This window comes from Vicugna pacos, chromosome 1, assembly GCF_048564905.1.
Source record: "Vicugna pacos chromosome 1, VicPac4, whole genome shotgun sequence".
Lineage (NCBI taxonomy): Eukaryota > Metazoa > Chordata > Mammalia > Artiodactyla > Camelidae > Vicugna > Vicugna pacos.
Window position 1 is genome coordinate 115110768 of NC_132987.1, and position 121896 is coordinate 115232663.

Sequence of the window (121896 nt, forward strand, 5' to 3'; positions counted from 1 at the left end):
TTGGATTCTTTCGGAAAATGTCTTAACTCCGTCTCTCCTCCAAATTCCTGTACCTGTGCTCTTGGTTTCCCCGACGGGAGCTAGAGAAAGCTCTGCCATTCTAGAATCTTGACATTTTGCCCTAATTGGTTAAGAATCTCCTAACAGTTCAGTTAATCTCATCCGCTTTCAACCTGAATCTTCTTATAACATAGAGATTTGTACCTCTTGGCTCTTTTTTCATTCTCCTCACAGCTTCATATTAAAATCCCTTCTTGAAGCCGTTGACAGCTTTCTCTTATCTTCCTCTGGTAGGAAAAGAGAGTGACACGTTGTTAAATTGGCATAAAGAGACATGGCAATAAGCAGCCACGACTTATGAGCATTGACTGTGTTCTAGGTAGTGGGCTGAGCACTTTACATGCATTATTTAATTTAATCTTCTCTCCGACCTTTGAATCTCCCTGGAGAAAATTCAGGCTCCGGGGGTTATTTAACTGGCCCCAAATTACCCAGTTAGAAAGGCATAGCCCATCTTTATGTGATGCCAAAGCCCACAGTCTAACCATTATGCTTCCCCATCTTCTTTAACTGTACAGCAGCCCTAAAACAATCTCACACACAACACTTAAATTAGTTCAATCAGCCAACAAATATACATCATCTAATGATGAGATGCTCCCAGAGTCCTCCACCATCCAACCAGTGCGTCATGGTTGTGCAATTCAAATGTGCAGGAAAACAGGCTTCAGTGTTACAAATGCTGCCCTTGACATCCTTATTAGTCTCCAGGGGGCAGGGCCCCCCACTCTGCTTTTTTCTTTTCCACTTCCCTTTTACTCTTCTTTGTGGCCACGCCAAACTACATGCACGGCTGAGCTGGGCTAAGCCAGTCCACGATGACCAGCCTCTAGAGCTGCTGTACTTTCTGCCTCCAGCACTTCTCTCCTTCCCTGCCTGCTTCTTGACCCCTATTGATCCTCCTCAAGACCTGGCTCAAGGTTCCATCCTCCCTGAGGCTGTGCCCGAGACCAGCCGACCAGCTCCCAGCAGAGTGGATTGCCGTCCTCAGCGACCACACATCTCTGCTAGCACACGCTGACCTCACTCTTCCTTTCCATCACCCTGCCACACAGAGACAGAGGCTGTGTCTGTTCAGTGATTCATCCCCGTACCTACCACAGCATCTGGCCCTGGGAGGTGGCTAATTAGTGTCATTTGAATGAATGGAGGAAGGACTGAAGGAACCAAAAGAAAGTATGGAATGGGGGCAGGGATGAGAGGATCTGGGAAGTCTGACCACCTCTGTGGCTGGAACAGTTATGCATTCCAGAATTTTGCACAGACACTCAAATACAATTCAGCCAGCCAGTGTGGGTGGTGTCTTGGAGCAGGGGAAGAAGAGGAGAGAGATCTCCCCTAAGTATCCGCCAGTGTTGGGACCCCCCACAACTTGGCCTGATCCACCAACTTCAACCCAAAGCCAGGAATTCCAAGAAAACATCCAAGTCCCCTGTACACGGTCCCAGCCCCAAACAACAAGACCATTGTTTTTAGGATCTAGGACACTGTGGAAAAATAAAGGGGAAAAATGAGCTGATCACACACCTTAAAGTAACATTTTCCTGGGGTGAAGTGTGGAGCCGGCTAGCTCAAAGAACAAAAGATCATAGTGTGCATGAACTGTAGGCAGTGAGGAGAGGGCAGTGTACTAGTTTCCAATTGCTGCTATAACAAGTTACCACAAACTTAGTGACGTAAAACAACACAAACGTATTTCCTTACAGTTCTGAAGCTCAGAAATCTGAAATCAAGGTGTTGGCAGGGCTGCCTTCCTTCTGGAGGCTCCAGGGGAGAATCTGTTTCCTTGCCTTTTCCAGCTGCTATAGACCATCTACATTCCTTAGCTCATGGCCCCTTCCTCCATCTTCAAAGTGCATCCCTCACACCCTGCTTCTATCCTCTCATTCTGATCCTTCTGCCAACCTCTTTTAGGGACCCTTGAGATTATATTGGGCCTACCAAGATTATTTGGGAGGATCTCCCCATCTCAAGATCCTTAAAGTTATCGCATCTGCAAAGTCTCATTTACCATGCAGACAACATTATTACAGGTTCCCAGGATTAGGATGTGGACATCTTTGGGGGGCCATTATTCCACCAATGACAGAGGTAAAGAGGAAGGTTCAAGAGCCTGTGTTCCAAGTCTCCAAGAAATTTTTTTGTAAAGAAAAAAAGGAAGAATAGTCTAATTAACCAACCGAATACAGCCTTCAGTAGAAAAGAAAAAAATCAATTAAATATTTATTTTGGCTTACTTATGAACAAAGCAGGGGAAATTCATTTAATGTATAAATAACCAAATTAACTCTAGTTGAACTGCATCTCTTCCATTGACTAGCTCTGTGAGTTATTTAACTTCCCTGACCCTAGATTTTCTATCAAAACAGGAATTCTGATAACTTATCTCACCAACTGTTGAGAATGGGAGAGTTTAAATAACTCATACAAAGCACAAAAAATTAATTCCATTTCTTTAACCCTAACATATCTTAATTCTGCTAAAGATATCTTAATTCTACTAATTAAAAAATGTGGATATACATATCCATTTGCCTCAAAACCCAGAAGATGCACACAAAACATAAAGGGTCAACTACACAACTGAGATAGAACTACAACAAATAGATTCACTGACATTGAACACAGAATAGAAGAATTCTCAAGAACATTTCCTGATATTTTAAATACATAGCTATATTTCTAGGTTTATTGAGATACAATTGACATATAAAACTGTGTAAGATGTACAACATTGATTTGATACGCTTATACATTACAAAATGATTACCACCATAGTTAGATTTCAACTCCATCGTGACACATAATTAAGGTTACTTTTTTGTGGTAAGAACATTTAAGATCTGTTCACTTAGGAATTTTCAAGTATCTCACCCAGTATTATTAACCGTAATCTTCGTACTATACATTAGATTTCCAGAACTTTGTCATCTTCTAACTGGAAGTTTGTATCCTTTGATTCACATCTCCCCATTTCCCTCAGCATCCAGGCCCTGGTAACCACCATTCTACTTCTGTTTCTGCAAGTTCTGCCTTTTTATGTTCCATGTATAAGTGGTATTACACAGTATTTGTCTTTCTTTGTCTGACTTAGTTTACTCTGTTATGACTTTGGAATCAACTCGGGTATCCCTGATCAACAGAGGAAACTCAAGTTAGCCCAAGGCCCTCGGAAGAGCAGATATGTGTTTGGTAGCTGGAGAGGTTGTGGTGGACGGGCAGCCATATTTTGGCCAAGGTGATAAAGTGTCTGGTGGAGGAGGGAACTCATGGCCATTTCCCATCTGGGCTTGCTGGTCATGGAAAAAGGAAATTTATCAAGGGAGGGTTGTTGCCTGGGGAAGGCCAGCTGGTCTGCAGTCTGGAGGTCTTCCAAAGAGTACCTTATTGAGGAGGTCAAGCCCAGCACAGTGGTGTGTCTTCCTCACATTGTCACTCTAGTTCTGCTCTGGATCCAAAACATTTCAGATGGTGCCCATTTCCTGTGGCTGATTACCAAACAGCTCAGTTCCCGGGGAGACAGATTGGGTGACATTGTGGGTGAGGGTGGGACTGGTGCAGCTCCTCCTGAACAGGTGAGAGCACAGGCATCCACCAGCGGGCTCTGAACATTTCTCCTCCCCACTCCTGTCATCTCCTGTCATTTTGAGCCTCTCCCTTGGAGACCAGTACTTTTTACATAGTGATTAGTCATTGTTAATAAGTAAAAGACTTCTTTTAAAGTTTCCATTTTATAATTTAGTGGAAAAATGATAAATAAACCCAATGATTATTATTCATTCAAGAGATGGTATGAGTAAAAACTCAAAGATGGTCAGACACCAGACATTCACAGGATGGCACTTCCATAGAAGGAGAAAGGAGAGAGTGGGTAACAAGGGCAGAGATGGTCATCTATTTCCTGTCCCATGTTCCTCTAACCCAGTCTTGACTGAGCCTTGGAATCACCCAGAGAATGTTTCAAAAATACCAGTGCCACAGACCCTCCCCAGACCAATTAAGTCAGAATCTCTGGGCATGGGCCAGGGCATTGCAATGTTTTTTTTTTTTAAACTTCCCTTAATCATTCTAATGCCAAGCCAGAGTGAGAACATTGAATCCTGACAGTATTCCATTCCCAGGGAATGAACTTCTGAAAATGAATTCCCAGTCCAAAATGGCCACATCTCCATGGTGTCTGTTGTTTGGTCTAACCACCCCCCCGCCAAGTCTGCACCTGTCTTCTTCCACATCAGGTATTTATCAAATACCTTGAGGATGTACCAGTGCTTGAGAAACAGTCTAAGAGAACTCCAGGACTTTGACCATGGACCCCAGAGAAAATGGACTCCTGGTGGAGTTGTCAGGAGAAGTACCTAGTCTCCCAGGGACAGGTCACCCAGCAACTGGCCTCCCCTGGCAGCAATGATCCTTGGGGACCAGTCCCCACTTCTGCCTGACAAGGCCTTGTGCAAGGAGGCTTCTTACTCACAACCAAGCTCTCTCTTTTCACCTTGTTCTCCATACTGGACATTTCTCAACCCTGACCCCATGAGTGGTCACCTTGCATGACCCATGTAACCTCCTGCAGCATTCCTGAACTCTGCCTTAGACCAAAAGACTCAATTTCAGATCAGCTCTCTAGACTCAGTTTCTCTGGCCTCCTGGACTTGAGTTTGACTCCTTGTGTGGAAACCCCAAGTGGAGACTGTGCCATGGCTTCCCCTGGCCCTGGGGGTCTGCTTGCCTTCTGCTTCTGGTTTTCTCCCAGTCCTCTCATTCCCCCTGCTGCCCGAGCCTTACTCACGAAAACCATTTTTCTCAGTTGCCTCATCCAAGGTTTCCGTGGGGAAGCAAATCTGGTCCCCATAAATGTGTGGTGAGCTTTAAACAAATACTCACAGTGGCATTACAATAATGTCCACTAGATATAGCTCCAAGGGAATGGGTGGAAACAGAGTAGATGAGAATGTGGTTTCTAGCATTAGTCTTTTAAGTGCATAAGTGTCTTGGTGAGTGGTTAAAAGAACCCTAGCTGTTGATTTTACTTCTCCCTCGACTCAACTTGAAGACTTCTTGCCTATAAACCATGAAGATGCAAATTACTGTGGCCATTTTGTGGGCTTTCCTATTATAAAAACCACTTGTTTTCCGTTCAACATTATGCTATTTTGAAATTCGAGGTGAAATTTTTGCTAAACTCTCCGCATTCCTTTTTATGCAAGTGGAAGTTTGCCAAGCTTGGGAATGTCAATCCTTTTATTCCTGTCTGAATTTCACTGTCCTCTGTCAAAGAAGCAGTTGATCCAAAAAGCTCTTTTCACCTAAAGCTAAAAAGATAGTGGTGATTTGACATCACCTAGTTCTTAGATTGTGGCCTTGCCTGCCGAAAGGGCTACCCTTGCTGGGACACTATAAAGAGGGTAGGTGCAGGTGGCGCAGGTCTTCAGCAGACATCACGACCAGAAACTGTATCCTTCAGCAGAGGTCAAGGTCGTTGGGGGTGAATAGAGAGGAAGATGTCATGCCAGCCCCCACATCTGTGAGAACTTTAGCACAAATACTCTGTCTCCCCACCATCCCACATACCTACATTGCAAAGACTCTTTGGTCTGAGGTTTCTTAACTCATCAAATCTCAGTTCCTTCTTCTCAGTTCTTTCTTCCCTGGTACAAATAGTTGAGCATTACCTTCATTATCCTAAAATTATTTACAACAGAATTGACTGTTGTAATTGAATTGAATGTGGACATGAAGCTTCCATCTCCATCCATTCAAATGGCTTGACATTTGGTTATTTCACTTTTCAATAGTTCCACTTCCAGGAGAGAGAGGAGGGGGGTGGAAAGAAGGGAGGGTACGACTTAACTTTGGCTTATCTGGGCAGTTGAAAAAAGACAGCAAAACGGTCCTCCCCACCCCAAGTGCCCTGTTCTTGCTCAGTCTGCATAGTGAAAAATACCGTAGACTACAAGGACAAAGCTTTGGGACTTCATCAGATTTTTCCCATGTCTACTTCACCAGTGATAAAACAAGGAATGCAGCAATCTGTAATGCATGGTCCCACCTGAATAAAGATTGGACTCACCTGAGGAGCTTTAAAAAAATGCCAATGCCCAGGCTCCATTCTAGACCTTCTAGGTAGAAATCTTTGGGGCTGAAGTGAGGCAGCGATAATTTTCACAAGTTCCCAGGTGATTCTAAAGTACATCCAGATTTGGGAACCTCTGGCCTAGTAAATTGGTCAAGACCAGCATTTCTCAAACTTAGCATGCATGGGAAACTTTCAGGCAACTTGTGGTGCTCAATAAGTTGCATTTTTAACAAGTTCCCAGGTGATGGTGATGTTGCTGGTCCTTGCTCAAGGACCAGCTTTGAGAATCATGTCAAGAAATCTGAGATAAAATTCTGGTTGTGCTAATTCTCCAGAAATTTGAACAATAACTTACTAACTTCCCTTTCTTCTAATGTTCTACAACAGAGGAAGGCAAGCTTTTGTAGGAAAGGGTCATATAATAAATATTTCTAACTTTGCTGTCCATACAGTTTCTGTTGCAACTACTCAACTCCGCCATTGTAGTAGGAAAGCAGCCATTAACAATATGTAAACAAATGGAGGGGCTGTGTTCCAATAAAACTTTATTTAGATGGCAGACAGGATTTGGTCCATGGGACGTAATTTGCTGAATCCTGTTGCTCAGTTTCACTACCAATGTATTAAGTGAGGATTTCTTTTTATTTATCTAATTCGGTGTTCAGGCTTTCAGAATCTGAGGCTTGATATCTTTCATTGGTTCTACAAAGTTTGTGGTTATTGTCTTTTGAAACATTGCCTCTTCGCCACTGTTTCTGTTACCTTCTCATGAAACTCTGATCTGGTAATGTATTAGATCTTCTCACTTTAACCCCATGTCTCTTAACAATTTTCATACTTTTTACCTCTGTTTCCCTGTGCTGCATTTACATCTATTTTTCATTTCAAAAATAGTACTTTTTGGCTCCTTATCAAATCTGTCTGGTGTATTTTGATAGTCTCTTATGTCTTCATGACATATTCAATTACCTCATTTATTGCTGTAAATACTTTTATGTAAACTCATATTCTGTGTTAATATTTTTAGTGTCTGTGATCTTTGCAGATCTGATGTGACAGTTGATGATTTCTTTTGATTTTCATTAATGGCAGCTAATTTCTTCACGAGTTTGGTGAGTTTTGAGGCTGAGCTCATATTCCTTAGAACTTTATCTGTGATAATTCTTTGAGACCTAGGTTCAAATAAGGAGTTGCGTTTGTTTCTGTTGGGTGCCTGGGAGTACTCCCAAGCTGGTGTCACTTTAAGTACATTGCTGGCTTTGGAGCTTCCCACCTAGTGTGACTTTTGACTTGCTAGCAGAAATTCTCAGGGGACAATTCTTTCCAGCTCCATCCAGAGCCAAGGTGGAGGCAGACCGCCCCTCCCCAGACCCCCTGAGGGACAGGACCTTTCACCCTGGTTCAGTTTTCAGAGGGTTGGCTTCGATGGTCTTGGCTTACGTGAGGGTGTCCCAGTCATCTTCTCACCCTGCCTGTCCCTGGCTCCTGCATGACCCCTTGTAACCTGAGTTAGGCCAGCAAGAACTGGCCTGTGACCTCCACTTCGGTTCTCCTTCCTGGATTTGTGCTTTCTCAAGGCTTCTGGCCTCCTAGGGATCCCTTGTTCTGATGCCAGTTCAGTCGTGCTTTACAAAAATTATTCTAATTGATGTCCTCTCCAACATCGTAAGTCATCCTAGGAGAGCTGTTATAATACTGCCAAGGACACTGGTTGGTAACTGCTTCCTGTTTCCGCTTCCTCTTCTCTCAGTGGAGAAGCCAACAGAACCGGGACTTAATTCATTTCTTAAAATAAATGGATCAATGATTTTTATCTTGTTCTCAGCATTCTTTGTGTTATACTGTCATTATGCTACTGTGTACTCTGAGGGCAGACTAATGTAACACTCCTCGGATTAGACCGGGTTACTAACATAAGTCTGTTTCATAAGACCTTTTAAAAAATGTGGAATTTGTGGGCCTGTTGGGAGTTTTCAGTTTCCCTGTGTGATTCAGAAAGCCCACAGTAAGCTGCAGCTTGTCATTTTGCTGAGGCACCAATATGAACGGACTCCGCAGGGAGGCTTATATTGGGAACGAATCATTTGGCTTCATGAATGTGCCTAGCCCGCCACCATCATCCTCGTCCCATCGCAGTGTGTTGATCTCCTCTTCTTGATATATGCTACAAAGTAAGCCTTTTGAAATTATAGTACAGAAAGTAATTTTCCTGTGTGTAAAAAATGATCAGCAAGTAAAAACGATAAATTTTGCAAAAAGTCAAGGAGGCGCTTAGGTTGTGGTGTACATAGACGTGCAGGAAACACAGCTCCCAGTGGAAATGTGATTCGAGAGGACGCCAGGAGCCTGCACAAATTTTCCACATTCTTGAGTAGGGGAATTCTGGAAGAATCGAGAGTGCCCTCCCATGAGGTTTTCAAGAGCCTACTACATATTAATAAATAGCTTTGTGAAAAATAAAGTTAGGCAGAAATGCTAAATTTAAAAAGAGTCTGGACACTTTGGCAGTTGTTTACAAAACTAAACATACTCTTATCATATAGTCCAGCAGTTGAGTTCCCTAGCATTTACCCAAAGGAGCTGAAGCCATATCTACACAAAACCCCCGCACAAGGATGTTTACAGTAGCTTTATTCATAATGGCCCAAACTTGGAAGCAACCTAGATGTCCTTCAGTAGGCGAACAGATAAACAAACTGGTACATCCAGACAATGGAATATTATTCAGTAATAAAAATCAATGAGCTATCAAGCCATGGAAAGACAGGAATGAATCTTAAATGCATCATACTAAGTGAAAGAAGCCAATCTGAAAAGGCTAGTACCATGCGATTCCAACTATACGATTTGGTGGAAAAGGAAAAACTGTGGAGACAGTAAAAAGATCAGTAGATGCTGGGGCTAGTGGGGAGGGAGAAACGAACAAGCAGAACACAGAATACTTTTAGGGCAGTGAAAATATTCTGTATACAATGGGCACTGATATGTTATGGTGGATACATGTCATTATGTATTTGTCCAAACCCATAGAACGTACAGCACCAAGAGTGAACCTTACGTAAACTATGGATGTTGGAGGATGATGTGTCCATTTAGTTTCATTGATTGTAACAAACACACCACGTGGGCGGGGCTTATTAATTTAAAAAAGGAAAAAGAGACTGTAGAATGTAATGAGCTGGTACCTTAGCTGCTTCTTCGGAGTAGCTGTTACCTACTAAGAAAAACAATTCACCCAAAGTCCCACATGGGACAGAGGCCAAAGTACGGCTCCTCCGGGTGACCCTGCCTGGCTGCAGAGTGAGCGGAGGCCCTGGGAGGGAAGCATCTCGGGGCTCGGGGAGTATGGAATGACGCGAGAGCCTTCTCCCACAGGCCTGGGACATCAGGACATCTCCCCTGCAGAGGGGCAAAAGGGGACCAGGAAAGGGGTTCAGGCCATCTGGCATTTCCTGCCTTCCCAAGGGTGGCAGGGGCGGCTTCCTGGGAAGGCCTGTGTGCTTGGCAAATGGCTGCACCTCTGGGAGCATCCCAGCGAGATGGAGAGTCTGGACGGGCAGTGAGGAGACTCCACCTCTGGCAGCTCTTGCTTCTTAGCAAAAAGCAGGACCTACACATAGGGGCACACTAGCATATACAAGAGCAAGTGCCCAGATATGGACGGATGGACAGATGTGCACAGATGCGCACATGAGGCAACCTCTCCCGCACGGAGTCCACATCCAGGACAGGAACACACGAATGATCAGGGAAGCTGCCATTCTGGAAAACAAGCTGCTGAAAAACACGCGCTGTCAGTGGCCTGAGGAGTGAACTGTTCTAACATGTGTCCCCTGGGAATGCTCCAGCCTTCCGGAGCAATCAGCCCTCCCCCATCTCTGTCCGCTGCACGTGGTGGAGCGCTGCCTGCCCCTGACACTCTGGCGGATGCACGTGTGCTCCCCTCGCTCTGCCCGAGGGCCTTCCCCCTACCCAGGGCAGGCTGCAGTTCATCGCTGTCAGTGGATGACACTCAAGTCCCCCACGTGACACTGGAGGGCTTTGGTGGCAGGAAGGTGCTGCCGGTCGCTGCCCGAGAGGGGCAATAATAACAGGAGGCCTGAAGGAGTGGAACCATGTTGCACCAGAGCAGCCTTTGTCTCTCTCCAGCCCCACAGCTTTGCCCTCTGGACTTGGCGCCTGGCTCAGTGTTGCACAAGCCGCCGAGAGAAACGGGCGGCAGGGCGGGCTTTTCAGTAGTCTGGGACACTTCTGCCTCGAGGCTGCACATGGAAGAGGATCTTCTAAGTAGAAACAGGCCTGTGTTGACAGATGGAATCCAACTGGATGTGGGAAAAAGCTCAACAGAGGGCTCCAAGCAAACAAAAAAATCAACCCAAACAACACCTTTTTAGTGTAACAAGGACTTAAAAATGATTTTGAAAGACGTCTGGTACTAATAGTTTAAAAAGTTAGTTTAAAAACTCCTCTGTTGCTTGTGTTAAGAAGCAGGAAGGCTTTCTATACTCCCATTCTTTTAAAATCCCCTACTTTTGTAATTCTTTTTTATTTTTTTTTAATTGAAGTATAGTCAGTTACAATGTGTCAGTTTCTGGTGTGCAGCACAATGTCCCAGTCATACATATATGTACATATATTCGTTTTCATATTCTTTATTCATTAAAGGTTATTACAAGATATTGAATATAGTGCTATACAGAAGAACTTTGTTTTGTATCCATTTTTATATATAGTAGTAGTTAATATTTGCAAATCTTGAACTCCCAAATTTGTCCCTTCCTACCCTCTTCCCCCCGATAACCATAAGATTGTTTACTATGTCTGAGAGTCTGTTTCTGTAAAATCCTCTACTTTTGAACATAATAGAATTATTTTCTTTTAAAATTATTTTACTGAACTGCTTTGCAACTGTGATAGACAGAATAATGGCCCCCAAAGATGTTCACATCCTAATCACTGGAACCTGTGAATACGGTACCTCACATGGCAAAAGAGACTCTACAGTTGTGACCAAGTTAAGGATTTTGAGAGGAAGAGATTATCCTGGATTAGCCAAGTGGGTCTGGTGTAATTACAGTAGTCCTTATAAGAGAGAGGCAGGAGGGTCAAAGTCAGAAGAGGAGATGTGAGGACAGAGCAAAAGTTGGACTGAGGTATTGAAGATGGAGGAAGGGCCTACAAGCCAAGGAATCTAGGTGGCCTCTAGAAGCTGAAAAATGTCAGGACATGTGTTATCTTCTGCAGTCTCCAGAAGGAATGAAGGCTTATTTTGATTTTAGGATTTCTGACCCCCAGAACTGTTAGATAATAGATTTGTTCTAAGCCACTAAGTTTGTGTTAAATTTGTTTCAGCAGCAATAAAAATTAATCCAACCTATTGTGATGAGTCAGATCCTGTGGGCTAGCTTGAAGAAGGACTGATTTATTGACTAATAAATTAATGGCTCCATATGGACCTTCGTAGAGTTTCTTTGGCCCTGCTTCTTTGTTTGGGTGAGCTTATGGTATGAATTGTGCACATACTTTTCACTTTGCTAAATGCAAACTCCATGCTGAGAAGTTTAAATCTATCTGTATCTAATTACAGGGATCTTCACCCATCTTTGCCGGGGATTATCCTACTGTATCGGTTTTTCAGGACTGCCAAAAACAAAGAACCACAGACTGGGTTGCTCAAACAGCAGAAATGTATTTTGTCACAATTCTGGAGTCTGGACGTCCAAGAGCAAGGTGTTGGCAGGTTTGGTTTCTCCTGATCTTGGCTTGCAAGCAGCCACCTTGTTGCTGTGTTTGCATGTGGTCTTTTCTCTATGCACACACCTGCCATGGTCTCTTTGTGTCCAAATTTCCTCTTCTTGTGAGAATACCAGTCGGGTTAGATTAGGGCTCATCCTAAAATTACCTGAAAGTTAGTTTTACCTTAACCTTTACTTTTAAATTTTATTAAAATTTAATGAAAAACTTAATTACCTTTTTAAAAGCTCCATTTCTAGTCATATTCTGGGTTACTAAGGGTTAAGGCTTCAACATATGAATTTGGTGGGGGGGGCACATTTCAGCCCATAATATCCATACTGGCTACATGTAGGGGAGGGTCTGTGCCAGCCAAGCAAGTAAGTCTGTGCACACTACTTGAGTGACATGTCAGGACTACTCTCTATAATTCCATGCTTCAGTCCATTTTGGTACGCTCAAGAGTACCACACTGTGAGCCAGCTGGAACTGTATCACTTTGCCACCCTGTGGGCCACAAGAAAATGTGTTTCAGAGACCATTATGCTAAGACAAGGTCAGGCCAGCTCTGGAGTGACAGAATCTATCTCAGAAACATCTCATGAGGTTGGGAAGGGAAGGGGGATGAGGGAAGAGCAATACACATGCAGTTAGATCCCTACTTCAAACCGTAATCTTTACACATACACTACGTGGGTTACAGATCTAAATGTGAAAAATTATTAAAGAAAATAAAAGACAATGTCTACATGATCTTAAAGTAGAGAAAACCTAAAAAAAGAACATATAAAGCCCAAACAATAAAGAAAAAGATAGACATATTCAAATGCTTCAAAATTTAAAACTGTACAGAAAAATCTACAAATTTCTGTTGGCAAAAGATTTAAAAACAGACTGGGAGGTTCGTTTTATACTAGGAATTATTATTCAAAACACACAATAAGTAAAGTAAAAATTTAAAAAGAAATGAATTAATTGTCCAAGAAGGAAATGTGAATGGTCAATAAGTAAGAAAGTAAACAAAAAAAAAAAGATGCTCAAACTCAGAGAGAGCAAATAAAAAGAACAAATAAAATTTCCTATCCATTGTTTTCATAAAATTAAGTGGTCAGGCGCTCTCAACTGTTGGCAAGGTTGTAGGGGAAACAGTAAATTTTTGCTGGAAATGTGAATTAATGAAGGCAACTTGGAGAGAGTTCAGTGCATTTAGGAAAATGCATTTGCCCTGTGTCCTAGAATTTATGCTTCAGGATACACAATGGATAACCTTCTGCGTAGTTTCAAAAGCATCTTATGCACAAAGGTGTCTGTTACACCACTGTTTGTAACAGTAGGAAAAAAGGAAATGACTGAAACATCCCTCAGTATAGGGATAAACAGAGTGTGGTATTCTCCTGTGATGGAATAGCATACAACAATTTAAAACAATAAATAAAGCTGATGTATATCAGCATTAACAGTTATTAAAAACATAAGGTAGAGTGTAAAAAGCAAGATACAGATTGATGGGATATATACACATAATGTACTTGGATTTTAAAAAACAAAACCTTACAAAGTGTATGTGTGTGTATCTGTGTTTTAACAGATGCGTATCTACCTAGAAAAAAATTTTTTAGAGAAATAGAATGATACACGATACATGGTCATTTCAGTCTCTGGGGGAGTGTGGGGAGGAATGGGTTGAGAGTTGGTGGTTTAAGGGATGTTAGCTAGTATTTACCCTTGACTCACCCCTTCCCTTTCCCCCTCTCCTTCCCTCCCTCCTTCGTTCCTTCCTTCCTTTCTTTTTTTCTTCCAAAAAAATAGACAAGAAATAGATATGACCAAAAAAGTTCACCTTAATTCATTCTAAATTATAGGAATATAGAAGTTTAAGTTATTCCTTTATTTTACTATAATTTTTAAATCTCAGAAAGCAGAAACCAGGAAACCAGAAATAAAACAAGAAGAAAACCTATGGAATGGGAGAAAATTTTTGCAAGTGAAACCGACAAAGGCTTGATCTCCAAAATATATAAGCAGCTCATACGACTCAATAAGAAAAAAATAAACAACCCAATCCAAAAATGGGCAGAAGACCTAAACAAGCAACTCTCCAAGGAAGACATACAAATGATCAAAAAGCACATGAAAAAATGCTCAATATCACTAATTATCAGAGAAATGCAAATCAAAACTACAATGAGGTATCACCTCACACCAGTCAGAATGGCCGTCATTCAAAAATCCAAAAATGACAAATGCTGGAGAGGCTGTGGAGAAAGGGGAACCCTCCTACACTGCTGGTGGGAATGCAGTTTGGTGCAGCCACTATGGAAAACAGTGTGGAGATTCCTCAAAAGACTAGGAATAGACTTACCATATGACCCAGGAATCCCACTCCTGGGCTTGTACCCAGAAGGAAATCTACTTCAGGATGACACCTGCACCCCAATGTTCATAGCAGCACTATTTACAATAGCCAAAACATGGAAACAACCTAAATGTCCATCAACAGGTGACTGGATAAAGAAGACGTGGTATATTTATACAATGGAATACTACTCAGCCATAAAAACCGACAACATAATGCCATTTGCAGCAACATGGATGCTCCTAGAGAATGTCATTCTAAGTGAAGTAAGCCAGAAAGAGAAAGAAAAATACCATATGAGATCGCTCATATGTGGAATCTAAAAAACAAAAACAAAAATAAACAAACACACAAAAACAAAGCATAAATACAGGACAGAAATAGACTCATGGACAGAGAATACAGACTTGTGGTTACCAGGGGGGTAGAGGGTGGGAAGGGATAGACTGGGATTTCAAAATTGTAGAATAGATAAACAAGATTACACTGTATAGCACAGGGAAATATACACAAAATGTTATGATAAATCACAGAGAAAAAAATGTGACAATGAGTGTGTATATGTCCATGAATGACTGAAAAATTGTGCTGAACACTGGAATTTGACACAACACTGTAAAATGATTATGAATCAATAAAAAATGTAAAAAAAAAAAGAAAGCAGAAACCAAACCAAACAAAAAGCCAATTATTTCTACAAAGAAAATAATAAACTATAAAACTAAAGGGAGTAAGGGAAGACTTGAACAAATGAAGGAGGATGTGATACTGAGTCTGTTGTGTTCCAGCGAGTGGGCTGACTCCCGATGGGGGAAACGAATGCCTCACAGCTGGGAGTTCCCACTGGCTTTTGCGTTGGAAGGGACCATGGTAGACACTTGGCGCACTTTAACTTCCCGTGTGAATGGCCTCCATTCTCTTGAAATACGGTGTTAGGGGTGTCTTCTTCCAGTGCCAGTAACTGGTCCCACTATCCTAAAGCAAGTAGTTCCATTTTTCAGTAGCTCAAACTATTAAGGAAAATTCTTCCTTATTTTTAAAAAGAATTACCTTCCTGTGGACTCTGCTCTTTGGTTCCATTTCTTTTTTCTGGAGCAGGAGAGATTAAATCCAGTGCTCCTTTAATAGGAAAGTCTTTCAAAATGTAAAGACAGCTACCCTTCATTTGTAAGTTTTTATATCTAGAAAAATAAAGGGCTTTGTACACAAATACAAACATATGAGCATCACATGGGGACATCACCATAAAATATGTAGTGGCTGTGAAACTGAACTTTCAAAGTTCTCTTGGAGACCATGGGAGAAACTAACCTGATGACTCAGAGATCTCGGCTCATCTCAGGTGGTGCATTTTCCTCTGGGCTCTGAGGCACAGGAGTCACCCCACCACCACCCCCGGGAGGGAGAGTGCATAATTGATGAGCAATCTTTATCACACTTGAAGGGACAATGATATAAAGGGGAACCGGATGCCTAGTTAAGAACTGATACCTCAACAGACATAAGAGGAAGCTACATTATCTCCTTATTAGTGACACTGTATATTTTATAAGAGAGTAGCAATGCCTTGCCAACTTGAATGCCAAGATGTAGACCAACCAAGGGATCTAAATGCTGATTTAAGTTAGTTTATCTTAAAGGGAAAGGCCCCTGGAGACATGTCCCCCACTGGGTTGATGTTTCTTGGTTGGTTTCCTTTTCACCTGCTTGCAAAGTGACCAGTGGACAAGAAATGCTGTTGCACCCAGTTCGAGAGGTTAATATTGTTCACGTTACCCGAGATGTTTTGTATCACAGTGGGTGAGAGGGAAGGGGAAGGAAGGAAACTGAAGCTTAAGTTCCCACTGTTAGTAGTGGAACAGAGCTTCCAAATCAGCCTCCTGAAACTCATGTCCTTCATTTTGTTGTCTTTTGTTTTAAGCCTCGCTGTCCTCAAAGAGACAGGGAAGCCATCAACAGCAATAATACAAATATTTCATGACGGACTTCAACCAGTCAAAATGGACTATGGCTGCTGTGCCTTATGGGTGTATCCTGGTGGACACCTGCCCTGCCCTCAGCTCTAACCGCTCAGACTCTGAGAAGCCCTTTTGAGGTTGAAACAGAGGAAGCGTTGCTCAAGTAAAGCTAATTGTGTTGTCTTTGTCTCTTTTGATAAGTGGCTTTGTGTCACATTAGATCTCTCTGAAATTATATTCTATGCATAAAACCACTTCTTTTTAAAATTTCTCTTTATAAATTACTTCAATCTGTCTTTGAACACAGAAGAAAATATAGGAGAAAGGATATAGGGAAGGGATGGCTCAATGTGTCTACATTTTGGGGTGACTGACAAAGCTTGCTCCTTCTCCAAGTTCTCTGGGTGGCCTGAATGAAGAGAAGGGGTGTAAACATCCTTTAAGACTCAACTTTCTTTGCAGAATGTTTTCTTATTAAAACCCCACCCCCATCCCCATCTGCTGCCATCTTACTGGAAATTCATTTCTAATACGGCTCCCAGCAGGCAGCTTTCCTTGTCGCCTTATGGCCCTCCCTCCAGTTGTGAGTGCATTCGCTAATCCTGACATCTCCCAAGTGGGTAAATCTTTAAGTGGCAGTTCCTAGACGTCATCCCTAAATTTCGGGGGTGTCACGACCACCTAGGCTGGAAAACAGTTATTTATTTCACAACCTTTCCCTCACTAGCCCCCTGCACCCCCACCCCTGCCGCCAACTGCTGTATGTGTATTTGTTTTTGACACCAAAGAATTAAAATCAGTTTTGGTTGGAGGATTTCGCAACACTCTTTGACATTTTTGGAGATGCAATGGAGGAAAGCTGAAGACGGAATGGAAACCTACGGACCGTGCAGCATCTCACGAGTTTGTGGGGCTTTTTCTCTTTGTTATGCAAACTCAGTCCAGGGGGATGGAGACATGAGTGCTGCAGGAAAGCATTTTTCTGTTTGCCAAAAAGCGGTGGTGTTGAATGGCTCGAGAGACCACAAAATTACATTTCTCCACTCAGCACTGAGAAAAAATGTCCTGGGAAAATACATTACCACTTCACATCACCTGGGGCCACCTTAGCCAGAGGAAAAGGGTTCCAACCCGATCCCTCGCTTGTACTGAGTTCATGTGCTGTGAGAATTTTTCTGGGTCTTTGTGCTGTCTTTTGATTCAGCCACGTGACTGATTAAGTTAAGCACTGGCGATTGCCTGGCTCCTTAGTTTGGAGGCTGCTACCCCGCGAATTTGCATGGTTCAGATTAAGGGAGAGATTAAAACAAGTAGGAAGGTTCTGGATTGAGTTTGCCGTGGACATAACTTGTAGTGTCAGACCAACTCGGCCCCCCAGTATTTTAGGTGCGTGAAGACTGCCTGCTTTCTCAAGAAGTTCCATGGTCTGATGCCCACTTGAGAAGTTGGCTCTCCAAAACTCAAACCTCAATAATTATAAAAACTTATTTCAATATTTTCAAGCTGAAAATATGCCCGTATATTTTAAACAACCCCAAAGGGATGAAGAATGGGGGACTGGCAGGGCCGCGTAAGAAGCAGCCTCGTGCTGAAGGCCCGGAGGGAGAGTGCCAATGCCAAATTATTGGATGAGATTTCTGAGCAAGAATCAAATATTTCGGTCCTCCAGCATTTGTGGAAATTATTTTAGCAGAGAACAGTGGTGGCACCAAGACAATGATTTGTTTTCTCAAAATTCAAATTAAGAAATTATATGGCTCTGTGTTTGGCCTTCTAATTAAGAACTTAAACTTTTCTTTAAAACACTGTCTCTGAACCAGGAGAGCCCAAGAGACAGAACTCGGTATTTTTAAATGGTTCGGGGTTCTTGAGGACCCAAAGAATTGTTTAGTAATAGATCAGTGATCTCTAGCCTCAAATGACTTCCACATATATAAATTGCAAGCCAGAAGGAGGCTCTAAGAAGAAGAACAGAAGGGTTTGTTTGGAGAGCACCACAAATAATTGTAAGTTATGGGAACAGAGAAGAAAATAAGACATGTTGATTAGAAACATCAGGATGAACTGGCATTGATTCTGCTGTACAATAGAAAATTGGTTGCAAAGTTGCTTCCAGCAGATGCATAGCTTGGTGAGTGAGGAATTGAATTTTATTCCAGGTTCAAATTTAAGTTTGGAAATGAAATTTGGGAAGGTACGCCTCATTTCACCGAAACTAAGCAACTTTCTGAATACTCTTACATAAGGTGTCCGAGAAAGAACTGATTTGATTATCCAGTACCTGTAGGCTCAGGAAAAAACAAAAAAAGTTCTCTTGCTTTGAGTTTTAGTATATGGTGAATCCTTTTTTATTCATTTAGTGATGCTCTGTAATGGTCTTCCCTGTGAATCTTTGCTTCCTCTGTGACAGCCTGGTTCTAACTGCTCATCTCTTAGGAAAATGGGAGTTTCAGCAAAGCCGTTGCTTGTTATACGGCTGCAGAATGTGTCAAAGCCTACATTCTGCTCAGTTAAGTTGCAGCTGTTAATTTTCCTTCAGGTCCTTAATAACTGGAACAAATATTAAAGTCACATGAATATTTTGTTTCTCCTTTTAAATGAAAAGTTGGTTAGCATCATTAATTCTGTATCTTAAAGTGTAATTTGACTACCGGGGGCTAACTTTCTTCTCAGAGGTACAGGCCGACATTACCCCCTGGCCAGGCAGACCGTCACTCGGGCAGCCTGGGCCGCGGGCATGATGCTGGCTCTTGGCCGAGCCAGCAGGTGGGCGTGGTCCCTGGGCTCAGTTGTACCTCTTTCCTCTGGTCTCCTGCGAAGGGCCGTGCCCCGGAGCATCTGTCCCCATCCTGGGCTCCACTGGCTGACCCCTGACGCCACACCACTTGAAGGTTTCTCATCCCTCACCCCACTGGCCTTCCTCTGCTCTAATTAACAGGATCACGTTAAGTGTTCTGGTGTCCCGGCTCCCGGACCTCGGAAGTTCCCTGCTCACGGGTCCTTGCTTGTGAGGTTGAGCTCAGAAATCTCTGCAGGGCTGGTAATCTGCTCCAGAGAGCTCCTGGCCCTCTGCCCTCGGTGGCGGCTCCTACCCTTGGGCACCTCTGGGCCCTCAGCGCCCTCACCAGCTCCCATCTCATCCTCAGCACACACCCGGCCCCCCTGAGAAGACAGGGCAGCCCACGAGAAGATAAGCACCACGAAGACTCACGACTGGGCTGACGGGTGCCCCCAGTCCTGAAAGATGGCCTGGACGATGCCCGGGACACCATCTGCACGCAGCGAAGTGCTATTTCCCAGGGGATGAGCCTTCCTTCACTCTCTTTTCTCCTCCCTTCCTTCCTTTTGGATAAGACGACGCAGCCTCTTTTCCAGTCAAGGGTGACCTCCACCTGCTTTGTTATTCTCTCCTCTAGAACCCTGGTCCTTCTTGGGTTTCCTTGCTAGAATCACCAACTTCGTCTTCCTCTTGACTTCATCATCGCCCCTCTCTAAGTGACATTCTATTTCTCACCTTTCCCCCTAGCCCATACTAAAGGTTGAAAACTTGTTTTTTTATCAGCGTGAATGAAAATGCTACCACTTAAAGAAGGGTCAGGCACTCTCATAAGGAGAGAAGGGGAAACTTTATGGATGAAGTGACGTTGGACTATGGCTTTGAAGTGTTCAGAATTAGTTGCCAACATTAAAAAAATGAGAGACTTTAGATTTAAAAAAACTAAGATTTTTGCAGGCTGCTCCTGAAAGATTAGAAGGTCTGGTAACTCCAGGCCTATGTATCCAAATCTCCTTTCCAGACAGCCTTGCACCAAAGACAGATGCAACACATGTCACCTCCTGCCTACTCTCCTGCAACATGGCCTTGCCACTCTGCCACCAAGAGGCGGGATCTGATTCCTCTTGCCTTGAATCTGGAGTGAATCTTGTCCTGGGAGATTCTCTTGTAACCGATAGAAGACAGGGGAAGAGAGGCTGCTTGAGCTCTGAAGCGAGGAACACGGGCAATCCGCTAGAGAGGGGAACTCCTTCCATGGTTGGCATGTGGAAATAATGCTTTGTAATTCTGTGTACAAAGACCCCAGCAGTTACATAATGCTCATGGGCAGACACGCTCTCTGGTCCCTGTTTGTAGACCTGGAAGTTTTTGTGCTGAACTTGGATGTGGGCTGTTTGCATTACAGGTGGAGAGGACAGGCTGAGCTACTGCTGACCTCTCTGCACGCTGTCCTTCAGTCAAGTGCAACTACCTTCAGACTCTCACCTGTCCCCGCAAAACCGCCACGATCGTCCGAACAAAACCCACCTAAATTTCCCCACCGTCCATGAAAACTGCACTCCAGAAGACTGAGAGACAGGCAGAGATCAAAGACCCTTTTCCATATTTCTGAGAGATTAATTGACATCAGACTATGAAGAGGGAGTAGGCGCAAAATGCCCCTGATAAAAATATATTTAAAAATCTAATTACAAGCATAGTTCACATTGATTGCAGAGAACACAGAGAACCACAAAGAGGAAAATGAAAATGACCTCTGTCCTCACACCCAGAGAACAGCCTGGTAAATATTTAGGCTACATCCCTCTCCTGTATTTTTTATTCATAAAAATGGGACAATATGTTCCAAAGATCAGATCTTATTGTAACCACCTGTCTTGCTTTATGGCTTGTGCACATTTTCCCATGCTTCTAAATATTCACCTACAGTATAATTCTATGTGTAATTTTGTACATAGTATTCTGTTGCATGCATGTATCATAATTCATGTAATCATCTCCTATTATTTGATATTTAGGTTGTTTCCAGTTTTCTCTTATTTTCTGTAACAGAGCAACGAACATCCCTCCTGGCCTACGTGTCTTTTCACTAGTTTATGATGATTTTCTGGGTAAATGTCTAGAAATGAGATCACTGAGTCAAAGGTACAATATTTTCAAGGCTTTTGACACTTATTGCCAAATTGTCCCCTAGAATCACATTCTCACCAACTACATATAGGAGTTCACCAAACCTACACCAACTGGAGAACATTTTTTATGATTTGGTAAACCAACAGTGCGAGTACTTTGGATGCAACAATAATATGCCTCAGGATTTCAAAATTGTAGACTAGATAAACAAGATTATACTGTACAGCACAGGGAAATATATACAAGATCTTGTGGTAGCTCACAGAGAAAGGAATGTGACAATGAATATATAGATGTTCATGTATAATTGAAAAATTGTGCTCTACACTGGAATTTGACACAACATTGTAAAATGATTATAAATCAACAAAAAATGTTAAAACAACAACAAAAAAAACAAAAAAACACAATAATATGCCAAGAGATGATGACAAAGCACTGAAATGGCTGGGAGGGCAGAAGAAATCTCCAAGAATGCAGGACGGCCCCGCTACAGAGGAGGAAAGTGATTTGCTCAAAGTTCTACAGGTAATCAGCAGGCATCTCATTGACACTGGACTTGCGTGTCGTCTCTGGCTTGCAACACAGTGACCAAGTCTGGTCACCATGTGGGTCAACGAGTTGATGGTTATCTGAGGCTTCCTTGACCTCCCCTTGCACCTTCCGCTTTTACAGACTTGTACTTAGGTAGCTGCCCATCCTGGATTTGAAGGATCATGATGGCAAAATTTCTCCAGGACCCCCAAATGGCGCCAAATCTTCTCCATGTTGGCTTTTCAATATATATATTCTGAGTCTGGTCAAACTTGCCGACAATGAGCCTGGTTTCAGACTCCAAGAAGGACTAAACTAAGGTCTGTGAGCTGGAGCAGCGGTCCTGGCAGCGGAGAGCCCTGGCTCCCTGAGGAAGCGTGCGTGCAGCCGTGTCTCCTCGAGCTCAGGATGCAGGAGTGCCGCAGACACGGGCAGCTGGGAAAGCCGAGAGATGCACTGGATGCGTGGTCCCTTGAAAGCTCACCGCCTCACCTCTCACAGCATCCTTACGCAAACTGCGGCTCACTGCTAGTGCTTTAGGCGCTGGTGTCCACACCACCGCCCACAGCCCGTGGACCTCCGTTCTCCCCTGGTTTCTGTGACACCCATCTCTCTCTCGCTCGTGATTTTTGTCCTGCCTTCTTGTGTCTACTTCAGAGTCTCTACTTTTCCTAAAGCCTTAAATATATGGCACAAGTCTCAAATCGTGAACTCAGAAATGTTCGTTATTTTTAATTTTTTTTAAAGAAAGCTAATTTTACATTCTGTTTCAAGATCTTGTCTTGCCAGATGGTGGGAACTGAAATGTCAGCAAACTCAGGGTCATCTCAAATCCTTCCCCCAGTGCTCTGCTCGCCCCCTGCCCTGGGATCCTCGTTCCTTCTGAGGGGAGGGGGCTGGCCTCTGGTGACCAGTCATCACCTTCGGTGCACAGGGGCACACCCTGAGGCTCCTGTCATTCCTGTCAGGTCCCTGTCCTCAGCAGTGTATGTCACAGGAGTGTCCTCCTGGGACCTTGAGCTCTTGTCAGAGCTGGCTCTCTGTCTGTTACCTCTGTGTTACCCTGGGGCACGTGGAAAACCACTAGTTACTCTCAGAACTCATGTGGGTGCAAGGGACTGGTGCCCCAGGACTGGGCCATCTGCTTGGTGACATGCCACCCCGTTTTTGTTTCTCCAGCACGCATGCTTGCCATGGAGACCCCCTTCTAGGCTCACCCCCTTTCAGGAATCCTCGTGAAAAGAACCCTGAAGAAGAACAGTGCCTCACACATGGACTCCCCTGGCCTCTGGGACATTTCTGTCATTCCCGTTCCTGCTCATGCCCCACCCCGCTGTCCCATAGCTCCCCACTACTTCCCACCTTGGCTGGATCTAATGAAAAAAACCTAACTTTAGAATGCCTCAATTTATAGAGTATGAGAAGTCAGTGGTGAGCAGAAAAGACTGTCTGGAACTAAAAACACTACTTTTAACACATCACGCTATTGTGCTTCCCATGGACCTAGTCTCAACCCTTGATGCTCTGAAATTCTGAGATTGCCCTTCTGTAGGTCCAGTCTACTCTCATCATCTCTGTATAGTTTTACTCCTGGCAGCTACCTCTGATGTGATGGGGCCACACACATTACATGGCCAAGACAGAGGTCAATCTCTACCTCTCTTACTATGTTGTTCATCCCAATAGAATAAGAATACATCCCTCACCTCCACCCACCTTGACTCCCCGAGACCTACCCTGCCCCTGCCCCTTCTTTCATGGAACTTTACCGGACCACTCGGTCTCTTGATAATTGCATTCTTGTTAAGTCCCAGAGTGCTCCCTGTCATCCCCTCGCTTCCCACTGAGCAGGGGCTGCACGTCATCCCTGTCCTGCACGGAAGTGCCCCGCTGTCCCTTTCGTCGCTGTATCCCAGGACCTAGTACACTGCAGGGCACACAGTAGGTCCTCATCAGACATTTTCTTAACAGTTGAATTCTGTTAACAAGGTTTGAGCTTCATCAAGACGAAAGGCTATGTCTTAACCACTGTAGAGAACCACGGCCTGAAAAGTTCACGGCTGCTCTGTACGAGCCTCTGCATGACGACGAGGGTGAAGGGAGCCACGGGTACTGCGATCATCCTGGAATGGAGAGAGTATTTTGAAGCTAGGAAAGTGCTGATAAAACATTCGCATCACTAAATGCTCAAGCAAACTGTATCTGGGTCCTCTACAGTAATTTCTTCATTGGTGAGAATTTTTTTTTAATAGGTCAATACTTTTAATACTGATCATGATAACATTTCCTTTGTTTTTTTTTTAAAACTTTTTAAATTGAGTTATAGTCATTTTACTATGTGTGTCAAATTCCAGCGTAGAGCACAATTTTTCATTTATACTTGAACACCCATATATTCATTGTCTCATTTTTTTTTTGCTTGAGCTACCATAAGGTCTTGTATATATTTCCCTGTGCTATACAGTATAATCTTCTTTATCTTTGATTTTGTTTATTGGGGTATCTGTAGTGTAACAGAACCATCCCACACGTGTCTGAAACCAATCAACCAAATAATGAGTATGTATTGAGTACCTAATGTATGCCTAGCACTGAGCAGGGAGAAATGAAGAACGGAAAAGAAATGAAGATTGCATCAAGAGAAGTGCTTGTCTCCCAGAGAGTCTACGCTCTAGCTGGTGGGTCAAGGCATACATACCCCAGGGGAAAAACTAGGTTACACTGTAGAGACTCAAAAAGAAGTTCTCACAGCTAAAGAACTAGGAGAGGAGAACTTCCTGGAGGGATAAATGAAAGCCTCACAGACACGATGGGGCTTGTGCTGGAGCTTACATTCCTAGGTCCTTAGTAACATGAGGATGCTCTTGCTAACATCAAAGAGCTTTGAGCATAAAGAGCAATACTCTGGGTGTTTTATCAAATGCAAAATGTATTAACCACATAAGCCTATTAGATATTGTTCTTCAAACACCACTTGCTCAACCAAGGACACAGAACCTAGCAGGTGAGGGTATAGCTCAAGTGGTAGAGTGCTTGCTAAGCATGCACAAGGACCTGGGTTCAATCCCCAGTACCTCCTTCAAAAGTAAATGAGCCTAATTATCTCCTCTCCAACCCCGGAAACTAAACAAAAAGCAAGACATAGAACTTAGGAATTTACTTACAAAGTTAAAAATTCCCTGATGTTTAAACATTGGTTACAAACTTCTCTAATCAAATTTTCCTAATTATCCAATTGAAATCACAAGTCTATTATACTGGATTCTTTTATATGCTTCAAAAAATTATTATCACAATGACGATGAAACTTCGTTACAAGTACACTTAAAATAATAAAGTACTACTATAAAGGTACTAGAATTGTGGACCTACCTAATTTGTTTTCTGTATTATCTTTCTACTTATTTTTACTTTTTCTGTTCCTGAGATGACACTGATTACACAAGGGTTATGATAACGTATCAGACCAGAAGTCCAAGCGCTACCTCAGCCTAGTCTGAGCAGCAGGTTCTAGGCTCTGTACTGATTGATTCTTGTTGAGATGTAGGATGTGGTTACAACACCCAAGGAAATGCAATTCTGAGCTTAGAAATTGGGTCCCTTTTATAGTTGAATTTGGATTGCTGTGTCTGGTGGATACCTTCCCTTTATCTTGCTGTATCCATTCTTCCCCATCCTCACCCTGATCTCTGCCTGGGGGGCCTGACCCTATGGCTCAGGATTGTGCAGATGCCTTTAACCAAACCCAGGCCGTTGCTGCAGCCGGTGCTCAGCGGAGCCTAGCTTTTCCTTTATTAAAATTGGCATCATCACTGCCCGACTTCGTGTGTGCTTGCTCAGGCGAGCTGGCGATTTGCGCGGTCGTGTCTGCGTGGACACACTGGAGAACTAAGGCAATTATGCAGATAATTCAAGCAAGAGCCTGGCTTGGCCTAAGCTCCGTAATCACCTGAAGAGCCTGTTTTTCAGAGCGTCTCCAATGGCATATTCAGACAAAAACAATTTTGTTTTCTGGATGATTGCCTCACTCTTCTGGCCGTGTGACGTTAGCCCCAGTGGAAAAGTGATATTCATCACGCTCTGGTCCTGGAGCCTGTGGAATCAATAAACAAGTTGTCGCGATTGGGACCGGTAACAGCTCCAACTCTGCACAGCAAGAAAAGAAAGAAAAGAAAAAGGAAAAGAGCCCAGAGCTATTTGCTCTCCATGTGCACAGCTCCCTTCTCCCCCTGCTCCCACCTCATGGCCGGGATTCATGCAAGGCCTAGCAAGCCAGCCTGGACCCTGCCCCTCCCTCGTCACTCTTCTGGCTGATGGTCAGCAGGGCAGAGGCAGATCTTCCACGGAGCTCATTTAAGTAGCACAGGAACCTCCCCTGCTCACACCTGACTGATGAAAACCTTAAGTCAGTGTTAGCAGAACAATTGGCCACTTTGTGCCAACCAGCTTGGTGGTTCTTACCTGGGCCACGAGCAGAGTCAGGACACATGGGCAGCTGTCTTGATGATTTGATTTGCAAGGTGCGAAGGACTCTTGGCCTTCCAGGGTGCCTGGAATTCTACTGTTAGAGATGTATTTGTTTAGCTGTCCAAGTGTTATCTGCCTCTAAGAGCCTCCTATTGAGAAGGGGTAGTTCCTTAGGCCATATAAATACAAATAAAAAGAGCTAATGTTCATTCAATGTTTGTACTATGTTACTTCATCCTCACAACATTCATAGGAGGGAGGTACTGCTATTATCCCCATTTCACAGGTGTGGGGTCCAAGGCACAGGGAGGTTCAGTAACTTGCCTCAAACCACACAGCAAATAAGTGGAGGAGCCAGCATTGAACCTGGGGAATCCACTTGGAGTCCATGGCATCACTACTCCTCTCTTCTTCCTCTTGGGGACAAAGTCAGTTCTCTCTCCAGTGGTGACAATTCAGCAGGGTAAGTGGGTGCACTGCAGCGGGCTTTGGTGGGAGGGGGGAAATGCAGATGAAGCAGAATCCAGGACAGAGATGAGGGGTCAGGGGCCTCAGCGGCGCATGTCAAGGTCTTCTGGAGACTGCTCAGGGATCTCTGGAAGAGGACAGGCCCCTCCCATTCTGGGTGGCCTTGAGTGGACCCAGCTGGGAGAAGGGAGTGTCTTACTTTGCCCAAGGGCCACACCGTTGAGTGAACAGATTGCAAGAGGGGACCAGATACCCACGTGAAGCAGGATATGCTCAGTGGAGCCCAATTCCTTTGATCAGTTTCTGGTTCTGCTGCTTTTTAAAAGGGAGACCCTGGGAAAGTAAAGTTTATCCTTTCTGGGACTCAGTTTCCTCCCCTGTGAAGGGGGAATGAGGATGGCAAAGGTACCTAACCCATCGGGTGGTTGTGAGGACAGAATAATGAGTGATGTCCTGCCCCGAGCTGGGTGTTCAGTGGTGCTTGTAAGCTTGTGGGACAGTGCAGAGGGGCTGGGTGCAGGGAGGGGTGTCTCTGATGGATGTGGGAAGATGCTAGGGAGGGGTCTGTTTAAACTAGGGGAAGATTGGGGAAGACTCGGAGGAGATGGAGATGGGCTAGGTGGGCTGGCACATTTGGCGGGGCAGTGGGGTGATGTGGAGGGCAGAAGTCGGGGATCACAGAGGGAAAGGAGGTGACACCTCCAGCAAGCTGGTGATTGACTTCTTGGTGCCGTCTGGACTACCTCGAGATTCACTCTGCGGTTCTATCATTCCCCACGAGGCCAGGGGCCTCCGCCAGGCCCTGCCACTCGTCCTCCTGACTGTAGCCTTGTGCTGCTCCTGCCCCTCCCCGGAGTGGGCCTTTGCCCAGGGGCTCTGTCCTTGGCCTTGGGACTGACAGCTTTGTTTGGTGGAGCGGTGGGATGACAAGCAGACTTCAGATGTTCGGAAGTGAGCAAGTGACTGCAAGATGTGGTGGTGGGTGAAGAACTTGTGATCAAGAATCTTGGCTGTGAAGATGATGTGGTACCTACCTGCAGAAGAGTATTATTCAGGCATGAAAAATAAAGAGATCCTGCCATTTGGGGCAACAGAGATGGACATGGAGGGCATTCTGCTAAGTGAGATAAATCAGGCAGAAAAAGACAAATACTCTATGCGGAACCTAAAAAAGCCAAAACCGTAAAAACAGAGAATAGAATGGTGGTTATCAGGGGCCAGGGGTTGGGTTGAGGCATTGACGGGGGAGACGTTATTTAAGGGTACAAACTTGCAGCTGGTAGTTAAAAAAGCTGGGGAGATCTAACTCACAGCATAGAGACAGCAGTTAACATCACTGTACTGTGCAGCTCAAAGCTGCTGGGAGTCTGGACCTTCATTGGTCTCCCCACAGAAGAGGAGTGCTAATTACGTGATGTGACACAGATGCTGGCGACACAACTGCGATCATCATTTTGCAATACATGAATGTATCAAATCAGCAGGTTGCACACTTTGACAGGATGTTATATGGTGATTATATCTCAGTAAAAGTTTTAAAAGTTAATTTAATTTTTTTAAACAATAATCTTGGCCATGAGTGATGGTCGGCTGGGGAGATCTTGGGCTCAGGAGAAGGTGGTTTTGTAACATCAGGAAGAAGCCTGTGTGTTGGGAGGCTGAGAAAGGCGTGAGAGGAAGGTTCTCTAGGGTGAGGGCAGACATGGGACAAGAGCTTAGCAGAAAGCGGTTGGCCCAGGGAGAGTGGACACGCTGCTTTCCTGAAGCTGGGTGGAACCAAAAGACAACAGGCTTGGGGAGAAGTAGTTATCAAAGACGGAGAGCGATCGTTGGTGTCAATGAAGATGACTCACTTTTCACGACCAGTTTTCTCCACAGTCCTGGGGTGGAGTCTTCAGCCAGGAATGAGAGAATATACTAAAAGTTGCAAAACAGTAATTCCACATAAAACTGTACATTTACCTCTGATGCCACGGTTCATGGAGCGCTTGTCGCGTGCCATGTCATTTAAATAGAGAGGAGAAACCTGAAATAGCTACTGAGGTGAGCTGACTTTGCAGGGCCCGTGTGTTCACAGAAAGTTTTGTCCACAAGGAGAGACTTCAGCAGGGAATCAGTGGGCAGCAGGCACGAGGGCTACGAGGGTCCCTCCATTTAGAGAGATTACGGTAGAGAAGCAGCTGTGGCCAGGATCCGAGCCAGGGCTGTTTGGGAGAACTTTTAAGGAGAGTCTAATTTATCAGGTTGGAGGTTTAAATTCAGAGGTGGTCCAAGTCCAGCGTTTTCAAGGACAAGCAAACGAAATGTACCACCTTGGCCAGGGACTGTTGGGTGAAGGAGAGGGGTAACCTGTCATTACGTGTGGTCTCAGTGTCCCCGGAAACCCCGCTGCATCAAAGAAGACTCAGTGTGTTGACCTCACTTCTCTTGTGCGTCACCTGGCACATTTATGCAAGAAGACAGAATCACCAATCCTTTTACAAAATTATCTCTTTAGGGGAAAGAAAACAGATTATATCAGAGCAAAATCAGGCCTGGCCAATTTATTAGAGTTTGACATGAAGGTAAATCGCCCTGTGGATATAACGTATATGGACTTCAACAAAGCTTTGTCTTGTCAGTAGCCGCTATGAGATACTGACTTCCTGTGAAATAGGAGAGGATGTAAATTTATGAAGACAGATCAGTTTAGGGAATGAATGTGCCCCCTGGTCAGGCAGCATGGTGGCCCAGAAAGAGTGAAATCTCCAGGGTTACCAAAGACACTAAATTCTTTGGTACTAAGTCATCAAATTGATTGATAGGGACTCTAGGTACATTTGGTAGGGACCCACAAGCACCATACACACATTTATTGGTCCCTAATAATAGTGACAACAATCCTGACTTCCACAATTATTTAGCACATTCCTGCTCTACATCAGACCCTGCTCCAGGCGCCTTGTCATCTGCAGTCCTAGCCCTTACAAGAGTCCGGCAAGGCAGAAACAAATATTCCTAATTTATAGATGAGGAACAGAAGCTTGGAGAGAGCTTTGGGATTTTTGTTCTTCTGCCAGTATATTAAATTGCTTGGGCTCCACACAAAATACCACAGACTGGGTGGCTTACACATCAAATTTATTTTCTCACACTTCTGGAGGCTGAAAGTTTAAGATCAAGGGGTCAGCAGGTTTGGCTCTTCTGAAGCTTCTCTCCTTGGCTTGCCTCCTCCCTGTGTCCTCACGTGGTCTTTTCTCTGTCTGTGTCCGAATCTCTTCTTCTAAGGACATCAGTCAGATGGGATTAGGGCCCACCCTAAAGGTGAAGGACCTCATTTTAACGTAACCACTCCTTTGAAGACCCCATCTCCAAGTATAGTCACATTCGGAGGGTGTCACACCGCGGGTCAAGGACTCAACCTGTGAGTTTTGGAGCGATGCAGTTCATCCCGCAGCGACAGTAAGTAGAGTGAAGTGAGGGGGAGAGGGGATGAGCATGGTCGTGGAGTCTAGTTAGAGCCCTTCTCGGAAACAGGGAAGGTGTATTTCCCTGGGGGCAGGGGAGGGGGTGGTACCCGAGGAATTCCACAATAGGCATCCATCATAAGCTTTGCGCGGAAAGCATCTCGCTCTCCCTCTTCCTACACACCCTCCCTTTCATCCCCGAATCTTGGCTTTTCTCTAGGTTAAAAGTACTGAGTTGCTCTATGCATTTCCTTCACCCCAGGGCCCAAAATAGAGTTATAATGAGAGACCCGGCCACCTGCCACACCAGCTCACGGCCAAGTCGGACCCCAGGGAGAGCTGCGCCCGACACAGCACCATTCCTAGCACATAGTTGAGGTGGAGGATATGGAATGCGGCTGAGGTTACTTGAATTCTTTTCAAGGCTGACATCCGCGCAACCCTAGGCACAAAAAGCCTTCTCTCTGTGTTCAATTAGTAGCAAAGCAAACAATTTGTAGCCAGTAAACAGGGTGTCTATTGTGTCGATGTTCTGTGGTTCTGTGAACTGGGCTTCAAAGAGGCTTTTTGTCCTAAAGGATATTTTCAAATTCTTCATTCTGTATGAAAGCTATTTAAAATACTCTTTCTCAGACACCCAAATACCTCTTATATGAAGGAGAAGGAGAAGGAGAATGAGAGAAGAAGAAGAAGAAGAAGAAGAAGAAGAAGAAGAAGAAGAAGAAGAAGAAGAAGAAGAAGAAGAAGAAGAAGAAGAAGAAGAAGAAGAAGAAGAAGAAGAAGAAGAAGAAGAAGAAGAAGAAGAAGAAGAAGAAGAAGAAGAAGAAGAAGAGAGAGGAGGAGGAGGAGGAGGAGGAGGAGGAGGAGGAGAAGAAGAAGAAGGAGAAGGAAGAAGAAGAGGAGGAGAAGGAGGAGGAGGAGGAGGAGGAGAAGAAGAAGAAGAAGAACCCCACAAAACTTATGAATAAGAAGGAATGGTCATTTGCAGCCTTGACTTCTCATCTGGCCAAGTCAGCAGGGGTGATGGGGCACTTCCTGAGGTCCAGCCCCATACAGACAGCTGGAGGCAGGGAGGAGGAGCCTCTTGCTGGGAGGGAGAGAGGGTGAGGATGATGAGCGAACGGAAACTGGCTGCGGAGGACTCTCCCGTCTCTCCTGTGCTCACAGCTCTGCTCGGGAGGAACTGAAAGTATAAAGCAGGGCTGCTCCCTTGCACAACTCCAGGGGCCGCTCTTCCCCCTGGCAAAGCTTAACTGTTGTCTAAACTGCAGTGTGAAGAGTACCCCCTGCAGGGAAATAACACAGAGGTACACCTGGGCCAGGCACCAAGAGAGACATAGAAGAGGGGGGAAGCGGGGCTGGGGGGACCCAGGAATGCCTCGTGGAGGAATCAGGAGCTGAAGGACGGGGTGTAAGGAGTCCGGGCAGGGACCTGGAGAAGCCCTAGCATGTGTACTATCAAATCATCCATGTGGCACCAAGATGCTCCCACAGGCACTGTCAGAGTGACAGCTTGTGTCCTGATCCCCAGGGCCCAGCAGACCCTCACCCCCGCCCAGCTGGCCTTCCTGGAGGCTGATCCACAGAAGTGGTGCAACATCTCTCAGGATCCGAGAAGCAAGCTGCCTGTGGAATCACTACATCTTCATAAATAAGCCCAGCTCCTTCTCAGGGGTGCACGCAGACCTGCTGCCCATGGGCCGATCAAGACGGCAGGAGCATCCGAGTCCCCTAAGTGGTTGCTACCCCTCCTTATGCAGGGGAGGACACTGAGCCCCAGCAAAGGAGGCCAGTACACTAACACTTGACCTGTGATGGGGCAAAGCTAGTGTATCAGATCCTTTCCTAGGAGCAGATTTGGACGGGGGAGGAGGGAAGACCCTAAGCTGTTCTTGGTGGTGGTGGTGGTGGAAGAGGAGGAGACGGGCATATGGACCAGCAGGAAGGTGGACAAGAAGCAGGGAGAAGGCAGAGTGGAGTCCGAGACAAGTCTGCACACTACACAGTATTGCCTCCATCTGGCCTGGCTTGGACAGTCTGAATGATTTTGACATTATCCAGAAGACCTAGGATGCTGAACGAAGACTTCTCCAGATGCTCTGAAGTTGTACTTCCAAGCATAATTCTTGGCTCTCTGAGAACCACAAGTAATTGATGACACTCCCCCGCCCCTTTCCACATCCTATTCTTTCCAGCTCCTGGACAGATAGATTTGCTTGTTTGCAGATTCATTCATTCCAGGCTTTGCAGCAATCTCAGATTTAACAAACACAAGCACAGTGTGGTCGCCTTCATCTGCAGTCACCTGGTCCTCATTAGGGCCATCAGAGGAGGCCAGGGCCTGGTTCTGTGATTAGCACTTCCCCCTCCATGTGGGCTTGAAAGCGCTCAGCAGCCTCTAGTTGTTTGCACGAAGATCTCGGAGGACAGTGCCAGGCTCAGCTCAACATTTTCCACATGACTGATGGCATTCAAAGCTTTGCAATCCCAATAGGCAAATTTCTTGACTGGCTTTGTTTCTCGTTGGTTCAGGTGGAATAACAAGGTCTTTTTTCTGCCAGGAATGTCAGTGTGTGGTTGGGAAGTTGGCATTTTTCTCTAGGGAGGCAGGGAAGTTGACTGGTACGTGCCTGGGTGCCTGGCACCAACTGTCAGAAGAGTTGTTTCGGTATTTCTTGTCTTAGTGAAATGAGAGGGTGTGCTGTAAGGGGTAGGTTGGGCGGACCCAAGGGGTCTTCCTGGGGGCTTGTGACTGCCTCTTGCTACCAGCCAGGCTGCTGTTAAGCCCTGCTTCACGCATTCTCCTACGGCCATGTGGGAACTGGGGCTGGGGTTGGCGGGGTGGGGGTGCTCTGGGATTCGTCTTTCATTTCTGCAGCTGGGAGAACGGCTTGGCCTCTGCCAAAACCTTTTGTCCCATTTTCCTCTTGCTCCATTGGGATATTTCCGGAACCAAATACATTCAACTAGTCCTCGGCTTCAGGAGGTAATTGAATATCCAAATGCTGGTCCTTCCATTGTCCGATGACCAGAACCAGCTGAAACAGTCAATTTTGCAAAGCATTATGCTCCAGTCATTTCCCTAATTGACTCTTCCAATTGTACTGTCTTCACATCCCCTTCTCACCGAGGTGCTCGAGGCCCACATGGATTCTGAGAATTCTTAGGGTAAATTCCACTCCTCGTGCACCAGAGCTGTTAGGCAAAACTGCCCTCTCTTAAGGTGTTTTGTTCTACTGTACTTTGACATGGATTCCAAAGTCTGCGTCTGACCGTAGGCGGGCTATTGTTGTAATGATTATTTTGAAACGGACGCATCGCTGAGCTCCTGGATCTGAGCCTGAAGATAAACATGGGTACTCAGGGGCCTTGAAATCCACACTCACAGCTTGCTGATCCTTGCAGGCCTGGTAGAACAGTGCCAGACTAAACAGAAAGCTGGCGCTCCCTCCCCGGGCCAGCACTTTGGGGCTTTTGTCAACTGGGCAGGAGTGCAAATCCTTGAAGACGCTCGCCATGGAAAGCTTGTTTCTTTCTGTCCTTTGGCCCGGACCTTGGCCAGTGTTGGCAAGGTGGCCTTGTGCTGCCCTGGGTGCCTTGACATTTCCTCATTTGGGCCTCTGGGGCCTTTGCTCCGACTCGACTGTATATCTCAGGGAGCAGAAAGGAGGGGTGACCCATGGTCTTGTTTCTTGTCCTCTGGGATTGAGAAGAAGCTTTGAGGTTGGGGAAAGTCAAGTTTCTCACAAGATAGGTGGAATGGGAATCAGAGAGGGGGGCTTTGGGATGGCAAGGAGGGGAGGGAAAATGGCAAACAAGCCAGGAGTGTGTGTTTATTACCTTGTGCTACAGGGTGTCTGATGTCACTCAGAGTCATTGAGCACCTGGGAAATTGTATCCTTTTCCCCAGCCAGGTGCCCTTGGACATGCAAATGCATTAGCTCTGCAGCCACGTGGTGCTTTGTCCAAAGTGGCCGTGTTCCAGCCCCACTGTGTATCCCTCAGACCCTGGCACTGCAGGGGTGGTGGCCCTTCACAGTTCTTCCTGTAGGGGTCACCTCTCCATTCCTCCCTGGGACTTCTGCTGGCTTCCCTCAAAGCTTTCTATATCCCCATCTCTCTCTCCTTACCAGAAAGACACCAGAGAAAAAGGGGGAAATCCTCCAATTTGAGGAGTTCCCTCTTTCAGTTCTTTCTTTGGTTCTTAACCTCAAACAGTCCCTTGTCCCACCTGGGTGACACTGCTTCAAGGGGGCCTGCCTTTGGAACCTGTTTCCATTGTCTTTGGAAGGCAAGCCCAAGGGGAGAGTTGAAATTCAAATATAGAACGTGTTCCTGAGGGTAAGGGCATCCTCACATCCGCTGCGACTGGAATGAAATGGATGGGGGCTTATGTGGAGAGTGGGTGCAAGTGGAGGGAAAGGGAGCTGGGATGGGTGGAGGGGAGGCCACGTCAACCATCTTGTCTCAGAAGAACCTCAGCTGGGTCACAGGATATGCCATCCTGGAGTTGTCATGGAAACCTAAGGATATAGTGTCAGGTCACCTCTTTGTAAAGGGGCCCCTAGGAAGAAATGCATACGATCTTTTATAATCTCATGACTTCCCTTGTGAATCAGCAAAGAACAAAGACCTGGGGAGACTCAACCCAGTGGAGCAAATTCAACTCACTCCCAACTTAGGCTCCTTGAGGAGAGGAAACACACTACCATTGCATTTCAATGCCAAGTACAGTTCCAGGCTCAAAGTAAAGGCACAGGAAGTGTTTGTTGGTGTGAAGGAGCCCAGGCTGGCCAGGGCTCAAGTATGAAAGGAAGAACCAAGAAAATCAGAACAATTGGGCACTGGGTCCAGGGCCACACATGTCTTTAGATGCAGGGCTAAGAGGGTCCAGAGACAGATGGATCATGAGAAGGCAGGTGTTTTCACACGATGAAATATTACTTTCCCTTGATCTTCAGGACCTCTAATTCAGTACTCAGCAGTGATCATCCTTTTTTTTCAGTTTATTCCCTAAGTTTTTAAAATGATGGCTAGTTTTCTTTTAGTTCCAGGAAGTCCTTTTCTCAGACTCTAATTGTGTCTTCTGAGCATCCTCATTACTTGTTTCTTCAAGCTCTTTCTTTCGCCCTCCTCCAAGGGGGGCCACTTGGGCCAGAGGCTTAGTCTTTCTCCTCCTCATCACAGAGATCCTTAAATGCTCCTGATTTTGTGGTCCACTGGCAGTTAGATCAGGATGAGAGCATTTGTCAGGCAGTGGCAAAGTCAGTCAGCAAGGGATGGTTCAACAGTTTCTGCTTATCGGAGCCAGCAATAAGCCAACTAACTGGTCAACCACTTCTCTGTAGCTCTGAGCAGAACATCTTCTCTTTGAAGCTCCTGGGATCAAGGTCTAGATCTTAAAGGAGATGAAGGAATGGAAATTAAGAGTGCAGGTAGGAGAATTAGCTCTCAAGAGGAGGGGATATACCTTCTTCTAACCTGTAAGACTGGCCGGAGGGGTTATAAGTATCAACCCTCTACGTTTGCCATTTTGTGAACTGTCAGCTGGGGGAGCTCACAGGCAGTGGAAGAGATGGGCTTGTGGGTGCCATTTGAAAGTTCCTCTGATTCAGAGAGAAACAGCCATTGAGCCGTGTCCTTCCGCGTCCCAGGGCTCTCATCTCTCAGTCAGCTCAGCCTGTGGCTTGAGCACCTCCTCCCTGTCTAACACTACGTCAGGTGCTGTGAGGACAATCGGAAGCCAGAGTCTCCACCCCATCCCTCAAGGACCGGCTTACTGCCACCTCCTGAACCCTCCCTCCTCTGAGGCACCAGGATGCTGCTCCCCCCACTCCCTCTGTGGGGCTCTGGGAGGATGCGGCAGCTGGCCTGGGGGCAGTTCACCCCTGAGAGCGCAGTGGTGTGGGGCGGTTTGGCAGGAAGGCCCTGGGGCTTTAGCTTTCCTGAGCTGCCCTTGGTATACCTGTGGTGAAGGTGAGGCTAGGGAGGAGCTAAGGGCCTGGCTGGAGTGGGGCCAAGGAAGTCACAGCCAGACCTCACAGGAGAGGCCGAGTCACTGGAAGCAAATGGCCTTTGATGGAGCCAAGAGGAGAAGACTGACCACATGGCCACAGCTTTTGGCCACCATTTCCAGTCTGGTGAGGCTCAACTGGCAGACAAGGGACACTGCCCAGGACCAGTGGAGGCAGAAGTCACCACACCAAGGACGCTAGCAAACCACGGCTGGCCCACACTCTCAGAGGTCATGACCACCATGGGGCCAGGGAGAGAAATCTCAGATACTTAGAATTTGAGTTTGTTTCGTTTTTTCCCAGAAAGACTGAGCATAACTGAGAGGGATGTTTAAATTTGGGGATCTAAATTATAAAGCAGATTGGGTTAAAAATTAATCCTTTTCCTATTCACCAGCAGTAAAGGTCTAAAAGGAAGACAAATTGTAGACCAAATAAAGGAACTAGATTTACTTCTTGCAAATCCAGGTTGTACAGGGAATTTGAATACTGGCCCCCAACACACACAATTTCATGTCCTTTGAGTCTTTTTCCTGACCCCATTGGTTAGAATATGACCTAAAACTCATAGGGGAAACCACAAAAAGACAAACAACCCAATTTAAAAAATGAGTAAAGCACTTGAATAGACATTTTCTAAAGAAGATACATAAATGGCCAAAAAGCACATGAAAAGATGCTCAATGTCATTAGTCATCCAAGAAATGCAAATCAAAACCACAATGAGATACCACTTCAAACCCACTAGGATGGCCAAGACTTTTTAAAAAGGGGGAAAAATGTGTTGGTGAGGATGTGGAAAAATTAGAGCCCTCATTCATTGCTGATTGGAATGTACAATGGTGTGACCACTGTGGAAAACAGTTTGGTGATTTCTCAATCAGTTAATTATAGAACCACATGTGACCCAAGAATAGATGTAAACCCCTTCAAACTGAAAACAGGTGTTGAAACAAAACCTTGTTCACAAATATTCATGGCACACAATAGCCCAGATGACAAAAGAACCCAGACGTCAATCAACAGATGAGCAGATTAACAAAATGTAATGTATCCATACAATGGAATATTATTTAGCCATAGAAAGAATGAAATACTGATGTATGTTACTGCATGAATGAAACATGGTGCTGGGAAACATTGTACTAAGTGAAGAAACCAGACACAAAAGACCACATATTACATGATTCTGTTTATTTGAAATAACTGGAGTAGGCAAATCCATAGACACAGAAAGCAGATGAGAGCTTGCCAGGGGCTGGGTGTGGGGAGGGAGGGATAGAGAGAGACTGCGTACTGGGCACAGGGTTTCCGTTTGGGGCGATGAAAAATTCTGGGACTAGATCAAGGTAGCGGTTACACAACACTGTGCAGATACTTAACGCTACTGAATTATACACTTCAAAATAGTATATTTTATGCTATGCGTATTTTACCACAATTTAAAAAGAATCCTCAGGAGTACTGCTGTAGCTGAAATTTCTGCCCTGCACTAATGATAGCCTGTATCCATTGATGCTTACTGTGCGCTGGGCATTTTACACAGACGATCTCATTTTGTCCTCACAGCAATGCTAGGAGGTGGTATCATTATTCCCATTTTGCAGGTGAGGAAGCAGATTTGGAGAGCAAAAGTGGTCTCCCCAGAACCCAAGCAGTTAGCCCTCCCACCATTCAGCGAGGTGGGGGGGGAGGGAGGGGCTGCCAAGGTGGCCCTCCTTAGAGCAGGTGGTGAGAGCTCGGGCCCCGGCCCCCAGCCTTGGCAGAGGAGCTTCCTCACTGGCCTGGGGCAGAGAAGTGCGAGGCACCAGCGTAACCGCTTCAGGCTGTGACCTCTGAGGTACTGAACATAGGGCTGGGAAAGGGAATTTAGAAGGAGACATCGTCCCAAAGCCCATTGGGAGGAAGTCCAAGAATCGTCACCCGTGAAGGGATGGTTGGCGTTACCTGGACCCTGAATTAAGGCCCTTCTCCTCGGGGAAGAATGTGGTCCTGACCCCAAGGGAAGCCACTTCTTCAGTGTTTCCCAGCCCTGGAGGCCAGATTCACCCCACACCAGCGCTACATCAGCTTCCTGCGAAAAGGAGGGCAAACAGGCCTGCTGAGAAAGAGTGAGGGAGAAACACATGGCCTGAATCACTGTCAACGGGGCCACTGTCCCCAAGAAAGCACTTCAGGATGGTGGCTGCTCTGTCCCTGCTGTAGCAGACCACAGGCAGAATCTCCAGCTGAAGGACAAGCCTCAAGTGCAGGTGCAGCAAACAGAAAGGACGTGCCCTTGGCATTGGCCATCCCAGCGTTGGGCCACTGTGCCTGGCTCTCCAGTGAAATCCTGCCCAGTGTGCCCTCTCCCCGATGATCATCGGAGCCCACTCTGATAAGGGGTCTGTATTTGGGCAGTAACTGGCATCAGAGCCACAGTCCTGTAGCTGGCCACCCCTGGATTCCTGTCTTCACGGGAACTTCGATGAGATCGTAACTTTGGCCTCTTCTGAGTTACTAAAATAGAAGCGGCAAATATTTTTCAGCTCTCATGGCAACTCCTGTTCACTTGTAGTGGCTTCCTGCGGTGCAGCGTTGAGGATCCTGAGTCCATGTCTCAGGCTCGGTAGAAAAGATACTCACTGTTGACAAGGGACGTCTGCACTGGACATGTAGCAGAAGTACAGGAGTGGAGGCTGATCCCCATCCTGCGGGCAGTAGACACTATTACATGGTGGCTCGGTAGTGGGCTGGGATGAGCGCCCCTATTATCTTAGGAATTCTTGTAAAGGATGACAAAGGCATTGATGCCATGGAAAAATCTTCGGAGGTGATGGCCACTCCATTCCATCCAAGAAAAAAAACTTTCAGAAAGACCCTCTTCTTCCCCATTATCTGTGCTCCTGAGAAGGGCAGCAGGTCAGGGGCTGTTTCCTCCTCTTTCCCCAAGGAGCACACTGGTCGTGGGCCAGCAAGGGCCTCTCTCTCCCAGGCTGTTCTGGAGCTCTTGTTTGCCCAGGGCAGCTGCAGCCACACAGTTTGTTTCTTGTCATGGAAAGCTGAGACTTCTCAGAGCCCAAGCTAAATACTGGCTACAGCAGAACATCCAGTCTTTCTTCTTTTTTTTTTTTTTTTTCATGAGCCCCTGGTGAATTGAAACCCAGAAGCCAACGGCCCACCTGCCAATTATTACAGTTAATTCTATGCAGGCTTGACTCAGGACCCGAGACAAAGTCCTGTTTGCTGCTGGGGGCGCACAGGGCGGGCAGGAGGGGCTGTGGCCCCAGGGCTGTGAATGCCCCTGTGTGTGCCTGAGCTGGTCCTGGCAGCCGCGGCGCTCTGCCCGCACCGGGAGTCTGGCATCCAAGTGTGACTTCAGCGGGGCCTCCTTCTCCTGGAGTCTGCCTCTGAGATCAGAGACGTTGGCTGTCGAGAGCCTGTCTTCCTCCTGTTACCTGCCGCAGCTGCCTGCGTCCCCTTAAGAACTCAGTGAAGAACCCTCGAGTTTACTTTTTCCAAAGGAAACGAGAAAAAGACATTCAAAGTTTTTTTCTGTTGCCTTTTCTCCTCTGACCCATTGCCTTATATGATCCCATTCATTCGGGCAGAGAACAGTCACCCTTTGTCCCCTGGAAGCACCTTTGGTGGGGGGCCACGGACGAATTCCAGTTTGGTCTTGCCTCAAGGTAACCTTAATTCTAGTTAGTTGCGCAAAGGCTCCCTCTCTCCTAAGTCCTTCGGTTGATTAATTAGTTTATCCATTCATCAGTTCATTCATTCCTAGTAAGCCCGGCAACCGGGCTGGGCATTGGGATGACAGTGGAGAGGAAGACGGATGTCCTGCTGTCTGGGAGTGACACCGGAAAGTAGAACGTAAACAAATTATCAAAGGAATGACCGAGTATGTGTGGCCAGTGCTCGGTGAGGACGCTCAGGGGATAAAACCCAGCTTCACCCCTCAAGAGGGGAGTGAGTGCACATAAGATGCTCAAGCAGCATCCAGGATGTGGTGCAAACATCTAAGAAGGAGATATAATCTAGACCATCGGGAGGTGCTGTCAGGAAGTTGTCCCTAACTTCCTTGAGTGTTAAGTGGCGAGCTGAACGGTGAGTAGGATGAGGCAGAGAGTGGTTCTGGGTGGTGGGACAGCAGGTCTCAGGAGAGCAAACAGTGTGCAGAGGTCCCCGGGACCCATGGCGCCTTCCAACAGCTGAACTCTAGGGAGGCTGGAGCACGCGGGACAGTGCTGGGCAGTCCGGCGCCAGGTGAGCTGCAGTGGGCAGCAGGCGGCCCCTCCCTGCCTCATGAGCCACGAGAATAGGGGCCTGTTTCTTCCCGACGCAGGGAGTCGATGGGGTGAATTGAGGCAGAGTGCTGAATCACTGCTCCTGCTCCCATCTGGTGGCCCCTGGATGCTGTTTTCCCTGACTCGGCAAGACCAGCCATTTCCCAAAAGAACTGCCCCATTGGACACCCTGCCAGGGCCCAGGCGGCTGCAAGATGATGATGGGTCACGGACCTTGACTCCAAGGAGCTCACCTAGGAGTTGGGGGTGGATGGGCCTGGAAAGGGGTGACCTCATTACCCCAAGGAGGGAGCCATGACTTCTTCCAGGTGAGGAGGAGCTGGAGAAAGCTCGGAGAGGAAGTGAGACTCGAATGAGTCTTGTGGGGGAAGCCACTGCAGTCGTGAGGCCGGGGGTCCTCGGCAGGTAGTGCAGGCTGACTCCGAGACCGGAGTTCCGAGGCAACGTTTTATTGGGCTGAATGTCTCCTCACCCTAGAACAATTGCGCCTCCTTACTGGCCCAGGCGGTGGGTGGCTGATTGGAACCATATGTTGGAACAAGTCTTCCCCTGTTGGTGCAGGATGGGGGCCCCATTCCAAACACGGCGCTGAGAGAGGAGCTGGCTGGGAGGGGCCAGTGCTGGGCTGGTCCCTCTTCCGTGAAGAACTCCATCCTCTGTGACGGAGAGCAGACCAAGGATGCCAGGTTGTGACATCTCCCCTGCGTTTTAGATGTGCCCACCCGGGGAGGTTTCTAGACCAGAAAACTGATCTTTAAAAAAATTTATATCTGCTCAGGGTTCCAGGGGATCCTGTGCCCTGAGCCTCGCTCTGGCCTCAGCTGCAACAAATATCTCCCGACCGTGGCCCAACTCCCAGTAGCCACCTTAATCACACGGTATAAGCGTCTATTTTAGTTACATAAACAGAGTCGTCTACATTTGGACTCTGGGGCTGGCTGCAGGAATTTGTAAACAGCATGGTGGACGCGTTTCACAGAAAGTTGCCAGGACGCGCTCCTTTCCCACTGCCTTTGTCCAGTTTTCCCTTTTATAGAGAGTCTGGCTGGGAAAGAGAGACAGAACTTATTTGGGAATAGAGGACAATCTCTCAGGCAAATTCCTCTCTCCCACTCCCGCAGCCACTGCCCCCTCTTCAGAGATGCTGAGGTCTGGTGTGGAATGAAGCCTGCTCCTGAGTGACGAGTCCCTCCTGAACAGGAGCCTCGTCTAAATATAAACGTAAACCTCCCAAGAAACAAATCTGGGGACGTTTTATTCTTGGGAAGGCAACAGGGAATTTTGAAGTTTGAGGCAAGTTCTAAAACCTGTCGGACACTGCTGTCTCTGTCCGGCTCAAGACCCCAGGTGACATCACGACGGCCCCTTTGCTTCTCCCACCTAGGGGCTTTCTTGAGCTTCAAGCAGGAGCTGGGCAGGTTCTAGACGGGAGGGATGCTTGGAGCCGTCAAGGAGTGGTCGCCTCAAGGGGGAGAGGGGCATTCCTCCTTTCCTTTCATTTAATAATCATTAATGAAGCCCCCATTCGAGTTTGACACTGTGTTCAGCACTGTGCGCCTTGGAAGACGGATAACAGAAACGGATGGCCTCGAAAAACTTCAGTGATGGACGTGGTGGTTTCACGGGTGTACACATCTATCAAAATTCATCAAATTGTACATCTGAAATATGCGTAGTTTACTGCACAGGAATCATACCACAATAAAGGTGTTAAAAATTTTTAAGTGTCCGACAGTGAAAAAAAAAAAAAAAAGAGCTATCAAGCCATGAAAGACATGGAAGAAACTTAAAAGACATATTACTAAATGAAAGAAGTCAGTGTGAAAAGGATGCAAACTGTGATTCCAAACAAACGACATTCCGGAAAAGGCACAGCTACAGAAACAATAAAAAGATCCTGGTTTCCAGGGGTTTGGGGAGAGGGAGGGAGGGAGGGATGAATAGATGGAGCACAGGGAATTTTTAGGGCAGTGAAATGATTCTGTATGATGCTATAGTGGTGGCTACATGTCATTATGCATTTGTCAAATACCATAGAATATACAACATCAACAGTGAACCCTAATGTAAACTATGGACTTAGGTTGATAATAATGTGTCCATGTTGGTTCATCGATTGTACCAAATATGCCACATTGATGAGGGATGTTGAGGGTAGGAGAGTATATGTGTGTGGATGGGGAGGGCTACGTGAGAACTCTCTGTATTTTCTGCTCAATTCTGCTGTAAACCTGAAACTGCTCTAAAAAAATAATAAAGTCCATTAAATTTTTTTTAAAACTAAAGAAACCAAAGAAAAAACTTCCGTGAAAGGTGAGGACAAAGGGAGTAGGGTTTTCCTTTATCATATGGATGTTTGCAGAATGGATGGATGGATGAAGAATAAAAGGTCTGTGGCTGAGAATGAAGCCTGCTTCAGCGGTTGGAACTGAACCCTAATCTGAATTTCATTGCACGTTAACTTTTACTCAAACTTAAAGTTGGAGTCACAAACTGTCCCATTTTCTCTGGAACTCAGGAGGTGCCCAGGACACAGGATGGAGAAGAATTCCCAGGCAAACTAGCGTAAGTTGGTCACTCTACTCAAAATGTCAAAGAAAATAGAACCAGGAAAGAGAAAAGTTCGCGTAGAGGAAATACCTGAAGTGGGAAAACGAGAGGTCACTGGGCCACGAGGCTTATATGAAACTGTTGTCTCTCTCCTTCCAGGTTTTAGTATCAGAGAAAAAAGAAGCAGAAAATAATTTATCCATGTAGACAGAAACAGGGAAATTAGTAGGTTATACGAGGAATTGAGCATTGACAGGCAGAACAAGAGGGATTCAGTTCTTAAAATATTATCAAACAAGCTCAACGGTAAACAAAGCTGCAGGAAGTTTTTAACCTCGTCTCCGCAGAAAACTGCAGAGAAATCCACGGCGTTGGATCACTCAAAATGCTGAAAGGGTCTGGAAGAGTTGTCTGTATCTCAGGAGCATCCATATAAGGAAACGCTGGAGTTAAAAGAAGCAGCAACTTAAAGCAACTGATGTTCAATGGAAAGGTTCCGTCTTCTACCTAGATACTGTATTTCTTTATTTTTGCCGTAAGTATAACCCTTTTAGAAAGATGCGTAGGTGTTAATATTTAGTGATTTGATTTTGAAAAAAACAAGGATGTCTTTTAATAAAGAGTTTCATGGGCTAGAAATGCTATAGTTGAGTGGGAAGAAGCTGGGCATGAGAATCAGCAAAGGGCTTCTGTGAAGTCTTGCTGCTCCGTGCAATAAAAAGCTCAGCTTTGGCGCCACCTGGTGTCGGTTTCCTAAATCTCAAATGTAACACCCTGGAAAACAGGCACATTGCTTATTTAAGCTCAGAAAGTGACAGGAAAGACCGCTTGGATCACCAGAAACAATATTTCATGAACGTTGTACTGTGAGAAGTTTTGCAAAAGAATGACCTAGACCTGGGTCTTTTATTATAAGACTTTTGAGTCCAAGATTATGACTTCTAGTGGCCACTTTCTTTCTCATCTGTCAGATGTCAGTTGGGGCTTGGAGGCTGAGGGTAGGACCAGAGGCGTACGCGTTGCATGAAGTGTCTTGCACATTGCCTGGCACACAGTAGGTACTCAAAAAGTGGAAGAAGCTGAACCAGTGGCACCGGCTGTTGACATTGCTGATGGGCAGGGGGCCGGGTGAAGCTGGGAAGGCAGGCTGGGGGCTACGACTTCAGGCAGTATTTGAACTCTGGTGCTGTTAGCGATTTCCTGAGAGAAATTAAGGTAGAGCTGCAGCGAGAGCCGTGGGAGAATCTGCAAGTGCAGCTGGAGCCTGGTTTCTTCAACGGCAGCAAAGCACAAGGTTGAATTTCATGGCTGACACTTTTCCTGAGGCTTGAACAAAGCTCTTAGGTCCTGCCCAACCTTTGACAAGTTTCCAGGGACGTCAGAAAGGAGACAGCTCTGCCTGAGACTGTCAGCACGGTGAACAGGGATGTTGGTAGTCACAAGAGGGGAACTGGAGGAAGGGGGAATGATGGTCAAGTTCCTTCGCAGCATCTTGGTTCCTCCCTGAATCAACGGGCTGGACTAGAAAGTCTTCAAGGCCTCATGTGGTCCTAACGTTCTAGAGTCCTAGGGGCTGATAAACACGGATACAAAGCACAAAGCTTTGCAAGTGAGGATACGGAGCACCTGGAACTTGTACCCACTGCCGGCCAGAATGTAAATGGGCACAGCAACTCTGCGAGCTAAATCAGCGACTTCTTATAAAACTACACATGCATCTGCCATATGACCCAGCATTTGTGCTCTTGAGCATTTATCCCAGTGAAATGAACAACTTACATTCACACCCAAACCTGGATGTGAGTGTTCATAGTGACTCCACCCCTAATAGCAAAAAAATGAGAACAACTCAGGTGTCCTTCAGTGGGTGAAAGAGTCAACGTCTGTATAATGGGACACTCCTTGGAAGTAAAAAGAAACTGGCTGTGGACACACATGACAACTTGGATGGATCTCACGGGCATTATGCTGAATGGAAAAAAAAAACAGGCTCAAAAGGTTATATACTGTGTAATCCTGTTTATAGAACAGTCTCAAAGTTACAAGCTTATAATTACCATATATAAAATAGATAAACAACAATGACCTACCGTGTAACACAGGGAAATGTATTCAATTTCTTGTAATGAGTTGTAATGGAAAAGAATCTGAAAATAAGGTATATATGTATGTATACGGGATGCAGGAAAAACAGATGTGGGGCGCGAGGAGGGCCGTGTCCCAGGCTTCGGTTGAGCCCCTGGGACACGACCCACCAAGTGTGGGTCCTTGGCTTTGCGCAGAAAATAATTCAAGAGTGAGCCACGGTTGAGTGAAGGTAGATTTATTCAGAGAGATACATTGAAAGGCAAGAGAAAGGCCATGAAGTGAGGGGGTTGGGTGCTCAGATTAGAGTAAAAGTAGGCACACACTCCACAGACAGAGTGCGGGCTGTCTCCAAACGGAGAGAGAGAGAAAGAGGCCCTGAGGGGCAGTGATGCCCGTTTTCTTTATGGGCTTGGTGGCTTCATATGCAAATAAGTGGAAGGACCAGTCTAACTAGTCTGGGGAAGGGGCTGGGATTCCCAGGAAGTTGGCCATTTCCCACTCTTTGACCTTTTGTGGCGAGCCTTGGGACTGCCATGGCGCCTGTGGGCATGTTACTCACCATGCTAATATTACAGTAGGCATATAATGAAGCTCAAGGTCTACTAGAAGTTAAATCTCCCACCATCTTGAGCCTCAAGGCCTACTAGGGGTTGAATCTTTCACCATTTTGATGTTAATTGCCGTAGCATTCCTTGAATGGCTGTGCCCTGCCCCCTTCCTGTCTCACATGCATCACTGAATCGCTTTGCTGTATACCTGAAACTAACATTGTAAATCGACTACACTTCAATTCAAAATAAGAATTTAAAAAATTACAGGTTTATGGAGATTGAAACTAGGGGAAAGGGATGGGAAAGAGGGTGTAAAGTGGGGTACAAAGGAGTTCCTTACCGGGGAAGGGGCAGTTCTTTACCTTAATTGTGGTGGTACTTCCATGAATCTATATTTCAGAGAAAACTACATCAAATTACACACACACACACACACACACACACACACATGAATATGTAGGAAAAAGCAAAATCTGAATAAGGTCTGTGGTCTAGTTAACAGCATCTTATGGATGCAGATGCCCTGGTTTTGATACTTTGCTATAGTTATGTAAGATGCCATCATTGGGGGAAGCTGGGTAAAGGGTACATGGGACTCAACATTTCTGCAAGTTCTATAATGATTCCAAAGTAAAAATAATAATAAAAAAGAGAAATGCATGGAATGGTTGCATCTATTACTCTCTAACAAAAATGTAAAAAGAAATAAGCCAGAACCACTCTAAGGGCTACTGGCAGTTAGATCCAGCGGGCAGGAGAACCCACCCGCCCAGAGCAAGGCAAAGTCGTTTCTATCTTATCCGCAGAACCAAACACGTCCAGACTGGGCTACTTTGGGGACCAGCACACTTGACAGCGCTGTGGGGACACAGTGTGGTCGTTTTGAACACCGCAGCCTCTGATTTGAATTTTCTTTCTCTAGCTTTAGCCAAGGAGAACCTATTCTGAACACTCTGCTTAGTCAGGTTTGAACACAGCCATCAGGAATTCTCTAGAGGTGGACCACAGGTTCCGTGGGGCCATCCCTTTTCTGGACACTCATAAAGCTGAGCTGTCTCCTTGAGGTCGCTACTCTGAAACCAATTCTTTTGTTTTTGATTTTATTCTACTGTTGTAAGAACATCTAACATGAGATCTACCCCTTTAAGAAAATAATGTGTGACACATCATTGCTGACTCAGGGTTCAAGGTTGTACGGCAGATCTCGAGAGTTTGTTGGCCTTGCTTGGCTGAAAGGTTATGCCTGATGATTAGCAATTCCCCATTTCCACCACCCTCCAGCCCCCAGCAACTCCCATCCTACCCTCTGAGTCTATGAATTTGACTATTTTAGATACCTCATTTAAGTGGGAGTATGCTGTATTTGTCTTTCTGTGACTGTCTTCTTTCCCTTAGCATAAGATCCTCAAGTTTCATCTGTACTGTCTCAGATCACAGAATTTCCATCTTCTTAAAGGCCATACACACACACACACACACACACACACACATATACATATATATATATATTCCATTATATGTGTACACTACATTTTCTTCATCCATTCTTCTGTTGAGGGACACCCAGTTTGTTTCCACATCTTGACTGTCGTGAATAGTGCTGCAATGAACTTGGGAGTGGAGATATCTCTTTGAGATCCTGATTTCAGTTCTTTGGGATAAAGACCTGGGACTGGGGTGTCTGGATCACATGGTAGTTCTTGTTTTAATTTTTTAAGCACCTCCATTCTGTTATCCGCAGAGATAGCATCATTTTGCATCCCTATCGACAGTGTGCAAGGGTTCCAATTTCTGAACATCCTCCTCAGCACTTGTAGTCTTTTATTTTTTTGGCTTTTGTTGTTGTTTTTTAAATAACAGCCATCCTGACAAGTGTGAAGTGAGGCAAATTCTTAAAGCTGCCCTGCATTGGAATCCAGGAGATTTCTGGAGACAGTTTTCTCTAAGACAAGGCAAGGATTTGTTCTAAATTTTCAAGGAAATAGAATTCTTAAGGGAGTAGGTATTTGGTTTTGGTGGATATTTCCCCTTGAGACCCAATCTGAGGGCATCAGGAGGGCAGAGGGACTGAGGTCCTCGGTGGTGGGGTAGGCGAGAGGTTGGTGGGTGCCCTCCCGAGGAGTGCCCGGGGATTCCTCCTGCCCTGGACACTCTCCATCGCAACCTTCTGTCTTTGAATCAGGCACACAAGTTCCAAAGAAAACCCACTCAACACTCTTGCTAAACGAAGGGCTCAGAAACAAGGAGAGATGCTGTCAAGGATACACCTGGAAAGAGTTTCGCTGGACACGTTAACAGGAAGCTGGAGTCTAAGCAGAGACCAAAAGGCAGGACTGATTCCTGGCACAACTGGAAAGGTGAGACTCCCCCTTCCCTGTTCCCCTGTTTGGCTTGATCTGCTTTTCCCTGCAAGGGTCCACGGGCCTCCCACTGCTTCAGGGGGGAACTGAAGTCCCCTTAGCTGTCCCTTCTCACCTTTCCATCCAGTTTCAGCGCCCACACACCTGAGGCCAGAGGCTGAGGACTCCTTTTTCTTCATTTTGATTCTCTTCCTCTTTGAAAACCACCTTTGTGAAATAACCCTGGTATCACAGGAAGGTATCATTCACTCCAGATTAAGGTGAGGGGGAAGAAACGCTCCCGGAGACAAGGGGGGAGCCTCATGTCGCTCTTATTTTTGCTCGCAGAAACTGAATACAATATCTTGCCATTAGGCCCATGAGTTACATCTGCCTTGGTGCCCTTGGGCTTCACTGGAGTTGAGTAAGGTCAAGGAAAATGGAACACCACGAAGCTGAGGCATTACGTTGCAAAAATATGCCCGCAGCCTCGTGGTGGCAAGATTCTCATCCCCAGAAGCAAAGCTGGTTGAGCACCTTGGGTGAAGGGCTCCGCCCAGAGAGGAGAAACTTCAACAAACCTTGGTTTGCTCTATCACTCAAGCAGCGTTTTCAAAGCATCCTACCAGCTTGCTTCTTTCAAGGCTCAACCACGTATTTGGGGTGATTCTGGTAAAGCCCTATTTGTGGGAAATGGTCACACTTGTTTGTGGCTCAGAGAAGAAAATTCCCGCAGTTCCTCAGTCAAGTAGTGTCATCCACTCCAGAACCACTGTCATCTCTTCTAATATTCTGAAACTGGGCATCGAGAAATCCGAAGCTCCTTGTACAGCTGCACAAAGCTACTAGTGTTTCTCAGCACAGCCAGCTCCAGCTTCTCACAAAGCCATTATGTTCTCATTAAGACCATCAAAGAAAACCTTTTATTTTATGAGCCCCATTTGCAAACTCCAGGTACTATTAATGTTTTTGAAATGATGCCGAGTTTCTTTTCCAAGCAGCTTTTTGATTGAAAGAATAATCTTGGTGCCTTGTAAATAGGTGATTTTGATTTCGTCAGAACTGAAATCTAGAATTGCCACCTTTTCCATGAATTTGGAAAGCATTGGGAGCTTTTGTTCAACCAGACTCAGAATGAGTAACACAGACAATATTCTTGCTGTCATGGAGCTGAGGAACCAAGTTAGAGACAGGGAAAAAAAGAAAGCAGTAAAATAGGATAACTTCAGAATTCAAAGATGCTATCATGCACGGTGGTGCAGGCTGTGCACAAGCTCCATTCACACTCTAGTCTAAGTGAATGGTGTCCCCTGGTTATGCACTGCCCAGCCAATGTAACAGTATGTGATAGCCCTGCACAATTCAGAAAACTGAAAATGCTCTGAGTGACTGATGAGCGGTGTCTGAGGTAGGCATCAGTGTTTCAGATTGGGTACACAGAGGAAAAAAAACCTGCCTGAGAACGTGTCATTTAAAGTGATGAAGAAGCTAGCTGTGCTAAAATCTGCAGGAATAGCATTCCAGGCAGAGGAAACAGCTGATACAAAGATGTTGTGGAAAGCTGGATAATGGCCCCTCAAAGGTGTCCACGTCCTAATCCTTGGAACCTGTGAGTAAAGTTAACTTACGGGGTAAAGGGGACTTTGCAGTTGTGATTAAATGAGTCACCTTGAGATGAGATGATCCTGGATTATCTGAGTGGGCCAAGTGCAGTCACCAAGGTCCTTCTAAGAGAAAGGCAAGAAGGTGAGAGTCAGTGGTAAAAAGTGGGATGATGAAAGCAGAGGTTGGAGTCCTACGAGGAAGGGACCCTGAGCCAAGGAAGGCCGGCAGCCTCTGGAAGCTGGAAAAGACAAGGAAACAAGTTTTCCCCCAGAGTCTCCAGAAGGAATCAGCCCTGCTGACACCTTGAGTTCAGCCCAGTTAAGACCCACTTTGGACTTCGACCTCCAGAACTTTAAGACAGGAAATTTGTGCTGTTTTAAGGCACTAAGTTTGTGATACTATATTAGAGCAATGATGAGTACAGTTGCTAAGACAGAAACACAGGGAGCAGAGAAACAGGACCAGGCTGTGAGGGAAGGATGAGCTCAGGATGGGGACCAGAGGCCAGGTCCTCTATGGTCTGGGGGCTGCACTAAGGAGTCTGGAGTTTACCATGAAGGTGATGGGAAACCAGTGGGCAGTTTTAAGCAAGGGAATAGCGTGTTCTGATTTATGTTTCTAAAACGTCGTTCTGGTCGCTCTTCGAAGTGAATGAATGAAGACAAAGAGGGAAAAGCTGAAGGCAGAGGGCAAGCCGTGACCCAGTCCAGCCACAAGAAGATGTTTCAGAAAGAAGTAGACTGAGTTGAAATGTGTTTTGAAGTGTCAAATTAAAACAAGGAACCACCTGAGCAGTAAGAATCAAAGCTGGATCTATTGCTTGCCAGACAAAGGGACATGTTCAAAGGATCTGCCTGTGCAGACACAGGGAAAACTCAGCTTAAGGCAACCATAAAAAAGTACAACAAAAAAGGGCAAGTTTCTGAGAACAGGTATCTGGTTGGCTCATAACATGGATTGTAACTCTTCTCTGCAACTGGCCATTACACTAGTTTACAACACAAAAGCCCAGGCATGGCTTCCAGAGAGGTTGGGATGGGTTGCTATAGTTCTGCTGGGTGCAATGTCACCCAGTGTGCAAACTCACACAGCCACACTCAAGACTTGGAGAGGTCTTTCTTGGTGGGAGTCAATCAGCTGTATCTGCTAATGGACTGGATGTGGGAGGTAAGGAAAAGAAAGGAATCACAGCTCAGTCCTAGTTTTTAGCTTAAGGAGCTGGAAAGATGGTGGGGCCACTTGACTGTGATGGATCACAGGGGAGGAGCAGATCTGGTGGGAGAAGTGAGCATTCTGCTTGGACCCCTGACATTGAGATGTCCAAATGACATACACGTGGAAATGTCAAGTAAGCATCTGGACATTTGAGACTGAAGTTTAGAGGAGCGAATTGGACTGGAGACATAAATCTACAAATACGGATTTTTAAGATATCAATTTTATTGTGGTATAGTTTCCATCAGGTTACACATACCCGTTTCAAGTGTACAGTTCAATGAGTTTTGACAAATGTATACACCCAGGGAACCACCACCACAATCAAGATATAGAACAATTATGTCACCCACAACCCTTTGAATTCAACCTTCCCCTCACCTGGCCCCAGGAGACAACTGGTCTGTTTTTTATCACTATGGATTACTTTTGCCCTTCCTAGAGTTTCTGGAAATAGACTCATTTAGTAAAACATGTTCTGCTCAGATACTGTTTTTGTGACTCACTCATGTTGTTGCATGTATCATGAGTTTGTTCCTTTCTATTGTTGGGCAATATTCCATTGCCCATTGGGTTATTCCCAAATATCCCTCAGCAGATATTTGAGGGATCTGCTATGAACATTCATGTGCAAGTCTTTGCAAGACTTGTTTCATGTATCTTGGGTAAATACCTAGAAGTGGAAGTGTTGAGGCCATTATGGTAACTTACTAAGAAACTGCCAAACTCTTTCCAAGTGGTTGTTTTACATTTTAAATTCCCACCAGTGCTGATGAAGGTTCTGGTTACCCCACATCCTCACCAACACTTGGTGTTGTCAGTCTTTTTAAAATTTAGCCATTCGAGCAAGTGTGTAGTGGCAGCTCATTTCCCTAACGACTAATGATGTTGAGTCATCGAGGGGTGTAGGAAGAGGTTTGAGAACAGCTCAGTAAAAATATTTTTAAAAAGAAATAATTATTAACTCCAAGAAAAACAAAAACGTGTAAAGGAGAGATGTTATTACAGTTCATGATGTGGGTCATCAAAGAATAATGTTTCTATCATCGCAGAAATGCAGACTCTGAGGTTGGATTTAACCCTAAGTTGTGATGTAGCTGTACTGGGAGGGTGTGGATGAGGGAAGAGGGTGTGGATGCAGGGTTGTCTGCAGTCACCGGAGGGCAATGGATAGGGTCAGTGCAGGACTGAGGCAGAGGCACTAACTGATTTGAGGATTTGCAAAGACAACTACCTAATGAGAGTCCTGTTTACTTAAGGAGTGTTGTTAGCCTAATGTGGTGCCCTACGAATGGTACAGGTCACATGAAAGTCAGATTCGATTCTAAACAAAGTCCTCCGCGCTCCTCTCTTCTGAAGGAATTTGGGGGTGTTGTTAGGGCTGGCTGTCAGACTGAATAACACTCAATTTTAAGTCCAAAAGCAGACTCCACTCACTAGATTTACAAAAACATGTCATACGTAGGCACAGGAGCTCTGTAAGGACATGGGCTGAGGCCGGACTTTGAAAAAAGACATTTGCTTTTACATAACTTGCTTTCTGGGCAGATAGAATTTTACTCTCCTGTTGGGGACGGGGCAGAGGGAATCTACTGAGAGCTTTCTGCAGAGGTCAAGGGCGCTGATGCCCATTGGGAGCAAACAGGGGACAGCTCTGTCCCCCTTCCGCTGTCTTCTCCAGGCTTTAAGGGACACCTGGGTCACACTGGCCCTCTGCTTCTGCATCTACTTTGTCAGGTCCCCGTCTCATCCCAGTCGTATGAACTGTGTACCGAGGCATGGGGAAAAGCTATGTAAAAATAAACCATGAAGGAGCTACTCTTCACCAGGTGCTAGAATGTTCTTTTCCTTGGTGAGGCTGGTCAAGGTCTGTTTCTCACTGCCTTGTCCTCTTGTTTATTTCTCTTAAAAATAATGGCAAAAGCTAATGCGTGTAGGGCATTTACGCTCTTGCCAAATACCAGGTTCTATATCAAGTGCTTTACATCCATTATCTCATCTAATTTTTGCAACAACCCAATGAGGCAGGATCTCTCTTGCTCTCCATCTTACAGATGAGGAATCCACCGATCAGGAACCCTGTGTAATTTGCTGGTTTGTCAGCCTCCAGAGCCAAGCTCTTAGCCACCAGGATCTATTGCCTTCTGGTCCTGTCCTAATCCCCAAAGTGTAGACTTGCACACTGTTTTGGTTCTTCTTAATCTTTGCACTAGGAGAATTCAACACGTGAGATTGCATGGCCAGGGCTGCTTACAGAGCCGATTGGCCTCTGTTCCTTCTGTCTACCAGCAGGTGGCGCAGTCACCCCAGTGGAATTGCCCAGGGAGCCCTGCACTTCCAGCCCAACTGGACTGTCAAACCGCTCCTTTCCAGTCGGGTTTGCCTTATCTCGTTCAGTGAAGGCAATTTGTGAGGACAAACAGTGTCATGAGAAGCTGGTGCGGAGTTTTAGAGATCCCCGTGTTTCTGCAGATCACATCTAATGTGTTAAGTATGATACTTTTGCTAGCTAAAACCTGGCACTTGCCATCTGCCTCTGCAAGGATTGGATCGCGTTGGCACTGGCCATCTAACTCTGCTTGGATTAGCTCACGTGTCGCTGCAGCCGCTGACCTTCAACGCTCCCTGAAAGGAGTTCAGGATGGAGGTCAGGAGCGAGGCGCTCTGTGCTCTGGGAGAACTGGGTGAACAGACCATCAGATAGTTAGATGTTTTCAGGAGATTTGATGACCCCAGTTTCTGTGTCTCCTCATATCTAGAAAAGCACTAGGATCATTAACGGTGACGTCTGCTCCTCGTGACTAGCAGCAGCCTCTGCCTGAACGTGTGCTTGGCTGCACGTCCCCCCTTCACTGATAACATATATAATACTGAGCTTTCCCCCTGCCTCTTCAGAGCTGTTCCTCAGAGCTATCTGAGATGCTGGCTCCCTGGCTACAGTCCTCATTTGGCCCCAAATAAAACAACCCACAACTCTCACGTTGTGTGGTTTTATTTCAGTCAACACTTTGTAAGGAGTTTTAAATCCCAGCCATCTTCCCCCTGCCACCCAGTCTGCTTCAAACTGCCTTGTTCAGAGCACCATTTAATGAGAAAATCCAATTGTGAAACAAAGTTAACGTTCCTTCACATGAGTACGTTGGTCAGAGTGATGTCCAGCTTCTGGTGGAGCTGCCTCTCAGGACGGGACTCCAATCCTGGCTCTGCGCCTGTGTCGCTCTGTCCTCTTGACCTCTCTGTGCCGGGGCCGCTCAGCGGTAAAGTTGGTAGTTCCTTCTGCACTGGGTCGTGGCACCAGTGACATGATGCTGATGCAATGAAAGCATTTGAGAAGAACCTGGCACTGGTGAGAACCCAAAAAGTGTTAGCCCTTATGAAGCCCCACTCCGCCCAGTTCCTAGGACTCTCATTCTGATAGAAAAGGCTCTTTTGGTGAGAAGAGTTTGTTCCGCTTTTTTGAGGTTTTGGCTGACTTTGTGGGCTCGCTTTCAAATCCTCTGTTTAGCACCTTTCTGTGGCCAGTCTCTGTTCTACAAGACAACAGTATTGTTCTAAGTCATTTGGAGATTGTCCCATACAGGGGTATTTAAATGAAATGTTGGCTTATGAGGAGGTGCTCCGAATAAGGGTACTTGTCTCCAGTCATAGGGCTTTGTCCTCAACCCACGCCGACCACTCAGAGATGGCTACGATCATCTCAGCTCTTTGGGACACTTCCCTTCCCCACAAGGTCTGCAGGGAATAAGCTGCCCTCTGAGACTCATCCTGGGAGGGTGGCAAACTGTGCCCGGCACTGCCCTGGCTGGAGCTGGCATCACGAAGCCTGGAGAGGGAACTTGTAAGGCCCCTGCCCAATGCTGGACTCCCCGCAGGCACACCCCCTTGGCACCAAGGTTAATTCCCAGCTGCCGGTCAGTATTTAACTTTCCACTTAAGATTAGATTAAATATTTGGGTTGGTAAAAGCCTAGGATTGCAGACGGGGATGAGCGGGGGCTCAGCTGGCTGCAGGCTGAAGCTGCCCAGCAGCCCGAGGGTTTGGCACCATCCCGGGAGCCCGCCAGCACCAGGGAGACCCTGCAGGGCTGCCGGGCTTTACAGAGAGCAATTCCGCTCATGCACCGCACTGCGCAGGTAAGTTTCCATCGCTCATTTTTCTTTTTTTTGAGGAATTAAGTAACAAAGCTGTTTTTTCCCCCAGAAAATTATGAAAGAAATGGTTTTCCTGGTATAAGACCTGACACTTCCTTCCTTGCTTCCTCGTTTGCAGACTTTCTCTCTTTCTTCTCCTTCTCCCTCTTCCCTCATTTTCCTTCTCCCCTTCTTCCTGCTCCCTCTTTTTTGTAGTGTTTTCCGTACTTGTTTCTTTAGTAATCGCCTTTGGATAAAACTTTTGAAAGTTTTTTTTTTAATGGGAGTTTCAGGATTAGTGCAGATAGCCATCTTTTTCTACTCTTGTTGTAAAACTGACAGACTCTGTTGCCTTTTGCAAGTCCAGGTGGTGCTAATGATCCACAACCTTTCAAGAAAAGTGAACTCTGGATTTGGGGGATCAAGTGCACGTTACTTTCTTCAGCGTCAGATTGTCCTGGTCGTGAATTACGCACATTTGTGACAGGTGCAGCTGGAATTAGGTGATCATTACGTGTCCTGAAGATCAGACACAACTAATTGATATGCATCAGCTCCAGCCATGGTCTTGGTCTCTTTTGTTTTGCCCACTGAGCTGACCAGCTACAGGTGACGGAAACAGGGAATTACCGGAATTTGGGGCTTCTGCTAGGACAGAACGGGTGCCGGGTGCCAGCCTCGGGGGCTTGGGTTTCTAGTCTCAGCACTGTGACCGTGGACAGGTGATTTAGGCTCTCTGAGCTGCAGTTATGCCACCTGCCAAAGCAGCAGACCAGCCCAAATCACCTCTAGGGGCCCATCTGGTTATTTGACTGAGCAAGAACCATCTATTTCAAAATGCCTGAAAAAAGCAGGTTCACATGTATTAGTTTGAACTATGTATGAAATTGCCAAATTTGACCCTTTTTAGCTTCTAAAACTGGCAACTTCATATAGTTCAATAGAGCATTATGTAATAGTTGCCTTCACAGCACTGAAGTGAGTGCCTGGTAGGTATTCTGCTTAGAGGAGGGGTGAGCATTTATGCCAAATATGGTCAGTGTCTCTCTGTTAAATAGTTATTCGGGGTATCAGAAATGTAGATCTGTTTGAAAGCGATTTAGTAGCATGGCCATCAGTGAAACAGCTCTCATGCACTGGGGTTTGGTTTTTGCCCGTGTCTCAAGCAACAGTGTCCGAATAGTGACTCCTCCTGGGACTTGACTTTTTCATCCTGGCCAAGGGTCAGCACTTAGGCATTTAATCTCCATAGGCCCTTTCCAGCTTTGTGATTAAGTCTTATCAAAAAGCACCTCCTGATCTGCTCAGCAGTGCGCCTCTGTCCACACTAGAAGAGCTGGACAAACATTCGGCAGTGTTAGCTCCAACAGGTGGACGGATGCTGCCTCGCCCACACCTGGAAACAAACCCCACTCCAGGGGGACCCAGCACCGAAGTCTCTTGTCTTAAAGCTGTTTTTGGCAGAGATTTCTGGTTGGGCTTTAGGGGGCCCAGGAGTCCCCTGAAAGTGAATGCAGAACTTCATATGTGCATAGGTAAACTTTTCTGGGGAAAAAAAAATCAAATTGTTTTATTTTATTTTTCAAGGGATCTTGGAACCCTCCCCTCCCTGCAAACAAGTTGAGAATCACTGTTGCAGTGGTTTCCAGTTGAATTCTGCAGAACACAGGAGAGGAGCGTTCATTCATTCACCAAACGTGTAATCATGGTCTGCTCTGCACCAACCACGGTGCTGGAGGGTGAATGAATCAACCCCTGCCCTCCCGCAGCTCAGAGCTCAGGTCGTTTGGAATCAAATGATTCACTCGCTAAGTATCAGTTCCCTCGTTTGTAAAATGGAGGTAATAACCCACATTTTAGAGTGGTTTTGAGTATCCCATGAATAGCACACAGCAAACGGGCAACTGGAAACAAGCAAATGAACAAACGTGGCAGTTTGCAGAAGCAGCACAGAAGCGGGGTCTCCAACCCAGACTGAGAGGCCAGGGAGACACTTGTGGATGGGGTGACCACTGACCTGGGTTTTTGAAACTGCAAGAACATACTACCTTTTTCACGGGTAGGCCTGGAGGTACCCAGCTCCCTTCTCCTGTAGAGCTGTATTTCCTTCTTCTGCAGAGCAACACAGGGAAACCATGTAGAAGACCGGGGCTCCCTCCTCTCTCTCTCCTCTCCCTCCTCGCCCCCCAATACTTACTTCGGGTTCCCATCCTCATTTCAGCTGTGGACGACCGAGGCTTCCCTTGAGGCTCTGCATCCTGGATGGCATCAAACTTACCTCTCCTACATCCCCCCTGTTCTCTCAGAGCCCTGAAGGGACGGGGGACTAACAATTGAGCACTTCTCATCAGCCAGGCACTGGCCCAGGGTTTTCGCAGGTGGTGAAAAACTAAGGTGTTGCTTTGATGAAAACGTTCACAGAGCGATGTTGGCAGTGTGCGTGGCCCATCCTACGGGCCTTCCCGTGTAACTCTGGGCCTTTACTGCCTCCACTCAGAAGGGTCATTGCAATTCCGAGCACAGTTGGCACAGCCCACGAACGAGATATATGGGAGGTGAGTGGGCAGAGGAGCTCAAAGCACTTAGGAGCTTGCAATCCATCACCTCTCTGGGGGCACCCAGGTCCCAGGCCGGCCCCGTGTGGCCCAGTGCTTACCGATCTGGAGATGTGTCAAAGAAGTGCTGTCCAGGGTGCAAAAATAACCAGAATAGTTTCCGTTTTGACCAAAAGACCACTACAGGGGATCTAATTTTCTGCCCAGAAGGGTCCTCTTCTTCCCTTTCTCAGTTTCCTCCTACCCCACACGCTCGGGACCCTCCGCTATACCAAATTCCCCTCGGCACCCGCCAGCCCTTTATTTCGTAAACTTAGCTCTTCTAGGGTTGTTTGTTTGTTTTGTTCTGTTTTTTAAGTTGTCTCTATATTTTACCCATTTTTCAATTTGGCTTCACAAAAGGAAACGGAATTCTCTCTGGAGGGGCCACAGAGGGTGTATAAGCTGGGCAAATCACAGGTTTTTTTTTTTTTATACGATGAAGACGTGGAGAAGGGTTGGAAGAAACAAGAGGGTGAGAACGCTCGTAGGTGAAGTAATCCCGCCCCGTCACATGTGTCAGGCTAGCCCTGACCTGGCGCTACGGGGTGGGGGGTGCCTTCTGATTCATGAAGTAAGTGTGAAATCCCCCCGAAAGAGGAGACCTTGGCTCTTTAAGGATTAAGGAGCCAGTGGTGAAGTCTTGAGTAGGATGACAGCCTGGTTAGCCGCACTCGCTCACAGTCCACTGTGTTGTTTAAGGGGAGAAGCACGCCTCTGTCACATTGCTTGTAAACCCTGCGTGACGTGCCCCTGGGGAATCTTACCTGTTTGTTGTTTCTTTTCAACCCACCAGGCTTTGCGTGGAGGAGAGAGGGAGAGGAGGACCCAAGGGCTTTTCAAATAATAGAAATTAAAACATCAGATCAGAAGGGGAGGGGAGGGTATAGCTCAGGGGTAGAGCACGTGCTTAGCATGCATGAGGCCCTGGGTTCAATCTCCAGTCCCTCCATTAAAATAAACAAATAATAAACCTAATTGCCTCCTCCCTACCAAAAAGAAAAAAAGAAAAACATCAGATTGAGAAACCTGCATTATAGGCACAAGAATTCTCAATGAGTGAAATGAACGGAAGGCATGTTCTGCGGGAGGAAAGACCTGGGTTTTTTTTTTTTTTTTTTTTTGCTTCAGGGGGCACTGACTTAGAAGGCTGTTAGGTAAAGCCAATGTTGTTGACTGGGTGGCCCTGCAGGCTTACTTCCTGCTCCATCTCCCTGGTTCTGTTTCCCTGAATTTGCCCCATTTACGAGTCCTGCTCAGCTCCATTCTCGGAGCTCCGTATCCCTCTGTTCACACCTCTTACCCACTCTGCGCCTCGCACTGTCTGTGTCTCTCCCACTACATGGAGCTTCCTCAGACAGAAGTCTCAAACTTGTCATCGCTTCATTTCCAGTGCCCAGCGTGTGCCCAGCACAGTCAGTTATTCACCAAACATCCATTGTGCACCTACTAGGGGCCAGGCTCTGTGCCAGTATTGGCTGTACCAAGATAGACAAAGGTCACACGAGCCCTGCCCTCATAGACATGACGGTTGATGGGGAAAGATACGCCAATAATCACACACACACACAGATACACAAACACTCACACCAGCAGTGTATATACATAACTACTACATATTGTAAAGAGAGCTTTGAAGAAAAGTAGTAAGACGCTATTGGAGAAAAGTGGTGGTATGGGTGGGGGGGACTGACTGGGAGCAGGGCCAGGGAAGTTTTCTCAGAAGTGACAGTTAAGCTGGCCCAAAAGGGTGAGGAGGTAGCAGAGGGAAGAGCAGGCAGAAGTATTCCAGGCAGAGGGACTGGGATGTGCAAATGTCCTGAGGCAGGGGGAACGCTTACTGCCTTGGGGGAAGACCAGGTGGCATGAGGGTAGAATGAGTGGGGAGGTGGTGCAGGCCAGCCAGGGCCAGGCCACGTACACCCATTAGGGAATGAGGATTTTCTCTTGAGAACAACAGGAAGGGACTGCATTATTTAAAAAACACCGGAATGATAGGCTCCCATTTCCCTCTTAGAAAGAGCAAATTGACGGCCGTGCAGGGCAGAGAGGGGCAGATGCAGCCCAGGGAGCTGGTTTTGGGGAAGGTTGTAGTGCATTGCATTGTATCACCCAGGTGACAGTTGCTGGTGGCCGGGCAGTGAGAGTGAGGATGGCACTGCGAGTGGGAGCTGATGAATGATCTCTCAGGTTGTTCCTTTGTATCACTTCCCTAAAGTACTTCTTTCAAGTATGGATGTACACACTCATCTCCTCAGGAAAAGGCACTGTCTAGGCATAGGAGGTGGGGCCGATTGCAGTCTGTCAGTGTCCCTTGCAATCTTCTGCCCTGTAATTCTCTAAAAACACAGAACGTACATCAGTCATTACATCTTTCAACTGATGTCTGTTGACTATCTGTTATGAACAAGGCATCATGCTGGCTGTTGTGACTGATCTATTCAGGAACAAAGTAATGAACGGAAGATTACTGATGAAAATTTTGAACATAAGAAAAACATAAGGAAGAAAAATTTTGAATATACCACACACTATTAACACTGTAAACGCTTTATTTTCAGTCTTTTTTCATCTGCATGTATACATTTATTTACATATACAAATTGGGATCATACTATGTATAGTGTTATGTGCTCCGTTAAACTTTTATTGTAAGATATCATGCATGCAAAAAATGCATAAAATGAGGCGGGAGGGCATAGCTCAGTGGCAGCGTGTATGCTTAGCATGCAGTAGGTCCTGAGTTCAATACTCCATTCAGTTCAGTACCTCCATTAAAAATTAATTAATTAATTTTTAAAAAACCTAATTACTTCCCCCCAAAAAACAAATAAACAAATAAATATTTTTAAACTGCATAAAATGCATATGCAACATTTTAAGAATAACAAAATATTTACTCAATCACCAGCCAGATAAAAGAATAATAATAATATTTCTTTCCCCCCTTGCACTCCCCTCCCTCCTTTCCTTAAGGTAGCCGAGTGCAGAAAGAATCCGTTTTCTTAAACCTGTTCATCTATTTTATTATTTAAATTGCAGCAGGAGGGAAATATGCCTACTCTTTCCAATCTGACACAGACACTGGAAGATGCGTTCAAGAGGGTTTTTATTACTTACATGGACAATTGGCGCAGAAACACGACAGTTGAGCAAGAGGCTCTGCAGGCCAAAGTTGATGCCGAGAACTTCTATTACGTCATCTTGTACCTCATGGTGATGATTGGGATGTTCTCTTTCATCATCGTAGCCATCCTGGTGAGCACGGTGAAATCCAAGAGACGAGAACACTCCAACGACCCCTACCACCAGTACATTGTGGAGGACTGGCAGGAGAAGTACAAGAGTCAGATCTTGAATCTGGAAGAATCCAAGGCCAGCATCCCCGAAAGCACTGGTGCAGCGGGACTCATAATGTCGCCTTGATAAGCGCGAGAGACACAGAGCCATCGTCTGACATGTGAATATGAAGAGAGGTCCGTGCCATGGAGCACATCCAAGTTGTCATGCTGAGATGACACTCAGTTCCTCGCTCTCTGTTGAGAACTTTCATGGCAATCACGTGGTTGGTCAACTGAGACAGATGGCATTTCGATCTCGGTGATTTATGCTTGTTTATTGGAGCAACACTTTATGCTGAAGATTTCTTTTACTTTCTGGGCAATGCAAATGCCATTTCAATCAATGTCAATAGTGAAAATAAGGCCAAATTTGAAGTAAAGTGCCTGGGCAGTGGCAGTGGGGACAGAAAGGAGAGATCAACAAATCACAGCATCTTCTTTCTCATGAAATATTATTTTGTATGTGACTAATTCAATTTATAAATAATTCAGGTGTTTTACCCAGACGCTGAGGTCCCAAAATCTATCACCTGCTCACTGGACTGACAGAGAAGCATTTATTTATTAATTCATGAATGCAGAGTTTGAAATGATGAATGAACAGAACCACTGAGCTTATTTGGAAGTCCGTGGACAGAACAAACATTTCACAGGGGCAGAGTCCGCATCAGAGGAGTAGAATCTTTAAAAACTACCTGAAGCGACAGAAACATTGTTTAATTAACATTTAAAATTTTTACAGAAAACTAACCTTTAAAACTTCTTATTATAAAAAAATTATAAAATGTTATAACATTGCTTTATAAACAACGCACTCTTTTCACTCAATTTATTTTCTCTATTTACAATTACTTCTTTTCACTTAAGTTTCAAGAGACTTATTTGCACTAATGTATGAAAGTGTGTGAATTGCTGATGTCTGCTGAAGAGCCAGACAGCAGCGGCTTAATACTTTGAACCTTGGGGGTCATGATATCACAGGATGTTGGGGCTGGAAGGCAGCTGGCTGATCACTGTAGTCTTGTCAGACCATTTCATTTACAGATGGGAATCTCCAGTCCACAGGTTTGGTGACATCATTCGTTAATTCAATCAAACAGCATTTAATATCTGTCTACTTGGGTTGCTGACCTAGACCCCAGGAGTACAGAGATGAGTGTGACTCCCTTAGCTTTTGGAACTCAGTAGAGAGGGAGTCAGACGTGGAAATAACATGGCGATACCAACACAAAGTGGCGTAGCTAGAGCAGGACAGAGGACAGCCCTAACTCGGGTTAAGGTCTACTCTTTCAGAGTAGCTGATTGTAGAAAGTCAATGTCAAGACAGATGTATGGGCTGCAGCTTCATGAAGCTTCGTGCGTCCTCACTCACACTCTCCACCCCCATCTACTCAACCAAGACAGAGTGATTATGAGCAGAACCTCGAGTCTCAGGGCACTAAGACAAAACTCAGTGACGGAGCCCTTCTTCAATGCCTTTTATGGATTATTTTGTCTCTTAGGGTGAGGTCTATATCGGGTATCTGTTTCCTAACAACAAATATCCAATTATGCAAACAGAAGCAGTGAATACAGTGTTAGGGAAAGTCATTCACATTCCAAGAGCAGAAATGGCAAGAGGGGCTTCCCTCCTGAGATCAGAACCCCAGAAATGCTGTACCACACAGGACATTTCAACCAGTGCGGCCAAAGCAGCAACCCAGGCTATAAAATCACAGCCTTGGGTCTGGATCCAGAGAGGAATCCAAGGTTTCTACCAGCTGACAAAGACTCTCTCTTTGATCAAACTCTGGTTGGGCTCCTCTGAGCCTTTTTCTCAACTAGACCTCAACCCTGGCCTATAAACACAGCAGATTCTTGGCACAAAAGGTATCATCCACCTCCCCACACTAAGAGGCTGAGCAAACACTACCATAGTTTCTAACAGCTCTAGGCTGCTTCCCTATGAGGACTCTAGCCCCCTTTAAAGTGCCTGCCTTAGGAAAATCAACGAGCTGCCAGGAGAATTTACTGTTTGTTCCAGCCAAAATCTGATGAGAGACCAATCAGCCCCCTGAATCTCTCCTAGAGCAGTTAGTTCCTTTAGAAATCTTATAATTATAAATCCTTTCTCTCCAGCTTTGAGCTGTTAATCTCTTACCACCCAGAACTGTCTTGTCTCTTTGAAATACCAATGTTCAAGGAGGTAGCCCTCCCACCTGGTGGGCACTTTGTTCTAACTTGCACCACTGCCTCCAGTCATAAAGATAGAAGTTCGTTTCTCCTCCAGATAAGTGTCTATTAACAAACCCAGATCAAGTTGACCAATCCTTTCTGCTTTTTGGAAATTTCCACTTCCCTGACTCGGCTCAAGTGCCTGCACCCCTCATTCTCCCTCATTCTCCTTTTTTAAATGCCCAGTTACCTCTGCACAAATCAAAGTTGAGTTCAGTTCATGCTGGACTCTTCCCTGTTGTGATAGTTACTAAATAAGGTCTACCCTTAACACTTTAGCTGGTGTCCGGCTTTGTTTATCTTTGACATAGGAAAACAAATTAAAGGGGAAAAATCAAGGTTTTCCTAATTAAGTATGTTTATTAACATCACTTAAAGTATATATAGCCAACATAGATGATTATCAGCCCACTTTACTTTTGGGTAATGGGAGAAATGGCCAATGTTTATGAGCATTTCAGGTCTGCAGTTACTGCTACTTGCTCCAGTTTGTCACTCCAGCATCAATTCCCACCAAACCCAAGCCTGCTACTTTCAACCTGGCAACTAAAAATTCCAACTCAAACAACTTGCTGGTTTCCTTTTCTACCCCATTTGCTTTTGGAGTTTCTTCTGCTTGATCTACTGGCTCTCTGTGATCTGAGTCCCCCTTACTTCTTACAGCACAGCTCAGGAGCGATTTGAAAAGGAACATGTGCTAGTGTATGCCCTGCTAGAGTCTAGATCCAGATTACGAGTCAGGTCCCAGCTCTGGCACTTGGGGCTTTAAAACACTGGACAAATTAACCTGTTTGTGCCTCCATTTCCTCATCTGTGAAATGGTTACAGCCCCCTCAGGTCCTTTCTAGGCTTATTAGGAGACTTCAGTTAGACAACAGCCTTAAAGTGCTTAAAACAAAGCTATTTTTGTTACTTTCTCCAGGGAAACGTCACTTGTTGACAGAACTAACCACCCAGCTTCACAACACCGCCCACCAATCCCTGTTTGTCCTTTCCTCTGCGCTCCCTAACATTCTGAATTTCATCACCACCAAGATGTCACAATGGGATTTGGAGTTAGACTGCCTGGGTTCAAACCTCGAACATGTCGCTCCAATTCGCAACTCGTTTTCTTCTGCCGGCCACTTAATCTCCTCTTGCCTCAGTTTACTCATGCTGAGAAGGGTGAGCCTAGTAAGAAGTCCGTGAACTTCCTTCTCGTTACCATTGAATTTGGGTGTCCAGTTTGCGCCCTCCCGTGGGGCAAGGACTGACTGTGTTCAAACTCCGCTCCAGTTTACTAAGCGTGTGCTGGGTGAAAGAATCTGGGAACTTTGTACCAGGCACCCTACCGCTATACCAAAGGAAAATGCATGCATTTCTGGCAGAGAAGATAAACACTAAATTTGGAAACTTCTGGGGACCCACGTGGCCTCAGTCGCACACAGCCAGGAGCACCCAGGGAGCGCGAGGCAGCTGAAGCGGAGGAGGCCCGCCCCTCCGGCCGCCGTCCTCCTCCAGCTCAGGTAAGGTCAGAATGAGAACGTGCCCCAGGCCTAGAAGAAAGCGCCCGGCCTATTCCCAGCCAGCTCGCCCCAAGCCCGGGTAACTCCATCCTGTGACCCCATTCACGGTGCCACAAAGGGCTCCTCCACCCACAGCGCGGCCGCATGGAGCGGCGCGCGCAGCGAGACAGCCCGGGCCCACTGCGCCGGCGCGCGGAGCGGTGCATGCCGGGACGTGTAGTTTCCCCGCGGCATTGTGGGAGCCGTGGTTTGTGTGCCGGCCGGAAGCAGGATCCTTCGCGGCCTGGAGTTGTAAGTGGGTGGCGTCCGTGTCAACGGGATCGTGAGCCGAGGCCCCGCTGCTCTTTGGGGCTCTGGGGAGTTGGGAAGTTGTATGACAGGCCCCGCTTTCGCTCTTTTTCTTCAGGACGCCCTCCACCGGGGACCGGCAGAGTGACAACCTCCATTCTCCCCCCGTCCCCACCACCACGCCCGGGCGCCCCTACCTGCCTCGGTTGTCCAGGCGCCGCGATTCTGCGGACCAGGCGCCCGGGGGCGGCGTGTTTAGGCTAGCAGGCAGGGCGAGCGCGGTCCCGAGTCGGTTCCGGCCAGAGAGATTTGGGGGCGAGCGAAAGCTCTGGACGCCCGGATTTGCAGAATGGTAGGGAAAGCGATTGTCGCCCTTGGCCCTCATTCTCGGGTCTGAGCGGGGCAGGTGTTGCTCCCCAAGTGTCGGGGCTGGAGAGGACCCTGGCCTGGCTCTCTGGTTACGGAGGAACTGAGACCCAGCCCCTCGCCCTGGGAACCCCGGTAGACCCGGGCGTGGGGCCCAGAGGTCGGCCAAGTGATACCCAAGGTTCATCTGGAACCCCCTCCTCCTGCACCTACCGCTACCTCAAAGGACTGGGGAAAGGGTTGGGGTGAAAAGGGTAGAGACTGGGATTGAGAACAGCTTCTGAAAGTTCAGCCTAAGGACGCAGCCTAATTAGTGGCTGGAATGAGCGTAGACACCAAGAGACAGACCGAGCCTTGGGTTTGTTAGGTGTGCCAAGAAGGAAATGTAGATTGTGGACTATACATCGTCCATGTTGCTTTAATTGGCTTAATCAAAATAAGCCAATAGCTTTTCTGTTTTTTAGGAGAAAGGTAGCAAAGGAAAAATCAGAATATTTTTGCAGTAAAGGAAATAGAACTACATCTATGTAAGCCATTGTTATTTTGAGTTTTAAGCTAAGACTGCGGATAGTTCCAGGGGAAGTTTAAAACTTCCTGCACTTGATAGATTTTATGCCTCTTAAAATTGTCGGCATATAGTTGGCTTTTGCAGTTCAACCCTCAGACACCAGCTGCCTCCTGGTTCTAACATCGCATCAGGTGTACAGATGGCAGCAGAGCAAATAGCCTGCTGATATATTTAGCTTTCTCAGTTGTCCTCGTTTGCTCAAGTCCTGCAGGGTGCTACAAAAATGGCTAAGTTGGAGCATGTAATTTAAGGGAAATGGAGGAAAAGTTATAATTTGGAGACAGTGGGTGGGAATGAGCTTGATTGATTTGCCCTCTGGTCTCCCACCCTCAATGCACTCCTTACACTACTTTGCAGATTGACTTTAAATTTATTTCTGTCCTAAAGAGATTGAATTTTATAACTCTGGATGTGAAGTGGAGGCAGCTGCCAGTATATTTTTACAGTCAGATGTCATGATATCAAAGAGAATGGTGACTTAGGAATTTTAGAGTTGCAGCGTTGCTCTTTGGATTCTGGTTTTAAAAATGGTAACACTTTGGTTTAGAGAGGCTAATAACTTGCCCCAGGTCACATGCCCTGCCACTGGTGCCACCAAGAATAGAGTCCAGATGGCCAGTTCTCCTGGTTGTCCAGTGCTGGTTCTTTATATCATGCCCTGCTGTCTTGTGATGGCGGCGTTTTGCCTTGGATGCTGCAGGCTTATGATCTTCAGTTTGACATGTCCATCTGTGGAAAGAGAGAGATTTATCATAATAATCATGATTGATATTTGTTTAGTGCTGTCTGTGTGCTGAGCATGGTGCTTAGTGTTTCCAGTCCAATCTCTGAAGGAGAATTTACAGATGAGAGAGCTGAGGCTTAGAGAGGCCAAGGAACTTGTCCAAGGTGACACCACTAGTAAACATAGTTTGTGTGCCGGCCGGGAGCAGGATCCTCCACGGCCTGGAGCTGTAAGTGGGTGGCATTCCTTTTAGTTTATTTCTTCCTATAAGCTTTTTGGACCTGTTTGTGGTCCTTGACCTTGGGAATTAATATCTTACTACTTTAATTCACTTGGTATATAATTTGGTTTTAGAAAACGTGTGGGGAACAGCCAAACTTGTCTGCTTATATTTGTATACAACTCAACAACAGCAGGAGTTGTAAAAATAAAATTTACGCAAACTTAAACATTTTAATTTACAACGTGGCTAATTCCTGCGATTAGTAGAGATCATTGAAAGTGAAAATTCAGCAGTAACCTGTTAGGAACATATCTCTCCAGTGCAGGTCAGAATCTGCAGCTCTTAAAGACAAATAGTCCATTTATGTATGAAGGTCACGGTCATCACATTTAAACACATTTATGGTGTAAATTCCTGTCGTTAGCTTATCTGACTTTGAAAAAGTCACGGGGAGAACTTGGCTATCTAGTGCCAGCTGTCAGCTTGTTTTCAAGACACAATGACCTTGAATAGATAAGGCCTGAACTTTTTATATTTAGATGCTTTTGTAAGTGAAAGTTTAAAAAAAAAATCGTCCCTAAAGTTTATCTCATTATCCCCATTCTAAAGGCCTGTGAAATTTTGTGCTGCTTTTCTTAATTCTAATTGTAAGTACATTTAAAGAAGAGCATCCCTGTGATTTTGGGGTGCAGAGCTGTCTGCCTGCATTAGAAGACTCTGGAGCCAGAGACTGGATGGGTTCAAATCCCAGTCTGTGCCCCCCTCCCCACCGCCCCTTCATCCGTGTGACTCTGGACATGTCACTTGTTTCCTTGTGTCTGAAGTGCAGACAGTGAACTACACTTCGTGGGGCTGGTGTGAAGACTAGCTGAGCTAACGCATGCAGTGCACTTCAGCACAGCCGGGCACGATAAAGTGAAGCTGTGATCATGATGCTGTAAGTTGCCAAACTGCAGAAAAAGTCGGGCCTGTCTAGTTGACACCCCCTTTATTCATTTGCAGATGGGACCGAGGCCCCAAGAGGGAAGTCACTTACCAGAGTGTGTAGGTTCCTCATCCAGAGCTCAAGTCTTCTGACTCTTGGGGTATGTGTCATATCTAAAAATAGTGACATGTGAAGCCTCAGAGCACATCCTGAGCTCCGCCCTGCCTTGTCACTTTCTGCCTCCCCTTCCCCTAGGTCTCCCTCACGTTTTAGAGGGAATGCCAGATATGAAAGGCTTTCTGAGGACAATTTTTCCCCCTATCATTTATTTCTTTCCCTCCAGACATTTTTTCAAAACTAAGCTTAGCTTAACTCATACTTGGAGGGCCTGAGAAATAGAATGACACTCACCCACAAACCAGCTCTTGTTCAGGGCAGGAGGAACAGACTTTGGACCCGGGTTCCTATGTCCATGTCGCCTTGTGAGCTGCGCTGTCACCTCTGCTTGGGGCTGTGCTCCCTTCCCCGGTGCAGAGTGGCCCAGGAGCTCTTTGTTAAACAAGAGCCAAGGCTTCTCAGCCCTCACCCAGGCCTTGTGCTTTCCGCCCGGCCCTGGGTCACCTTGTGGGGACTCTTAACCCTCCTCTCTACAGTCTTGCACGCATCCTCTCTCTCCATCAAAGAGAAGCTTTCCTAAGGTGGTCTGCTCTAGAAAACCCACATCAGCCTGTTTCTTCTCCCCACCAGGGCGGTGAGACCTGACTCTCCAGCTCTCTCTCCTCCTATGCTTGTCTGAGTGGCCTGTGTTGATCAGGAGTGAATTCCTAGTTGGTCCAACATGAACTGGAAGGTGAGGATAACTTTAAAGATTTATGTCTTGAATTTTTTCTTTCTCCTGATTATAAAAATTCAGAATACCAGTTCTGTAGAGATGGGTTGATTAAAAAGAAAAAAGGAGAAAGTAAAGTGGGAATCATAATAATGTTTAATATTTTATTTTAAGTCAAATATATGAGGGTACATTTATTCAGCAGATTTTTGGAGGAAGGCTAGACCTTATCTCTGAGAGGACATCCACTGACTTCAGATCCGCCTCGTTTTTCTTGCAAAAACGATGCCTTTAAAGTTTCACCTACAGTTTCACACTTCGGTTTCCTTAAAGTGGATGAAGACCTTATGAAGCAGTTTACATACAAAATCTTTCCAGATTTTTATGCTCTTCTTCCCTAATCTTTTACATTTGTGTTACCAATAGTATTTTTTTTCCAGTTCAAATTGAGTCCTTCAAAGCGTTCAACTTAGTTTTCATGGAAACAGCTTTTCCTTTACATAGTCACATTTCATTAATGTTGTGCTTAAATAAATTATCTGTTATCTATTCTAATATCACATACTACTTAAATAAACTGGCTGCGGCATGAACAACAATTGACCCTTGTGAAACACAGATGCAGTTGGTGGGAGCGGAGTTCAGGGGCAACCAGAGAGTTTCCTGTTAGCCGTGAGCACCCAGAGGGCTGCGGGCAACAGCAGCTCTTCCTGGGGGAAGGGGGGTGTCACGTTACCTCCCTGAAGTGGGTGGAGTGGGGTGGGGTGGAAGTTAGCTAAGAGAGCAATCAGATGCTTTGAAAAGTGTAAAATCAAATCCAAATCATGTATCTTCTCACTATCCAGAGATGGCTACTACTAACAATTTGGTATATTCTCTTCTAGTATTTTTTCCGTGTATATATATATGAGTGTAATGTGTGTGCTTTCAAACTTAGGATCTCATTGTATGTATTTCTTCAGTTATTCTAAGCATTTCCTTGTTCAGAACAGCCCCTGGCTTTCCATTGCAAGGAGAACTGGAAAGGTCTGGAATCAGGATCTGGGAGCCGGGAGAGAACAGACCCCCTCCAGCTCCAGCTCCATGGGGCCTGGGGGCCCTGCAGGAGGGCTCTGGGGACTGTTGTCCAGGAAGAGCGTGGCTGAGGTCCAGGAGGAAGAGTGAGGATTCTGTGAAGGGGTGAAGATGTGGGAGAGTCTGTTATGGATGTACTCGGGCTCCAGAGCTGCCTGGAGAAAGGTTGGAAGGGAAAGACAGGGCAGTGAGAGGATGTAAGTGAGGTTGGGGGAGCAGAGAGCAGTGTAGGGGCAGATTTAGGGAAGGATTTTTAGCCTCTGCAGAGCTTGAAGTCAGTAGGGATGACAGGCAGTACCTGGTTCTGGGGGCCCCAGCAGCAGGGGTCAGAGCGTGGGGCTTGGGGCTACGAGGCTGGCGTTCTCTCACTGCAGGGTGCATCAAAGCCCCCTTGAGGACCAGGTAAAATAAGGACTGCAGTTCCACCCCCAGAGTTTCTGGCTGCAGAGGCCCGGGGTTAAGGAGTTCCCAGGCGATGCGGGTGTATACCGGCAAGGCACTGCACAGAGCAAGGTTTCATTTTAATTACAGAGTGATATCAACCCCCCTTGACCACCCGGGCCAACTCTGCTTGTCACAAAAGAGTCCTTTCCTGTGTCAGAAACAAAATCTGCCCGAACCGCTCCTACTTTGGGCAGGCACAGCTTCAGGGCTACCAGGGAGCAACCTGGTGTTTAGGAAGGTGGGGGAAGGGTTGGGTCCTTCCATGTAGTATGAGAAAGGAATGGCCCCTCCCCACACCCTGACTCGGTGAGTCCCAGGAGGAGGAAGGACTACGGAGCCCCCAGTGCATCCTGGGCTTGCCTTTCTGGCTCTGCCGGCTGGTGGCCATCAGCGACAGGCAACACTGCCTGTGCAGGAGCAAGACTATTTTAAAAGTCAGTCATTCTCATTACACAGGTATTGTATTTTTAATTGGTATAGATCTAGTCTACCCCAACATTATTTCATTCATTTACCTCCTTGAAGATTTGCATGTTTGGGGACTTAACATGAAGGGCTTGTTAGAAAGAAATCAAAGGAAGAAATTTAACACAACTGAGGAGTTAGCAAATCTGTCCAAGAGAGATGCAGGAACAGGGGCCCTGAAACCTTCGGCTTTAGCCCTTGTGGTGTCCTTGACCTCCACTGCCACTGCTCCACCCCTCTCCCAGTCCGGAAACTTCTGCGTCTTGCTGCCTCCTCTCTGCTACCTTTAAAATGAAAGTAGATACCCAGACCACTTACTTGGGTCCATTTGTTGATGGGCTTTGATTTCAGTGGGTTTTCTAACTTCTGGTTGCGAGGTACATTCCTATACCTTCTACAGCTAAGTTTTGGGTTTTAGATCATGGGAGCTGTGGGCTGTGATGGGGGCCCTGTTATGATAGGACTCCAGAGGCTCATCCATAGAGACTGAGATAATTGGAAGCTTAACCTCTGCCAGGGTAAGTCAGCGCTTCAGCCTGGGAAGTCCCGGTGAGCGTGAAAGGAAGTTTGTATCTCCAAACTGGTGATTTTTGCTTCCAAGGAGGTAAAATTTAACGTTCTTTCCTTTCTTATCTGGCTTATAAACATAGAGCCAAGCCTTATCTCTAAAATGTGAACTTCCAAGAAAGTAGATGAATTAGAGGATTATTTGGGGGAGGTTGGGGAGATTTGCTGTAGGTCTGAGGGAGGAACGACCTGGACACCAAATCAGTGTTCTAAGCTGGTTGTGCTCAACCACAAGGCCTCAGCCCCGGCTGCATTTCATCCTGAATGCACGGGAGCAAGCTGCACGCATCACTCTGTCTCTCGTCCCAGGTGGAGGGGACCCCGTGTTTAGCATTTGCCTTTAGATTTGATTGTGACATATAGGACTTCATAATAATGCCTGCTAGTGCAGAGAGTGAGTAATTCTAACCCCTGGTTATTCCCCAGACATCACGTTAGCCAATGGGTTAAAACTTCCAACAGGAAATTAACTATAGGACCAGTGAATAAGTAGCCAAGTTTAATGTTTTAACTTTTATTGTATTTTATTTTTATATTTATTTTACCTTCAAATACCAGTGCTAATGAGTAGCTGGAGCCAAGAGAAAAATCATAGCCACCGATCTAAGTGGAGAATTCAAAAGGAAGGTTTGGACTGGCCTCCCTTTGTGGATGAAGAGACAGAAGCTCAGGAAAGTCAGGGGACTGACCCAGGTCGCACGGCCTGTCAGTGGCAGAGCGGGGGCTGTAACCAGGCTCCTGGCTCCGGCTCCTTGCCCTGGACCGTGTCATTGCCTCAGACGCAGAGGGCCTGGGTGATCGGCAAAGTGCCCAGTCAGGTTATGAGAGAGCAGAGTTATTCTGTCCGCCGTCCTCTGGTGGTCCTGTCTGGGAAGCCGGGTGCACAGTGAATGTTTGTCAAATGAAGGCACGTAGAAGAGCGTCCCTTACCAGTTCTGGAGCACTTAGAATGGTCTCCTTCTTCTTTCAGGTTCTTGAGCACGTACCTGTGCTGCTGTATATCTTGGCAGCCAAAACATTAATTCTCTGCCTGGCGTTTGCCGGAGTCAAAATATACCAAAGGAAGAGATTGGAAGCAAAGCAGCAAAAACTGGAGGCTGAAAAGAAGCAGCAGTCAGAGAAGAAAGATGACTAAAGCTTCCGGAATCACAGGTATCGGGGCTTTACAAGCGCGCACCCCGCGGTGGGTGAGGGCGGGAGCGCCAGTGGATGTGATGGTTTCGAGAATCCCGGCTCCCTCGGGTCTGAAGGCCATGTGAGGGCGCGCAGCGCAACCTGTCGTCGAGGTAGCGCAGCCACAGCAGCTGTGTGGGTGAGGTGTGCAGATCCTGGCCACGCGCCCTGGCTGCCATGAGCCACAGAGTACGTGTCACCCGTCTCCGCTTCTGCTCTCGGCCCGCGGTGGTTCTGTCTCGTCGCCGGCAGTGATGCTTGGCAGGAGTTGGGTCACAGGACACTTGAGAATTTTCTGGAAGTTGTAGACCTTTTACCCAAAGAAGCACACATACTAGAAACACCTAAATTGTACATAAAATTGCAGACAGGGATGGGGAGAAAGTGGGGTCCAGGTCATTTAAGACCTCTGCCTGTACCCAAGATTAAGAAACCTCGCTAACCACAGGATAAAGTCTGACTCCTAGAGGCGGTGTATAAATCCCTTCCCAATGCGCCCTTTACCCAGGTCACGTCTGCCCCTCCCTCCGCTCCTGCGGGCCTTTCCGTGACCATGGTAGACTTTCATGCCCCTTGGCCTTTGCCAGTTAGTCCCCTGGCCTGGAGAACCGTCCCGATGACCACCTCATCAGGCACGAAGTCTTCCTCGTTGTTTTATCTGTTTTATCGTGTTTACCAGATAAAACACGTTCCAGGGGTGCCTGGAACGTGTCTGTTGAGTTAAGGCACCAGGAAGTTATTAAACCCCCCACTTACAGATCGAACGTACAGCAGTTAGCAGTTTTCTTAATTCTGGTGCACTCATCCAGTTGCATCATTTAGCAGCTTGAGTTCTACGCTTTTCTTTAAAAATTAAAGGGTTCAAATATGGTAGCAGAGAATTCTAGATCAGTGGTTCCCAAATCTGTCTGATGGTCAGAATTTGCCTGGAGTGCCTATTAAAAATGCACATTCCCAGGCTCCAGAGAGCTTCCATCATGTCTGTGGTTGGGTCCGGGCATCTGTTCTTTTGAAGACCTTTTAGGTGATTCTTCTGTAGTTTTCTCAGCAACAGGCCACGGTAGGGACCACTGGATCGGGTACCCCCAAAACCCCTCTCCTCCTGGAGACAGGCTTCTGTAAAGGTGACTCCCTTACAGCACCTGTAGACTTGTCGAGGCTAAAAAGCACACTTATTAGTAACAATTGCAATACATATTGAGTGATTGTTCTGTGCTGGCATTTAGCTAAGCATTTCCTGTACAGCGCTGTTATTGACAACTCCTAACAGTTCTGTGTGGTCCATTCAGATTTAAAAAATGGCCCACACTGTACGTGGGGAAGAGCAGAACCAGAATTGAACCCGGGCTGAACATCCAGCCACAGGGCCTCGGCCACAAGGCCCCACCCTCAGCTTCACTGCGTCCTGAATGCATGGGAGCGAGCTGCAGGCAGCGCTCCCTCCGCCTCTGTTCGCATCCCAGGTGGAGGGTAGCGTCCTCTCTCATTGCTCACTGCTCACGGGTCATCAGTGAGCTGTCTGCTTTGCCAGGCAAAATAAACTATTGTTAGGAAACCTTGCCTTTATAAATTTTTTTCTTAGAAAGATGTTTTACTGACAAACTCAGGAGTAGCACTAGAGTGGGGCAAGAGGACGCCCTTCGAAATCACAGAAGGCGTGCGGAAAGGCAGTTTCTATTGCAATGTTGGTTGGATTTCTTTTCCATACTGAGTCATCATTTTGTGGGTTAAACCACAAAGAGGAGGAAAGATTAGGTGTGAGGTCATAAACACTTCTCCCTCCCACAGACGTCAGCACAGGCTGTCGGTGAGTAGGGATGGATGGCTTCCCCGGCTAAGCCCAGAACCCACCCGGGGAGTCTGTCTCCCCTCCTTGCTGGCCGCTTTTTAAAGCTTGGCCTGGAGCCTTGTTTTAAACAAAAGGAATTTTTAGATGAAAGGAAATTGTGATGCTAAAAATACATTCATGAATAGATAATCTTCAGTGGTTTCTATTTGTTAAGTCTAAACGGCTGAGCAGAAAGGTTAACGCTGAGCAAGTAAAACATTCACTGTTGTTCTCTCAGACATTTCATACTTACCCTTTTGGTTTTCCTTTCTAGGTTTTGTAATTTAAATGTCAACTTGAGTGGACTCCAGCTGAGAAGAAAGACTTAATTATTGAATGATGTGTCAGAAGATAAATTCCCAAGCTATAGCCTAACTTAAAGTGATGTGAATTTTTATACGCTTTTAAAAGAACCAGTATTTTGTTTACTAAAAAAAAATACCTTTGTTAAAAGGGTGTCTCTGGTGTTTGGAATAAGCCAAAGCGTGTGTGTGTTTCTCTCTTACAGACACAAACCCCAGCATTTACGTTTCCAGCATTTCTGAGCTGTGGGTGCCAGATCATAGGTGCCCCTCCACAGAGGACTGGGCCGTAGCAGTGGCATCGGCCAGCTCACCCTCACCCACCCCTCCATCCCTCTGATCTGCTGCCCTGGTGGTACCCCACCTCCCTCCTCTTTCCCTCTTCCAAGTCCTTCCTCACGTGTTTTTACCATCGCAGCAGAGGGAGGTTGTTCGCTCAACCAGGAGCATCGGGCCTCCGCAGACGTGCGGGGGTCCTTGCAGGGAGGGGTACCGGGGAGACCTGTCTGCCATGATGGGCACCACGTCTAGGAGAAACTCACTCTGTTGAGTCCTGTTGTGAAGAAGGAGGAGCAGCCCGCTGTGCTTTGTTCTCTGCCCACCAGTTTGCTGCTAAGAGAGGAAGCATGGGACCTGCCGAGACTTTCAGAGTTGGGAGAAGTGGGGTTGATAGGTATTTTGACTTGGCACATAACAGATTGAGGTCTCTATTAAGAGGTTCATGTTTTTATACTTCTCTCAAGATACCAGAGAGGATGGGGAATAAGGAAGCAATAACCAAAGCCATAAACACGGTGGAATGTTTGGTCTCATTGCCAGTGGTGGCCAGGTGGAAAATTTGCGTATTAGTAAATGCCCCCCGCCCCCAATTGGTGGAATTTGGAATTTTAAACATGAGGAATAAAGGGAATTATATCCTTCTTCAGTTCTACTGTGATTGCTGGGTGCGCTTAATCACAAATTAGAAAACAGAAGTTATATAGGATCAGAGTTTTAAGAGACTCTCTGCCCTATAAGCTACAAATCCCGAAATAGTGAGAAGGGGACCTTCCCTTCTGCTCGCACCTCACCCTCCCTGCATGACGCTTCTCTGGCCTTTGCCGGGAGCCTCAATGTGGCCTGGGCCCCACACAGCATGAACAGATGACCCGAACAGAGTTGCAGTGCCCTGGGATTTCTGCAGCCTGGCCCCATGCTTCCGTGACCTGCTCAGGTAGGGCCCAGGACTGACCCTGGGCCATGGCCTACCCTCCTGCCTTTGTCAGGCACCCTCCGTAGCCTGGCGGGTGACCCACCCACCCTGCTCTAGGCTCCTGCTGTGGGGTCTCAGCTTCTGGTTCCTCACCTCTCTGCAGGACCAGGGCATCACCAGCTCCCAGCACACCTGGCACTGCACGCCCTACCTCTGGGTACACTGTCCTCCCACGTGTCCTTCCACCCATGAGCCTCATAAATACAAAGGCAGGGAATTGGGGAGGTGGTCTTGGCTTTTCATGGAGAATCTATGCCTACCTAGTAGATGTTCATGTTTATCTTAAACACAGATGTTTTTCTAGGCTTCGGGATCTTGGGAAATTTGGTAGAGGATGACTTAAGGATTGGACAAAACCGTTGATCATGCCCACGGGTTTTCTGTAAACTGTTTCAGGGTTTAAGTTAACCTTTCTGATACTCTCTTAGACCACTAGGGGGAGATGGTCACTTGTTGGAGTTACAGATACTATTCCAATCCATAAACATGAAGTCAGTAGATTTGTAGTTTGACTTCATTTATTTATTATTGATGTATATAGTCAGTTACAATGTGTCCATTTCTGGTGTACAGCATAATGTGTAGTTTGACTTTAAATAATTGGTCGGGTTCATGAATGTGTGGGTGGATGCTGGTGGGTAGAGCGACTGGTAAAGCCCTCAGCCAGGGCCTCACCTGACTGCAGCCACCCAGCCCCACTCAACCGTAACTGAGAACGAATCTGTCCCTGGGTAGGGGAAAGATGTTTCAAAGAGCATAAACTGGAATCTACGTCCTCCGCCCACAGGAGAGCCCCAGACTCCCTGACACAGACCATATTTAATCTTATTAGACGTGTTCCCAACACGTTTTTGGTTTTTAAGCTTACAACACATTAGAAGCAGAAATGAAGAAAGGCTGTTGGCAGCAGAAATACCGCAGAGCAAGAGAGATGATCTCTAAGCAGGAGACCAGGCCTGAGAATTCGTAGGTAGGTATCGCCAAGTCCCACGCTCAGACCACCACCCATTGTGACCTGTTCATAATAATGATTCTAGCCATTAGGAAAAGGTGAAACTGTCTCTATATACTTTGCTTATGGAGGCATAGTCGTGCATGATGTATTTCAGGAACTGAATATTTCAAACGAAAAATCTGAGGTGCTTTAAAAAAGGTCACCTTCCACCATCCTGTCTCCAAATTCTCATCTCTAGGAAGCACAGCGGCCTGGAAGACGCCTTCCTGAGGCGCATGCGCAGAGCTGCATCTCACCCGACATGGACTTGATGATACCGGTGCCTGCTGGGATCAACTCTTTAGTGCAGGTCTCGTCTGTGTCAGAGGGAGACGAGGCGTGATGGACAGCCTGGGGAGAAAAGTGGATTGAGACCGGGTTCTCAAATGGGAGCATGTGAGAGAGGTTGTTTAAAATGCAGATTCTTGGGCTGGACTCCAGCCCCACCGCATCAGAACCCATTCGGGAGCGACCAGGAGTCTGTGTTCCAGTTTGAACCCCCCAGGGGATTGTGATGGGGTGGGCCTTGAGTCTCCTTTTGAGCTTTAAGTGCTGGGCAGAGGGAGATGAGCCAGGAGCCAGGCTGGGAAGAGCGTCTGAGCGGCAGGATGCCGAGCAGGAGACAGAAGGCAGCCGCGGGTCCTCGTTCAGTGCTTGCTCTTCCACCCACGTAACACCTGTTACCCCCAGCAGCTGTCATCATCCCCTTCTCACAAATGAGGGGGCCGAGGCACAGAGAGGTTGGTCTCTCTATCTAATGCCCCACAGCTGGCCAGAGGCGGAGACAGGATGTGGACCTCGTAGTTCAGCTCTGGGCTGGTACTTTTCACTCCTGTGCAAGGACAGGCAGGGCGGGCAGGAGTTCTCGTTCTTCAGAGTCGTGGGTCGCCCCTTCCTCAAGACGACGTGACGAGGACAGAGGCCAGGCTGTGGGGAGCCAGGAGGACGTGAGGAAATAGAAACAGTGCCCTTTGCATTCTTACTTCGTGTGTGTGGTCTGCAAAGTCAGGAGACAAACTTATGGCTAAGCAGTATGTTGGTTATAAATAACTGGTTAGTTTTTCAAATAATTGGCTCAGTTTTCTCGTGCTTCCAGATGTTTTGGACACTAACGTGTTGATCATACTTTTTGAAGAGTCACCATTATTAGCCCCACTGAATTAAATTTGGAGGGACTTCACCCGAAAACATGATGAACCGATTATTTGAAAATTGTAAAAGAACTTCTATGTTTCCCAATGCTGCAGCACGCTGTGTACCTCAAAGGAGGGGACAGAGACATTGGCAGCCTTGGAGGAAGGTGAGATTGATAGGTTTTTCCGGATGGAGTGAGCTTGATCCTGATCACAGGCTGAAGGAAATGGGAGAGGAAGGGAGGACTGAACCTGCAGGGCTGCGGGTGGGTGGCATCTGGGGGCTGGGCACTGGAGGCCCTGGTCAGTGCAGGGCGAGGGGATATCGAGGGGAGCTGGGCAGCGGCCTCCGTTTCCCCTGTGGCTTGAGGTAAAGGAGGGGTGCTGGGTGTGGTGGGCGGGGCTTGAGGGGCTGGGTTCTGCCGTCCCCTCTCCTTCCGGGCCCTTTAGGGCAGAAAGCAGGGCCCTGGCTGTCACCAAATCTCGTTGAGGGGGACAGCTTTGCCTCCTTGAGCCCCATAGGGTGAGGCCTTTGTAACTGCCTGCCGTTGGGCCTGGAAATCACTCTCAGGTTTTTAACCAGTGGGAACTGAGTGGACGGCTGAGTGGGAAACGTGTTTCCCCACCTTAACCTGAGAAGGCATCGTCCTGCCCAGCACCCCTCAGGGTCTTCCCTTTCCTTCTAGAAGAGCCCAAACTCCTTCTCATACAACACTTTTTCTTTTTCCACCCTGTCCCTTCCACACCTTGCTTTCATTCTGCTCACACTGCTCCGCACGCTATACACACACGCTCGCACACTCCACGCCCGGGGCTGTGGGTAGACTCCCTACTTGCTCAGGCTTCTGCCTGGCTGGCCATCCCCTCCCCGCTTCTCCCGGTGATGGATTCCCCCTTCCTCTGGCCTCTGTTCCCGTTTCCCCTCTTCCTGCCGCTCTGCCCACGACTCCCCAGCACCAGGCCTTGGACTCTGAGCCCTCACTGCCCGCACCTCCAGCATCTCGCAGACCACCGACAGGTGCTCACCACCCGCCTGACTGCCTCGAGGGCCCGAGCTTGCTTGCTTTGGGCCCCTGTCCTGAGTGCACATGACAGGCACATAGAAGGTGCTCGGATGTTTGGTGAGTGGATGAGTAACACCAAAGGGAAGGGAGCAGGGACTTTCAGCTGGCCACGTTGCCATCCAAAATAAAAGACTACATTTCCCAGCTTCCCTTGTGACTAAGTCTGACCAGTGAGATTTAAGTGGAAGTGTTATGTGACGCTTCCTGGAAGGCCCCTTGGAAGGGGCGGGCCCGTCTTCCTCCCCGTCTCCTTGGCGGCCTGGGATGCTAGTGCAAAGGCTTGTTCAGCAGATGTCGTGGACAGTGAGGTGACTGAGGCCAGAACCACGTGTAGGACTGTGGAATAAAAAGATGAGACCTTGAGTTCTGTATGATCACAGAGGCATCATGTTAGCCCTGCACTGCCACCTGGGCCCTTCTAGTTCTTGTTAGGGGTGGAGCACCTTCTATTATGTTTAACTTCCTGATTGGCCAGGTGCGGTTCCATCAACCCAACTGATCCTGGACCTTCCTTGAGCGGTCAAGGCCAGAGCCAGTGAGCATCCAGCTCTATTTGTCTGTTTACCTCTGGGCTCAGTCCAGGGCAGCACCTTTTCTAACACCCGCCTCGCTGGGGGGGGCACCCTGGCCCATGGGAAGGGAGTGGGGCTGTGGTTGTTGGTGCTGGCGAGGACCAGAGAGGATGGAATAGTCCCTCAGCCAGCCTCTCAGAAGAGTCAGCACCACCGACATCAGTCTCTCCAGAGGACGTGTCCACACACGCAGGGCTGCTGTGCCTTGTCGCTCACTTTATCCCATACGACACTGCCCCCAGAAAGGTTGCAGGCTGCACTCAGCATCCTCCCTGCCCACCTCACCAGAAGAAACCTCTAATTACTCGTAATGGCCTAGCTGATCATAGCTGGTCTTAAAAGAAATGCCAGAGAACAAAGTTTCCTTTGATCAAAGTATCTTGAGTGTATCTCCTCTTATTATAACCAGCGATAAAAAAGCAGCAAGAATTTTCCTCCAAGAGTGAAAAGGAAGTGAGGTCAGTGACAGTAGGTCTCCGTGGACAGGCTGGACACGATGCAGTGGCGTGGCACGTGGTAAGCGTGCAAAGCCCTCAGCTCTGGTTTACTGAGCTCACTGAGCCTCAGGGAAGTAAAGTCACGTGTCCGAAGTCTCCTCGTTAACCAGCTGGAAACTTGAAATTCCAACTAGGCCCCTCCAATTCCCAAATCCCAGTGCATTTTCCATTTTCTGCTGGAAGTTTCCAAGCTTGGTATAAAGCAGCATTTCTTAATTATGAGAACAATATTATGTAACTAAATTGCACATTAACGATGGCCCTTGATCTCTGGTTACACCGCTGTTCGCTTTCTCCTACTTGCTTTCCTGATGATTGAATGAGGCCTCGAAGGAATAGAACCCTAATCTTGTTTTATTAGATCATTTTGGTTTCAAACAAAAATAGCTCCTATTGGTCTCTCTAGTTCATCTAATAGCCTAAAAGCCTCCTATTTTTTTTTCTCACTGCAAAATGATGTGTCTTTAAAAGGTATCGGCCTCTAGCCTGACCTTGTGCTGAAATACATTTTGTTGTGGTGTTTGGTTGGGGGCAGCTGCTTTGCTGGCTGAGGTCAGTCTGATGTCAGAGGCGAGCCTTATGCCGTGTGAACTGTAGGAGTGAAAAAGAAAAATCTGGGCTTCAATAACCAAGTCAAGCGTGGTGGCTGGGCACACAGGCTTCAGCATCTGACTGGCCTGAGCGACTTCTCAACACCCCAGTTTCCTCCTCTGTAAAATAGGAAAGTGACAGAAGGTACCTGAGGGGGTCGTTGTGAGGCTGAACCAAGCTGCTCAGTCGCGGAAAGGCTGTGTGCACAATGGCTCTCACCGTGAACTCTGGATGTGAACCTCAGATCGTCTGCACTGGAGCAAGTTAGGAATCGCTCCATGCCTCAGTTTACCCATCTGAGAACTGGAGACAGTGGTAGTTCCTACATCGGGACACTGTGAGGATTCAGTGAGGTAAGTAGGCATGGCTGCTAGTGCTGGTCACTACAGAACTCTGGGCAGGCGTGAGAGAAATGTGACACAGAGCAAAACACACTCACGTCCCCAAACCAGGCCACCTGCATGTAGGCCTGCACAGTGCCAGCGCCCTGAAGTCGCCAAGGAGGTCTGAGTACTAGTCCTTCCTCTCAAGGAACTTACATTCTAAAACATACATGACACAAGTAATACAAACAACCACACTAAAGGAGCGTGCAGCGAGAGCAATCCCACCAGGGTGACTGCCGGCCGGAGATGCAGCGTTTCAGCTGGCAGAAGAAAACCTCCTTTGGCACCTGTGCTCAACTGAATGGTGGTCCCCAGAGGCATCCAGGTCCTAAGGACTGGAACCTGTGACTGTTGCCCTGTATGGACAAAGAATCTTTGCATATGTGATGAAGTTAAGGATTTTGAGATGGTGAGATGATTCTGGACTATCTGGATGGGCCCTAAATGCCATCACAAGTGTCTCTTCCGAGGGAGACAGAGGGAGATTTGACACAGAAGAGGAGAAAGTAATGTGGCCACAGAAGCAGAGATTGGAGTGATGTGGCCACAAGCCAAGGAATGCCGGCAGACGCCAGAAGCCAGAAGAGACCAGGAATGGATTCTCATCAGAGCCTCTGGAGGGAGCGTGGCCCTGCTGACACCTTAATTTTGATTCAGTGGAACTAATTTCAGATTTCAGGCCTCCAGAACCCAGAGAGAATAAGTTTCTGTTGGTTTAATCCACCAAGCGTGTGGTAATTTGTTACAGCAGCCACCAGAAACTCAGTGCACCATTTGCTGTAAAGTGGGAGGTACAGCTGAGGCTGTCTGGTTCCAAGGGGCTGGCGGTGGTAGGTGCAATTTATCCCCAGATAAAATGCATGGTAACAGAAATGCTGCAGAAGTCCACTGAAAAGCACTGAACATCCATTTTCTGACAAAGCATTTCTAAATAATCCAGGGAGTTTCAGGAGGGAAGTCTGGCAGGAAGACAAGCAAAGAATCTGATGTTTCCGTGCTGGGCCGGCAGGAACCTGACCTCACAATCTGATACAGAGGCCAGTCTGTTAGGAATTGGGTAGCAATTTTCAGATTTTTTTTTGACACACCCCAGAATAATACAGTAATACTTTTATTGTAAACTTACTGCCTGAACATACATAAACAAGAGTGAATTTTGTGCTACGTTTAATAGGAGGCAGGCCTTTCTCTGTAGAAGTGAAAAATACCACCACAGACCCTTGCAACCGCCATCAGCACCCCCAGACTTGGTTAGCGTGCTGCTGCACCAGCCGCGGGCAGCTCAGCCCTGAGAAGCAGCTGCGTGATAGTCTGATGGCCTCCTGTTGGGATTCTTGAAGTTGGGGTGGGAGACAGGTTGGATAAGTGGGTCTGTAGACCCCCTCGCCTCAGTTTGTCATCTGCTCACCTGCCAAGTCCCACTTGAGCCAAACACTGCCAGAGCTTTCCAGGTTCCTTATGGGGACCACCCCCTTGCCTTGGAGGCTCTGGATGGGGTTTCACCTTTTTGGCTGTCTCCTGCTCAGCCTCTGCCTCCTTGCTTTCAGGAAACAGGAAGGGAACATCCTGTTCAGCCACCATCTGGACCACATCTGCTGCTGGGTAGATGGCTCCCTGTGGACTGTTCTGGTGGACTGAAACCGGTTGGCACACTACACAATTTCCACTCTTTGTGACCACACACTTGATTCTCTTTTTCTCTCAGACCTAAATTTTGACCACGCAGTCTTTGGCTCTGTTCACGTCTGCTGCCTGCCAGCCTCCTTTGAGCTGGGTTAACTCTAATCCTCCCACTGACACAATAGCCCTCAGAATGGCCTCAACAAGATGGGAGTCCAGATCCTTAATTTGCCAACAACTTTAATGAAACCTCCAGCAAACCTAAAGCTCTTGGCCAATGCTCTCAGGAACCTCAGTCTTCAGCATCCCCGTGAAATCGTTGTTGGAGTGTGTTTGGCTGCAGTGGTCCAGAGCCAAGAGAGTTGGTAAAGATCGTGCCTGTATCACAGTCCTACTGCCTGTTGGTGGAATCACCCTTAGGAAAATTTACCAAGATAGTAGTTCTCCCATCTTCGCACTTTGTTAGTCAGTGTTTTCCATTTGCTTGGGTTTATCCTTTCAATCCCTTTGCTAATTAAATCACTGAAGAGTATATACTGGTAAGAATAGACATTGTCAATGGACTGCAAACAAAACTCCTTTCTGTTATTGATGATAAACCATTTCAGAGAAGACCAGGCAGAGTCTAAAGGGTTCAGATAATTGTAAGGGGAAGGCAGAGAGAGTAGTTTATGGCCATAGGACTTGGCCACCTCAGGGCAACATACGATGCTCGTTAAGTTGATGACTGATGGGATGTGGGCTTGGGCCTCCGACTCTTTGTCTTCCGCTGGCCTCAGCTCAGCCTGCTGCCTCCGCTCTTTGACCACAATGACACACTTCCCATAGGTCTTTTTCACCACATCACAGAACTCAAAGAAGAGGCTGTCTTCCTGTCTGACGCATAACTCATCCCTTAGGAACATCCGATATTTCCAAGGCACCCATCCTTGACCACCACCGGCGTGCACAATACACCACGTCGGAGTTGGCATGAAATAGCCGTCGCTGAAATCTTCCCCAGTTACAAGACTTTCAGGGAGATCGGTTTCCCCAAGATATATGGTTGTAAAGCCATCATATTGCAGTGTTCTCAGGGTTTTCAAATATTGGAGACATTGCTTCCTCTTGATGCTGTCAAATAGACTTCTGATAATGATGTTTCTTAAAAGAGGGTTTGCAAAGTGAGGCATGGTGGCTCTTCAAGTGTTTTTGAAAGCTTGGGTGTCTATCCTCTGCAGAGATCTAGCAGGAATGGGATGATGACCTCATAAAGGGCTTTCTTACCGCAGGGCCAGTCCCATAGATACGCTTTGGATTTCAAAGCGTCATGGAACGCATATTCAGAACAATTCTCTTCTGGCTTCTATGACGTGGTATTGGGAACTACAGGCCATACAAAACATTGCTTTGACATCGCATCTGCAGTAAGTCTGGAGAGAGATTGGCAATTATATTAGTTTGCTAAGGCCGCCATAACAAAATTCCACAAACAGCAGACATTTCTTTTTTTCACAGTTCTGGAGGCTAGACGTCTAAGATCAAGGTGTCAGCAGTTCTAGTTTCTCACGAGACCTTTCTGCTTGGCTTGCAGATGCTGCCTTCCCGCCATGCCCCTACTTGGCCTTTCCTCTGTGTGCCCACGTGTCTCTGTCCTAAAGTCCTCTTCTTATAAGTACACCGGTCCTATGGGCTTAGGGCCCCGTCACACGCCCTTGTTTTAACTTAATCACCTCTTTAAAGACCCTATCTCCAAAGACAGTCACATTCGGAGGTACTAGGGGTTAGGGCTTCGACCTGTGATTTGGGGGAGACACAATTCAGCCCCTGACGGCAACCTTTTAACAGTGATGAGCCGAGTTCCTGACTCGTTTCCACTTGGTTCATGAAGACGGAGAGTAACATTTGTATTTATTCATCCATTTTGAGCACCTGCTGTGTGCCAGGCACTGTGCCAGGCGCCAAGGGGACAGTCCTGACACGTCCGGACAGACCTGGGCATGCGTGTGGTTTCTGTCTGTGAGTGCACGGACTTCGTGCCCGCTGTCTGCCCACTTTCATAATCAAGAGTGCTTTTTCCAGGTGGCACGAAGAGGGTATGGCCAAAAGCAAAGGAAAGCTGGCCTGCACACCCATCTTTCACTGGAGCTGCCAATTCTTGAACTAATTTAATACCCCATCTGCAAAGGACTTTAATTTTATATATTCAAGGCGAAATGCTAGTTTGCTTCAAACTCTGGCAACCTCTTCAACTTCCTTTGTTTGTATTTTCTTGTCTCCTTAGAGCTAAAGATGTTTCTTAAGTGAGTATGATGGATTCCCTCAAATGAAGAGGTGGACAAAATGATTTATTATGTCCCTTACTTGACTATTGAATGGATGAGGATTTTCTTCCCACAAAGGGAATCCCCAAGGGGATTCCAGTTGCAGCAACGCCAGGCAGTACGACTAACCCAGTATAGTGACGTTAACACGAAGCATGTGTTCTCCAAGCGCCGTTCTCAGAGCCCGGACTCAATCAAAGCATTGAACCATGGACGGCCGGAGAAACTCGGAGAACCCTTCCCTCTGCTGCTTCCTCTGATGCTACACCCTCCTTAGCTATGGGTTCCTCTGGGAGATACTGAGGGCCTAGGAGGAAGAACAAAGCTTCACTTTGGATCACCTCCTACTTTGGAGATTTTGCAGGGTGGCTGAAGAACCACCAGGGGGCAGTATGGATATGTCTCCATGAGGACTTAGAGGCAACACTGTAACTGCCTCCCAGGACAGGAGCTAGAAGCTTGCTATTCCTAAAGCGCCCCCCACCCCACACACCCCTCCCCAGTCACAACCTTCTCCCTTGGCCCTGAGAGTAACTACTATCTGCTTTTCTAGAAAACGCTTCTGTACTTCTTTCTTCTCTGCTGCCCGGGGAACGGATATCCTAAGGTAGAACAGTGTAACATGTCAATTCACTGAAATTAATTTTGCATGACTAGGGGATCAGGTTTGTTCAGACAGTGGCAGAGGCCTTAGCTCAGTGTGTAAGTGTTGCTCTGGTTCTGTCTGTGTACCTGGCGCAAATCATGCTGGTGCCACAAAGAAAGGGAACACTTGGAGAGTGGTTTCACCCACCGCCAACGCACCCAGTCCAAAGAAAAAAATCCCATGAACGAAAGGAGTTGTCCCGTGTATAAACAGATGTGTGTGCACGTGTGTGAGTTTGAGTCCTAGTCCACAAACGTGGTTGTGCAGGAAACGTTAGGCGCATTAGGCATGAGGCTGAGGTCAGTCTCGCATCGGGCTTCCCCTCCAGCCTTCCCCTGCGAGACACGGGCCAGCACACAGGGCCTGAAGCTGCTCCCACACCCTGCCTGGAACAGCGATCCTCAAGCCGGGTGCATCCAGGAACCCTGGGAGGAGCTTTGTTTCTTTCTGGTCTCCGAGCTTTGAAATGGTCTTGGCTGAGGCCTAGACATCACCACAATATTTGCAATCTTTCATGTGATTCTAAAGTGAGGCCAAGTTGAAACCCCCTGTCTGAGAACAAGGCCTCCTCAGGGCCTGGGGGGTCCCTGGGGGTGCAGAGCTGGCAGGGACCTCAGAGTTAGTTTTGAAAGGAACAGAACAATTTTTTTTCCCTCATGTACACATAGGTAGAGTTTTTAATGGAGAAAGGTTTGAGTTCTATAGAAATGAAAAGGGGTAGAAAGTAGGGGACGGGGCTGGCTTCTCCCTGCTCCTGTGGAGACTTGAGGAATCCAGGCAACAAGGCGTCTCAGTCCCGCTGGGCTGCTGTAACAAGTTACCACAGACCCAGCTTAAACAGCACGTGCTCAGCTCTCACGGCTCTGGGGGTGGAGAGTCCAAGATCATGTGTGGGCAGATCCAGCGTCTGGTGAGGGCTCAGCCCTGGTTTTCAGACAGCCGTCTACCCGGTGTGTCCTCACGTGGGCTGGGCAGAGACTGGAGGAGGCAAGCGCCCATGTCTTCTCTCAAAGGGCACCAATCCCATCATGGGGGCCCCACCCTCATAATGTCATCACCCCCACAAATGCCCCACCTGCTAACACCAGGCATCAGAGGTTAGCCTTTCTCATAGGAGTTTTGTGGGGGACACAAAGATTCAGTCCATAGCACATGGTTTGAGAATCCCCAGATCGTGTTGGACTCTGTGGTAGCCACTGGTCCTCTGCCCAGATTTTTGGCCCTGGGCTTCCCTGCCCCCTTGTGGTTGGGAGGACCATGGGCTAATCTAGCCAGTGAGTGGCAGTTGGGTGTGACGCATGTCTCTTCCAGGCTGAAACATTTAATCGTCCAGGTGGGACTTCCTGGAGCACTTCCCTTCAGCACGGAGAGCAGAGATGTTTCAGAGAGCCGCTGCTCGGGAACTCTGGGTCTCAGAGCGAGGACAGGGCGACACAGAGCGGACCCCAGCCCACCCGCTGTGCGCACGTGGCATGAGAGAGAAATGAACCTAGCGGGAGCCGGCAGCCTTCCCACTCCTCACTGTGAATGAAAATAAAGGTGTATTTTGGACAAAGAATTCATAGAACCATCACATGGACCTAGCTTTGAGCCTCTTGCCCTGCTGTTTGACAACATACAGGTGTCTCAGACTCTCTGGGCCTCAATTATAGCACCCGCCTTGCGGCATTTTTATAAGGGGATCTCCTCTGACCATACATCAAAGCAGCCAGCATCGGTAGTGTTCGTTAACTCTTAGTTTTCTTCCCTTCCTGTCCCACTGTTAGTGGACACGTGGTTGCCTCCCTCGCTTCCATTTCCCCGCCCCCTTCCCAACAGGGCCCTGAGTTCCCTTGGTGATCACCTGTCTCCCAGGAAGCTCAGGTTCTTTGGGAGGAAGCCCTGTCAGGTCCAGCTCCAGAACTAAGCCAATCAGCACAACCACCCCCCCGCCACCCCAGCCCATTACGTGGTTCAGGGTGTGCTTGTGACGTAAGCAGCCCCCCCCCCCAAATCTCAGGATTCTTCCTAGGACGTCTGGGCACTCAGGACCTGAGAGGGGTCCAAACTTACTTCACTGCTTCTCTCTTTTCCCCAGGAGGAGCATACCCTCTCCCCTTCTTGCAAAAAGCCTCCCTGACGCTTGTTCAGATACATCCGACCCCAGCAGGGGACACAGCCTGGGCTCCAGCTGGGACCCCCACTTGTTTTCTGCTGATTAAACTTCCCAATGTAACTCCCTGCTAAGTGAGTTTGCAAGGCAGTGGGTGTGGGATCAAGGGCCCGGCCTGGAGAGGCTCCCCTCTGCACCTCCTGCTAACAAAGAGGCACCAGTGTGAAAGGGCTTGTCTGGGCCTTAGGGGCAGCCTAGGGGCAGAAGGCACAGGGAAATCAGGGTTTCAAACAAGATAGGAGGAGCATGACTTGGGGCACAGACAGCTTAGTGTCTCTCTGGCAAATAATAATTACAGCAATAATACCCCTGCGGAACTTCAGGATGTGTGCCCACGTGAAAGCCACGCAGAAGTCCCTGTCCTGGAAGTGATGTGGTTCAATTTGACACATACGACTTCTGCTGGAGGCTCATTAACATAATCCTGCTGGTTGGTTTCACGTCGTTAAAATTTCCAGTGTGTTGAGTTGTGTCCCTAATGCTGAAGGTAGAGGACACATAAATTTCTTTTTCTGCTCTGACTTGAGTTTTATTGATCAATTTTTCAGTCCTCTTCTAACACATTCTCCCGAATCTCTCTCTTACAATGAGCACAGAGCCTGTCTTTCTTCCTATAAGGACGCTAATCCCAATGTGGGGCTCCACCCGCATGACCTCATCGAAACCCGATCACTTTCCAAAGGCCCCACTTCCTAATACCATCACACTGGGGAAGAGGGCTAAAACATATGAATTTGGGGTGGGGGTGGGGAGACAAACTTTCAGCCCATAGCACACTACTGGTGCCCCAGCCTGCCTCCTAGCCGTCCTCTAGCCCCTGCTGGCCTCTGTCCTGGACAGCTGTTTTCTGCAGCCTTCCCATGGTGGGTGCGGTACACACCAGACTGTGTGCCACCTCTCCAGTAAGCAGGATTTTCTCTCTGCACCCTCCCTCCAGCCCTGTCTCTCCTGTGCCAGCAAACTTGTTAACTGCTGTCCAAAGACTGTGGCCCAGGCCAGCCTGTGAACTTCTCCATCACCCAGTGGCTATAACCACATCTTCTCCGAAGCGGTCTGCACCCCAGCCTTGGAGAGGGGCCCCCTTCCAAGGCTGCCCTTTCCTGGGTGCCCTCCCTCAGCTCTAGGATATGCTTTAAAATTCTCTTTGCATCTTTATAGTTTCTTCCCTGTCATCATTTAATAATTCTTTATACGGAACTTCCTCTGTTTAAATGAGTGCGTGGTTGGTTTCCAGCTTCGTTTGTGGGTGTTAGCACAGGACCTGGGGATGCAGAGAATGGGTAACAGGCAAGTGGATAATACATGCAGAACACTTGGTGCCTAGGACACACCAAGTCCTTTTATTGTAGTTGCTATTTTTAAATGAGTATGACTGGGTTTTTGTTTTGTTTTGTTTTGTTTTTAGCACATCTGTAGGATATTAGGCACGAGGAGCAGGCTTTCTGGAGGAGAGGATGTCTGAGCTTACCCACCTCCCATGGCTGTTATAAGGACTGAAACGAGATAGAAAGAGAAAGGTACTGTGTAAACATAGAGATTATAACCAATAATAAGCCAGCTCTCTCTGCTTGTTGGAAGTGTACCTTAAGGGCAACCCATCTCTGTGCAAAATCCATGATCATTATATCTTGTCTGGGGACAGGACATTTCCACTAGAAGGAAGTGCCTAGACAAAATTGTTGGTACCTACTGCCCCAAATAGAATAGCATCCTTTGTGAATAAATCGACACACTATGTACACATCATTCACTCATTCAGAAAATATTTCCTGTGTGTTTTGCAAAGAGTGGTGTCGAAACTAATAAGATCTTGTCCTTATTCTTAAAATCATATTCTCATGGGTCAGTGGGGGACAGAGACTGCAGGCTAGTATTTGTGGTGTTGCATGGTAAGCATTATATGATAAGTGCTCTGACAGATGGATCGAGTTTTCAGGTGCCTCCTGCAAGCACTCACTGCACCCTCCCTCTTCCCCACCCCCAGTGTACGGGGATTTGGTTAAATCTGGTACCAGCTTTCCCATGACTTTTGCTGCTTCTTGATAGTTTAGCTGAAACTAAACTAAAACTAAACTGAAACTAGCCCAGCGCTCTTCCGTCCCCAGCATCCCGTGTCTGCCTGCTGCTTCAACTCTACCTGCCTCAGCCTAGACACATCACTGAGTGCCTTTGCTGTCTCGCAGACCTCTCCTTCAAGCGTTTGTTTCGTGAGTTTTATAACATTGTAGACCAGGGCTGGTGGGAGCGGTGGTGGGCAGGTCATTGCAAAGACATTCCTCAGTGTGGTCCGCCACCCTCCCACATCCCTAAGTCCCTCCTCCGTCTTTTCCTCCCTGCTACCTCTCTTGAGAAGCAAATTCTTCTCCTGAACTCCTGTAGAATAGTTCCACCACACTCTGGAGCCCTTGGGGGTCTGGCTTCCTGTACGAAATACTTGGTAACAAATGCAGTTCCCATCCTTGGAGAAATTCTGTTAAATAAAATTTTCTCTTTGATCCATCCAAGTGTTTACCAAGTGCTACAGTAGCCCTAAGAGGAGAAAGCAGGTCTGCCTTTGAGGTCAAAAAAGCTTCACAGAGGGTGATGTCTGAGCAATGGTTCCTTTTAAGGGCATTGTCTTCACAGACTTAGTGCCCTCAGGTCACATGAGGGAGCACATGATCCAACCTCAGCCAATCAGAGCTCACCACTCCCTGGGCCCACCCTCTGTGACTGGTCCGGGGTTGGGGGTGGGGGGACACCTGCTCTATCCCATCCAGGGCTGTGCTGTCCTCTGACATTTGACTTGAGCAGAGGCACAAAGAGAACACATGGGAGCTAAGCCATCTTCTGGGAGGACCCTAGAGAGAAGGCTTTCCAGCTGGGGCCCCTGAGTGAGGGCTTCTGTCCCTCCTGAGCCCGGGATAAGCTGCTGTCCTTGTGATTCTGTGAGCCACCTCACTTGCCTTCCCACAGATCCCACAGATCCTTTCCTTCCTTCCTTCCTTCCTTCCTTCCTTCCTTCCTTCCTTCCTTCCTTCCTTCCTTCCTTCCTTCCTTCCTTTCTTTTTCTTCCTTTCTTTCCTTTCCTTCTTTTCTTGTGAGTTAGCTACAGTTGGTTTCAATTTTGCCAAAAGAAGAACTTTTTGATTGAAGGGTGAGTTGACGTTCATCTGCTCTGGTGAAAATCTAGACAAACAATCAGCATCAGTTCTGAGAATCAGAGCCACCTGCCACTCTAGGAAGAGCTGGGTACATACTAACAAATGCTTAGCCTCTAAATTCTTTTTTAAAGTCCTTTTTAAAAATCTTGTGATCATTCTATCACATCAGACAAATCATAATGCAGCTGAGCTGATTAGACTTTTATTTAGAATAGATGCGTTCCAATCACCCAGGAAAGCTCTGGGGAACTTGATTTGATTTGTTACAAACCCGGGTGCCACAATCACAAATCCCAGAGGAAGCCATTCCTGGAGACGGCTAAACAGTTCCCTTGTACACTTTAAATAATTTCCATTTCAGAGGAAGGCCTTCATCTGACCTTTGCTAAACTGGAGGGAAACTTACTACGGGACAAAGAAGGAAAAAGTGTCTAGAATGTTGGGAATCAGTTTGCTCCGTTCCTGTCTCCACCAGGGTTGGTGAAACATGCGAACGTCTTCCCCACCCGCTGAACTGAACACTTACGCTGTGTTGCCGGCACCTTCCCTACTAGTCCAGCTACGCAGGCTTTGCCAAGACAGCGATTACTTGCTCTGAGCCTGAACATTTTAAATCTAAGGGGTTTTGAACAAAATGTCCATAATACTTGAAGCTGTTTCCCACCAGTCTTGCTTAAAATGGAGCCTGTGGAGACCTAGTTCCCGTCCAAAAACACATCTCCCGGGGAACCTCTCAGACCAGCTCCCCAGGATGTGGGTGAAGTTGGCTCAGGCAACAGTGAGGTGCCGGGGAAAATGTCCTTGGATCCCATGTAATGTGCTGTGTCTGGGTGTCAACGGGAGGACTGTGGCTTTTGCTCCTTAGGAAACACATTTGGAGCCAGTCGTGACCTCATGGCTAACATGACAGGCCCTCCTAGGGGATTCCATGATAAGATTCAGCGGTTGGGGATTAAGTGGAATAAAATGTCACTGAATGCAATTCAAGAGATCAAATAATGAGAAATCTTACAAGTGGCCATTGAGCTGACACAAGAAGTAATACTGAATCTGTGTTTTCCCTATAAACACAAAATCCTGAAATATAAAAATCTTGGTGAAAGAAATGGTCCCACCTCACCATATCACATCACTTTTATCAAATTCTACTTCAAGGCCCCGGTCCTTCAGGAAATTACTTCTCCAGTGGTATCACTGAGGACACTTTTGACTGAGGGGGACAGAAAGCTTACCTGCATGGACTTAATAAAGGAAATTGATTGGCTCATGGACTAAAACAGTCCATTGGGAAATTAAGGCCTTGGGCACACTTTGATCAGGACTCTAGCCACTGTGCTTTCCTCCGTTCTCCTCTCTGTGTTAGCTTTAGCCCTCAGATTGGCTTTTCTGATGGTGACAAAAGGGCTCCAGCAATTTCACACTCAGATCTCCTTCGAACACCCTCCAGCGCGAGAGAGGGCTTCTGCGTCCCAGCATCCCCGCTGAAGTCCTGCCCGCCATTCGGAGGGCTGGGCTTACTGACGTCATGGGTCCAGCCGGGACCCAGTCAGTGAAGCTGTAGAGGAACTCACTGACCGGATTAACCTAGGTCTTTCATTTCAGCCCTTGGGCTGGGAGCAGTTTCAGCTGTCTCAGAGCCAGATGGAGTCCCACATGCAACTTAGGGGGCGCTGAGTGAAGGCAGGGGAGGAGTCTGCCTTCAAATTCACTTCAGTTCTGACCTTTGGCTCCCATTTCAGTGCATTCTGTATTCTTACTCGCTCCGGATTACATTTTTGTCCATCTTTGTGTCTACTGTTTTATCCTGCCCTGTAGGCATCTCAAACACAGGAATGGAGCCCACCCCTAACGATGTAAACAAACCAACACTTTTGCTGGAGAACCCGTGAGATGATGATGCGGAAAATATGAAAAAAAAAAAAAGGGCTGGTTGTGGCCCAGATGGGGGAAAATTATTTGTAGTGCAGGGGACATCGACAAAATCCAAACTAGAGAAACTTCACAGAAGTTGGTATAAAATATAATTTTTCTCTTTGCCTACTGAAAGCCACTTGTGGAAATTGGACTAATCACAATATCTCTAGATTAACCAATCACCTAGGCAAGATCTTACTCTTTTTGAAGCAATGACAAGTATGTAAGTAATATAAGTAATAAATATTTGTAAAAACATTTGAATGAATCATATGATGTCTAAGGTAACAGAAACTAAAAGTGACTGTTTCATCTATGTGTGCAACTTGAGTCTCATGGATTTGATTCAGAGCACAGGTCATCAACTGTTACGCAGAGGGGTTCTCCTGTAGAATAAGGTAACACAGCCATTGCTTACAGACTAATTACCAGTAGACCAGTCATCCCCTGGTCCACAAGAGCTTCACCACCACCACCATCAACACCACCATCATCACCAGCACCACAACAAGCCTTATATTTACATATTTATTTTACTTCTCAAAATACATTCACGTGCATGAGCTCACTAGCTCTTACCTACTTTGTTAGACTGGCAGAACACTGACATCATGAGCCTCCTTGTATCTGTAAGGAAACCAAGGTCTGGAGAGGTGAAGTTGTGTGTGCAAGGCCACCAAGAATGGCCAGTAGTCAAATTCAGACTAGAATTTGGTTCTTCCAACTCCAAAACTTACACTTTTTTTCCAATGGACTCTACCCTCTCAATGAAAATGAAGAACGTTTGAAAATGAAGGTGTTGATATTGGTAACTTTGCTTCTATATTCTCATCAGAGTCTTTAGAATGAATAGCGTTCTGGGGCCATATATCCAGCCCTCACATGTTCCAAGTGAGCCGCTGGCCCCTCAGAGTTCATGTGACCCTCTAGAAGTTGTATTTTCACCCAAGGCATTTGACTCCAAATTCAGCCTTCTTCCCATGACAAGAGGCCACCTTTACGTACACCCCAGGAGTCTCCCGGATTCCTCTGAGGATGCCGGCTGTCCCACACCCTTTCCTGGAGCTTCAGATTTTCCAGTGAATGATAATATGGCTGGAAGCCACTACTCCTGCTCTTTCTTCTCAAAGCACCCAGAAGCCTGAGAAGGAAATGAGACGCTGGCTTTTGGTCACACCTCCATTCACCAGAGGGACCCACTGCTCAGCGATGCTCTTCCAGCCCCACTCAGGGGCTCGACTCTTCCCTCAAGGTTCCAGGTGAACTCACAGCTACTCTCCCCAGCAGGAAGCTTGAATCTTTTGTCTCCAGTCTGCTTGCCTCAACTTTCAAGGGACCCCCTGACTATTGGTATGAGGCCTGATGTTTCCACGCGTGGGTTCCAGTCTGGCCTGGTTGAGCTGCAGGACAGCTTTGTTGCTAACGGTCAGTGAAGGGCACTTGTTCTGGAACCCTTTCTTTTTGAGTTCCGAGGTCAGATTTGAGTAATAAACATCTTCCAAGGACTTATCGTTCTTTCTGAGGATGTTGCTGGCCAACCGGAAGAGGAAAATCACTCCGTAGATGCCGATGATGGTGAGGATGTACCAGGCAGCGCTGGTCCCATCTAGAAGCTTCAGGGCCCTGGTGGAGTTGGTGCTGTTCCCTCCCTCTGTGGGGTCCCTCAGCAGGTTCCCCAGGACAGCATTGGCCTGGGTCTGGTTGGGGGCTCCCCGATCCCCTGAGAAACAGAGAGGTCCACATGAGACCCAGCATTCTGGGCTGAAGGCTGCCTGGCTAAGCCAATGACAGTGTCCTTACATCAGCAGGGGAAATGGGACTACTGGAAGAGACTCTATTCAATAGGCAGGTGCCTAACAACATATATGTCAATATATTTTTAAAAATCAAAAGAGTTCAAAACACCAAGTTCTGGAATAGGAGACACAACATCATAAAGATGTCAGTTGTCCCTAAAATAACCCGTACAACTAATGTAATTGCAATACAAGTATCAGTAGGATTTCTTTGTGAAATAGACAAACTGCATTACTGAAAAAGCAACTAACAAGACGAATTAGGAAAAATCTGAAAGGAAGACTGATGAGTGGAAATCAGCTTCGCTAGAAATTTATAACTAGCCAGCCAGAAAAATAAGTTTTCTTTTCTTTTTTTTTTTTTGAATGAATGAGTGCCTTATTCGCCCACAGCCCAGCTGGGGCTTACTGGGCTTTGCAAATGGCATGAGGGGTCTCTTCTCCCTAAAAAGTCTCCCTATAAAAGTACCATAGCTAAAACAGTGTGGTATGATACATAGATAGACCAACAGAACAGAGTAACGACATCAGTAGAACTGGAATTGGAATTTAGTAGATAATAAAGGGGCATTTAGGATCAGGAAGGAAAGGATAGATTCTTCAATAAGCAGCATTAGAACAAGATAGCACTGGATGCATAGCTCTTACCTCATGTCCAAGAAAAGTCCAGGTAAATCAAAGATTTTCACATTAAAAAAAGAAACAATTTAAAGCAGTAGAAGAAAAACATGGTAGACTTTTTTCCTTTATCATCCTGGAGTGGGGTATCCCTTGCTAAGCCTACACAAAAATTCTGAGATGGAAAAAAAGAAGAAAGAAAGGAAATGTAACTTCAACTACATAGAAAAGTTTAAAGTGACTGCATGTTATAAAACCAAAAGACAAATGACAAACTGGAGGAGCGCTGCAACTTATGTCACTAAACTTGTTAATCGCCTTCAGTTCTATCAGAAGTTGTCCAAAACCCCAGTAGAAAAACGTGCAAAGATATGGACAATTCGGTGGGAAAAAGAAATGGACCTCGAGCGTAAAGAAAGCTTTTCAATGTCACTCATAGTAAAAGAAATGCAAATTAAAACTATAGCAAGATAACATTTTGTTATCTATCAGGTTTGCAAACTCATGATGCTTCAGAATACACTGAATATGGGACTACTGGAAGAGACTCTATTCAATAGGCAGGGCTATCAGGCCTTTGTTTAATTGCTGGTGAGAGTGTAAATTTGTACAACCAATATGGAAGACACATTGAGAAGATCTATTGACATTACACATTTACCCTGAACCCAACAATTCTACCTGTAGGAATTTATCCTAAAAATATGCTGGAACATGTCCAAAACAGTGCACGTTTAAGTTTAGTCATTGTAGCATTGCTTGTATGCTGAAGAACAACCTGAGTAGCATCAATTAGGGGATGGTTTAATATATTTTAGAATCTCCATGCAGTGGAGTACTATACAGCCATAAAAAGTAACAATGAGTTTTCTTGGTACTAAATATTAACAAATAAAAATGTGTACAGTGATATAGATGATGCAATCCTACACATAAAGGGGCTTATGTTATTTATTTGAAGCTTATACATGTGTAACATATCTCTGGGAGAATACACAAGAAATTGGTACCTGTGGTTGCCCGGGGGGAAGGAATTGGGGGAAGGAGGTGTACTTCCCCCTGATGCCCTTTTGTACATTTTGTACCATGTGTATTTTCACAACAAAATTAATTTTAAAAATGGGAGAGTACAAGTGGGCACTATTCTGGCCTCCCTGGTGAAGTGCCTCTGGGTAAAGACACCGAGTGACCTTCCAAGACCAGAAGATTAAGATCTTAACTGCTGTTTATTTCAAAACTGTTTTCTCTACTAGGGGAGCCAGTGAAAATGAAATGATAAAAGTCAGAGAAATAGTACCTAATCCCGTGAGACATTTTCCAGCTGAGTTTTATGGGTTCAGATCCCCATTTCTTGCTCAATGTGAACCAGGTGTATTCAGACATGTCATAGGATAAATCCCATAGCCTGCCAGGTAGACGAAAGGTGCTCCATAAGTGCTTTCTACTTGATGTTTGCTTGTTGCTAGTTTATATTGCTAATGCAAGGCTCAGAGAGACCAGTATTTTTCATTATAGTTAATTGCTGAATGAATGAATAATCTTATTACTTTGAGATAAAGGGAGAAACTATTTTAAAATAACTGCACAAATCACATGTCACGAAGCCCAAACTGACAGATTGCAGGATATAAAATTGGTCACTCATAAGAAATAGTACAATGACCAGGAATTTTATACCACTGTTGGTGGAATGGTTTGAGAACTTAAATAGGGAAGAAAACATTCTCATAATTATTTAAAAAAAATCAACCTAACACAGACATCATAAACCTTAGTTAGGGCAAAAGAACTTGTTTAAACTTGGGACACATGTATAAATGCATAGACCTTTCTGTCAATTGTTATAGAATGATGTGATATGTTCAAATACATATAAAATATACCCAACTAAGAACTACAGAGCATTAAATTATTTGAAAACCAATCCATTTTCCACATGAAATAAACACACTATTTTAACTATTTCAGTACATTGTTCTTCACTGTCTTATTAAATATATGAGTCAGTTAGATGGTACCTTCTCTATATAGAAGAGACAAACCTTTTCATCTGTGTCATTTTACACTTATGATTTAATAATGTGAAATGTATGAGAAATTCTAGAACAGCTCGCCCTTGCGTCGGAGCAGAATACTCACATTCCATCAGATGGTCTTTTCCTTGACTCCTAGGGAGGCCAGTTTAAGTGGCTGCCACGAAGAAAGAAGGTTTTTTGCCGATTGATCACCGTCCTACTGAAGTCAGGCTGCACTGAGGTTCAAAAGCAGAGAGTAACGTGATAGCCAAAGAATCTTAGGTCAGTACCAAGTAGAAACTTAGCAGAGAGAAACTGGACTAATCTTCTGTCATTGAATTAATCAGGGGATCAAAGTCGATCCGTCTTCTGTCGGCTCAGAACAAAAATCACGTCCTGGCTTTGGCTTGGTGAGAAGATCTAAGGCGAAAGTGTTGTTTGAAAACATGCTGGTACCAAGGAGTCACCAGCTCTCGCAGGTCCCATCTGGGGCTGAGGCGGCGGGAAGCTCTCTGAGGCTGGCTTAGTGCCTGGGTGGCTCCTGAAATTCCCTGTCCTGCACCTGTCGCAGGTGTGGCTGAGACCCGCTGTGATAGCCAGGAAACTCCATGATCAAGAGTCACCAGCTTCCTTTTGGACTGCCTCCCAGATGAGGAAATGGTCTGGAGGGAGCTTGTGCAGGAGGACATGGTGGAGGGCCCAGGTCCCCTCAGGGATCGGTGGGCGACGACTCCTCTTTCCCACACGTCTGAGTCACAGACCACATTGGAATCGAAGTAGATTTAATTGGAAAGTGGGGAACAAGAGTCTAGGAGAAAAGGGATCACAGGGAAGAAAGATCAAAACACTCAGGCAGCTTCTACGATGCAGACCTTGTTGCCTGAATCCTCACTAACCTGGCCCTGACCTGCCTCACTTGTAAGACTCACAGGCTTTTAAGATATAATTTGATCAAATTTCCATCAATGAGGGACTGGATAAGTAAATTAACAAACAGGCCATAGGATCCAGCAATTCCACGCCTAGGTATACACCCAGGAGAAATGGAAACACATCCAGAAAAAACTTGTATATGAATGTTCACAGCAACATGATTCATAAAAGCTAAAACATGGAAACTGTCCAAATGTCCATCGATTGATGAACAGATAAGTGTGGTCTCTTCATACAATGGAATATTATTTGTCAATAAAAAAGAACCAAGTACTGATTTATGCTACAACATGTATGACCCTTGGAAGCATTATGCTAAGTGAAAGAAGCCAGTTACAAAGGACAACATGTTTTATGATTCCATTTATATGAAAAGTCAAGAATAGGCAAATCTTTATGGCAGAAAGTAGCTCAGTGGTTGCCTAGGGTTGGAATGGGGGACTAGGGGGGTGATAACTAAGGGGTACAGGACTTCTTTTTTGGGCAAAAAAGTGTTTAATGGTTGTGGTGAATTTGTGAATATCTGTGAGCATACTAAAAGCCATTGAATTGTAGACTTTATTAACTTGGGTGAGTTTTATGGGATATGAGTTGTATTTCAGTAATATAAGTATATGGGGGAATACTACGCAGCCATGAAAAAGAAATGAGGACGCTATTCATGTACCGGTGTATGAAGATCTCCAAGATGCATTGTTGAATGAAAACTGCAAAGAAGAGAGTATGTTACCATCTATCTAAAACAGTAGGGGGAAGTCATCCAGATCTGAGTTTGCTTGTATAGGCATTGAAGAGCCACTTTGAGGATGCCCAAGAAAGTAAGAGCAGGAGCAACTTGGAGAAGGGGATGCTGAGAACTGGGTAGATGAAGGGCAGGAATGGAAATGAGAGTTCTCCCTGTTTATTCTTTATGAATGTAAAGAAGTTTCACCATGTTGAACACATCTATTCATTAAATGTAAATCCTTGTCAAAGTCATGTTTAGGCTCTGCCTGTCTCTTGCTGTGGGATGGCTGGACCATGGCCCCTCCAGCTCTGCCAAACAGGCAGAAAATCCCAACACTGACCATGAGAGGTGAGAAGGGGCAGCTTGGAGATCCTTCATGATAAAGGGCAAATGCAGTGATAAGGGTTGGGAGTCAGGGCTCAAGTCCTTGCCGTGCCCTGGCTCTGTGACCCTGAGCAAGTCCTCTCCCCTCTGAGAGCTGCAGTTTCCTACCTGCAAGGTGGAGGGACAGCAGGGTCTGATGCCCTCTGGTCCCTGGGAGGCAGCCCGGGGTGGCGTCCGGGAAGAGCTGCTCCTTGTGGGGGTGTCTGAACGGGAAGGATGCCAGCGCCAGCTGCCTCGGGAGAGAGAGGACATGCCCGGGTAGCTGGCACCCAAGAGGTGGAGGCTTCAGAGAGTGTGTCATCTGTGAAGTCAGAAGGCATCAGCATTTGACTCAGCAGGATGTTGGCGTGGGATGTGGGGAGGGAAAAGCTCCAGGAAAACGAGGGAGATGTAAGGAAAGATGTCCCATGATCTCATCCAAATTGTAAAGGGGCCACTGACGTCAGGGAATAGCCCTGGGCCAGGCACTTTCCTCCTGGTTTCTGCCTCTTGGAATCCCTGTGAGGCAGGAGTAGCGTTGCCACTTAAAGAGGGGAACACCCTTTCACGCTCAGAGGATTGACTTGCCCGATGTCACACAGCTCGCAGGTGACAGAGGTGGGATGTCTGGCCACAAAGGCGTTCCCCTTCCACGCCCCGAATGTCACCTTCAAGCTGGACCCAGAGTCCCTTGAATTCTCCCTGTTGCTTGCCCTCCAGGTTGAACTGTAGACTGTCACTGCTGAGGCAAAGCCATGACCTTGAAACCCTCTCTCCTGGCCAACATTAAACGATGCTGTGAGAAGTCAGGGTAATGAATAGCCTCCAGCTGAGGATGGCTAGAGGGGGCATGATGGACATGCCCTGTCTCAGGAGTTCATCATTGCGGGGCGCTTCACAGAGGTGTGTGCACTTGCCTGCATGCATCTTATATGTCCTTGCAAACCCCACTCTGCTGGTTAACACGGAAGGCCCTGAAAGGCGATGGGAAAATGAAGTTTAAGGTTTATCTAGAAACATATAAACACTGTTTTTAAAAAGAGTTCTCTATTCTGTCATGGCTGGAGCCACATGACACCATTTAATGAAAAGTGCCCTGTGCCCGGTGGGGAGGGGGAGGGGTGGCCAAGATCATGGTCACGGGGCTGGGCAGCTGCCTACCTTCTTATGCAGGGTGGGTGACGCCAACTCTGTCGTTCCCGAGTGCTTACATAACAGCGAAATGGACCATCACGTGGGCCAAGAATTTCCTTCCCACTGGTGTGTGTCTCCTCTGGCCTTCTGGTTCGGTCTAGACCAATGCCAGCCTAAAGGCGATCAAGCAAAGCCACTCATGCAGTAAGCTACAGTCCCGGGAGCAAGGCCCCCACTACGCCCTGGCTCCTTCAACGTTAGAACTTGAACTCTCCCAGGGGGCCATGGCGGTTTTTTGTCCACTGAAGGGCCAGTCAGCTTAGAGAACGTCTAAATTGGGAGCCAAGGTGGCAGTGACATGGATTTGACTTTCTGAAATACAGGGGGAAAAAAAAAAGAAAAGAAGCAAGTGTTTTTGCATTCTGGGGGACCAGAACCAGCATTTTCTAAAATGTCAATAAATAAATGCCCACATCCGCACCTGGCCTTCTTCCTAAGAAGTATCTTCGGGGGGCTTGGGAGGCAGACCCCACTAACCAGTTCTGACACTGCAGTGCAAAAGGACATTCAAGCTGATGTCCAGGACACCTGTGGCCAAGGATGTAGATTCTGGACGTTTCTGCCTTTGCAGGGGGTACAACTTCCCAGAAGACAATTAAAAGATGTTTTTCGTATTTTAAAAAATCTTTAACTTATATGTCATTCTTGCCTTTCCTTTTACCTTCACTGTCGTCCCCTAGCATTTAGGGACATTAAATGTCACTTCTGTCTCCAGGGAGGTGCAGAGGGAAACTCAGAGCCTTTGGAATTAGAGAACCCAGGTTCTCATTGGGGCTTTATCATTTACTAACTGAGGGACTGTGGTCAAGTTACTTCACTGCCCTGAACCTCAGCTGTAAACAAAGAACAGTTAATTGTGACGACATGGACCACTCCAAGGGGCAAATGCAGTCACGCTTTATTTCTTCTCCCAGTTAATTACTTGAGCCCTCAACTTCCTAGTTAGCAGGAAATCCTATATTTATCTCACTCTTAAGGCCTCCCAGGTTGACCAGGACTCCCAGGAACTTTGTCCAGAGTAGGGAGGGAGGGCAGTCTGGCTTCTTCAGCCAAGCCCAGAGGACTAGCATCTTAGTAACCCTCTGCTGCTGTTTCCTCCTGCTGCCACATGGGGTCGCTGTTGAACACCAGCACTGTGCAGTCTGTCAGATGATGCTCAACAAGTCTTCAAAAATGTACCCATAAGAGAGGACATTAGCTCTAAACACTCACCTGTTGCTAGTTCCACCACATAGCTGACATACAGGACCGCTCTGCTCCATTAGCTCTCTCCCGTTCCCTTGCTTTGGCCTCAGGGAGGTCAGACACCACGGCACAAGCTGAGGAGCAGAAGGACAGTGCTGAAAGGCAGAAGGCTGCCCACTCTCCCCCTGCACTTCTCCTGCCCCTGCAGCCCCAGCTGGAGACGGGGGAGCCACAACCTGAGACGGAGTTCGGGGTTTTGCTTATGGCATAAGACTGCACATCTTCATTACTGAATTAAGACCATCTTCCCAACCTGACTCTTGGGGCACACTGTGTAGCGCCCACAGAGCAGAACTAAAGGAGTGGGAGCACAAAACAAAGTCGTGCTGTTATTAGGTCCCATGAGTCTTGTCTGTAATGATGGTTCCCATCAGGATGCTCTGGGATGCAGAACCAAAGTCAAATAGGAGTTAGCAAAAAGGGAAACTCCACAGGTTCAAGTAAGCAAGAGAGGACAGGGGAGAGCTGCCCTCAGGGCTAGATCCAGAGAGGACTGTCCATTTCTGCCTTCCCTCTCGGCCTCTCTCTGTCTTGTGGCACGTGGCACTCAGACTCACACCCCAGTAGTTTCACCACCAGATGGGAACGAGGATGCTTTTCTCCCTCTTTAGCCAGGAATATCCCAGAGAATGGCTCTGATTGGCCAGGCTGAGGCAGGCGTCTACTGTGGGTAGTCAGAACTGGGCTGGGGTCTAGTAATTGAGCAAGTCTGTAGCACATGCTCAGAAAAAGACAAAAGCCCCCTGTCCTAGATCACACAGACTGCACTATAGGGCATGGATCGAAGAGGAACAAGCCCAGAGGCAGAGAAACCAGTCAGCCAGCTGTGGGCTTAATGCAGGCAAGAGGGTAGCGGGAGCAAGGCTGGGTAGAAGTCCGGGGACTCAGGAGAGCTTTAGAATGCACAGAACATAAGTCACTTATTGTATGATTCCATTTATGTGAAAGGTCCAGAATAGGTAAATCCATAAAGACAGAAAGCAGACTAGTGGCTGCCAGGGGCCAGGAGAAGAAGGAATGGGGAATAATGCTTAATGGGTAGGAAGTTTCCCTTGGGGTGATGAAAATGTTTTGAAACCAGGCAGAGGTGATGGTTGCACCATTTTGTGAATGTACCAGATGTCACTGAATTGTATACTTTAAAAAGATTAATGCCACATGAATTTCACCTTAATAAAAAAAAAACACTGGAAGAAGCAGATTATAAACATTTCAAATTGTCAGAGGCTTCCCAAGTGCAAAACAAAGAAAATAGAACAAATAAGAAAAATGAAAAATAAAGCATTAAAAACAAAAAGCATGATCTAAAACCAGATAATAAATCAAGACTAAATGTATTTGTCCTACCTGTCTATTGCAGATAGAAAAAAAACCAACACAAACAATAACTAATTATACTTTGTAGTCAGGAAATACAAAGGGGCTTTGTTTTTATTTTTTATTTTCAGCAAACACTAAATTAGTCTTGCTATGTACCAGGCATGTTCTAGTTAATAATTGGAAGCTTTATATCGCTTAATTACATCAAAAGAAAGAGAATGGGCATAAACACACTAAATATAAACATAAAGAAAGAAGAAATTTCCATGTTAAAATGTCCATGTATGTTGAATTCAAAACATAAAGCATTAAATAAAAAAGGATGCACTTACTAATCTGCTCTGATCATCTAACCTCATTAGCATATATGCACCAGATAACATAGCATCAAAATTCATAAAGCAAAACTTACAGAAAATGAAAGATAACAATAAAATAGAAGCAGGCAATTTAAATGTATCTCTCAGTCCATAATAGAAAAAATAAACAAATATTTTAAGTAAAGGTACAGAAATAAAGATACATAATTGATAGATTTCGTAAGACAGAACTAATTTAATATATATTGAACTCTATCACCTGAACATACAAAATACACTTTTTTAAAAAAACAATTGAATTTTCACACACAGAAAAGATCATATATTTGGCTGTAAAGGACACCTCAGAACATTTTTTGAAGTAGAAATATTCTCTACCAACAATTATTAAAAATAGAAATTAATTTTTTAAATTGAAAAATAAAAATTTTTCTATTTGGAAATGAAACCTCAGAAAATTTTTGGATCAAAAAAGAAAATCAAAACTAAAAGTAAAATTATATCTAAAACCAGATTAAAAACAGCGCATATCCAAACCTATGCCATACAGCTAACGTTAGTAAATAAGAAAAAATAAAAATAGATTTACCAAAAAATGGGGAAAGGCCATTCATTTCAACAAGTGGCACTGAAACAATTAGATATTCATGTTAAAAAAAATGAAGTGAGACCCTAATCTTACACCACATACAAACATTAACTCATGATGGGTTGTTTAGCTTAACCTCAGTGTAAGAGCTAAAACTATAAAGCCTCTAGACAAACACATAGAAGAAAATCATTGTGATGTTCGATTAAGCAAGGATTTCTTAGACAAAGAGTAAAAGCACAATTTATGAAAGAATAAAAATCCCTGATAAGCTGGATTTCATCAAAATGCAAAACTTATGATCTTCAAAAGACACGATTAAGAAAACGGAAAGACAAGTCACCCAGACTGGTAGGAACTACTTGCAAGTCACATGTCTGATAAAGGACCACATTCAGAGCACAGGGCAAAGCCTCACAGTTTAGTAAGAAGAGGACAAACAACTCAACAGGAAGTCCAAAAGTGATTTGAATAGACACTTCACTAAAGTGGATACACAAATGGCAAATAACACGCGAAAAAAATGCTCAGCACCGTTAGTCATTAACGAAATGAAAATCAAAGTCGCAGTGAGATATCACTGTACATCCACTAAAATGGCTATAATTTAAAAAGTGGACAATAGTGAATGTTGGCAAGGACGTGGGGAGACAGGGACTCTCATACGCTGCTGGCGGGAATGTTCAAAGATACAGCTACTCTGGAAAACAGCTTAGACATTTCTTTAAAAATTAAACATATACCTACCCTATGACTTAGCAATTCCACACCTAGATTGCTACACAAGACAAATAAAAATATATGTCCACACAAAGATTAAATATTCATAAATATTTATACACGAACGTTCATATCAGCACCATTTGTAATAGCCTCAACTTGGAAATAGTCCAAATGTCCATCCACAGATGAATGGAAAACCAAAATGTGGTGTATCTTTCAGAAGGAACACTATTCCGCAGTAGACATGCATGAATCTCAAAAGCATTATTTTGAGTGAAAGAAACCAGACACAAGTGACCACATACTGGATGATTCCATCTGTACGAAATTTCTAGAAAAGGCAAAATTACAGGGAAAGAAGGCAGGTCAGTGTTACCTGGGTCCAGAGGTAGAAGCAGGGATTGCTGCAGACAGGAACAAGGGAATTTTTTAAGCTGGTGGACATGTTCTGAAACTGGATTGTGGTAATGGTTCACAATTGTATAAATTTACTACCTCATCAAACTGTGCCCTTACAATGGGTAGATTTTATGGTATGTAAATTATATCTCAATAAGGCTTCTTTAAAATTTTAATTTAACCACCTAATTCCAGATGTTAAAAATGGAAAATAACCCTAAAGAAAGTGGGAGGGGAGTTATTAAAAAGAATAAGAGCAGAATTTAGAAACCAGGAAAACAATAATGTTAATAATACATCTAAGACCTGGTTACTTAGAAAGAAAGAAAGAAAGAGAGGGAGGGAGGGAGGAAAAGGAAGAGAGAGAGAGGAAGAAAGAAAAAAGAAGGAAAAGAAACATACAAAATAAGAATTGTGAATGAAACAGCAATAGATAAAGAGGAAATCAAAGAATCAACTCCTCAGTTCCTCTGCTCAGTTCTGTACAAATAAATTTGAAAACTTTGACTAAATAGATGATTTTCTAGGGAAATACAAATGACCAATACTGACCCTAAAAGAGACTTTTAAAATCAGAAAATAACAGTTACCATAGAAGATGCTGAAAAACTTGTGGGTCATTTCCCCAGAGAAGCACCTGCTTTAGCTGATTTCACACGTGAACCCTCCTAAGCCTTCACTGGTAAGGATGCTGTTTTAAAACCGCTCTCGAGCGTGCAGAAAGGAGAAAGCATTCCAGTTTTTCTAATGAAGCTCGTACATCAGTGATAACCCAGCCTGGTAAACCCACCACGATAAAAGGTAACCACAGACCAGCTTCACGTGTGGATAAAGATGTAAATATTCTAAATACAGTATTAGCCAATAGTACATTAAAATAATTAAACATCACAACTAAATTCAATCGTGCCAAGTATGAAAGAATTGCTCAATATTAGGAAATTCATGAATGTGATCTACCATATGAATAAGTCTAAATAAAATGTGTTTCTCTACAAAGATTTTTAGACAGGTGTTTGTTCAATTTCAATTCCATCCTGATTTTTAAAATCTTGATCAGTAAGAAGGTAGATATTTCCCTAGTAAGCTAAATTAAATACATCCAAAGTCAGAACCTAGACTTACGCTTAGTGGTGAAGCGCTGGAAGCACTTCAGCACAGGCAGGAACGCGACGCAGTCGCCCCACAACTGTCAGAATGGCTGCCAACAAAAAGACAACAGATAACGAGGGTTGGTGAGGATGTGGCGAAAAGGAAACCCTCGTGCACTGCTGATGGGAAGGAGACTGGTGCAGCCAACTGTGGGAAACAGTACGGAGAGTCCTCAAAAAATTAAAACTAGAGCTACCATGTGATCCAGCAATTCCACTTCTGGGTATTTATCCAGGAAAGTGAAACAACTGATTTAAAAAGATGCACACGCCCTGATGTTCATAACAGCATCATTTACCACATCTTTTTTGGTATTTTGGGAGATTTATTTTTACAATCCCAGACTGTGGCCATCTTTCCAAGCATGACACGAAAGTCAGAAATCACAAAGGACAAGACTGATAAATCCAACTACATAAGAATGAAAAAATTTATTTGTGGCAAAAGCAAAATACTATCAACTGAGTCAAGAGATAAATAAATGATAAACTTGGGGGAAGTATTAGCAACACATGCCATAAAGTGTCAAGTTTCTTACTTATCAAAAGGCTTTTAACATTAAAAAACAGGTCAGCAACTCAACAGAAAGATGGTCAAAAGGCATGGACAGCTAGTCACAGAAAAAGAAGCACATGTGTCTTTTGAACAGATAAAAATATGCTCATTCTCATTTATAATGATATAAATAGAAATTAAAATTATAAAGAGATCTCATTTACTACTAGTAGAGAAGTAAAGATCATTTGTAAAGTGGGTCTATCCACAGTGCCTTCACCACAATTTACAGAGCGATCCTGTTCAAGCATTAAAAGGAATGAGGCAGATGTCTAGAAGAGGACCAGTCTTCAACATCTTGGTAAGCAGGAAAAAATAAACATGATGCATTTGGTGTGTGTTGTCCCCCATCTGCATATAAAAGCTGGATGTTCTTACATGTGCAAAGAAGGTCTCTGAAAAGAGACCTAAGAATTCTTTTACTGCCAGCTGGGCAGTAATCCTTTTAAATGATTTATTTGTTTATTTTGTTTTTTCACTATGTGTCTATTACCCATTGATAAGGCAAATCTATTTTTTTAAAGAGTGAAGAATTTGCAATGAACATATTAACTCTTTACAGGGAATCCTAGCCATTTCTGTGCTAGTATGTTTGAAATTTCTGTTTTCAAACATTTTAAATCCACTCCCCTAGACCTCCGGCTCTGCCCCTGATTTGCACCTTCTCGTAGAAATGTCCCCCTGAGTGAGAGAGAGAGCCTGCCTCACAATAGAAAGAAACACAAAAGGTGTGAAAACTGTGTGTGTGCAGGTTGACCTGACTTTATCCCCAAAGCCGTTAGAAATTCAGCAATTTATTCCCTCTCTGATTCGGTGCCACCCGTAATTACTGATTCAGTAGTTCAGCGTAGCCTGTCCTGATGCTAACACCACTAGCCCGCGTCTGTCCACGCGCGCTCCCGGAGGCCCCTGAAGACAGAGCTCTGGACTCGGGGATTCTTGCGGGGCGGGATCCGTGGTACCCGTGGCTGCTCTGCCACCCTGTGGCGAGAGGTTGCTATAACAACCAGGCCGTCCCCGCGGAGCTGCCCGGACGGATTCCCTGGGTGAGCAGCCCAAGGGGTTCCCATAGAGGGCGCTGATGAGACAGCCGGGTTTACATGTGGGCGCGGCACCTGTTTTCTAGAACAACGGTTAGATATGTGGAGGTTACACATAACACATACAAAAGCACTCAAAAAACTGTAAAGTGCATAATTCAATGGGCATTGTTCTTTTAAAACCCCAGTTCTGATATTCCATGCTTACCAGACAAAACTTCGAAGAACTGTGAAGTATGCTCAGCTCTCAGACTCCAGAGGGTTTTCACCTACCTCGCACCTGTGGCTCCTGCACTTGCTGGCCCCAGGATACGCATCCACTGGAACACATGGAGCCAAGGTTACCAAGTATGGTTTAAAAATAAAAAAACTCAGAAAATTTGTGATTCAGTGTGATCTCTGCCACAAGGACCCAACTCTGCCCATGTAACAAGAATGCAGCCTCAGACAGTATATAAATGAATGTGTGGCTGGGTTCCAATAAAACTTTATTTACAAAAACAGGCCTTGGGCCGGATTTGGACTGTGGGCCATTGTATGCTAAACCCTAGTCCAGAACATTCCTCTCCGTCTCTAAAATCCAATCATACTGTACCTGGTTGGCTGTGTGATGTTTTCTGGTCTGCTGTCCCATGGAGTTGAGAACATTTCAGCAGTGGGACACGCACAGGGGCAATGACTGTGGTCTGTCTGCCTGTCATGTCCACTTTGAGTCTGTTTCAAGTTCAGTGTGTCCAGACATCTTGGGACTTTTAGGAGCTGAGGGGAGTGACACTGAACGTCTCAGTGCTCTATGAGGCCCCAAAGTCTTTGATCCAAGAAATCAGTTTTAAAAACGCAGTTATCAAATGCTCTCCTCCTCCTCTGGCTGCAGAAAAACACAAAATTTCCATGCCAGCTTCAGTTTCTCCCAAAGATCCTGTGAACACACGTGCACCAGGAAAATGCGCCTTCTGCCTTGCTTCCTGCATGGCACCTCGTGGGCCTCCCTCCTTGCCTTCTACTTGCCACGTGGTGATGTCTTTCTCTCTCCCTCTTTCCTTCCTTTGATGCAGCATCAGTGTGTGTGTGCCCTCAGCTGCTCCCTGAATTCACACTCTCCTGACTGGGAGGAGGTGAGGCTGGCCAACTTTGGGGACTTGCTTAATAGCTGAAACACTGGACCTTTCCTTTCCTTTCCTCCCTCCCTCTCTCCATTTGTTCTTTTTCTTTCTTTCTTTCTTTCTTTCTTTCTTTCTTTCTTTCTTTCTTTCTTTCTTTCTTTCTTTCTTTCTTTCTTTCTTTCTTTCTTTCTTTCTTTCTTTCTTTCTTTCTTTCTTTCTTTCCTTCCTTTCTTTCTTTTCTTCCTTCCTTCCTTTCTTTTCTTCCTTCCTTCCTTCCTTCATTCCTTCCTTCCTTCCTTCCTTCACAAGTATCAGAAAGGCTACCCTTTAAAGAAAAACAGGCAGGAAGATTCAACCCATCACGTGCCCACCAGGGAGTCCTGGAGGCAGACTCTGACCTCTGAGGAGGAACCCACGTGGGTTAGTTTACATTTCAGCCCCGAATAAGCAATCTTCCCTCCAGTCCCCGGCTTCAGGCAGCCTGGATGAGGGTTCACAGGGCAACCGGCTTCCAAGAAGAGGCGGGGTAACAAGCCCCTCGGCCTCTCCCTCTGGCTCTGTTTGCCGACTGCTGCCCTTAGCACCTCCTCGTTTTCTCAGTCTCTTTTCCCATTTCTGCCTCTTCAGGTCTTTAACACCTGTTTAACCAATTCTTTCTATTAATTTCTCCGCCGAAACAAACTGTGGTTTCCTGATTGGTCCCTGACTGATCAGCCACAGAACAGGGGATAAGGCCTGCGGTTAAGGAATGAGAACTTGCAGTGAAAACATCACTTGAGAAAAATCACAGCTGGCTTCATAATAGTAACTTCCACTTGGCGAGAACGGAGATTACTTACAAGTATTAAGTGCCTATTGTGTGCCAGGCACTGTCTAAACCCATGGCCTAGAATCATTGTAGTGGCTTGAATAAAATCCATGTCCACCCAGAATCTCAAAATGTACCCTGTTTGGACACAATGTCATTGCAGATGTAATTTAGGGAAGAATTCAAATGAGATCATGCTGAATTAGGGTGGCGTCACAAATCCCATGGCTGGTGGGTGTCCTTATAACAAAAAGAACAGACACACACAGAGGAGAAGGCCAAGCGAGATGGAGACAGAGGTTGGAGGGATTTGGCTGCAAGCCAAGGATGCCTGGAGATGCCAGAAGCAGCAAGAGGCTGGAAGGGTCCTCCTCTAAAGCCCCAGAGGGAGTGGAACCCCACCGACACCTGGATTTGCGACTCTGGCCTCTAGGACTGTGAGAAGATACACTCCTGTTGTTTCCAGCCACGGATTTTGTGATAATTGTTTATGGCAGCCACAAGAAATTAGTATGATCGCTCACTGGATTCTCACAGAAAAGCTATGTTCAAAAAGCAGTTAGGACCTTGTTGTTTACCGATTTTATATATGGTAGTATGTATCTGCAAATTCCAAACTCCTAATTTATCCCTCCTTACTGCTTTACCCTCTGGTTACCGTAAGTTTGTTTTCTACGTCTGGGAGTCTGTTTCTATTTTATAAATAGGTTCATTTGTATCATTTTTTTTAGATCCCACAATAAGTGATATCATACGATATTCAATAACTTTTAATAACTTACAATGAAAATGAATGTAAAATAGAATATATATATATATTAAAATATTAAAATAGAATATATATATATATATATATATATATGTAGCTGAATCACTATGCTGTACACCAGAAGCTGCCCCATGCTACCTTAAGGTCTTTCATCACCAGGTTACCCCAGAGCCCCCTCCTCGACCTGGGGGAAGCCCTCCGGACCCCGGGGGTGAGCCCAGCCCCCAGCCCCCTCTTCGCACTCTTTCGCACGGCATTAGATCTCTGAAACTCGGAGGGCAGCCTGCTCCTGGGGACGGCCTAGTGCGACAGGGGCCATGCCCAGTGGAGAGAGAAGGGTGGGCCAGCAGGTCCGGCCGTGGGGGGCGGGGACCCCGCCTCCACGAGGGACCAGCCCTAGACAAGCAGCATCTTTCCCCTTTTCTCCTCCCCGTGACGGTATCCCTCAGTTTTTGTGACCCAAATTTGCTGAGCCTCTTCGGTGACAGCCTGGAACGGAAAGGAGCTTAGGTCTGGGTGAGGCTGGAGAGGATGATGAAGAGATATTCCTGGAAAGGGGAGGGGCAGGTTCCGGCACAAAGGAAGAGTGAGGTGTCCTAGCAACTTTCCAAGAATTCCGAGGCCCCAGCGCCCCTGCTCAGAGCGGGCGCCTCCCTTCCAGAGGCCTCCTTCTCTCTCTCCCTCCTGTTTCATAATTGTGTCCACGGTGGGCCCTGTCCCACTGCACCTGATGAGTGAGTAGGAGTTAAGCCCCCGTCCCGAGAACGTCTAAAGTCTGTCCGGAGAACCTCACTGCCTCCAGGCGCTCAGGCTCCCCGGACATTGAGAAATTCTCAACATGACCACCAGGGGGCAGCCGCACGCAGAGCGACTGCCTCCGCATTTGGAGACTGGTAGACACACCCCAGTATCTCTGGAAGTATCTGTGATACCCGGCTTTACTGACCTCAAGTAGATTGACACACCAGTGAGCCTGAGGGACCAATTGCTCTAAATCTGACTCTCTTTTGTATTTGGATTTAGACTGGTTTTATGTATCCAATGCATCTTGCTTACTTGAAGAATTTACCACCCCTTATCAATCCATTCTTAGCTTTCTGTACATTTCTTTTGTCCTCAAGCCCTCATAGCCTTTGGTTACCTCCCTTAATCGGATTTAGTATTTATGTATCATTTGTGCCCATAGGGAAGTCATCTACTGATACGGATTTAAGATCAGGCGTCCTCTGGAGAGAACCACACACATTAATCTGCGCTCAGCACAGCCTTGCCTGGAGATACAAAGGTTGTGCCATCTGTAACAGTTTTCCCTGCCTGTCAGCTTGTTTCTAATTCTTGTTGTGGCTACTGTCGTGTTACCACAGTATCCTGAGGGGAGACTGAAGTTCAGAGCCAGGGTAATGACCATATTTCAAACCATATTCTTAGAACTTGCAATTTGGCTTGCTTTTGGCTCAGTCTGCCTTTTTCTTTTTCTTTCTTTCTTTCTCTCTCTTTTTTTTTTTTTTTGGAATGGCCCAGGTAGTCTGCTGACCACCTTATGTCTTTCTAAGCAGACCTCTGGGTGTACAGTGCAGATGGTATTAGGGTCTTTTTTGAAAGTAAACTGTCTGATATTAGTAAGTGTATCCTATAAAAGATGATCAAGTTGAGTTAGTGTATAGAAAAGAATAAAATCAGAGCCCCGTCATTCCTTCCCCGCCTCCCAGGCCCCCAGGAGCCCTTGACCTGTCGGTGCAGCTGGAGGAGTGAGGGCTGGAAGTGATGCAAGCAGACCTCCTGCTGGCTTCCTTCTTCAGGCAACTGATGACCTTGGGTGTGTCCGTGGACCTCACTGAACCTCAGTTTTCTCAGCAGTTAAGTGACAGCCGTGGTCTAGTTAACCTTCAGAGAGCTTGCTCTCCAAGGCCGCGGTCCAGTGAATTAATTACACATGGCATAGCTCATCCAGTGCCTTTCGCCCAGCCAGGCCAGGTGACCCCAGGAAAGGTGAGGTGCCAGGACATTCTTGGTGTTGGCTTGTGGACCGCAACCCATGCTCAGCCGTCAGTCTTGTAGGAGGCTCAATCTGTCTGCTCAAAGAGTAGGTCCACATCTCCTGGGCGGATTCCACAACGAATTCCAAGCGACTGCGGATCAGAATCAGCGTTGTGATGCCCTCCCTTACACTGACAGAGAGTGAGGGGCCTGGCATCTGAATAGGATGTCCTGGTGGTGCCAGAGGAAGCCAGCCCAATGCGGCGACCCCTCACAGGGCTGGGGTCTGAGGGTCCACTGGCCAGGACCACACCTGCGGGATTGCTCCGCCCGCCTCTGCCACCGTGGCCAGGCAGCCCTCCAGACGCAGGACCCTCTCCCTGACTCTGCTTTCTATCAAGTGTGGCCTGGGGCTGGCCCAGAGCTATTCTTTCTCTTTAAAGCATAGGTGGTTAAGTCAGTGGTCTTTGAGCAGAATTCAGTTCAAGGTCATATATTGTTTGGCCCAGACATTAAGAAAAAAATGGAACAAATTGCCAACATTTAAAAATCAGGGGATTTCAAATAAATATCCAGATTTCCAGCTTTTCTTAAAAACCCACAAGTCCATCACGACCGTGCCCAAATTCGCAGCTGGCTGGGGACGCCTGGGATTCAGCAGCAGCTGCAGCCTCTCCCTTAGACGGTCTGCCTCCAGCTCCACCTGGGGCTTTGCCACTTGCTTTCTGCCTGTAGGATCGGGGGTGTCGAGGGCAGAGTTCATCCACAGGCAATCTTACTTCCTTATTCCCAAGCCCCTGCAGCTGCCTCATCAGAGCCCCTCTAAGAACCCACATCCACTTTTCAAAAGTATCATAGTGATATTAACAAAACATACACCACAGATCATGATAAAAGACTCTGGTGTTTTAAAAAAAGATGTTATTAATATCTCAAAAGGCATGTTGTCTTATCTAGTGAATACATAAAACATTGCACACAAAATACTGAGATTCTAGCTGGAAAGCACTCAGAGAAGTACTTGGCACGTAGTAGACACTACAGCATGTTAAACTAAGTTTTTAAATATGGTAACAAGCATTTCAACACGTGAACATGTGAACACAAGAGGTTTGAGGAGTGCGGGGAAGTGAACTGAACGTCTGGTCCTCCAAGGACGGTGAGGACTAAAGCTCACGGGATCTCCCTGTACCTTGAAGGTGGCAGGAATCTCAGGGGGGCGAGTGAACCGGTGATAAAGAGCCAGTCTGTGTGCCCGGAATACCCCAGCGGCCTGCCGCTGTGACACGTTGCAGACCACGTGCGCTCTGGGTCCCTCTCCAAACCCGGCCGTCAGCCTGCTTTCCTTCACTAGGGGCCATCTGTGTCTGTCCCAGCAGGGAAGTCACATGGGGCCAGGAGATGCCAGCAGTCACAGGTGGGCTTAGAACCAAGAACAGATTTTCAGGCGGCCCAGGAACGTCCGAGATGGTGGGCAAAATGTTGTGTCTGTGTGCAACTTGGGAGCTGGGGGAGTGTCATTTGTTTTCATTAGATTTCCAAAGGGCTCTGACCCAAAGAATCACATGTCTCTAGGACTGTGGGAACCCCTGCCAGGCTTCTGCCCCAGAGATGGCCCATCAGGAACCCTGCCTCCAAGCCCGCAGAGGCACCCCTGTCTGTCATGTGAAGCAAGAACTGGAGGATGGCCAATGATGCTTACGTGCTGCTGTTAATTTATATTCTGTGCCGGTTTCTAACAAGGATGTTTTATTTAAGTATTCCACCCGCTTCAGGAATGCCCCAGCAGGATTGTGTTCAGGACGGTGCAGACGACTGGGGGCAGCCAGGGAAGAGGGCTGAGACCAAGGGTCCACGTCCTCCGTGGTTTCTCAGGACAAGCCAGGCTCATGAGGCCTCTTCCACTGCTGTGAGCAAGTCCCCTGGTACCGTCCACACCTACCCCTGAATCCCCTTCCCACCTCTCAGCAAGGAGGGGAGCTTCCAAGGGGACCTCTGTCTCGGGAGGAGAAGGGACTGGAGGAAAGTGCTGGTGGGGGTGGGGGTGGGGAGAGGCACTGACTGAGCTCCCCGTGGCTGCTGGAACAAAATAGCCCAACCTGAGTGGCTTCAAGCAATAGAAACTCTTCATGTTATGGTTCTGGGCACCAGAAATTTGAAACTGTGGTGTCATGGGGCCATGCTTCTTCTGAAAGCTGTCAGGGAGACTCCCTCCTGCCACCCCCCAGCTCCTAGTGGTAGCCATCAGCCCTTGGTGGTCCTTGATTGGCAGCTGCATCACTCCAGTCTCTGCCTAAATCGCCTCTTCTCGTCAGGACATCAGTCATATTGGGTTAGGGCCCACCCCTAGGACCTTACCTTCCTTGATCACAACTGCAAGGACCTTATTTCCAGAAAAGGTGGCACTCACAGGTACCGGGGTTAGGACTTGAAGGTATCTTTTGGGGGGAACACGTTTCAACCTCAACAGGCACCTCACCTTGTGCGCTGACATCAGCCCACACCCAGGCCTTCCCCTGGGCTCTTGAGGGCGGGAAGGGGGCAGCCCTCCCTCCCGCCATGATAACTGAGCCCCTTCCGCTTGGTTCACATTCTGAAGCGGGATTTTTTTTCCCCTGCATCTCAGTCCTGTAGGACGGAGATTAGGCTGTGTGAGTGGGAAGTGTGCGTGTGTGTCCTTGTGCATCTGTGTGTCTGTGTGCATGTGTGTGCCTGTGCGTGTGAGTGTGTGTCTGCGGGCGGGGGGAGGTGTGTGTGAGGAAGGGTGGGCATAAGGGAGGAGTGGGAGGCAGGAAGGCAGGAAGAGAACTGAGCCACAGGAGTGAGGATAGAAGTGAAAAGGGAGAGTAAGTCTTGTCCCGTAACCAGTGGGGAAGTGTGCTTGTGACAAAGATGGGAACATTATGTCTTTGGTCTTAGTTTCATAAGGTAGGTGTGTAAGTTAGGATATTGATTCTGGTACTGTTAAAGCCAACAGAACAGTGGGTTAAGGAAGATCGAAATTAGTGTCTCTTTCCTATAAAGCCTGAGCTGGTAGCTGCCCCATGGTGGACGCCCCATGTCATTGCCCAAGGACCTAGCCTCTTGCTGCTTTGCGCTCTGTGAATACACTGTCCTTTTCCAGAGCCAGGGCTGGCTCACACCTCACCCAGTCCCACTGGGAAGAGAGGAAGGGGGGTCGAGGAACATCCTTTCTTTCTCAAGGATCACTCGGAAACTGTGCACATCACTCCAGTTCTACCGGCCAGAACTTTCTCACGTGACCTCGCCAGCTGCAAGGGAGTCTGGGAGACACAGCTCTTAGTCTCAGAGGCCACGGCCTAGGGATGCTGCTGGAATTGACAAGGCAGACACAGACACCGGAGAACCGCTGATAGTCGGTTAGAGGACGAATGTAATTTCTAGAAATATAGTGTTATTAATCCACCCCTCACCCCTTACAATAGAAAAAAAAACAATTACATCCATATGATAAAGAGTATAAGGACCGTGTGATTAGAAAAACCAGATCATCAGGGAGACTCGGTCTAGTTTAAACCAGTTGTGGCGGGTCACAACGAAGGCTTCCTCTCGGGAAGGTATGCACTGGGTCGTTCGGCAGCCAGCTGGTTTTCAACGACATAGCACGCCCTGCAGCTCTCCAGAATCCGCTCCTGGAAGTACGCCTTGTCCTTCTCCTGCCAGGCGTCAGACTCGATGTACACGTTGAATGGGTCTCGGGAGTGCTCCAGTTTCTTGGAGCGGATGTAACTCAGCATGATGCCCAGCGTGAAGAAGCCGAAAAAGCCAAGCACCATGAGGATGTAGAGGGCGGCCAGCCTGCTGTCATCATGGCCGGGGGCCCTGCGGGCCAGGCCGGATGAATTGCTGCCCTGTTGAACTGTCCCCTGCCACAGCGTGGTCAGAAAGGGCGTCACGGCTGTGGCATTGGGCAGGATCATCCTGGCCTTCAGGGTTTCAGTGCTGGACAGGGAGCTCCCCCAGGAAAACCTTCTAAAAGAAAAGCGCAACCTTAAGTCAGAAAATATGTATTGTCCTTCCCCCTCACGCAGACACACATGCACACACACATGGGCACACAATTTAAAAAAAAATCTCAATGAGAGAGGTACCCTACCAGACACATCAGTCATGGTGTGTGCCCCCGTGGACCTGCACAGTCTCCTCTCTTGATCGATCAGCTGATCAGCTGATTCACCTTTATTTCTGTTCCCCACTCCCAGCCCTTAATTCCACAGGTGATCACCAGAACGAGCTCCCTTAATACACACATTGTGCTGAATGGGTGCATTTCAGTGTATGTGCTGTGGACCAAACTGTGTCCTCCCCCAATTCACGTGTTCAAGCCCTAACCCCTACTGTGACGTGCCTGGAGGCAGGGTCTTTAGGAGGTAATTAAGGTTACATGAGGCCCGAAAGGTAAAGCCTTAATCTGAGAGGACCGTGGCCTTAGAAGAAGAGAGAGACCCTTGGTCTGGGTCCCTGTCTGGCACTGGGACTTTTAGAAGCTTCCCAAGTGATCTTACTTGGTAGCCTCAACTTAGAACCACAGAGCCATGGTCTTGACCCTCAGGAAATAGACCAGTCAGTCTTTTGCGCCGCAAGGGAACCGGAAGAACTTTGAAGAAGAGAAGTAATAGTTTCATAGCATAATTTTCAAATCTTGTTTGTTTTTCAGATTTTATTTTTCAGTCTTGCACATCCCTGATGTAATGTGAAGAGAAGGTGCAGAGAGAAATTCTCAAGCCACCCCCGTGACCTCAGCTCCCCCGACCCTAGCTCACGCTGGCACCCTCAGTTTTGATGAGCATGTCGGAGCTTCATACTGGACCAGAAAAGCCAAGTTAATGAACGGCCTTTCACATAACAACTCTGCATTTTTAAAGAAAAATCTTTTTCTTACTTTACACTTAATTGATTATATTGCTTTTGCTAAATGCCTTCTGTGCCCCAAGGCCTGCATGCTGGGTCACGTGATATTTTTGCCAAATGAGCCACAAAATGAGTTTGGCAACAGCCTGTAATGGTCAGCACGGTGTAAATGACACAGGACTCAATCTACACGAACACTGGGGGCTTAACTTTCGTTCTCCAATTTCACATCCATTATAATGCCAAAGCATTGCCCCCTCCAAACTCAAATGGGTTTGGAGACCAGCTGATCCAACAGTCTTAACTTGGTAGACAACTGAGTCCCCTGGAGGTGAGCTGACTTGCCCAAGGTCATGACTCCTATCAAAATACATCTAAATGTTAATCTTTTAGCCATGGACTCACATTTTATTAACATAGAAAAGGGAATTCCCAGGACCTTGCAGAGAGAAGGCAGATTATTTGGGCTCAAATGAACGGAGGAGCTGGCCACTTGTATCAGATAAAACTGGGTCTACCCACCTAGGGGCTGGTTTCTGACCTAAATCTGCCGTCAGAGGACCCCTCTCCCCAACCGGGGAGAATCACAGCTTTTCGTAGCTTCCAGGATGAATAGGGAGCTGAAGGAGGCAGAAACAGCAGGAACCAGGAAGGTTCAGCTCCAAACACAACCAGTTTGATGCTCAGAAAGAAGGGGTGGGGTGTTCTAGAAGTTTCTGCTTCTGCCTGTTTGAGCCTTCATGAGACATAGACACTGCTCCTAATCAAAGTTAGTGTAATTTTTTTTTCTTTAAAGTTTAAACCCAGAGCTGCTGGCCTACTGAGAACCATTCAGAATCTGGGGCTCTGGGCAGCTGAGCTGAGCTGAACAGCCACAAATGGAGGCCAACTGGGCCTCCAGTGCCCCGGGATTCTGCAAACACCCCCGTGCACCCAGAGGAGGGGGGCAGTGGGTGATGTCACCCCATTCCCGGCCCACACTGCCCTCCTGCATTTCCCTACGTGTTCCAGCTCCGGCTCCTATCAGTGCTGATAAGAGCCTGGAGGCTTTTAGAACAGATTTCCTAGTACTGCACCCCCCTCCCCGTTCTTTCTATGTGCTTACAGAAAGGGGAAGGCTTTTGTGGCTGACTCCAGCCTCTCTTTTGAGAGGGAAAGATTCTGGGGGCAAGTCGGGGAAAGCAGAATGTCTGATCCTCAGCTCAAGGATCTGAGTTCCAGCCCTGGCTTAGCCCTAGACAAGCCACGGGGCTCTCTGGGACCTGAGCTCACTTACCCAGGTAGGATGGGGACGACATGCCTGTCATTCTTAACAGCATTCCTTAAGTATCCCTGAAAGAGCATCCAGTCTTGAAGCAGAATTGCAGTAGGAACAATTAGGGATAAGCTTAATTTGGGTGAATATAATCTTACTGTCAAAAATTCTATGAGCCAATTTTCTTTGGAAATAACTGTCAACTGTCTTCATCTTTATCACAGCACTAGGTCCAAATTCTGGAGATGTATTTACCTCCTAGCAGAGAAGAAGCCAGTGGGACCCAGACCCTCCCAGGCAGGCAGCTGCCTTTGCCTTGGGCTTCTCACCTTCCTCTGTCCCGAGAGGGGAGTCACTAGGTGGCGGGGCCTCCAAAAATCAGGGTGAAACTGGTGCAGAAGCACAGCATCTGGCTGTCCTCACAGATCTGAAAAGGGCTTTCTGTCGCCTCCCTGCTGGATGTGGGATGTGGCTCTTGAGTCTGGTCACAGGACGAAGAACTTCCCAGACCTTTCTGCATGTGACAGAGAGGAGCTTTGGGATGTGAAGGACAGAAATGTGAACCAGGGAGCTGAGGAAAGGGACCTGGTCAAACTCAACATAGGAAAAAGTACAAGCATGTTGGCGTGGAGGGTTTCCAGACTCCAGCAGGGTAGCTGAAGTCCCACAGAAGGAAGAAACTCACCTTCAGCAAATTAAATGAATTTGGGGAGCCTCAGTTTCCTCATCTGAAAACTGGGAAAAATGGAACCTCCCCTGACTATACCACAGGGTTTGGGGAGGCATGGAATAAGCCCACAACTTCCGTATCTCTTGCTTTTGATGCTTTCTCTGCAAGAGAGGCACAACCACCATGTTTGCTTGCTAAAATCCTACTGGTCTTCCAAAAGCAGGCTCCTATGCCAACCTGTATATGAAGCCCCAACCAGATGTCCCCTCCCCTCCTTTGAGCCGCTCATATCATCTGTGCGCTTGTCTCTACACTTCCTTCCAGAAGCTCAAGAAGTGGTGTTTTGCTCACCTTGTCCCCACTCCAGCACCCAGAATGATTCCATAAGGGCTTGCTGAGTTGAACAGGGATGCAAAGCATTAAATTCAATTCAACTACAATGTGACTGTGAGAGCAAATAATCAATAAAGTGTAAGACGCTCTGGAAAGAGCTTAGTGGGTAACCAAATGAAAACCTCTGTAATGTAGTCTGTTTTTGTATAATGAAATTTAAATTATTTTCATGTTTATTTTATTAGCATTATTTATTTTGTATATTAAAATTTATTCTATTAATATAGTTATATATGTCTGTAAGCCACCTTATTTCTAAAAAGGTTTAAGGCCATCAGTAATTGTTAATAATACATCATAGTTTTCATCCCTCCTCCCTATTCATCACCCTTATCTTGTCCCTTTTTCCAGAGTACTTACCACCTGCTAATATAGTGTAGTTTTCTTGTTTATTATGTTCATTTTTTATTGTTTGTCTTCCCAAACAATAAGCTTCTGTACGCTATTCAGGGCAGAGATCTTTGCCTGGGCAGTTCCTATGTATCCCAGAGACCAGAACGGTGTCTGGCATATGGTAGCAGCACAGTAAGTATTCACAAGACGCAGACATGCATGCGTGAATGAGCAAATGTCCCATTCAACCACCAGAAGCACGAACCACACAGAAACTGTCTTACCAGCTCCACCTTCAGAGACTTAAGATGACAGGAGTGAGTCTCCTTTGATGTCCTCACAGTGCGCTTTGTTTTCAAAACAATCCACTTCTAATAACCTGTCCAAAACAAGACATATCGGAACTGAATATTCTGGACACTGAGAATGCCTTCCTCAGACCCGTCCTCAGCTCATCTCTGACGGGAGCAGAACACCGAGCAGAGCAAGCAGAGGGGGTGGCCGCTCCCCCACCCCGGTTAGAAGCCCACAGATGAGAATCAAGGAACTTCTTGACAATTCACTCCTCACACATGAGTTAAAGCTGCTGTGTGATCCCGGCAAAGTTCCCCACCGCTGAGACCGTTAAGTGACAGCTGTGGTTACTGACAAGGCCCTTCTTTAATGGAGCTAGAAGCTCCTTCTCAACCTAAAAGTGGACTCAGGTCACAAATAGCAGTCTGGAAAAGGGGGCGGAGGGGGAGGGTGTAACATGTGATAGACTCCCACATGGCACATGACTGCTACTGGCTCAGCTTTCTTCCAAAAGTTCCACACTTTCCCCAATTGCTGCAATCGAGATGAGATACCAGCAATGTGCTCCGCGTCCCATGCCTCTTCCCCGGGGGAGATGCCAAGGCCCAAGAGCCTTTCTTGTCCCCCGACTCCCGCAAAAAAAAAAAAAAGGCCATGTGTGTATGCAAGCATTGCCCGAATTGGAGGTCTCTGAAACCAGGTGGGGACTGGGATCCTGGGCGAGGGGAGGGAGGTTTAGTTTTCTTTGGATGATTTTAGGTATTTCCCAGATTTTCTACAAGAACGACTGTAATTTAATCACAATCGGGAAATGTCGTTGTTTGGGGGCATGAGTTCTAGGCGCGTGAAGAGGGCAGAGGGAAAGGAGGCTTCAGGGCGAGCCATCTATTCCGTCGCCTCCGGCCTGGGGGCTCCCACTGTGGCCCGGGGGCTGGGACCGGGTCCCCGGAGCCCCCTCAGGGTCGCCAGACTGGGGCGCCGCAGGCCGAGCGAGGAGCCGGGAGGCAGGACCCCTTGACTTACCGGGGCCGGGGCGCCGAGGGAGCCGGGAGCGCAGCGCAGTCCACGCCGGCCGAGCGCAGGGCGCCGACAGCCGCGCCCCGGGCGGCGCGCTCCGGGGGCCAGTGCGCAGGGGTGAGGGGGGCGGGCGGGCGGGGCCTCCGGAGCCAGAGGGCGCCCCGCCCCGTCCCCGCCGAGCCCGCGGTCCCCCGGCCACCCCGGGCCAGCCCCCGCCCACACCGACCTTCCGCACCGGCGTCCGGGCGGCGAATGCGCGCGGGGTAGGTGCAGAGCCCCAGAGAGGCCGTGTTGGAACCGCCAGCCAGCCAGCCAGCCAGATCCACCCTCCTGCGGGAGTCTGGGGTTGGCAGGCAAGAAGCCGCTGTGACCAAGCGTCCACAGAGGCCCGGAGACCCCCCCCACCCTCAGCCAGAGATTAGCCAAACACCCCTTCAAACAGCTCCAAGCAATAATTTCAAAGATGCTCAGAACCCCAGCCGACTCCTTTTAGCTGCACCCTGAACCCTAGAAGCGGCCATGCATCTATTCGGCAAGCATTTATTGAGCACTTCCTGACTGCCAAGCTGGGGGTACAGCTGTGGACCAGACAAGTGATGGTCCCAGTGTGCAGTGGCAGTCTGTGGAGCCCCCCGCGATTTGGGAACCCTGTTCCTAAGTCCTTGGGGCCGTGGGAACAGCCTTTCGGGTAGCCAGGGGCAAACTGCCCGATGGCAGGAGTGAACTGCAGACAAATCTGACAGCAGCTGTTCACCAGCTTGGGGGCCAAGAGAGCAATTCCCAAATGACAGACCCGTGAAAGCGCTGGGGAATTAGGTCCAGGCTTGCGGTCTGCAGGCAGGAGCAGAGAAATTAGAGTCCTGACCTAGAGATAGAAGAGATTTTCTGAGGCCCCCACAGTCTTCCTCGGCCAGTCGCTTCTCCTGGGGCCTCT

At 46.7% G+C, this 121896-nt stretch overlaps 5 protein-coding genes and 4 long non-coding RNA genes across 19 annotated transcripts; 4 read left to right on the forward strand and 5 right to left on the reverse strand.

Moving 5' to 3' along the window:
• The first annotated feature begins 60417 nt into the window (after nt 1-60417).
• Nucleotides 60418-61365, forward strand: KCNE2 (potassium voltage-gated channel subfamily E regulatory subunit 2). Its single transcript, XM_031688887.2, has one exon. The coding sequence runs from the start codon at nt 60434-60436 to the stop codon at nt 60803-60805; it is 372 nt and encodes a 123-aa protein (XP_031544747.2). The 5' UTR covers nt 60418-60433; the 3' UTR covers nt 60806-61365.
• Nucleotides 61366-64656: 3291 nt separating this feature from the next.
• SMIM11 (small integral membrane protein 11) lies at nt 64657-75135 on the forward strand. 4 transcript variants are annotated; one of them, XM_015239893.3, is made up of 5 exons: nt 64657-64730; nt 67611-67693; nt 68281-68383; nt 71883-72064; nt 74188-75135. In XM_015239893.3, exons 3-4 carry the CDS (start codon nt 68372-68374, stop codon nt 72045-72047), a joined length of 177 nt encoding a protein of 58 aa, XP_015095379.1. In that variant the 5' UTR covers nt 64657-64730; nt 67611-67693; nt 68281-68371; the 3' UTR covers nt 72048-72064; nt 74188-75135. The 4 variants fall into 4 exon arrangements, with proteins under 4 accessions (XP_015095379.1, XP_006205054.1, XP_072824966.1 ...); XM_072968865.1 differs by lacking the exon at nt 64657-64730 and adding an exon at nt 64737-65079; XM_006204992.4 differs by lacking the exon at nt 67611-67693 and having other exon boundaries at nt 64675-64730.
• Nucleotides 75136-81799: 6664 nt separating this feature from the next.
• Nucleotides 81800-83547, reverse strand: C1H21orf140 (chromosome 1 C21orf140 homolog). The gene has a single exon (XM_006204991.2). The coding sequence runs from the start codon at nt 83494-83496 to the stop codon at nt 82741-82743; it is 756 nt and encodes a 251-aa protein (XP_006205053.1). The 5' UTR covers nt 83497-83547; the 3' UTR covers nt 81800-82740.
• A 98-nt stretch (nt 83548-83645) lies between these two features.
• LOC140698578 (uncharacterized) lies at nt 83646-86856 on the forward strand. The gene is made up of 2 exons (XR_012076387.1): nt 83646-83730; nt 86585-86856. It is a non-coding gene; the product is annotated as an uncharacterized lncRNA (long non-coding RNA).
• Nucleotides 86857-88721: 1865 nt separating this feature from the next.
• On the reverse strand, nt 88722-90000 carry LOC140698579 (uncharacterized). Its single transcript, XR_012076388.1, has 2 exons — nt 89766-90000; nt 88722-88918 (listed from the first exon to the last, which is right to left on the reverse strand). It is a non-coding gene; the product is annotated as an uncharacterized lncRNA (long non-coding RNA).
• A 3027-nt stretch (nt 90001-93027) lies between these two features.
• On the reverse strand, nt 93028-97042 carry SMIM34 (small integral membrane protein 34). Its single transcript, XM_072970886.1, has 3 exons — nt 97036-97042; nt 96915-96938; nt 93028-94202 (listed from the first exon to the last, which is right to left on the reverse strand). The coding sequence occupies exons 1-3, from the start codon at nt 97040-97042 to the stop codon at nt 93811-93813; spliced, it is 423 nt and encodes a 140-aa protein (XP_072826987.1). The 3' UTR covers nt 93028-93810.
• A 2787-nt stretch (nt 97043-99829) lies between these two features.
• Nucleotides 99830-101430, reverse strand: LOC140701021 (uncharacterized). The gene is made up of 3 exons (XR_012079791.1): nt 101341-101430; nt 100096-100241; nt 99830-99908 (listed from the first exon to the last, which is right to left on the reverse strand). It is a non-coding gene; the product is annotated as an uncharacterized lncRNA (long non-coding RNA).
• Nucleotides 101431-110777: 9347 nt separating this feature from the next.
• LOC140698570 (uncharacterized) lies at nt 110778-118613 on the forward strand. Of its 6 annotated transcripts, none has more exons than XR_012076381.1 (5): nt 110778-110885; nt 111338-111548; nt 113904-114037; nt 116807-117331; nt 118480-118613. It is a non-coding gene; the product is annotated as an uncharacterized lncRNA (long non-coding RNA). The 6 variants fall into 6 exon arrangements; XR_012076384.1 differs by lacking the exon at nt 118480-118613 and adding an exon at nt 111861-112007 and having other exon boundaries at nt 113887-114037; nt 116807-117392; XR_012076383.1 differs by lacking the exon at nt 118480-118613 and adding an exon at nt 111861-112007 and having other exon boundaries at nt 116807-117392.
• On the reverse strand, nt 115506-121068 carry KCNE1 (potassium voltage-gated channel subfamily E regulatory subunit 1). Of its 3 annotated transcripts, none has more exons than XM_031688612.2 (3): nt 120969-121068; nt 119936-120030; nt 115506-116118 (listed from the first exon to the last, which is right to left on the reverse strand). In XM_031688612.2, exon 3 carries the CDS (start codon nt 116067-116069, stop codon nt 115680-115682), a length of 390 nt encoding a protein of 129 aa, XP_031544472.1. In that variant the 5' UTR covers nt 116070-116118; nt 119936-120030; nt 120969-121068; the 3' UTR covers nt 115506-115679. The 3 variants fall into 3 exon arrangements, with proteins under 3 accessions (XP_031544472.1, XP_031544432.1, XP_072824979.1); XM_031688572.2 differs by having other exon boundaries at nt 115506-116121; XM_072968878.1 differs by lacking the exon at nt 120969-121068 and adding an exon at nt 120222-120333 and having other exon boundaries at nt 115506-116121.
• Between the last annotated feature and the right edge of the window lie 828 nt (nt 121069-121896).

Coding starts and splice junctions, on each gene's coding strand:
- KCNE2 (XM_031688887.2), top strand. CDS start 60,434: ATGCCTACTCTTTCCAATCTGACACAGACACTGGAAGATGCGTTCAAG.
- C1H21orf140 (XM_006204991.2), bottom strand. CDS start 83,496: ATGCCTCACTTTGCAAACCCTCTTTTAAGAAACATCATTATCAGAAGT.
- SMIM34 (XM_072970886.1), bottom strand. Junction 94,203..96,914: donor GTCTCTTCTATATAGAGAAG/GTACCATCTAAC, acceptor TCTGTTTCTCAG/GGGATCGGGGAGCCCCCAAC.
- KCNE1 (XM_031688612.2), bottom strand. CDS start 116,069: ATGATCCTGCCCAATGCCACAGCCGTGACGCCCTTTCTGACCACGCTG.